Here is a 121,896-nt window from a genome sequence, read left to right as displayed (position 1 = left end):
ACACCTTTGGCTTGGGGGTGGCGGTGAGCTGGGATGGCAGCTCACAGGGAGGCAGGCAGCTTTGCTGCTGAGATGCTGGGATCACTGGGCCTTATTGGGCCAGACTTGGCAGCAGGGTCTCTGCCACGGACAGAGGCCAGTGATCGACCAGCTCGGAGACCAGGAGGCCTGGGAAGCCTCTTTCCTGGCCTGAAGCCCCCAGCCCGCCCGCCTCACCTGTCCCCGGGGCAGCAGCAATTGAGAGAACAGCCCAGCGGACAGCCCAGGATCGGGGAAACTCAGGAAGGTCTGGATCAAACATCCCCATCAGTCCCGCTCCACCCACCACCCAGGACTCCCCGAAGGTTTGGGGGAATCAGTGCCTCCTCCACAGCCTTGGGGATATGGCTCTTCCTCCCCTAAAATCCTCCAGAGGGGACAATATCTCATGCTGGCAAAACACGGCCACACAGAGGCCAAAAGCACAGAGAGGCAGCGACGTATTTCCGAGTCGGACACTGAGAATACACTCTATTATTTTTGTCCAAGACATGTAGATTGGTTTTGCTGAGTGATTTTTCTTCTTTTCTGTTTTTTTTTTTAACATACTTACTGCATATAAAGTCATGCAAAGAAAACAGTGCAGACAGTAGATCCTAGTGGACATGCCAAGGCACTCCACATCAGTCCCCGGGAAGAGAGCAGCAGAAGGAAAAGAAAAAAGGGCGGAGTGATGCGAACCCACAGCTGCAGGACGAGGCGTGAAGAGTAGACATTCCAGTGCTCTGCTTGGACCAGCAGACACCGAGGGGGTGGGCGATGAAGACGCATGCTCATGAACACCCCCAGAGAGAGGGGGGGACGCTGGGGGTGGCACACAGATGAGGTGGGATGAAATCTTGGGAAGTGTGGTAGTAAGGACCCCGGTTTGGGAGGCAAGCAAAGAAAAGTCCAGATATTTCCATTCCGAACCCCGCCCCCCAACTCTCTGCCCCGATGAACTGTTTCTTATCAGCACTAACATCTGATTCAGTCCTGAAAATAACCTTGGGACCAAAATTTCAGTGAAGACCTTTCTACCGGGGTTGAGTCTACCTCGGCCCTGGGCAACCACTGGTGACAAAGTCCATCTCAGAGATGACATTAAAAAATAAATAAAGACCTAGAACAGGGGAAAAAAAAAACAAAAAAAAGAACTACCCCTCTGCCCTCTTCCCACCTCCCTTCCCAACCCAACCCAGCCCTCCTCACAATAATTGAGAGGTCTAGTTATGACATAGATATCCATGAACGCGAAATCCATTTACGAAACACAGGAGTTTGGCTATAAAAAGGCATGCGGTCCAAGTAGAAGTGATAACCTAGAGGTTGCTTTCTTTTGCCCCCAAAAAAGCAATCAGGTTTTCTCCCTCAAATATGATGAAGCTGGAATTCCCGGGCCGGGTGGAGGGGTGGAATGGGCGGTTAGTGTTGGAGGTAAACGGCAGAGAAGCAAGAGGGAGAGTGGGGGCACCCTGAGAGGATCGCGCTCCCCACACTGAGGGAGAGTGTCAGGCGGAGGCTGGAGGGCGGGCAGGTGGGAGAGGAGGTAGGGACGCAGTCTGAGGCATGAGTCTCCTGGCATCTGCTCTTCTCTCACTCTCTCCCGCAGGGGAGGTTGGCTCAAGGTGTTAGGGGTTCATCTGCCTTTCCCAGGGGGACCCTGGAAGAGGAGAGGTCAAGGATCTCCTGACTCCGCCTCTCCTTTTCCCCAGACCCTGGGTGAACAGATAGCTGGGCATTCTGGGCTGCAGCCAAGACAAGTCAGGCCAATGACAGCCGGGTGGGAGGGTACTCAGGGCCAGCATCCAGGGCGTCTAGGCCTGAGGAAGCTCGGCCCTGGCTGGGGACAGAGACTGAGAGGGACAGGTGAGAGGCGGGGAGATGTGGCCATTTGTTCTGAAGACGCGATGGGTTTGGCGGGTAGGTTTTCTTGATGCAGGCATGAACGTGACGGTGATGGCGGTGGTAGTGGGGTGACGTGACTGGGGGAATTCCAGCAAAATCCAAGGTGGGAGAACCAGCAGCGACATTCCATGGACGAAGAGTAGATCTCTGCAGTAAAGTGCCCCAGCCTGGTCCTTCAACTGTAAGACATGATACGTGCGGTGGGTAATGCAGGTGCAGCTGAGGCTGCCCCATTTTCCTCTGCCAGCCACCCCAGCCAACCTCCTTAGATGGAGGGAGCTGCTGCCTAAGGGACCCGCCCAGCTCTTGCCCCGGGACCTGCAGGCCTGATCTCCTCCTGTGGTCCTCCCGCCCCCACCCCAAGACCTCCTTTAGATGGTCCTAACGACAGAGGCAGAAGCAGAAGCAGAAGCTCTTACTGGGGCAGGACGGACGGCGCCCCAGATCTGTGGAAGTGGACGATCTGCCATTTGCCATCCCGGCGGTGCCAGACGCGGGTCTCCTCCGACTGGGCCGTGCGGGGGATGCCACCGGCGTCCAGGTACTGCGTGATGCGGATGTAGGCGATGCAGGCCGACTCGTCGCCCATCAGGTGGATGTGGGGGTTCAGAATGGTGGTATGCACAGGCTTGCTGTTCCGGGACCACACTGCAGGCGGGGGTGGGAGCGAGCAGAGCAGATGCAACTGGGGGGCCTCCTGCCTCACTTCCTTCACTTCCCCGACTCCCAGCGACCCTCTGAGCCCCCCTGCCTTCCTCATTTCCAGAGGAGCCGTCTCTGTGACAGAGTTCAGCTACCTGGGAGTCAAGGCAGGACTCCTAGATGACTAGGGCACATCCCAGCTTAGAGACGATGGATTTCAGACACTCTGAAGTCTTCAACACAGGGAAATGAAATTTTAGAATCAGAGTGTCTCAAACACAGACAAATAGGACTCAGAGATTATAGAATCAAATCAGTTTAGATCAGAGTCTCAAACCCAGAACCCTACAGAGACCAAACAAATATATAAATGAGGAGCTAAGCTGGATATAAGATGCTAAATGGCAACTGACCATTTGCCTCTGGGTCAGGGAGACAATAGGGAGTGGTGGAGACTATGGTGAATAGCTCACCATGTCCCATCTACAGAGGGTGCCCTGTACACGGGTTCCCGGCTGGTTGCTATGTGAGTAACAGATCCATGTTGCCACACTTCCTGACTTTTCAAGAGAATCTAGAAATCTGGATTTTTATGTGGAAATGTCTCATTTTTAATTATTGGCATCTAATCCAAATTTAAAACATCATGCAGGCCACATAAAACACATGGGCCCCTCATTTGCCACTTCTATTCTCAACATGTAGAATCATAGAAATTTGGGGTATCTTAAGATTGTAGAATCTTAGAACCTTGGAATTGTAAGGATGGCATTTGTAGTCATGGGGTGAGGTCATGGAGCTTTCCAGAGTTAGGGAGAAATGCATACCTCTTAAAATCAAGGTAGAACCAACAGAAGTATCTGAAACTTCTTTCTCCATGGGAAACATTAGCCACCATTACTATTAATTATTTTTATTATTACCTATTTTGATTCTAGGAACTCTTAATTTTTTTCAGCAAGAGAGAAAACAAAGGCACAGAAAGACAATGACCCAGGGAGGGGTTGGGCGGGGGACATGGGCACCTTGGGCTCCAGAGTGACCCTTATGCTTTTCCTTAGTGTAGCCCGAATGTAGGTCCCAACCCTACAGAGGGTACATGTCCACCCTTGGAGATGCCAGTTCAAGAATCTCTAGTATTAAGAAGCTCCTGTCCCCTTCCCCACCCTCTGATTCTGATGCCCAGCCAGGTTTGTGAGTCATTGATTTCCTGAAAAATCTAAAATATCTTTTTTTTTTTTTTAAGTACTACAGAAAGCCTGCGATAATACCCACCCCTAATATTATAATCACACTCTACCCAGGCTTTGGAATAAGGACTCAACATCACTGAGTCTTAGATCCTAACAGACTTTTACAATTCTGGGCTTGCAAACACACAGCTTTTGTGTTATAGGCTTGGGAGTGACCTGAGAGGTCAGTGGTGACCCGAGAGGTCAGCGGTGACCCAGTGGCCCTCCTACAGAATGCAAGGAGGCTTCTGTAAGCACCTCGAGAGCATCCAGAGCCGAAGGCACTCAAGATGGTCTAGTTCAATGCATCCATTTAGCAGATCTGGAAACTGGGGTCCAGAGAAGCAACCCGACTTGTCCTAAGCTGGGGCAGTTTCTGAAAGAAATTCAGTAGAACCTAAAAGAAGTCAGTCTCTGTGTGGGACTGAATCAGCCATCTAGCACAATCCCAGAAGGGACAGACAGAACTTAGCATTGTTGAGGCCACTGGGCCTTGCTGCTGTTGATGAGGGCAGGGGTCCTGAGGGGCATTTGTGAAGAAACAGCCACTCTGATATGATGTCTCTTGAATAACGATGGGTTTTCAACATCCCATGGATAGCATGGAGAAAGACACCAGGTCCTCCAGCCGGAGAAGGCAGGCAGCAGGGTGGGGCTCGGCCAGGAGTGAGCAGATACTCTCTGGTTCTTGCAGACACGTGTGGGTCCTTTGACATGACCAGGTGGTCAAGCCTAGAATTTAGGGAGCCAGTGCTAAGATGGGGCGGACCACCTGGATGCAGGCCAAGGGCTAGCATGGGCTTCTGTTCTTTTCCCTTTCGCCATCCCTGATCCCTTAGAGTCAGCTCAGCCCAGACTCTGCTCTGTGAAGACTGTGGGTGCACACTGGGGTACCAGCACCTCCAGAGGACAGACCAGGAGAGAGATGGCTGTGGTGAGCAGCCAGGGAGCTCCAGGATGAGGGGACCTTTGGGGTTCCAGCCACCTCTCTTCACATGAGAATTCCCATTGCTGGCCTTGGAGAATCCGAAGATTGATCAGGGGAAAACACAACTTCCTTCTTTGCAGCTTTTTGGGGTGCTCTTGAGCCCCTGTACTCTATGTGATTCAGTCAGGTTGGGTACAGGCAGACGTGTCCAGCTGATGACCACTGACACACAGATGAGGGGCAGCACGTGGAGTGAGTCGGGACTGGGGTCTGCCACCGACTTTCTGGGTTCCTTTGGACAAGACACTTCCCCTGTCTGGACCTCAGTCTCCCCTTCTGTGTGATGAAGAGCTGGACTAGATCCTACTCCAGTCACTTAACGACCACCTTGATTTTAACCACGTGCCACCTGTACTTCATGAAAATATTTCCTTAAATGGACTCACTTTATTCGTTGATACCAATTGATTGGAAAAGAAAGCTTTCTAGCACAATCATTAGTGCAACACCAGAATCACAGAACACAATGGTAACAAGTCCAGCGAAAATGAAACAAAGTTACGCAACCCTAGTGCCACACCCCTGCCTGCACAGATCTGAGCCGAGACGGCTCTCTCTAACGAAGAGGGAAGTTAGAAAGTGTTCAGAGGCGTTCGAGACAGACTAGCACCCAATGGGGCCTTGCCCCTTGATGGAGCCAGGCACATGGAGAGAGAATTTAGAAAGGGACAGCGTTCTCGCCGTGAGGACCAGTGTGGCTCTGAGCAGCGCCCACGTGTACTAGAAATCATCCAGGGAGGCCTCAGCGGTAGTGCCTTCCCTGTGGGAGACCCTGGATGTGCCACCTCTCAAGGCCTTCCTCCGCGTCCTCAGCGGCACGAGCCTAACCTGCATGTGCTTTGGTTCATCCCGTCTGACCCCTGGCCAAGGTGAGACACGGACACAGGCAGAAAGCACCCTGGGTCAGGCCCAGCCTCAGCCCCCGACAGCCCCTGGTGCAAAGCTGCCAGGTCTCTCCTGCAAAGGAGAGGCCCGAAAGGACGGACATGCGGACAGAGACCTAGACGAACAGGCAGGGCACAGCAGTGTGAGCTTGGGGCCTCTCCTCTTCCCCAGACTGCCCACCAGAGGGGGCGCTTACATAACAACCCACGAGCCTGCTTGTGACCAGTTGGGCAGCTGGGTGGTCCCAGGTGTCAGGATGACTGTAACTTGGGTGTGTGTCCTCGTGGGAAGGCCTCCTTAGCTATGAAATGGGAGTAAGGCCCTCGCCAGGCCCTCCCTGGGCAGCGTCCCGGGCAGGAGAGGGCTGGAAAGGTTTGCCACGCTTATCCCAGGTCCCCATCCTCAGCCACGGGAGGGGCAGCTGGCAGCTGGATGGGCCAGGGTTAGGAGAGGGAACCAAGATGGTACCAACCCCTGTCCACATGGGGTCTTCCTCTTCGCTGGCTCCTGAGCTGCCCCGGGGGCCCTGCCCGTCACCCTGCTGTGCCGTCCGGCAGGACACGGACCGAGAGCAGACAACAGGCACCCCAGACAGAAGGAATTGCTCACGGTTTTCAAAATAGAATCGATGGAAGTCCAGGCCCTCGACCAGGTTCCCCAGGGCCTCGGGTTCGAAGGCTGTCATCCCGGGGTCACACATCTTCCTGGGGGGAGGAAGTCAGAGGAAAGAGGGGCTGGGGTGGCCTCTCAGAGCTACTCCCTCATCCAAGGGCCTGGGCCCAAGGAGGGTGAGCCTGTAAAATGGGGGTAACTGCACCCACCTCACAAGATCAGTAAAGCGGATGGACAGGGAAGGGGCTTGCGAACTGTGCAGTGTGGGGCACTGCTGACTGGTGGGTGTCATTTAGAACCGGGAAGCCTGGGTTCAGGTCCTGGCTCTGCCATTTCCCCAGCAGGTGGCCTAACCTCTCCAGGCAAGAGCACCGTGGATGGCATGCAGAGTCATGCCCTGCACAAGTCAGCCGGATGCTACTCTCCAAAGCGCACCCCACCCTCCCACTCTGACCCAGGGCAGCAGGTCCACGGGGGACGGGGGCTCCTCATTTGTCTTCCTGGGAAGGGGACTTTTTCCTTCATATTAAAGTGACCTCACCAAGAAGGTCTAATCCCAGAAAGGGTGCGCTTTGCTGCTTTAAGCAAAGACGCCCTGTTGTTAGCAGCCCTCACTGTGGGCTCGGTTCCTCTTCGTGAGATGAGGAATAGGGTCCACAAAGCGATGCCTGGGAGGGCGGGGCGGGGCGGGGCCTCCGGCTGTGCACTTTCAGGACAGTGCTCCCCTCCAGGTCTCTGACTTCCCCGAGACACTGACAGCTGGCTGGGGACAGGGAAAAACTCTCCCCCACCCCAGGTCTCTGCGGCACTACATGGACTCCTGTGACAATGACAGTGAAGCCAGGGACAGGAAGTACTCAGGGAAAGCAAAGACCCCAATCTGGGGAGGAACTGGAGACAACTGGAGGAGGGGGTGAGGCCCAGCACTTTCTGAGCTGGACCCCATGGCAAAAGCAGGGCACTCTGCCCCTGTGCCGCCCTGCCTGTCCCCTCAACTCACTTTTCCACTCAGGACCTCAGATTTTCTAGGTGGATCAACCAGCGGCTGGGGCTGTGCTCAGACCATATGGGATGCTCAGGACCTTCCAGCAGCAGAATCCCACAGGGCTGGAGGTCTGCGCTCTGAGCATCCGGGAGTCTGAGCACCACCGGGAAGCTCCTCTCTAGGAGGTTTCTGGGCATCCCTGCCTCTGAAGAGACCATCTGCTCCAACTTCACTGTACATGTAGGGAAACCAAGGCTCCTGATACGAAGGGTTATCCAGGGTTACACAGGGCCAGACTCAGGACACCACGGGCCCCAGAGGTTATGGCAAGGGGTCAAAACCTAGAGTAAACAACAGATGCCAGAGGAAGTGACATCAAGAGGTGGGAGGGGTCCCCAGAAATGGCACTGGGAGGCTTGGGGCCCACAGGAGCCACCTCTCTTTCCCTCCTTCCCTGGCAGTGTCCTACCAGAGCCACTCCTTGGGTCCCCCATGGCTGACAACTCTTTCTAGGGCCGGCTGCAAAACCTGTTCAATAGCACACTTCCATGCTTTTATGCAACATCTGGTGCACACCCAGTGCACACACACCCGTGCACACAACACAAACATGCATGCATGGACAAGTGCATGCACACACATGTACATGGGCCTCAGTCTCACGCCTGCACCCCCCAAGGTCCTGTTCCTCCGGAGATAACCAGTAGGTTGCTGGGGCTTTGCCACCCATTGCTGCAGAAACCCTCCCGCAGAGGCCTGCCAGGCCTTTGGGAGACGCATTTCAGTCCTGTGCATAGTGGAAACCAGGAACAGGCTACCCAAGCAGCAAACCCCGCCAGGTTGTTCCCACCTCACCTGAACCCATCAGGCAAGGGTCATTCTGCCTTAGTTGGCAGCTTTTGTCCACTGAAAACTGTATGTGGGGTCTTCAGGCCCAGACCTTATAAGCCCTGGCCAAGAGGCCAAGAGATTGAGGCCTCAGCTGGGAATCCTTTCTCTTCCAGAGCCAGCGGAGGGCAGGCTCAGGACCTGCTTCTGGGCCAGACCAGGAAGGCTGCATGGGTGACCACCAGGGGGCGCTCCAGCTCAGCCTTTGCACACAACTGCCCCTGAGGGTTGGCCCAGGTGTGCAGAGAACATCTTATACCATCTGTTTTCTTTTGTCATTTCTGTGCACATTGCCTTACTCCCCAGAGGCTCTAAGCTTTCATTTTGAGGTTCTTGTTCACTGGAGGTACACAACCTATGGATTCCTGCCCAATCCTGCCCAGCTGAGGTCAGAGGTCTGAGAAGGTCCAGGGTGAAGACCCAGGCCCACAAGGCAAGACTAAGGAGGGACCTGCCTCCCTCCCCTCCTTCCCAGCTCCTCTCCTGAGGAGGCCCGGGCTGGGGTGGAGACCACACCCTCTTTCCTTGGGGAAGCAAGAGTCTTGTTGGAGCTCCTCCTGGGAATGAGGTATGAGGAGCAGGGCTAAGGTACAGAGGAGTGCTTTGAACAGAAAGCGTAGTAAAAGCATGAAGTCTGAATGTAAAACAGAAGCATGAGCTCAGTCGGATTCATAGCACATGCAGGGTGAGTGACTGAGGGTCAGAGACAGGTCCCCACAGTTAGCCGTCAGCCCCCCGAACAACAATCCAGGCAGGACATGCAGGATGGGCCCAGACGACTCACGTGTAGGACTCAAAATCTCCATTGCTTATGGCTTCAATCAGCTGCTCTGTCACTTTTATAATTTCCTGTTTCCGCACTGTAAGGCAGGAGGGGACACAGAAATAGCAGCAATCGTGACAGCAGTGAAGCACCAACTACCACTTCCTGAGTCCTCAACAGGTGCCCGACCCTGTACTGGGACCTGCGGGCCTCATACGCTCGTCTCGTTGATCCTCGTGGAAGCCATGACAGGAGGTATCATTACTCCCACTGCGCAAACAAGACACTGAGGCCCAGAAAGGTGACAAAGGTAGGAGAGTTCCCTCAGCTACAAAGAACAGTGTCTTAGCTGGCAGCCTTTGTCTCCAAAAAGCGATGGTGGGCATTCTGACCCGAGGCCTGTTTTGACTCCAAAATATGCTTCCCTATCACCTTGCTTTACCTCCTGAATCAAAAAAGGTCAACTGTGGTGGTTGTCACTAGCAGCCATGAACCAGGGGCTCCCTCGTGCCCAAACTGGGGCCGCTAAGGAAGGTCTTGGGGCCTACTCGTCCCTTAGGTTTGGGGAGCTTTATGCTCCATTTGGATGTCTGTAGGAATCAGGCTCTGAGCTTTCCAGAACTTTCTAGGCATAATGAATCCCAGTTGCTGAGACCTGGCCTCCTCTGGCACCATTGCAACAAAATGAACAGCTGCTGTCTTTCTGGTAGAGGGTTAGACGTCACTGTTCTTATTATATGTGTGAGAGCCCCAGTTTTCCCACCTGTAAAATGGGGACAACGTCACCTCTCATTCATTCAGTGCCAAATGTATCATGGAAAGAATCCAGGCTTCAGTACCAGATAGGCTTCATCTAAATTCCAACCCAGGCCCTGGCCCGTGTGGCTCAGTTGGTTGGGCGTTGTCCCATGTACGGCAAGGTTGCCAGTTCGATTCCGGGTCAGGGCACATGCCAGGGTTGCAGGCTCAATCCTCAGTGGGGCACATGAGGGAGGCAGCCGATCAATGTTTCTCTCTCACATCACTGTTTCACTCTCACATGTATGTTTCTCTCTCTCCCTCTCCCTTCCTCTCTCTCTAAAAATCAATAAAGAAAAAAAATCTCTGGGGCCATTATATATAGAAGGACTTTGCATTCTAGGCTGTACTCTAAAAAAAAAGAAAATAAAGGAATTTCAACCCAGGCCCTTACGAGGTGTGCAGCTGTGGGCCACGAGGCCGTTCCTGGTCTGTCGATGAGACGCTAGTGCCCCCTCCTGGGCTGGGCATGGAGGTGGGAGGCGGTGTGAGCACGGGGCATGCAGACCGAAGCCTGGCATCCTCCCACCCGGAGGCCACATCTGCTCCTCAGACACCCCGGGAGCTGGGCAGCCCCCATTTCCTCAGCTAATGTGAGGAGACTAAGTCTCAGTCATGAAGAAATTTGAAGTCAGACGTCCTGGCTCCCGGAAGGACAGTCCTACCGGAAGCTTCACGCCATTTCCCAAGGGCAGGCCCTCCACCCCTCCTCCCCCAGGCTCGAGCTCAGCTCCAACTCCGGGCAGCTCACTGGCCTACGGAGCAGCCTCAGGCGAGGTAGATGGACACGTAGCCCATTTCTCCAGTGCGGGAGAGAGCCCATGCGTGGCTGAGGCCCTGGCCCTGCCCTTTTCCTCATCACTGCCCATGACACCCTCCCCATCTCACACTGGGAGCTCACCTCGGACCCAGAGGTCACGGAGTCACAGAACTGCCAGGCTGGAAGAACCCCTGGAAACCAGGGACTCAGCCTCCTTATCAAACTATTGGGGAACTCAGTAAGGGGTTGTGATTTGTCCAAGGACACAGACCATGCAGGGTGCAGAGCGTGGCTCCCAGCCCAGGACCTTTTCCAGAGGACCCCGGCACCCCAACATGTTGCCTGGCTACTCCCCAATTCAAATACGAGTTGCACGGAGGCTGGGCCGTGGCTGCCCTTGGCTGCTGGATCCCAGGAGCCTGGAACAGGCCTGCCCCCAGGGGAACTCGTTAACTAAAGGACTGCACCAGGCACTGCGCGCTCAACCTGTGGAATTTTGAAGGCTCACGGCACAACTTCTTTGGCTATCACTTCCACACCAGAGGCAAGCAAACTGGAGGAGAGAAGTTAGTCTGTGTTGGGGACCAGCTGCCCAGGGTTCGCAGTTCCAAAGCCCATCACATTCTCCCCGACAGCACACGCCCCTAAGGGCAGGGGCCCTGCCCACAACAGCTCTTGGCACATGGTGGGTGCTCGGCAGACATAGTAATTATCGTCTTCAACGTCAGTTACCACCATGAACGACGAATTGTTTTATTTCTCGCTTGGCTCCACTAAGAATCACCAGGGCTGGGAATGAGTCCGTTTTAGACTGTGAGCTCTGCCAGGTCATTCTGGGGCCTTGCTTGGGGCTGGGGCAGAGGCGGCAGGAATGAATGAACAAGTGGATGGCACCAAACCAGGGTCTAGGGCTGTTCTTGGTCCTGTTTCCTGGAATTGCCCAAGTCACCTGGTGGCCTCTGTCCCTGGGAGCCCGAGAGCCCGGCCTCCTGGTCAACTCGGCCTTCCTTCATGGAGGTTGGAGATTGAGGATGGGAAGCAACCCACCCTTGCTGGGAGACACCCCATTTCAGCCGCTCCCACGCAGAATCAAGGTGATGACCCAGAGCGAGTCCACATGCTCACGCAGGCCATGGGACTTGGGCCACCTCCCTTGCCTCCTCCGTTTGGACTTTAGGAACACTTCCAGTGTGACATTTCATGAGCCTGTGCCTAATGCCCTGTCTCCTGTGGGCTGCTTCTCATGCCATCTCAGAGAGGCTACAAAGTGGTCAAAGACATGGGTTCTACAGCCAGACTCTCTGGGCTTGGATCGTGGCTCTGCTTCTTTATTTATTTATTTATTTTTTATCCTTACCCGAGGACATTTTTCCATTTTTTGATCAGATAAAGCAGGAGGGAGAGAGAGGAAGAGAGAGAGAAACATCGATGTGAAGGGACACATTGAGTGGCTGCCACCTGCACGACCAACCAGGGCCGGGGACAAACTGCAACCAAGGTACGTGCCTTTAGCGGGAACCGAACCCGGGTCTCTCTGTACCGCAGGCCGACGCTCCAACCGCTGAGCCAAACCGGCCAGGGCTGCTTCTTTATTTTTTATCCTCACCCGAGGACACTTTCCCATTTTTTGTTCAGATAGAGTGGGAAGGGGAGAGAGAGAGAGAGGGAGAGAGAGAGCGCGCGAAACATCGACGTGAAAGGGACACACCAAGTGGCTGCCACCCACACGACCCAACCAGGCCTGGGGACAAACTGCAACCGAGGTACGTGCCCTTAGTGGGAACCAAACCCGGGTCTCTCTGGACCACAGGCCGACGCTCTAACCGCTGAGCAAAACCAGCCAGGGTGTGGCTCTGCTTCTTAATAACTGTGGGGCCTTGGGCAAGGGGCTTCCCCATGCCTCAGTTCCCCATATGTATAACGAAGCTACTAATAGTACTTACCTCATAGGGTGGTTCTGAGGATTGTGAGTTAAGACGATATCAGAAGAAATAGCTGATACCCATGTGGTCCTCACTAAGAACAGCTACTGTTCCAAGCCCTTTGTATCAACTTCTTTGTGTAATTAACGATGCACTATAGAGAGCACTTACCTGGCCCCCCATAACAGAGCTGTGCTTATTACCACGGGCCAGTCTGTGACTTGGAGCTTCCTCGTGGGGAGAGCCTCTAACCTCAGCTAGGGATGCTTCCCGGCAGCTTCACGTGTGCCAGTTCTGTCTGCGTTGGTGTTGGGGCTTGCAGCCTACGGGGCAGCCCGCCGCACTGTTGGACAGCTCTCACCACTGGCACCTGCCTCCTTCTTTCGAGCTGAACTCTGTCCCCTTGACAGCATCCTTTCTGCCTCCTGGGGCCCTGCACTGAGTGCCTGCTCCCCTGGGCTAATCCCTCCCCCACCAGTCTTCTTCCCTCGGGGCTGAAGGCCTCCAGGATGTAGTTTGCAGGATCTGACTCAAGCAGGCCATCTACTCTTTCTTTTCTTTTTAATTTTTTTTTCTTTATTGATTTGAGAGAGAGGAAGGGAGAGGGAGAGAGAGATAGAAACATCGATGACCGAGAACATCAATTGGTCGCCTCCTGCATGCCCCCCCAACTGGGGATCAGGCCCACAACCTGGGCGTGTGCCCTGACTGAGAATTGAACTGGCGACCTCTTGGTGCGTGGGTCGACACTCAACCACTGAGCCACACCGGCCGGACAGCCATCTACTCTTCAAAGGTCTCACTCAGTGTAAGCACACAATCCCAGGTGTGGCTTCGATGTTACACAATATCAGGTCCGGGGTAGTACTCTCTCTCCCCTCCCCACTTGGGACACTATACCACTATTAATGCAGCCTGAGACAGTGCCTATCTTGGCTTTACCTCCAGCAACTCAGGGCACCAATTATGCCAACAGTCAAAGCCTGATGGGCAGGAATCTCCCTAGCTTCATTCTCTGGGACAAAAGATCTGGGAGTCTAGTGCTCCTTAAATCTGGAGGAACTCACTCTGGCTCTGGGCCCCTTTCATGCCCTCAGAAACCCCATTGCTATGTGAGGGGTACATTCAGCAGCTGCTCAGGAGCAACCTGTACATTTCTCATGTGGCAGGTATTCACCCGGACAGTCCAGGAGTGCTCCCTACAGATAAAAAAGCTGAGCCCCAGAGAGGTAAGGCACTCGCTCAAGGTTAAGCAGCGTGCCGAGGCTGATGGGACCCCAAGGTTACGTAGCGTGCCGAGGCTGAGAGGGGACCCCAAGGTTACGCAGCGTGCCGAGGCTGAGAGGGAACCCCAGGGTTACGCAGCGTGCAGAGGCTGAGGGGACCCCAGGGTTACGCAGCGTGCAGAGGCTGATGGGACCCCAGGGTTACGCAGCGTGCCGAGGCTGAGAGGGAACCCCAGGGTTACGCGGCGTGCCGAGGCTGAGAGGGGACCCCAAGGTTACGCGGCGTGCGGAGGCTGAGAGGGAACCCCAGGGTTACGCAGCGTGCCGAGGCTGAGAGGGGACCCCAGGGTTACGCAGCGTGCCGAGGCTGAGAGGGGACCCCAGGGTTACGCAGCGTGCCGAGGCTGAGAGGGGACCCCAGGGTTACGCAGCGTGCCGAGGCTGAGAGGGGACCCCAGGGTTACGCAGCGTGCCGAGGCTGATGGGACCCCAGGGTTACGCAGCGTGCCGAGGCTGAGAGGGGACCCCAAGGTTACGCAGCGTGCCGAGGCTGATGGGACCCCAGGGTTACGCAGCGTGCCGAGGCTGAGAGGGGACCCCAGGGTTACGCAGCGTGCCGAGGCTGATGGGACCCCAGGGTTACGCAGCGTGCCGAGGCTGAGAGGGGACCCCAGGGTTACGCAGCGTGCCGAGGCTGATGGGACCCCAGGGTTACGCAGCGTGCCGAGGCTGATGGGACCCCAGGGTTACGCAGCGTGCCGAGGCTGAGAGGGGACCCCAGGGTTACGCAGCGTGCCGAGGCTGAGAGGGGACCCCAAGGTTACGCAGCGTGCCGAGGCTGAGAGGGGACCCCAAGGTTACGCAGCGTGCCGAGGCTGAGAGGGGACCCCAAGGTTACGCAGCGTGCCGAAGCTAAGATGGGATGGGCGTTCCCGGCTGCTAGTTCCCAGAATGTCTCTGCTGAGATTCTGAGGCAGCTTTTTGGGTTGCAGAGGAAATTAGTTTTCATGGAGCTGACCAGGAGAAGGTAGGGAAGTGGGGAGAAAGCCTGGCAGAGCCCCGTGAAACTCGGAGGGTCAGAGGAAGAGGCCTGTGCGTGAAGATGTCCCTTTCTTTGCTCAGGGGGAGAAGCTCCCAGAAGGGTGACATTTCTAATTAACTTTGACGTTGGGTCAGAATCCACCTCGCCAGCTGCTGTTCTCACTTAGGACAAAGACTTAACAAATCAACACCAGAAAATGGTTCTCTGGAAAGTTCCTCTGAGGCCTGGAGAAGCTGAGGGAGGCACTGGTCTCCTATTCCCTACCAAACTCAGGAAAAGCTCCTGGCTGAGCCAGCCTCTCTCCGGTCAGACATGGCCGTGTACATGCGGGGAAACTGAGGCAAAGAATGGGTCCCAGTTCTGCCGCTAATAACCTGATATGCCCTTCCTCCTCCCTGAGCCTCAGATCTCCTCTCGTAAAAGAGGCTTAGCCCTGGACAGTGTGGCTCAGTTGGTTGGAGCATTTTCCTGTGCACTGGAAGGTCCCGGGTTCAATTCCTAGTGAGGGCACATACCTAGGTTGCAGGTTTAATCCTCAGTCAGGGCGCATGCGGGAGGCAACTAATTGATGTATATTTCTCACATTGATGTCTCTCTCTCTCTGTCTCTCCTTCCCCCCTCCTCCTCCCTCTCTAAAATCAATAAAAAAAATTTAAGAAGGAAAAAAGGGGGGAGCCTATATAAACTAAATAAAATTCAAGACTCATAAATTTCCCATCAGTTTCTCTCTAAAGCAGAGAATTATGCTTGTAAATGTGGGACCTCAGGGATGTAACCCAGAGCCACTACCCCAGGTGGAAAATGTCTTTGGCAGCTCATATTTTACAGCAATAGCGCATACAAATTTTGCATTCTCTTCCAACTATTTCTCTGTCTGTTTAATATATAAATATTTGCCTTAAAATAATCTTTCAGTAAAATTGATGTTCCAAAAATGGCCTGTGGCTTCCTGTCAACCACAAGCAGTAGTTTAAAAAAAATTAAGATTTATTCAACAATTACCATGTGCCAAACACTGTGTAAGCACTTTATATGCAGCCTCTCATTTCACCTTTACATCTTTGGTTGGAACTATTATCATCACCTCTTTATTGTTCAGGAAACTGGGGCTCAGAGAGGTTGAGTAAGTTGTCCAAGGTCAACCAGCAATCGGACCCCAGTGAAGAAGCACAGAGCTAGCTTGCCCCCATCGTCCCTGTCTGCTCTGAGATTAGGATTATGAGGCCACAGCGGGTCTCCCCAAAATCCCAATCTTACTATTGGGACAGCTAGCCTTAAATATGGGACCGTCACAGAAATGCCATGTCTCAGCCCAACACAAAACTATAGAATCCGAATCCACAGGGCCAGGGCCAGGATGTGAATAGAGACTCATACTTGAGGGACTTAGAATGCCGACTTGACCCTAACAGGGAATTCTTCTTCAAGACGATGTATTTTTAAAGCTTGGCACTAGTGCCATCAGAGAAATTGATTTGCTTTAGTGACCCACCCCCAGCCGGGGCTGGCAGAAAGGGCCATACCAGAGTGGGGCTGATCTTCCAGTGTATCCTGGCAGAGTCAAGGGTAGTCCTGGTGTTTATTGTATCAAACTGCCTTAAAGCCTGAATTGCAATTGCGCAAAAATATTTGTTACATAATAAAATGCTCTTTTCCCCATCCCTGTATTCTTTTAGAGGCGAATTATTTAAACTACTGAAAAATGTCTGAGCTGGTACAGCTGTGATCTCTCCAGGTCAACGGTGTTTTTCTGGATTTCAGAGACCCCCTGGGCATCTCTGACACATGCCCAAGCGAGGGAACCCGGACACTCTCTGGTCTCCCCGTCCTGGGGGCATGAGGAGGGCTGAGTGCGGACAGCACACAGAACGTCACCAACTCATCCAAGGATTTGGTGTCCCCTGACCAGAAGACAGCACGCCTCCCTCCTCTAAGCTCACGATGGTTTTCCACACACCAAGGCCTCCAGAGCAGTAGCTACGAGTGAGGCCCTGGAGCCACACTCCATGCTTACGAGCTATGGGACCTGGGGACAACGGACTCAACACTTCTGTTCCCAGGGCTGTAGAATGGGGTTAATTACAGCAGCTACCCCACAGGGTTGTTATGAAGCTCAGGTCAGTATAAAGCACTTCCAGTCTAGCCCACAGCAAGCATCCCATAAAAGGCAGCCATTATTTCTATCACGGTCCTTGTTACTGCCTCTCTTACTGGCCGATCACAATGACCTGGCGGTTTGCTCCCCCGTCCACCGAGGGCTTTGAGGACTGTTGGTCACTGGCCACAACCACTCCTGCCTTCTGGGTTGCTCCAGGCAGGGTTTCCCATGAAATACAGCTGAACTTTCTGCATTTTTTGCTTTCCCTTCCCTTAGGATTATTGCTTCATGTTTTAAAAATCAGCACACTTTAAAAAAAAAAAAAAGGCAAAATCTGACTTCAAAAGGAAAATGCGTACCACTGCGATACATGTACGACAGGAATATGTTAAATTCGTTTTTTCTAACACACAATAAAGCAAATGCATAGCCCCTGCAATAAGAAGAGTCCAGCTATGCTCTGCTAGTGGGCTGAGTGTCCCACGCCCGCAAACTGCACTCAGTCTGGAAGGAACCCGACTGAGGCTCTGCGCAGAGCAGGGGACACAAGGTTGGCACTGGGGCCTTTTCAAGCCAGGGGCTGTCAGTGAAGGGGGTCAGAGGAGGCCTGGGGGCCCAGACGCCAAAGGCAAGGCCCCCCCCTACCTTTGGTGTCTTCGTCCTCAATGGTGGTGTTGGTGCTCTCTGAAGATTCCTGCCAGAGAGAACAGGGAGGCGGTGAGGCCGGCTGGCCGGCAGGAAGGGGCGCGGCCAGTGGGGGCTGCCCCGGCTGCCTGACGCTGCGGCCCAGTTTCTGTAAGCCTCACTGGCTCTGCCATCCGGGTGCTCCCCTGCAAACCCTGTCAGACTTCCAGGCCTAAGGAGGGGAAGGGCCCAGCCAAGCAGGTGGCCGGTGGCCGGAGCGTGGATGGAGGGACGGATGCAGGGAAAACCCTGGCCTTTCTGGAGGAGCTGGGAGGGGTCCCTGGGTGTGGAGGGGCCGAGAGGCACATGGTGGCCACAGAATGGGGAAGGAATACACACGTTGGCAGGAGAGGAAGAAAGAGAGAGAGGGAGGCCCAGGGTGAGAGAGCTGAGCTTTTCAGGGGGAGAAAAACCACACAACCGAGGGAGACAGCAATGGAACCAGAAGAAGAGGGCCACGGGCCACCATGCCGCCACTGGAATGTTTAGTCAGAGGCAGGGGCGGGTGGCTCCTCTGCCACCGGCAGGCCCTGTGTAGCCTTGCTCAAGAAGGGCCTCTGCGGCGCCCACTGCTGTGGCCAAACCGAGCCCCTCCACCCTCACCGCACCGGCACCAACCAAGCCCCGAGATGAGTTCCAGAGCGGAGGCCGGGGAGAAGCGAGAAGCCGAGGGCTGGATGTGGGATGGGGCTCAAATCAACCTTCACACCCGACGGAGTTCTCAGGTCTACTGTCAGGCTGCTGGTCTGGGCCATGGGGTCGGAGGTGTCAACAGAAACACCAACAACACGCACACACAACACACATATTGTCACACGAGGCACACGTACCAAGCACGCCCTGAGCACCCTCTCCCCGCCCCGGGTTCCCAGTGCAGCCTGCAGGAGGGAGGCAGGAGCAAGGGGTCGAGGCCCAGCATTTACCGGCGTTTGGGAGACGGCAGACACTCACCATTAACTGAACGCTGGAACTGGACTTTCTTTTCTGGAAAAACAAGGAGAAGAGATGGGACAGGAAAAGACACAGCGTGAAAACGGCAGGGAGCAGAGGAACAAATGACAGGGGAGATTTGGAAGGAGGATGGGCCTCGGGGTCATCCTCTGTGGTCCCTTGCCAGCAGGGCATGGGGGCAAGGAGTCAGGGCCACCGGTAGCAGCTGACCTGGTGGGACCAGTCCTCTCTCAGCCTGAAGTTCTGGGGTCTCATGCACAGCTGTCTGGGTCTCACCGACCAACCACCAAGCTCCAGGTCAAGCCTCCCTCGGACCAGGGCTCCCTCTACACCGAGCTCTGATGGGGAAGTCAATCCTGGGTTTCAGACACCAGCTGCCTAAGACCTCCAGAACGCAAAGCTCTTGAAGAACAGAAGGGTGCTCAGGTCTGGCGATGAGGCCCAATCTCTCCTAGACTCCTCATGCATCTCTGCTGAAAGGACCCCAGGTGTCACGGTCACTTAGGAAACTTGTCAAAAACACATCTAACCAGGCCCCTTCGAGGAGTTCGGTAACTCAGCCTGGGTTGGGGCCTGAGGATTTCCATGGAAAACAGTATCTCCAGCAGATTCTAGAGCAGGGCCAGGAGTGGGAACCAGTCCCTGAAATTCTGCTTGCGTTCAAAGCTTCCCAGCGACTGGCCTAGACAGCGAGGCCCAGCCAGACACACAGCGGAGCCAGATCTGTGCCTTTGGGCCCTGCCCTTCAGCCTGTTCTAGCTTTGGGGGGGTGGGGGTGTAGCTGTCCCTGTTTTACTGGCTGTGGAACCAAGGGAAGAAGAGAGAGAAGACAAAGGTAAATTTTCTTCTTCCCTCAGCTCTAAGCCAAGAGTCTTAAAGACCATATTCATAGAGGGTTCCAGGTCAAGACTGACCCTTGAATTGCACAGATGAGAAACTGGGGCCCAGAGATGGGCAGTGATCTGCCCAAGGTCTCTCAGCTGGCTGCTAGCAGAGCAGAGGCCAGACCCCTGAGTGCCACTCACTCCTCTGTCCAGGTCTCAGGCACCCACAGCCTGACCGCTCCTCAAAGGCCTATCCTTCTCCAAGGCACAGTCCTCTCTGGCGGTCCTCGGGTCTAATTCAGGGCTTTCTGACTCCAAGAGCCTCTGAGTGCCAGGAGCCTGAGATCCTGTGCTCTCCACCCAGGGCCCCCAGAGACATGGCAGGGGCGGCTCACTGGGCATCTCCAGCGTAAATGCTCACAGCTCCTGCATCTGCTCCGGCTGGGCTGGACAGTGTGACTTCCAAAGCCAGCAGCCTGCAGACAGCACGTCCTCTGCCCTTCACTGCTCTCCTCTCCTCTGTTCCCCTCTCCTCTGTTCCCCTCCTCTCCTCTCCTCTCCTCTCCTCTCCTCTGTTCCCCTCCTCTCCTCTCCTCTCCTCTCCTCTCCTCTCCTCTCCTCTCCCCTCCCCTCCCCTCCCCTCCCCTCCCCTCCCCTCCCCTCCTCTCCCCTCCCTCCTCTCCTCTCCTCTCCTCTCCTCTCCTCTCCTCTGTTCCCCTCCTCTCCTCTCCTCTCCTCTCCTCCTCTCCTCTCCTCTCCTCTCCTCTCCTCTCCTCTCCTCTGTTCCGCTCTCCTCTCCTCTCCCCTCCCCTCCCCTCCCCTCCCCTCCCCTCCTCTCCTCTCCTCTCCTCTGTTCCTCTCCTCTCCTCTCCTCTCCTCTCCTCTCCTCTCCTCTCCTCTCCTCTCCTCTCCTCTCCTCTCCCCTCCCCTCCCCTCCCCTCCCCTCCTCTCCCCTCCCCTCCTCTCCTCTCCTCTCCTCTCCTCTCCTCTCCTCTCCCCCCTCTCCTCTCCTCTGTTCCCCTCCTCTCCCCTCCTCTCCTCTCCTCTCCTCTCCTCTCCTCTCCTCTCCTCTCCTCTCCTCTGTTCCCCTCCTCTCCTCTCCTCTGTTCCCCTCTCCTCTCCTCTCCTCTCCTCTCCTCTCCTCTCCTCTCCTCTCCTCTTCTCTCTTCCCCTCCCCTCCTGGAGTCAGCCCCAATCCTGGGTGGAGCCAAGACAGGTCCTCCCAGCTCGGCTCTCAGCAGATACCTGAAGAGTGGCCCGAGGGGGCCAGGAGGTTCCAGGCAGGACACAAGGAGGGAACACAGAGCAGAGACTGCATCAGATTAGGACGTACAGTGACAGGATGGGACATGGGGGAGAGAAGTCACAACGGCACGCATGGGACACCAACGGGCAGTGAGTGGGGTTAAGGGGTGGGAGCAGTCGGCCCTTCCTCGTAGCAGTAGAGGCCTCGGGGTGGTTGGGAGGGGGCATCGTTTCTTGGTAATGGAAAGACTCAATTTCCCCGAGTCACGAATGATGAGGATACTAATAACCCCACGCTGACCGGCAAGTTCGAGTTTAATTTACAAGGGGCTTTCACCAAAAGTGGAGTCGCATCTTTTAGAACCACCTGGAGAAAAGCATGGTTCTAAGGTTAGCAAGGAGGGTAGAAGCGCAGTAGAGTCACCATTAGCCTTGAAGAGCCATTAAAGGCTCAGAAAGTACAGCACTGTGTCATAGCTCTATCTCCGACTGGCCAGCTGTCCTCCAGCGTCGGGGCCAGTCCCTGCTTCTTCTGCGAAGCCCCGGATGCCGTCGGTCGTCTGTCTCTAGAATGATGCTGTAGGAAGAATCTGTATGTCCCCACTTTGGCTGAACGTGTGTCAGCTAAAGAAGCACACGATGACTCCACCAGGTCCCACCAGCAACTGCCACTCTCCCCTCGCTCAGATGACAGAAGCGATGACTCAGGTCCCCGAGGGGGAAGACAGTGGGGCTCAGACTCAAACCCTTGGCTTCTTGACTAGGTCCAGTTTCACTCACAGTGAAAACATGACCGGACCCCTAGAGTGACATATTGCAGGTGGTGTGCCCCGAATCCTGGGCAAGGTCCTGGGTGGCTTGTCTTCCAGCTGGACTTCTCCCTCCTCCACCCCAAGGAGGGGAAGGAGGCTGAGCTACAGAGAGACGGTCGGGCCAGGAACAGCCTTTGAGCTTCTGTTCATCCATACCCAGGCCGCCCTGAGAAGTCACTCAGTCTTAGCTGCTGAAGGAGGGACACTTATTTCAGCTGTGCCCACTGGAAAGCCCTGCGGTGACTAGCCAGAGCCCCACCACGCCACGTCCTTGCCTTCGGACAGTCTCTGCCTCCGGGCCTTGCCAGACCAGAACTTGTCCCAAGGCCCTGCCTGCGGGAGGCCCTGACCTCACACCAGTGGCTCTGAGTTAGCCTTTGCCAGGGCTGCACCCACGAGCCAAGCAGACCGGGACAGCCCTCCCCCTGCCTCCTCTTCCTCCACTGACCAGGGCCACGGCACACCAGCTCCTGTGGCCTCTGAAACCGAGGGAACCCAGAATCCCAGTGTCTACCAACTAGGGCCGGAGAGAGCGCCAGCTGCTCCAAACCAGTCCACCACATGGCACCCCATCACCCTTTCAAAGGGGTGGTGGGTGGGATTGACTGATGGGGCACCCAAAACAACAAAGCTCGGTTCTGAATTCCATCACAGGACTCGGGGTGTTAACTTTAGAAATTGGGTCAGCTCTGCATCTGTGGATTACCAAATACTTTCCTGAGCAAACTTTGTTTTCAAGACAGATCTGAACGTGGATGTCCAATATATAAAACAAAAGATAACAATACTGGCCGGCACCCCATGACCATGTGTCGTACGCCCTGCCCCGTGCTAAGCCCTCAACACACGTGATCTCGGCTCCTCACAAGCAGCCCTGCAGGTGGAAACCCCTTTTCCCCGGCTGCCTGAATGAGGAAACACAGGCTCAGGGGATTCAAATAAGCCAAGGTCTGCGGCTGCCAAGCCCGCCCAAGCTCTCTTAACCGCGGTGCTGGCTGGTCCATGGAGCCATTCTGGTTGAAGTGGGCATGGAAAGCCCAGAATCTTCTCTGCTTGCCCCCCGCTTCTGATCCCACTCCACCCCATCTGCTGCTGGGGGTGCTTCCCCAGAATCTTTGGGCTCCAAGGACTTCCATTTGAAAACCACTGACTTTGGCTGACAACCAATAATTAGGTATTCCTTGGCACCCAAGATGAGAAGGGAGAGTGACTAGATAAGGTTTTGTTGCCCCCCCCTTTTTCCTGCGTGTGTGTGTGTGTGTGTGTGTGTGTGTGTGTTTTATACATGCCCCTAGCGGGAACCGAACCCAGGACTCTCTGGTCTACAGGCCGACGCTCCAACCGCTGAGCCAAACCGGCCAGGGCTCGTGTGTGTGTTTTAAAGCTGAAATCCTGGACACCATGCAGACCACACTCCTCCCGCCCCCTCATCGTAGCTACGGGAAAACTGAAGTCTGCAGAGGGAAGGCCCAAACCCTGGCCTCCGACAGCCAGCCTAGACCCCCTCCCGTGTAACCGTGCCAGACCAAAACCAGCGGCCTGAGACTGTAAATGCCACTACAAATGAAGCCACGAAGCCACCAGCCCATCTGGGTGACTGTGTTTGGACAGTGTCCCACACCTTCCAGTGTCCTGTACACAGCCCAGCCCTGGGGCCCTGGCCAGGCAGGGCTCTGAGCCCAGAGAAAGGCAGGGTCTCAAAAGAAGAGAACCCACAAGGCGAGCCAGTGGCAGGGAGAAGGGAGCTGCAGAGAGTGGGGACCAGGCCCCAGAGAGCAGAGGGAGAAGAGAGAGGAGGGCAGGAGGGTCAGGGGTTTGTGTATGGAGTAGCTCGGGCATCGGGCTTGGGAGGGGGGACAGAGGGCAGGCTGGGTCAGGGGAGGAGGGGATGCTTGGCACTAAATCAGTGAACCGGCAGGCCTTGATGGGGAGAGGTACCTCTGGACCCCAAAGCGGAGAGGAATGGCTATCCATCCTCCACAGGCTTGTGGGTTGGGCCGGGGTGTACTTCGGGTCAGGGGCCATTCCAGCCAGCACACGCTCGGGAAAGAGGAGGTCACCCCTCATGATCATCTCTAAACCTTCCTTGTACCCTCTGTTCACCAGTCCTCCAGCCCCAGAAACCTCCTTCGGACCTGCCCCTTCCCTTATACCTGCTCCAACCCAAGGCCACCTGCATCTCCCCCAGGCTTTCAACCCCCTCTCCTCGCCCTCCCCCGACGAGAGGGCAGGAACCAAAGCCCAGGTCTCTGGGTCTGGGGTGGCCCAGCTGCAGAAGTGACTGCATCTGCCCAGAACACCATCAGCGGGGCCCGGGTCCTGCCCCGGCCCTGAAAGCTGGGCCCTCTGGGCAGAAACGCTGCCAGAGGAGGCCCTGTGGGCTTCCAGGGGCTTACCTTCACGCCATCATTCTTCTTGTTTCCTCCACTCTTCCCTCCTATGGAGGAGAGAAAGTAGAGGGTTACCAACACCAGGCAGGGCACCAGGGCCCATAGGGCAAGGAACAGCAGCATCCACGGGCAGCCAGAGGGCAGGGAGCCGGCTCAGCGATCCGGGGAGAACTCCTCCTCCTGCTTCTCCCTTCCCCGGAGCCCGAGACTGCCCACGGGGTGGGCCTGGGCTCCCACAGTTCTCAGCGATCTCAAGTGTGACCCCCTAGCCCCATGGGTCGAGGTGAAGGAAGGTATCCAGGACGTCCCAGGACCGTGAGCTACTGTTTGAGCCCGGGGATTCCCTCTGGATCCTGGTCACCACCCGTGCTGGAGGTGGCCAACCCGGAGGCCCGGCTGCCCGGCCGGGGCAGAACGCTCCCTCCCCAGCCCAGCCCGCTCTAATTTTAGCCCCATGCTGCTGCGGAGGTCATGTGTCAGCCCTGCCTACTCACTCTGGACAGCTGCGAGCTGTGCTTTGCCAGTGACAAGAAGCAGATGCCCCCTTCTGGGGCCCACCCCTGCCAGGGCACCCATCCTGGCGGAGGCCTCCCCACCCTCGAACTCCAGAGCTCCAGGCTGGGCTGGGCTCTGTCCCTGGCAGCCAGGAAAGCAGAGCAACAAATCTCAGGAGGCTCCACCTCTGTCGTTCCCCTCTCCCTCCCCCCTCGCCTCCTGGCCCGAGCCCTTGGCCAGGAAGTGGCATATGAGCGCCCAGCCCTGCCCAACCTGGCATCCGGCGGCTCAGACCTCAAGCAAATGCCTCAAGTTAAATGAAATAAGGTATCTAGAAAGTGCTTACTGAGCCCAGCGCTTGACCTCTGGGAAGTAGATGCTCAGTAAATGGCAGCCACTTGTCCTTCTCCTGGTGGCCTGGAGAGAGTAGGCTGGAGACCAGGGGTCATACGGGGTGCTGGAGCCCCAGAGGCTTTGAAGGATGGGGCTCATGGTCTGTCCAGCTTCCCGGTCACCCTCACATTTCCGATGACCCCTACCAGGCTCTCATCCAAAGTGTCCCTCTTGTAAAGCAAGTGGGTACCTCTTGGCCCAAAGCCAAAGGGAGTGGCTGTCACCCCCCCCCCCCCACACACACACACACACAGGCTTTGTGGGCTGAACTAGGCTGTAGTGTGGGGGGTTCCTTGTCCCTCTCAACTCCAGCCACTATCACAAGACTCCGCGTCCTGTGAGGCCACACACTCTGACTTCCAAGGAAGACAGAGATCTGGACTTTCCCAGGAAATTCCTGATGTTTAAGTGCTGGAAACTGTTTCCAAAAAGCTTTTTAAACCCCACTGACCCCACCTAAGCACATCTACAGATTGGAGCCAACCCACAGGCACCATCTTGTCCGTGCTGGATTGGAGTTCCCTAGGGGCACTTCAGCTGTTAAAAAAAGACTCTGACTGCCTGGGTGGCTCATGTTTCAGCTGAAGGAGCTGCAGGATCCTTGTCTGGGGAGAGACTGGGAAGGCGGTTCAGGCAGAGGCAGAGGCCCAGATCTGAAGTTGCAGCGTTTTCCTACCTGGGTCTCATTCCTCCAGCTGGTTACGTGGGCAGGTGGACCCTCTCAGCGAAGCCTGGGCTGTGGCTCCCCGGAGCCGACCCCTAGCTGTGGGGCCGGCCCTGTGCCCACAGCAGCCCTGGCAGGCTGGCGCCAGCCCCAGTCAGAGGGCCCCTCGGGTGAGCTCTGGTACAACGGCTCAGCTGCCCGGTCAGCCTCCGGGCTCCCCAGAGAGAAGCCGCTGGCATCGCTGGTCCCAGGACTCTCCAGTGTGCCAGGGGGAGCTTCTTGCTAAACCCTGACACTAATCCCTTCCCCTTCTCTCTTTGGGGGCCACATGCCACAGGTCACTGGGCACTCCCCGCCCTACCCAGCCTGGCTTTGGCCAAGGCCAAAGGCTCCTACCCTGGACTCTCCGGTGACTCACCCTGGCTAAGGGCACTTGCAAGGGGGGGGGGTGTCAAACCCTCGCTGATAACAGTCTCTGCCTCCCCCTAGCGATGCCGCCTGGCCCACCTTCAGGAATGGCAACGGCCCACTGCCTTGTCATAAAGGCCACCAGAGTGGACACCTGGGCCCCAGTGATGATGGTGAACAGGAACACTGCCTCTCGCTGAGTCTGGCTCAGTCCCACTGGACCTGGACCCCAACATTTGTGAGGCCTTCCCCTCTGGCTGGCCCAGCCTGAGACCCCATGCACTGCTGTGAGGTGAGGGAGGCAGACTAAACCTCTGACCCTCCCTGCTGAGCCCTTAGCTTGCTGACCTTTGACCTTTCCCCGCTTCTGGGTGCAGGTTTGCATCAGGTGGGCCAGTCACCGGGTCCTCTGCAGCCCCTGCTCTCCTCAGGCCCCCTGGCCTGAGGGTACTCAGGAACCCGACATGACAATGTCCCCACCTCCTGCAGGATGAATTTGGGACTTTGAGGTCCTGCCACCTACCAGAGAAGTTCCTGGTGGCCAGCATCGTGGTGAGGATGGCTCCCTGCAACGGGTGAGGAGAGGGTGTGGGGTTGGGGGAGAGAAGCAGCCAGGGGGAAGAAGGGAGAGGAGAGACAGAGAAACGGGTGATGAGTGGGAAAGGAGACGAGGTGCTCCATTCAGACACAAAGCCACGGCCTTCTGCCCCTCCATTTGTCCCCCGTTCCACAGCCCAGGGACCAACCCCCACCCCCTGGAAAAATCAGGGTGAATGCAACCTTAGCTGGTGCCGCTCTAGGGACAGGGCCATCCCAGGAGCAGATATTAATAGGTTCCGCCAGCCTGGCCAGAGCTGGTGGATGGGCTCGGGGACACCTGTCAGTGGGAGCTGTTAAAGGCCAAGGAAGTTTCCTGCCTGGGCAAGGACAGTAGACCCTGTGCCCCTGGCCCCTCCCCCGTCCACCCTCCGCCCGGGCACTCAGAACCTCACTCTATTACTACTGTGGTCCCTGACCTGGGAACCCTGGAAGGTTCATGTCAACAAGGGGCTGGGGCACAACGGCCCTTTTGGTTCTAACAGTCTGATTTGGACACTGACACTCTCTGAGTCCAATAGTCTATGATTTTAAGAATCTCTGATTCTGCCCTGGCCTGTTTGGCTCAGCGGTTAGAGCGTCGGCCTGCGGTCCAGAGAGATCTGGGTTCGGTTCCCGCTAAGGGCAGGTACCTCGGTTGCAGTTTGTCCCCGGCCCTGGTCAGCCATGCGGGTGGCAGCCACTCGATGTGTTCCTTTCACATCGATGTTTCTCTCTCTCTGTTCCTCTCTCTCCCTCCCATTCTACCTGAACAAAAAATGGAAAAATGTCCTCGGGTGAGGATTAAAAAAAAAAAAGAATCCCTGATTCTGACATTCCGAGACTTCTTCCATGACAGCTCCCACTAGGGGCTGGGGGTGGTAGTTTTCTGGCACCATGCTGGCCTCCACCCCCTTGGCCCATGTCCCCATCCTGAGCCCCCACGCCAGGCCCGGGAGTTTGTGAGGAAGTTCTCAGTGAGCCAGGGCCTCAGCATCTGTCCCTCAGCATGCTGAAGGCTCTCTGTTCCTGCCAGCCGGTGACCCCTTGGTCGCTCTTCCCACCTGCTCATGGGGTCCCTGGCAAGGTCTAGGCTAGGAGTTGTCATGGCCCTGAGAACATACAGGACCTGCTGAGAGGCCGGCAGTTCAGGGCCCAACTGGATCCGCCTGAAGCTTCCTTGGGGTCACCACCCCTACCCAAGTCTCTGAGCCATTCCTCTCCAGTGCTTGGCAGTTGGGGCCCCAACACGGCCTCCTGCCCTATCACGTGTCACCTCCGAAACCTCTGCTGAAACACGGCAGTCCCCCTAAGCCAGGATCAAGCTCACGCCTCCAGACTTCTTACCCAGGCTTTTCTCTCTGTCCGGAACATCTGCCCACGCTGACTCTCCACTGGGAATGCCTGCTTATCCTCGGGGTCTCAGCTTAAATCTGACTTTCCCTGGGAGGCTTCCAGGATCCTTCCCTGGTCCTTCTAGTCCTGCTTCGTGGCCCTCGGGGCGTGCAATCTCGGCACTCACCACGGCCCCATAATGTCCCATGTCTGTCTTCGCTGCCCCGCCCAGGCAGCGGGTGTTCAGTAAATGTTTGTGGACTCAATGAAGGAAAGAACAGTGTGTGGGTCTCCTGGCCAAGCTACTCTCGTGTCTGGGGCACGGAGGGTGAGGCCTGTTACCTTCAGTTTTCTCCTGGCGTTGAACTTCTTCAGGCAGTCCACGGTCTCCTGTCTGTGCATGCAGGAGGCCACGGTGGACCGGTGCTGGGGGGAGTGGGGAAGAATTCCATAAGTGGAAGGCAGGCCTACCCAAGGGCCCCTCAGCAGGGTGTCTTATGGGTGTGGTTGGCATCTGGGAGAAATAATTCCTTGTTCTAGGGGATGTTGTAAACATTGCTGGTGCTTAGCATTCAGGGACCAGACATTCAGTGCCAGTAGCACCCCGGTCCTGATGCCAACCTCATATTTCTAACTTCTCCTGAGAACCACAGAGGGTCAATGTCTCTTGGATTAAGGCCCCTTGGACCCAGGCTGGGCCCAAGAAGCCAGGGACAGGGACAGGGACAGGGCTCTGTGAAGGCCTTAACCCTGAGGTCTGGAGGGGCTCCTGGGAAGGGTCTTGCTGAGGAAGGCTCACCGAGATCCAGGGGTGCTTGAGGGCCTCGGCGGCCGTGATGCGTTTGGATGGGTTGATGGTCAGCATCTTGTTGATCAGATCCTTGGCTTCTGGGGTGACCGTGTCCCACTCTGGTGACGGGAACTGAAAGGGGCAGAGGGGCCAGGTTTGCCCAGCCTACCCCAGGCCACCCCTGCGATCCCCCAGCCCCTGACTGGCAGGGGAGCAGGCAGGGGTCCTACTGCCCATCCACTTGGGCATCCACAACCAGGAGGAGTTGGGGCAGGGCCCCCTGACCCAGGACATGTCAGAACAGTGGCCGGAGGGAGAGGAGGCCTTCCCGTGCTATACTGAGGCTGGGCCTTATCTGGCGGCCAGCAGGCCTGTGGTTACAGCCCAGACTTTGGGATCACAAGGTTGGGTTCAAGTCTGTTTCCTGGGCTGAGTGACCTTGGGCAAGTCACATGACTCCGGAGCTGTCCCTAGAGGTGTTGTGAGGATTAACTATGGTATCAAACACATGGCACATAGCTTGACGGAAATCAGCCATGTAGAAAAGCAGTCTAGTTTGGTAGTTAGAAGCATAGACACTAGAGCCAGACTGCCTGAGTTCAAATCCCAGCTCTTCCATGTCTTGGCTATGTGGTCTGGGCAGTTATTGAACCTCTCTGTGCCTCACCTGTAGATGGGGACAGTAACAGTACCTATGCCATAGATTGATGTGAGGATTAACTGTAATAATGTCTAGAAAGCGTTGGGAAGCGTGCTATATGAGTGTTAGCTATTATTGTTTGTGTGTATATATGTGGAGATATATACATATACACACACACACACACACACATACATATATATGAAAGAGAGAGAGAGAGAGGAAGCCTGGCAACCTGGCTCCTGCGACCTGCCCTCCCACCTCTAAACATATTTTGCTGCTGCTTCTGCCTTCTGGGGCCCCATGAGCTAAACCCATCACTTAGAGGCCCCGGTCATTAGGCACAGCCAGCTCATCGCCTGGCCTCAGTCAGCCCTCGAGCTCCACCTGCCCCACCATTAGAGGGTGGCAAGGAGACCTCGATGGGCTGGGAGGGCGGAGGAGTGGGCATCCTCAGGTCCTGACCTCACTGGGCATTGGCTTTCACTGGAAGGGCCAGGGGGTGGCAAGGAGGCCGGAGAGAGGAGCGACACTCACATCATAGGCGCCAGCTTTGATCTGCTGGTACAGGCGGTGCTGGTCCTCGTCCCAGAACGGGGGATAGCCAACCAGCAGGATGTACAGGATGACCCCTGCGGAGAGCCCCAGGAGGGACGTCAACCCCTTGGAGGAGGAGCAACGGGGCGGGGCGGAGTGTAATGGCAAAGAAGAGAGAGGGGGATGGAGGGGCCTTTGGAAGGACTCACCGCAGGCCCACAGGTCCACAGGCTTTCCATAGGGGTCCTTCCGAAGCACTTCTGGAGAGAGGTACCCCGGTGTCCCTGCGAACCCTGCTCCCCAGACACAGACAGGCAGACACACACACAGGATGGCACGTGAGTAACCCAGAGTAATCCATCCTACTGGAAGAAGGATGAGGGGTGCCCTGGAAATGGTAAAAATACCCCCTGCCCTCAGATGGGGCCTGCAATGCCTCTAGACCAGGGTGGACAAGCACATAGTACACTCGTCACCACCTCCACTCCAGAACCTATGGCAGAAGTCAGTGATCAATCCGAGTCCTTCCCACGGGGTCCTGACTCAGCGCCACAAACTTCTAGCACACTCCCCGATCAGCGGCTGCTGGCACCCAAGATAACATGCCCTGCGCTGTCAGCCCCCAGCTGAGCCACCCCTCCTAGGAGCCGGCCGCTAACTCTGGCTCTACCCTAAGTCCCTCGAGCAGGTCTCTTTTCTAGGCCTCAGTTTCCTCATCTGTCCAATGAGGGATTAGGGATTCCTATCTTAAATACCTCCCAGCGTTGTTGGGAGGATCGATTGAAATAATGGACACCCTGGTTGTTTTGACAAGTAATCATAAGAATAGATCCTGTTTATTGACAGTGTGTGCTAAGCAGGGCTGAGCACTTCCATGCTGATCTTGTTTAACCCTCACACAGCGCGGAGGAACATCCTGTTATTATCCCCACTTTACAGATGAGAAAACAGGCTAGGAGAGGTGAAATGAGACCTAGTCCCACATCTCATAGGTAGCAGATGTGGGATTTGAACCCAGAGCTCTGGCTCTTAACCACTGATCAATATTGCCCACTACAAAGTGTCCCCAGATAGCTGAAAAGACTCAGTTATGCCCAAATCTCAGAGCATGCTGGATCGTCCGAGCTTAAAAACGGGCTCTACCCCTTTTAATCTCCTTTGGCCTTTTCCAGGTTTCTTAGCTTCTGTTCCTCAACTGTAACGTCAGGATAATAATCTCTAGCACTCAGGATGTTAGGGAAACCGGCAGAAGCCTCTAGCCAACAGTGAAGGAGTGTATGCATGTGAAGAAGCCATGTACTGTTTGAATGATGACTATGTCCCTGCACCTGGCTCCCAGGGAGAGGGACAACACCCAGAGGCTGGGTGGAGAGGGGACTCTGACTCTGCTACCTGAGCCCTGGCTGGTACAATACCATCTCCAACCTGCCCCTGTGCGGGCAGAGGGTTCCTAGAGGCAAACATGTCAACACAAGGCTGGCCCCTACACCCCTGCCAGCCCCTGCCCCCACTCACCAAACCATGCCTGCTGCTCGCCCTCCACCTCTATGGCCAGGCCAAAGTCCGCCAGCTTCACTGCGGCGCCCTTGAGCTTGGAGGCCAGCAGTAGATTCTCCGGCTTTTCAGGACCAGAGAGAAGAGGGAACAGGGGGAAGGAAAGGGCCAGAGGACAGTGAGCGGATTCAGAACCTCATCTCCAGGGACCTGGGTTTATAGGTGGAACAGCTGGATAGTCCAGAGGCATCCTGCCCCTACCTCTAGCTCCAACCCCAGGACCCTGAGCTTAGTCCCCAGAGAGAGGACTACCCCACTACAAGTCTTCTGTCTTCTGCAACACAAAGACCCCTCCTCCACCAGCCACCCCCTCCTTCCCCTCCCCTCCCCTCAGCATCTGGAGCTGGGGCTGAGGTGAATGCTGGAGGTGGGGGTTGGGGGACAGCCACCACCACAATAAGAAAAAAGAAGCAACTCTACTGGGCCTCTACTATGTGCCAGCCACTAGGCTAAGGGTTTTGCATACATCACCTCATTTATCATCTCAACAACTCTTTGGGGTAGGCATAATTATCCCCATTCTCTGCAGTGGCCTTCTTATATCCCCTGAACCAATCATGCTTGTTCCCACCTCAGGGCCTTTGCACACCCTGTTCCCCCCTGCCTAATTTGTTCTCCCTCTGAGCTTCACAGGGCTGGCCCCTTCTTTTCATCTGACTCTCACCTTCATGTCACCCCTTCCAAGAAGCCCTCCATGACTACTCTATCTCTGGGTATCTTCTAGCTTAGCTCCTTGTTGTTACCTTCATAGATCTCATTACGATTTGTAATGTTTTCCCCCCATCTGTCTATGTGCTTGTTCATTATCTGTCACCCTATAGTATGCGAATTACCTGTCCTGTCCATCACTGGATCACCAGCACCGAAGACAGGGGCCCACACATATCGGGTACTTAGTATTTGTCATATATAGAAAAAGGAGACAACTAAGGCTCAGAGAGGTTAAGTGACTTGACAAAGATCACAGAGCTGGTAAGAGATAGATCCAGAATCGAGGCACAGTCTGGCTCCTAAGCCGTGCTCTTAACTACTCTAAGCTGAGAGACAGGGATGGGGAAGGGGGTTATGGGGGCCTCAGACATGCCACCTGGCGTCTGGGGTGTTGAGACTGCTGTCTCCTGCTGAGTCTGGAGAACAGGAAATCACCCTATCCAGACAGAGAGGAGTGAGGAGTGCAGACTTCCGGGTTAGAGAGCCCCAGCTTCTGATTCCAGCTATGGAATTTGGATACATTATTTCACTTCTGTGAGCTTTAGTTTCCTCCCAGAAAAGGAGGATGATGTGTATATCATGGGGTGGCAGACATTAACCTCAGTCATCTAGATGAAATACTTCCCAGAGGCCACAGCAAGTGCCTGGTAAGCATCAGTACTCACACTGTCTGCCTGGGTAGGGGGTGGGCTCCGAGTCTCTGGAGACAACTGGATTCCTCTGACCCCCTTCCCCACTGGGACTGCCACGGGAGTCCCACGTCTGACCTTTTATTGCCCAAAGCCGGACAGGCCGCACACAAATATAGCTCTTTAAAGCCCCTTTGTCCTCTGGGGACTGTGTTCCCAACGTGCCCTGGGTCTCAGTAGCTGTCCTGTCCTGATTTGATGGATGTGCCACTAATTATTCCATCCAGCGTGGCCTAAATTTCTGCTTTCTCTCCTCCTCCCTCCTCCCTCCTCCCTCCTCCCGGGCAGGGGTGCAGCTATAATGGGAGCAGGCCTTTGGGGAGAGCCACCCTGCAGTCTGGCCAGAGACCTTCTTGCCTGTGAGTCTGGATTGAGCCGCAGGGAGCTCACCTGCATTCGGGTGAGGAGCCACGGACTACTCATGACAGTAGAGGTGAGCAGAGGTTCTGCTCAGTGTTTCACCCCAAAGAGGGACCTGGACTGACCGGAGAGTGCCCAAGGAGGGTGCCCAGGAGGAGAAGGGCCTAGAAGTCCTGTCCTGGCTGGGAAAGGAGAGCAGCCTACACATGACTCAGGAACTACAGCCTGCAGATGACAAAGCCACCCAAGTGCCGCCAGGCTCCTGAGCTGGATGCTTGCTCTATGTGGCCCCAAAGGGTAGAACTGGGGCTTATGGGAAACCCCCCTAGCAGGGAAGAATGGAGCATTTCCAAGTGATGCAGGGGTTACCCTGTAAGAAGTAAGCTCATAGTCACTGAAGACCAAAAAGCAGAGGTTTGATGGATACCCAGCAGGGTCACCTAGAAGGGGCTACTGCAGAAGCAGGAGCTGGATTGAGTGGTTTTATGGCCCCAGACCACCCAGGGTCTGGGATCTGAGGTCAGAGGCCAGGGCTCCAGCCTTAGCTCAAGCACAACCGAACTACACGGTCTCAGGCAAATCCCTGCGACTCGTTAGGCCTAGTGTCCTGCTCTGCAGAAGGGAGTGATGTTATGAGCTACCAGCTGCAGAGGCGATGAAGCCCAGCAGAGGAGAGCTGTGAGGTCTGTGCTGACCAGGCAAGGCCGTGCCGCCGATGCCAACCCGAGCCTCCACATCTGCTTGTCCTGCCCACGTCCTTATTCAGATGAGGAGAGAGAGGACTCGGAGGGCCTCAAGGCCTGTTTTTATTCTCCCCCTGTCCCCCACCTGCCAGAGACCCAGAAATAAGAGTAACAACACGTCCATGTACCAGGCACTGTGCTATCTCCTTTGACATCCATGCAGAGGTTGCTATGGCAACCCCCACCGTAAAGAAGCTGACACTGTGAAGCTAGAAAGTGGCCCCACTGGGATTTGGACCAGACCATAGCCAGTGTTGGCATTCAAACCGTTTCACCGGGCTTGGCACAAAGCACAGCGGGCTGGGAGTCAGGAGGCCTGGGTCTCGAGCCCAGATGCTCGACCTCCTTAAACCCAGTTTCTTATCTGAACAGCGAGGGGAATATTCTCCATCCAGCCCAACTCTGGGAAATTAAAGGGACCCTGATAACACCGGTGGCTCTGCAGGTGGAGGGAGGGCAGGGGGCGGAGGAGCAGGCTCCCTGGTGAGCTGCACCCTTGGGCCGGGCGGTCGCTCACCTTCAGGTCCCGGTGCACCACCCCCATCTGGTGGCAGTGCAGCACGGCCTCCAGGATCTGCTGGATACAGTGACTGGGGAGAGAAAGGCAGGGGTCACCGTGTGAAAACGAGCCTCCCCTGGGAAGGTGGCAGGCAAGATGCCCTGCCCCAGCTGCAGTTGCCAGGCCACACCTGGAACTCACCTGGCATCAGCCTCACTGTAATACTCCCGGGCCACGATGTCCTCAAACAGCTCCCCACCAGTAACCCTAGGGAGACAGGCACAAAGTCACCCACCCACGGAGGCCCCAGGTGCTGCCTCTTCTGGAAGAGTCTCCAGGGAACAAAGGTGGGGCCTGGGGACCTCAGAACCTCAGTCCCAAAGGGAAAGGCCCCAGGGGTCATAGGGGTTTCCCCTGCTACAACCCTCTTTCTGGCTTCCAACACACGCTTCCACTAACTTCCCTCCCTCCATCCTTGGCTCTTCTCCCCCACCAGGCCCTGGCTGGAGTTAGCGTGGGACTCTCAATATATCACTAGGATTCATTAGGTTCCCAGAAGCCCAAGGGCTGGGTCTTCTTTTGTTTTTTAATAGACTTTATTTATGTATTTATTTAAATTTATTTTTATTGTTGAGAAAATGTCCCCCATTTTCTCCCCTTTAATTCCCCCCAGCTCCCATCCCACTGCAGGCCTTCACCTCACTATTGTCTGTGTCCATGGGCTATGCACGTATCCATATAAGTTATTTGGTTAATCTCCTCCTGTCCCCCCTCCTCCCTTCCCTCTGAGGTTTGTCAGTCTGTTCCATACTTCCATGTCTCTGGACCTATTTTGTTTGTCAGTTCATGTTGTACATTAGATTCCACAGATAAGTGAGATCATGTGATACTTGTTTTTCTCTGGCTTATTTCGCTTAGCACAATACTCTTCAGGTGTCCCCCCGCTAATGCTGTTTCAAAGGGTAAGAGATCCTTCTTTTTCACGGCTGCATAGTACTCTATTGGGTACATGTACCACAGTTCTTGCATCCATTTGTCTACTGATGGGCACTTGGGCTTTATCTTTAGAGTACTTAGGTTCACAGCAAAACTGAGCAGAAGGCACAGAGATTTCCCATACACCTCTGTCCCTGCCATATGCATAGCCTCCCCCACTACCAACCTCTCAAGGGCTATTTTTGTTTGTTTGTTTTTTTACATATGAGACCAGTGTCGTCACAGCTTCTCTACTAATCCAGGAACCACCCAGGCCTCTCATTTAATTATTGTTTTTCATTCAGTCGATTGGCTTTCAAAACTTTAACATTATTCCAAAAGAAAACTGTGTATCACCAGTGGCCACAAATAGAAACGAAGTGAATGTGCTGGTGTTTCAGGAACACCAACCTGCAGTGCTTGGGTAGCAGACTTATCACGTCTGGGAAACTCTATCAGAAGAGAGAGTTCAGCCCAGTCTGGGGTCATTTGGGACCCCCGGGCCAAGGGACCCAGAGAGGTCATCCCTGCTCGGGCTGCCCTGATATGCACTGTACATCCCAGGGTGAGTCCAAACTCACAGGTCGAAGATCAGGTAATGGTGTCCCTCCTCGGAGATGCTGTCGTGGAGCCGGACTGTGGGAGGAGCCAAGGCAGCGGGTTACAGGAGAACACACTGTGCCCCACCCCTGCCCTCCCTCTCATCCCTCGATAGCCAGCAGTGCAATTTCTCAGGTCACTGAGCACAAGCTAGGTACCAGGTGCTTCGACAAATGCAGGTGAACAAGGGCTCGCTGACTTCGGGCGCTGCCAAAAGGGGTCTGGGCTGAAGGACAACAGACCCCTCTTTTTTTGTCAAAGTTTGTTCCCACCCTCACCCCCAACTCTGTTTCCTTTCCGGGCAAACAAGCATCATGGAATGAGCCTGTGGCTCAAATCTCTACCACCTGCTAGCTGTGTGACTTTGGGCAAGTTGCTACACCTTTCTGAGCCTTTCTTTCCTTGTCTGGACAATGAGCATGAGACTCTTGGACTTGGAGGCACACCACTGGTGTCCATTCAGTGCTGGCCCTGAGTAAATATTCCTGATCTGCTTCCAGGTCTGGGCAGATAATAGAGTCAGTGGAGGCGGCAATGACAGTGGTCCCCGAGTTCTGGCATGCAGAGAAACTGTCATCCCTTCACACCTCATTTACCAAGAACAGAGCAAGGCTCCCAGGAGCCCAGAGCTCCCAAAATGATCTCCTGAGCTTCTGAAAGAAAGGGCCTGACACCCAGGGCTGACTCCAGGGCCTGCACCCCGCCAGCCAAGGGCAGGTCCTCCCTGGACGGGTTCACATCCTCCTCTGCACCAAAAACTGTCTGCAGAAGGGGAGCGGGCCTGGAGGATCAGGATGCATTGCACGGTGGGAAATTACACAGCTGTGAAGATCATGCGGCAGTTAGCTATTCACTGGTTCGGAATCAGCTCTCAATTATGTTGTTTGGCGAAAAGCAAAATGCAAAACAGTGTGCACAGTCCTTTTTTCAAGGATGCATTTGAACTTGTATATGTCATAAGTCTCACTGGAGGATACAGGGATGTGGGCATTGGGGTGCCCTGGGGAGGGGAGTTGGGGAGCAGGGGTCATGGGTAGGTGAGACTGACTTTTCACTGTAAACTCTAATGTCATCAGACTTCTTGCCATGTGCATATATTGCTGGCTCAATAGGGAGTCCCCTAAATTCCTTATGGCTCTCATATTTGTACATGAAGTTTGGAGAAACAGGCAGCAAATACCCCGGACTGGGTGCCCACTATGGGGGAAGGGAAGATGGGGACCAGAGATGGAGGAGGAGGAAAGGAACACAAATTTTTTTTTTTTTTTTAATCCTCATCCGAGGACATTTTTCCATTTTTTGCACAGACAGAGTGGGAGGGAGAGAGAGGAAGAGAGAGAGAGAGAAACATCGACGTGAAGGGACACATCGAGTGGCTGCCACCCGCATGACCAACCAAGGCCGGGGACAAACTGCAACCGAGGTACGTGCCCTTAGCGGGAACCAAACCCGGGTCTCTCCGGACCGCAGGCCGACGCTCTAACTGCTGAGCCAAACTGGCCAGGGCAGGAACACAAATTTAAAGTAAAACATTTTTAATTCTTAAACGATGATATATATTTATAAATAATGACTGAAAGATGTTTTAAATCTATTATAAAGCAAAACTAAAAAAACACAGGCTGCCTGAGAGTACATGTACTATAATCCTGCTTTGATTTTTTGAATCAATATTTTATTATAAAAAAGTTCAAACATACAGTCAAATGAACAACCATGTGCCCACCACCTGGGCTCTGTCATTGATGTTTTCTTGTACTTGTCTTACTACATTTCTATCCACTCCATCCATTTATTGATTTTAATTTTTTTTTTTATCCTCACCTGAGGACATTTTCCACCTTTGTTCAGATAGAGTGGGAGGGAGAGAGAGAGAAACATGGATGTGAGAGGGACACATTGAGTGGCTGCCTTCCACATGACCCCAACCAGGACCGGGGACGAATTCCAACCGAGATACTTGCCCTTGACCAGAATCGAACCCACGACTCATTGGTCCTTGGGCCAAAGCTCTAACCGCTGAGCTAAACAGGCCAGGGCCGATTTTAATTTTTGAATGCATTTCAAAGCAAATACAGGTTTCATTTTTAACAGGTGTATGTGTATTGAACTCGGTATCCTGTATTTTTGCGTTTTAAAATTATTTGTCTGGCCCTGGCCGGTTTGGCTCAGCGGTTAGAGCATCAGCCTGCGGTCCAGAGAGACCCAGGTTCGGTTCCCGCTAAGGGCACGTACCTTGGTTGCAGTTCGTCCCCAGCTCTGGTTGGGTCATGCGGATGGCAGCCACTCGATGTGTCCCTTTCACGTCGATGTTTCTCTCTCTCTCTCTCTTCCTCCCACTATATCTGAACAAAATATGGAAAAATGTCCTTGGGTGAGGATAAAAAAAATAATAATAATAATAAAATTATTTGTCTTCTCATTTATGTACAATGAACTTGCATCGTTAGTGTATCAAGGTCATGTTTTGAAAAACAGCCTTTTGTCTCCCCACCTTCCTCCAGGTGGACTCTTGGCGGCAGACGCCCTGTCTACTCCGCTCCAGCGGGCGTGAGAGGCGTTGGCTTCCCTTTCCTGAGCCGGAGAAGCTCTAAGAAGCCACGCTGCGGCCAGAACCTCCTGAGAAAAGGCTTTTAGGGCTGGCCAACAGCCGTTTGCGGGGAGATCCAAAGAGACTGGGGTCCCAGGTCCACCCTCTGACCAGGAGCCTCAGCCCCTTTAGAGAAGGTCCTCGGGGTTCAGGGAAATGGATAGAACCAGGACAGGGTGTTTCTCCAGAGCTGACTTTAGCTTAGATGGAGGCCGTTGTGCTGATTTTAAAAGGCTGCCTCTCTGAGCAGCCAGGTGAGGGGACGTGGGCTGGATTCCAGGCCCCACCCACAGCAGAAGAGTGGAATCCGTTTCAGTCCGAGAGGGGGCTGGATCACCACTCGGAGCCCAGGAGACAGGGCTGCTTCTTTCGCTGCTGTTTTCCCATACAAACCTCCCCTCCCATCAGCAGAGGCTCCCTGACACACGCAGCCCAGAGCCCGAGAGGACAGGCAGCATTCAAGGGCCACGGGCTGCGTCACAGCCCCACCGCCGGTGCAGAGACTGGCATGTCTGTGCCCATTGAATTATGCTGTCACTTTTTTGACTTTGAAAAATATTGTCAGAGAACGAAAATTCTGTAACCTAGTTTTCATTTATGTCGCTGAACTCACGAATTTCTGGCATTCCTGTCATATTTCTAAGTTACCGTGTTTTTTTCTTAGACGTTGAAGGGTAGTACTTGTTCCCCTAGACACATGTCCCTCTGACAGCACAAGCCGGAGGTCCACTTGGGAAGCTACACAGAATGACGGAGAATGGGCTGTGGAGTCAGACTTGCTGGGTTCACCTCCAGCAACATCTCTTACAAGCTGTGTAACTTTGGGCAAATTCTGTAACCTCTCTGAGCCTCCTCTCCTAACAGCAGTGGGGGGTTACTGCCACCATGCTCAAAAAGCACTCAACACAGTGCCTGGCACCTGGAAGAACTTAATAAACGGAGACATCGTCACCTTTGTCATCAACCAACCTCACTTCCCTCCCCGACTGCAAATCACCTGCTAAACCTTCAGGTTGTCTCCTGCTCCCTGGGGTGGCCTTCTGGGGTCTGCCCCATCAGCAAGTGGTAATGATGCAGAAAGCTGTGGTCTGTGAGCCCCAGAGCCCATAACTTACTGCTCCCCATTAGAGCTGGGAATGAGAGGGAGAAGGGGCGCAAAGTGGAGGAGGCAGCATTGACCCGAGACAGCTGCAATGGAGTAGCAACACACACACACACACACACACACACACGCACTCATACCTCCTTTATAAGAACCATGGTTTTTTGTAGTCAGAGATCACTCACAACCTCCTCCATGATACAACTGAGAAGTTGGAGGCTGGGAGGGGGCCACACAGTGAGGCCCGAAGCAGATCGGGGGCCAGAGTCCAAGCAGAGCTCCTCCCGCCAGCTGCCGGCAGCTGCTGCTGCTGTTTGCACAGCCCTGCTCCCCTTCCCAGGCACGGGCACAGGGAGGGCCTTCTGGGTATAAATAGCAGATGGAGATGCTTCTCTCCAGCAGCAGAGTTAACCCTTGGGGCCCTGGGCCCAGAGATGCTTCCCTGGGAGGGAGGAGATGTGGTGGCCGTCAGAGCTGGAATATTCCTGAGTGTGGTCTGTGAACCAGCAGCCTCGGCATTGCCTCAGAGCCTGTTAGAAATGCTCAGTCTTAGGCCCCACCCAGACCCAGACCTGCTGAACCAGAATCCACCGGTTAGCAAGATGCCCAGGGGGTTCCGACAGCCCTTTCCTTGTGAAGATGGGGGAGAGTGGCCCAGAGAGGGTAGTGCTCCTACCCAAGGTCACACAGCCATTTTCTGACAGAACTGTATCTAGAATCTGTACTTCTTCCCCTCATGACTCAGAACCCTGATGGGCAGGGACTCAGCCTCTCCAACTGTGCAGGGCCCGGCCTCTCCACACAGCCTGCACTCAGTCTATCCCTGGGGCAGGGACCACCTTGCAGCTCGCCTCTAAGGGGCAGGCCAGCCACAGGTCTGGGGAGCTGGGCAGGACCACGGTTCCAGGCTGACTCAGCACGGGGGTGCGTTAGGGACGTGGGCTGCACTGGTCAAGGCCAGCCTGGCCTATTTTCGTCTCTCAAGAGATGAAAGGCTTCAGGAGTTTTCCTGGAACAGCTTTTCTGAAGGAGGCTGCTGGCAGTGTGGGCTGCGAGGAAGGGCCCCTTCTTCACCGTCCCCCAACCCAAGCTGGTCTCTGAGGAATGTGAAAACCATCAAAGACACCCCCTGTTCCCATCTCTCTTGCCGCCATCCCCAGAGAATAGAGCAGCTACCTCCCCACCTCATCAGCAAAACCCACCAGGTCGGGCAGGGGAGCGGAGCCCGGCCCTACCCCGCACCCTCACTTGTCCCCCAAGAACTTACCGATGTTGGGGTGCTTCAGCAAGCGGCAGATGCGGGCTTCACGCTCCAGCTTCTGATGGTCTGAAACAGATAGATGCCCAGGTGAGTCCCAGGTGAGAAAGGAACCTCCACCCACCCCATCTCTCCCTCCACAGCCTCATGGTCTCCACCTCCCAGGGCAGCCCCTGGGCCCTGGAAAGCTTGCCGGGGAGGCAGAGAGATGCGGCAGAAGAGGGAGAAGCCGGGTGACAGCGCTGCAGGGTCCGTCCCTTCCCCACTCTGGGCCTGTCTCCAGGGCTCTCCAGTGAGCGGTATCCCGGAGCCCCTGCTTGTATAAGATGCAAACTCCATGAAGCCTGGGCCCCCCACACAGGCCAGGCTCCTGCTGCCCCTCCTCCAGCCCTGCCCCTCACACTAGCCTCCAGCCAGGCTGAGCCGCTGGATTTCACGTCTCCGGGCACCTCCTGCTCAGTCCTCTCACTGCGGGGTCCTCACACACGGCTCTCTCCGCGTGGAACACTCCCCCTCAACCTCGCACTGGCCCTTCCCTAGCCATCACTCACTCCTACCCATCCCCAGATGTCACCCTCTCCTGGAAGCCTGCCCTGATTGCCAGGTTGGCAGGGGCCCCTCCTCTGTGCTCTCGGGGCCCCTGGACAGTGCGTCTCACTCTGTCTCATTGATATCTCTACCCTTGAGGGCGGGGACTTGGTCTCTGTTGCACCCCTGGCATCTACCCGAATGCCTGGCACATAGTAGGTGCTCAAAAAATAACTGAACAGCCCTGGCCGGTTTGGCTCAGTGGTTAGAGCGTCCGCCTGCGGTCCGGAGAGACCCGGGTTCGGTTCCCACTAAGGGCACGTACCTCGGTTGCAGTTTGTCCCCGGCCCTGGTTGGTCGTGCGGGTGGCAGCCACTCAATGTGTCCCTTTCACATCGATGTTTCCCTCTCTCTCTCTTCCTCTCTCTCCCTCCCACTCTGTCTGTACAAAAAATGGAAAAATGTCCTCGGATGAGGATTAAAAAAAAAAAATGTCCTTAGGTGAGGATGAAAAATAAATAAATAAATAAATAAATAAATAAATAAATAAATAAACACAAGAACAAATGGTTGAATGAGTGCACCTTCCTAAGGGTGTTCTCTGAGAAGAGCTGTATTAATTTGCAGAAGCCACCTCGCTGGCAGAGGACACAGAGGCCCCGAAGAATCAGCAGCGTAGGGCTTGTACGTGGCTCGGGTGGCGCTCTCACGCCTGTCTGCCAGGACGTCTGTCCGAATCCCCTGGGCCTCCCCACCCACAGGGGACAGAGGCCTGGTTCAGGACCTGCCACCTGTGGTCTGACTCTGAGGCTGCTGGAAACAGTCCTCCCAACAGCCGTGGCTGTGGGTGTCACTGTCCCCACTTCATAGATGAGAAAACAGCAGCCTGGGAAGCCGAGGCCTCGTCGGTGGCAGAACGGGGACTGGAAATGTATTTCCCAATTCCCTTTCTGGTGCTTTACTCACAATTCGGTCATTAATGCCTTAATTTAAAAGCACACACACACACTATAAAACAGGAGCCATTTACAAATGTTGATTATTTACCATGTGTTAGGCACCGAGCAGAGAGCTTTTTTGTGCATTTGAAGCCCTCGCTACAACCCTTTGAGGGAGGTGTAACTACTATCCTGCCTTTTCAGAGGAAGAAACAGGTTCAGAGAGGTTAAGCACCTGGCCCAAAGTCACACCCGCAGTGAACAGGGGAGCCGTGCATTGTGCCTGGGCAGCCAGACTCCAGGGGTGAGCTTTAAAACCCTCTCTAGCCTTGGCCAGTTTGGCTCAGTGGTTAGAGTGTTGGCCTGTGGTCCAGAGAGACCAGGGTTCGATTCCCGCTAAGAGCATGTACCTTGGTTGCAATTTGTCCCCGGCCCTGGTTGGGTCATGCGGGTGGCAGCCACTCGATGTGTCCCTTTCATGTCGATGTTTCTCTCTCTCTCTCTCTTCCTCTCTCTCCCTCCCACTCTATCTGAACAAAGAATGAAAAAATGTCCTCCAGTGAGGATAAAAGAAAAAATAAATTTAAAAAAATAATAAAGCCCTCTCTGTACTGTTCTCCGTGCCCTGACAAATCACCACCACCTCTACCTGCCCCCAACCCTCAAAGGGCAATATCAAGGCCCACAGAAGGTTCTCACACAGACACTCAGAGGCAGAGCTGGGACCAGAACCCTGGTGTCCCAATGGCCTCTTCAGAGCAGGTAGGCACCGGGGAAGGTGATGAGGATGGAGAAGTCCCAGCTCTTATCCCTTGGCAGCCAGCTCCCCTTTCCCCACTTCCTGAATTACAGCAATCGCTGGCCGTCCTCCAAGGGCTGCAGAAGCCAAGGTCAATACTGAAATGTGGCTTTTCCATCAGGAAAGCGATTAAATCCAATCAAGTTTTCATAGAGTGTAAGCTCAACTCCCCAGCTAAAGACCAGCTGCAGGCTAAGGAGGGGAGGTGGACCCAGGGGCATCCCCCTAACTCCCCTTCCCTCCCTGCCTCCTTCCAGATCCTTCAGGGTGGAGGAAGGCCAGGCCTACGGCAAAGGAGGAGAATCCCCATCAGTGGGCTGAGGAAGGCTGGACCCACCCCTGCTCCATACCCTGCCCCTCCTCCCTCCATCTCCAGCAGAACCAGAAATCAGGCAGGTCAAAGTTGGGCCTGTCAGTGGGGTCTGGGGGGCTTTCTGGCTCAGCCCACACACAGAATTCAGGTGTTTTCTCCATGTGAGGTTGCTCAGGAGCAGAGTGATACCCAGGATTGAAAGAAGAAACCGCTGGTCATGCAGCATCACACGTGTGCCTGGTTACCAGACCCTCCTCCTGGAAATGCTAGGAACTAGTTTTTATGAATCTTGTCATCATCTTGTGCATAGTACAATTCATAGCATCGCAACTTTCGGTGCTAAAAGCATTCGTTTGCTGAATGGAAACATGCTCACGATACAATCATTTTTGGAACTCTGTTTGAAATGTTTTCATTTCACCTCAAGAAATGTAGGGATCGTATTTCTCTTGACCTCTGAGGCCTTGCTCTGTTATGTAGATGGGGAGACTGAGGCAGAGCAATAAAAGCACGGTCCCTTTAACAAGATGGTCCAGCCTTGTAAGAACTCAGAGCTCTGAGAATCCACTCCTGGACACACCCTCTAACCTCCACCCGTCAAAAGTCCTCAACAGCGGAGGAGCTCTTATTAAACTACAGAATCAATCCTGTGCTGCAAACTCACCCACAGCTTCCCAATGTACTTATAATACAATCCAAACTCCTCACTACAACCAACAAAACCCTGCTGGGTCCTGCCTTATCTTGGCCTTGAAGCTCCAGCCACATTGGTCTCCTTTCGGGCCTCAAGCACACTGAGCCCTTCCCACCTCAGGGCCTTTGCACTTGCCTTGCCCTCTGCCTGGAATGCTCTTACCTGGGTTTTCTCATGGCTGCCTCCTTCTTTTTTTCCACGTGTCCCTCCTGCCCCCTCACTTCCCCATTAACCTGTCTTATTTTCTTCATGACATTCATCGCTTCCTGAGATTACCCAGCTTATCCACCTGTTTAATGCTCGTTTCAGTCTCCCTGGAAAACAGGTGCAATGAGAGCAGGAGCTTGTCTGCCAGTCACTGCCACGTTCCCAGGGCCTAGAGCCCAGCTTGTCAAAGATCCCATAGCTAAGAAGTGGCAGAGCTGGGATCTCAATCCATGTTCATAATTACTACACTATATTGCCTCCCATTCTAATAATTAATTAATTGCTAAATCAATCCATCCAGCTCAGTAGAATCCCACGACAGTGAGAGGTCTAAGGGACGAAGTCTGCAGCCTCTTGCCCAGGTGCCTGGAAGGAGGCCCGAATGCCCACAACATAGCTTGTGAACTTCCCCTCCCTCCCTGGGGGATGCCTCCAGGATATTGGGGTTATGGGGACTAGCCCTGCTCAGAACACAGGAGGCAGGTGGGTGGAATCTCTGGGGGTAGGTTTCTGGGGCCCGAAGGGCAGGGTGGGACAGAGAAGAGGTGTGGGGAGGCGTGGGGGTGCAATCAAGCAGCTTGGAGGGCTCTCTGCCTGCCAAGGGGCTGGGCTCCAGCAGGCAGGTAGGCAGAGGGATTCGGACCAGAGGCACGGGAACTAGGACCGAAAATAGGCCTCCGAGTCTGGAACAGGAAATGCCCACCCTCCACAGGGCCTCAACAGGGCTCCGGATCCTGAGAGGTTGGATAAATAATCACGAGGACTGAGTGTCAGGCAGAGGGGCGGGGGAGGAAGATGAGGAGGATGGAAAGACATCTTGCTCCACCTCACAGTCTCCCTCGCGTGGGCCTGAAGTTCAGGGGCAGCCTGAATGAGCTCATGCCGTGCTTCCCACTTGGTGTCCTGAGGCTGGTCACCAGGGAGCCCGGAAGCGACCCCTCAGTGCCCGGGTGGGCAGTGGGGACTGTGGAGGTCACGGGCCAGTCACCTCTGGCTGCACCAGCCGCGTCCTCGTGCCCAGCAGTGTTAATGAACTCTTTCTGCATGAGCCCCTGGCAGGGAGTTACATGAGCAGATCCTCGCTGACAGGATTTTGTCATCGGGAGCTCGGGCCTCACCTACTGAATCCAACCCTCGGGGCGTGGAACTGCCCAGGGGGAGCTGGCAGGGAGAAGGACAGGCACATTTTTCATTTTCACTCCATATCTATATGGTTTCTTGGAATTGTTTATCCTATGAGCATTTTACTTAAAAGACTAGTTTAAAAATACATGTAAAAAATATCTCCTGGGTCTGGGAACCCCTGGGTCGAAGAGACTGCCGGGTGGGGAAGGGGAAGCCACAGCTCCCTGGGGGCTGGACAGACACCGGGTGGGCACGGCCCCCTGCCAGGAGCTGCCAAAGGCACTCAGGAGTGCCCGTGGGAGAAGCTTAGTCTGTTGCCAAATATTCCGTCTCAAACCGTTCCCTGCCCCAGGCACCGTGAGTGGCAAACAAAGAACCAGCTCAGAAGGAGCTCTGCTCTCCTCTCCGCTGGGGAGAAAGCACTGGAGTTGGCAGGCTGTTTTGGAAAGGTTCCCCCAAGAACATCCACACTCCCGCCCTCCATGCTCACCTCGGCCTGGGCCACCTGCCTCCAGGAGGTCAGTGGTTCAACAAATCGCCAAACAGAGGGGGCGTGGCAGTTATTGCCTGGCACGGCCCGTTGCATGCACTGCCCAGGAATGCTTAGTCACCTTCTAAAAACGTCCATTTCTCTCCTTTCTCCCCCACATGTGTGTGTGTGTGTGTGTGTGTGTGTGTGTGTGTGCGCGCGCGTGTTGAACTGGCCCCAAAACCCCCAGCATCCAGGAAGGACCTTGGTTCCTGATCCTCCCTCCTTTGGAGGCAACCTCAACCTGTCACCCCAAGTCATGGCTCTAGTCCTGCCCCCACTAGCATTCAGGATGGGGACATTTCCCTTGATCATTAGAGACACAAAGTACGGAGGGGACACCAGGCTGCCACTAGTCACACAGCAACAGCAAGACCAGTCCCATCATCTGGATGTGAGGCAGTGCTATGGCTGCCATCCCGCCCACCCTGGCCCCTGCCCCTGGCTCTGGGTCCGAGCCTTTCACAAGACAGGCCTCTCCCTTCCTTCCCCGCCGGCTTCTATGCTGACCGTGCCACCAGGGCCCTGGGCTTTCAGTACTGCACCCCCACCCTCCCAGCTCTTCTCCCTGCGGGACAGTGGTCTGCCTCCAGGGGAGCTTGGTAATGAGGAGAAAGTGCTGGGCTCCCAGTGACATTGAGTCGAAGAGATGAAAAGCCACAACACAAGTCTAACATGGAGCCTGCTGGAAGGCCTGTGGGAGACAGCGTGAACATCCTGTGCCAGTCTCCACGAACCCCACACCTGCTGGGCCCTGGCCCAGACACAGGTGGCGCCTGTGCCAGCCAAACACCTGGACACTGTGCCAGCCCTGCACACAATGTGTCCCATGCTGCGCAAGCCATGGGCTGCTCAGCCCACACCTGCACCAACCCACCGCCAGAATCCCCACCACCCAGCAGTCCCCCAAGGCAGCTTAGATGCTGTTCAGACCACGGATTGAATCATTGAAAGTAACCTTCCCCAACACACTGACCATGGTCACGGCCATTACTGCCCGAATCACATGCTAAAGTCAAGAAGCAAGACTTCTAGGCAGACTCTCCAAGTTTTAATGTCCACACAAATCACCCGGGTGTGTTGTTAAAATGCAGACTCTGATTTCTTAAGTCTGGAATCAAGAATTTGCATTTTTAACAATCTTCTGATGATGCTGCTGTTGCTGGTCTAGGATCACTTTCAAATTAGAGTTGCCTGGGGATCTTTCCCCAAACCCAGGTCACACCCGAGGCTAGTTAACTCACAACCTCTGGGGGTGGGACCCAGGTGTCAGGAGTATTTGAAAGGCTCCAGAAGATTCCAATGTGAGGGCAGGTTTGGAAGCCACTGACCTAGAGAGTATTAGGGAGCAGAGATCAGACTAGTGTGGTTGAAGCAGAGCTGCTGGAGTTCACTGGACACTGGTTGAGCACCTTGGATATACAGGGCGCTGTCCTAGGTACTGAGCATATCACAGGGAATGAGAACCATCCTTACCCTCTTGGAATTAAAGTCAAGAGGAAAGATGGATGTTAAACAAGGAACCAAGCCAGTAAATGGGTCAAGTCCAGGTTGGGGGGAAGCCACAGGAAAGTAAACAGTAATGAGAGATATAAAATGGGTGACACACCTTCAGATTTAGGGGTTAGGGAGTCTCTCAAAGTGTGAGACATTAAGCTGAGACCTGAAGGCTGAGAAAGAGTCAGCCTTGTAAGGTGCCCAGCAAGGGCATCCAGGCAGAGGAAACAGCAGGTACAGAGGTCTGGAGGTGAGAACGGAGGCGGGAGGCAGAAGAGCAGGGAAGGAAGTCCCACCTGGCATCTTAGCCTTCACCTAGGTGTCAAGGCGGAGAGCTTGGCCTATCAGAAAGGCAGTGACCCCCAGCCTAGATCCCTTAAGGAATGAAAAGGGAGGGGCCTGTCCTCATGATACCCACCAGAAGAGCTCTTACCCATGCCGGCAGCATCGCCCATGGGGATAGACTCAGGTCCTGGTTCTAACCAAGAGGTAGAGGAAGGGGTGAAGGGGAGGAGAGCCCCAAAGGAGGGAAGGCACGGATGTCCCACCTACCTCTGGCTGAGAGCTTCTTGGTGTTGATGATCTTGGCAGCATACTCCTGGCCAGCCAGCACCTTCACACACCTGCGTACCACCGAGAAGGCTCCCCTAGGAGGAGAGAGACGTCAAAGAGGGTGAGAGCGGGAGAGACGCTGGAGTTCATGCAGCCACACTGTAGTAGGTAGGGCGCTGTCCTTCAGGGCTGCTGGAGCTCAGAGGGACTGCCGTGGCCGGCTCAGGGACAGGGCAGGGCTGGAGACCCAGGAGGACCACTGCGGATGGATTATTAGAAACTTGGCCTCACAAGAGGTGAGCTTTCCAGAGTCCTAGTAAGTTAGGTTCACCAAACTAAAACATCAGAATCAAAGTGTTAGAATCACAGAATCTAGGTCCCTGAGAGTTTTTAGTTATTTCTTCTTTGAGTAGGTAACACATTGTCATGGTTCAAAGTTCAAAAGATACCAAAGTGTGGATAGTGAAAAGACTCCTCTCGCCCCTGGACCCCAGTCTCCAAGGTCCCCTCCCTAGAGACGGCCAGAGCATCTTTCCACTCCGGGAGTCTGCAAGCTGTTCTGTATGCTCCATTTTTCAGTAAATATTTTGATGAACCCCCTTTCATTACACAAAGAGCTCCTCATGATATTGTATTCAATCATACGGCTGTCCCATAGTTTACTTCACCAGTCTCCTCTCAAAGGGCATTTTGCTGAGTTCCAACCTATAGCTGTTACAAACCGTGCTGCAATGACTAACCCTCTGTGTGTGTTAGAACTACATTTCCCATGTGTACAGGTGTTTGTGGATAGGTTTCCAGAGTCGGTGTTATTTGGTCAAAGGATGGGTGTTGTTTGGTAATTTTGATAGATAATGAGAGATGTTTCCATCTTAGAGATTGTACCAACTTACGGTGAGGGGACCATTTTCCTCCACTCCTGCCCATGTGGTGCGCTGTCAAACTTTCTTACCTTTGCTAGTGAGACAGGTGGCAAATGCAACTCAGTGGAGATCTGAACTGTAATTCTTCTACCAAGAGTGAGGCTGGGCACATGTCTTTCATGTGTTTTAAGAGGTTCCTGGGATTTTATCTTCAAAGTATCGGTGGTTGGAAGAGAACCTAAAGCAAGTGTTCATGTGAAACGTCTCCATTTTTAAATACGTGTGTGTGTGTGTGTGTGTGTGTGTGTGTACCATATATATACATATAATGTGAACAGCATCTGGCCAAACAAAACTAGTTTGAGAGATAGATCTGGCATCAAGGTGCCATGTTGCACCCTCTGCCACAAAGGTCATCTGGACCAGCCCCTTCACATCCCAGAGGAGGCCCCTGAGGGGCTGGACACTGACCATGGTCACCAGCATTGCCACCCCAACCACAGGTTAATGGCGAGAAGCAAGTCTGCAGGGGCGGACTTCCCCATTTTTCTGGTCTATGCAAATTACCCAGGCGTCTTGCTGAAATGCAGGTTCTGATTTCTTAAGCCTGGAGTGGAACTCAAGACTCTGGACTTCGGAGTAGTTCAGTATAGATCGCTCAAGGTCACACAGCCAGTTCCACGCAGGGCTGCATCTAGAACTCAGACATTTGCATTCCCAAGTTGTTGGCTTCTCCCCCCACCACTGAGCCTGCGCTTCCTGCCATGGGCACACCCCATCCTAAGCATACAAGCAGGTCCCAGCCACCAGGGTGAGGCTGATGGGAACAGGGGAGGACACTGGCAGGCACACAGGAAGCCAGCAGCCTGGCACAGACGCCCTCTCTGCACACGTCCTGAGCATCATGTTATCGGCTTTGTGTCTGGGCAGATGAAGAGAGTGTTGGGACACTGTGGAGAAAAATGAGGAAGAAAGAGCTGAGAAGACAGGTGGAGACTGGAAATATGACTTGGTAGGAAAGCTGGAGAAAGCCAGAATCCATGGGCAAGTAGCCTCACACAGCACCAGCCTCTCCCTGGGTGGGCAGCCCCTGCCAGTCCCTCACCTGGAGGAAAGCAGCAGACCCGGTCACCCTCCCTGGGGAGCCTCCTTCATAGGGCATCTCGTCTGAGCTCCCAGACACCGTGTGTCTCCCCATCTAGCCCAGGTTTGTGAGTCTCCTCAGGTTCGTCTCTCCCACCTGACGGTGAGGGCCAGGACTTGAACTGTCTTTCCCACACCCCCAAGCCTGGGTACCCAACATCTGCTACCAACGGAGACTCCATAGATGTCACTTGCAGGAACAGGAGGTAGATTTGAGTGACAGTGAGAGGGACTGAAATGAGACAGGGGAGAGGGTTTTTGGCCAGGGGTGTAGGGATAGGAACGGGCATCTGAGGAAGGTGGGGCCCAGCTCGTCTCTCAGAGGTGCCCCCGCTGCCCAGGCAGGGGAATGGACTCGAAGACCTTCGGGTCGCTGCTCAGGTCCCCTGCTCAGCCACAATTTTCAAAGGCCCCAAGAGAGAATGGTGTAAGCGACCACTCCGGGGAAAGATTCCAAGAACTCCGGGGAGAGAAAGGGCAGGGAAAGAGGGAGGCTATAAGCTTCCGAGTACAGGGCTGGGTTTAGACCTGCTCACCAGGGTCTAGTCCACGCTTGGTCCGAGCTGGAGTTCAATTAACACAGATGGAGGAAGATCGTTTCTCCACTAGAGAAATAAAACTTCGTTCTAGGTAAAGTCCTTAAATCAGTGGTTATCAAACTGGCTGCTCCGGAATCCCCTGGGGGTCTTTGACAAATGTGTACTCTGAGGCCCTGTTCAGACCTACGAAATCAGTACCTTTCTCTGAGTGCGGGCCAAGGAATCTGTATTTTAATTTTACATGCTGTCCCAGCCAGCTTGGCACTGCCTTGTCCACCTTCTGGGGAAGTCCTGCCTGCTGCCTGCGCTGCCCTGCCAATCAGAGTGATGGGGCGTTAGGTGGGGCCCTGAGCACCGAGACTCCACAGGCCCCTGAACCTGGCTCTGTTCCAGGAGCTGAGGTCCTAAGAACCCCACCCGTGAAGCAGGAGAAGTGCTGAACTTCATCCTCAGAACACAGCCTGAGCTTCTGAGTAAGTCCCAGGCTCTACCTAAAGGTTCAGGCGCAGGTGGGGCAGCCGCAGGGGTCCTGAAACACCCCGCCCCCACGGAGGTAGATGCATTTTTGTTTTTCTGGGGCAAGGATGCATGACTTTCAGCAGATGCTCAGAGGGAGGAGTTTATCAAAACCAGTTCACAGCTACTGATCCAGAGGACACAGGCCTCACACACCCAGGAGGCATCCGTCCTTCAGTGAACATTCACCTTCTGGGTTCTCAGTTGGAATTCTTTTTTTTAGACTTCTATATATATATTTTTAACGTATCTTTATTGTTGAAAGGATTACAGCAGTCCTCCTCCTTTTCCCCTATTGACCCCTCCTCCCTGCTCCCACCCACCTCCACGCCTTCAATGCACCATTGTCTTTGTCCATGGGTTATGCATATATACATATAAGTTCTTTGGCTAATTTCTTCCCACCCACCCCACCCCCCTCCCTTCTGAGATTTGTCAGTCTATTCCATGCTTCCATGTCTCTGGATTTATTTTGTTCATCAGTTTATTTTGTACATGAGATTCCACATATAAGTGATACTTATTTTTTCCAATTGGCTTATTTCATTTAGCGTAGTACTCTCCAGGTCAGTCCATGTTCTCTCAAAGGGTAAGAGATCTTTCTTTTATACAGCTGTGTAGTATTCCATTGTGTAAATATACCACAACTTTTTTATCCATTCAACTATTGATGGGCACTTGGGCTGTTTCCAGATCTTAGTCACTAATCAGCAGAGAGATGCAAATCAAAATGGCAATGAGGTGTCACCTCACGCCTGCCAGAATGGCTGCCTCAAATCAACAAAGGACAAGTGCCGGGAAGGATGTGGAGAAAAGGGGACTCTAGTACACTGCTGGTGGGAATGCAGATTGGTGCAGCTGCTATGGAGAACAGTATGGAGTTTCCTAAAAAATTCAAAATGGAACTGCCATTTGACCCAGTGATCCCACTTCTAGAAATATATTATAAGAATCCTAAAACACCAATCAGAAAGAATACATGCAGCCTTATGTTCATAGCAGTGCTATTTACAATTGCTAAGATCTGGAATCAGTTGGAGTTCTGAGCTCCCATTTAACAGATCAGGAAACTGAGGCCTCCGTGAGCAGGCCTATCTCTAGTGAGGGTGTGAAGAGAACCCAGGTCACCTGCATGTGCTCTTCTGACTCCACCAAAGGCAGAAGAGTGTGACCCTCAAGAGCAGGGGCTCTGGGCTCACAAAGCCCAGTGTTCCGATCATGACTCACCCCCAACTGACTGTGTGAAGTTGAACTTGGCACTGCACCTCTCTGTCTCCTCCTATAAAATGGGGACAATAACAGCCTCTACCTCCTGGCTATGTTGGGGAGGTTGAAACAACTCCTACAGAAGTCTGGGCACAGTGCCAGGCACATATACCCTCAAATGGGGCCAGGAAGGGCCTGAGCCAAGGAGCCCCTCTCTCTACCTGTGCAGCCTCAGATCTGCAGCTGTGCTGGGAAGGCCTCCTGACTGCCAAGGATGAGATCAGGGGGACGAAGGGAAGAGGAAAATCTGTAACAAAACTGAGAGCGGGGGCAGAGAACCTGCTGCCCTAACTTCCTCCTCTTTTATCTTCTGTTTCAAATGGGCATTTTTCTGTATTCTTGTCCTGCGTGAGCGAGTGGCCACAGAGCAGCTGCCTTGGCAAACAGAAGAGCCGGCCCCCTCCTCCCCCGCCCTGAGCTGAGCAGGTGGCCAGCAAGTGGGTGGGCAGGAGCTTGGAAACAGCTCCGAGTGGGAGAGGGGAGGAGCCCAGGTGGGGAGGGCAGGGTGGAGGAAGTGACCAGGGCTCCCCAGAGGAAGGGATGAGGCCAGCATGTGAGGGCTCTGTGTGAGTGCAGGGTGCCATGGGCGGGTCCCAGGAGCGCCTGTGAAAGTGTTCCTGATGCAAAGGGGTCAAGAAGACGTGTCTGCCCACAGGCGTGTGTCAGTGCCCTGGTATATGTGATGTCATGTGGCTCTGGGTGTGACAAAGTGCAGATTCGTCACCCTGCTTATGAAGTGTGTATCCATGTTATCAAGAGGGTCACAGAATGTGGGCAGGGAGAGGTGAGTGGGAGACAGACAGACACTGGAGGGATGGAATCTCAGGTCCCAGTCGTGCTGGGGGGTCTTGGGCAGGGGTCTGCATCAGTGTGGCCTCAGTTTCTTCATCTGCAACACGGGATTGGGGTGGGGAAGAGGTTAAATAGTAGTGGCCTTTCCATCTTTAATGTTCTATACCAGCACGGCCCAGGAGAACATTCTGTGACAATAGAATTAGTCTGTGTTGCCCTGGCCGGTTTTGCTCAGCGGTTAGAGCGTCGACCTGTGGTCCAGAGAGACCCGGGTTCAGTTCCCACTAAGGGCACGTATCTCGGTTGCAGTTTGACCCTGGTCCTGGTTGGGTCGCGTGAGTGGCAGCCACTCGATGTCTCTCTCTCTCTCTCTCTCTCTCTCTCTCTCTCTCTCTCTCTCTCTCTTCCTCTCTCTCCCTTCCACTCTGTCTGAACAGAAAATGGAAAAATGTCCTCGGGTGAGGATTAAAAAAAAGGAATTAGTTTGTGTTGTCCAGTGTGGCAGTCACTAGCCTCATATGACAAAGCACTTAAAGTGTGGCTCATAGGACTGAAGAACTGACTTTCTAATTCTCTCTCATTTGAATAACTATATGTGGCTAATAACCAATATTGGATGGTGAAGTTCTATGCTGATAAGAACAGGCTATTCAGAACCAGACCAACCAGGGTTCAAATCACAGTTCAACCGCTTACTAGCAAGTTCTTTAACCTTGGTAAGCCCCTTTCTCCCCCTGTAAAATTAGATAGGAGCAGTGCCCACCCTGTGCGGCTTTTCTCAATGATTCAATGAGATAATAAGGTATGCAATGGGTTAGCACCGTCCCTGGAGTACAGCAATGCTCAGGAAATGCCTTTTATAGGCATCATTACCTATGAAGTGATGAGAGCAGCTGGCATCATCAGAAACAAAATGAACCTTGTTTGCCAAGCTCAGGGAAGAAGCAAGCTAGGAGAGGAGGTGGGGCCGTGGCCAGGAGGGCACAGGGGCTGCTCCTGCAGACACAGCAGCCTGCCCTGGGCATGTGTGGGCATGAGCGTGAGCGGGAAGGAGGCTGTGCCTGGTTCTCCAGCTGGCAGACGGAGAGGGCACGGTGAGAGTGGGTCCAGCATGGCTGAGAACGTGGGAACGTGCTAATGGGCTGTGAAAAGCAAGAATCACACTGGGAAATTGCTTTCTGGCTGCCTGGCAAGCATGGTGTCCTGGGGATTGCTGGCTGCCCGCCCACAGGACCTCACCCCCCTCTCTGGCCTGAAACACCCCAAAATGCTGACATGGCAGGGGGGTGCAGTACGAGGAACATTTGATGGGGAGTGGAAAGACCTGGGTCCTCACCCAGCTAGTTCACTTAACCTTCTGGGCCTCGGTTTCCCTATGTGAAAGATGGAGGGGAGCCCGGCCGTTGTGGCTCAGTGGTTGAGCGTCGACCCGTGCACCAAGAGGTTGCTGGTTCGATTCCCAGTCAGGGCACATGCCCAGGTTGTGGGCCGGATCCCCAGTGGGGGGCATGCAGGAGGTGGCCAGTCAGTGTTCTCTCTCATCGATGTTTCTTTCTCTCCCTCTCCCTTCCTCTCTCTCTAAAACCAATAAAGAAAAAAAAAATTTTTTTTTTAAAGAAAGCTGGAGGTGAGGAGCTTCAGCCCACTTCCTTCTGAGCCATTTATGAGAGTCTCTGCTCCGTAGGGATGGGAAGAGATTCCTGTTGCCCAAGACCGGTCACTGCCAACATCCTCTAGAGCAGTGGTTCTCAACCTTCCTAACACCGCGACCCTTTAATACAGTTCCTCATGTTGTGGTGACCCCCAACCTTACAATTATTTTCGTTGCTACTTCATAACCGTAATTTTGCTACTGTTATGTCTTAGGCAACCCCTGTGAAAGGGTCGTTTGACCCCCAAAGGGGGTCGACACCCACAGGCTGAGAACCGCTGCGAGTCTAAAGGAACCCCCCAAACTTCACCGCGAGTGCTCAGAGCCTGTGGGTCTCAGCAGATGGGGATACGGTCTACGGGCCCTGTGGAGCAGCACAGGCACCAACCCCGCCCTCCACTCCGTACTTCCTGGGGGTCTGGTTTCCGGGGTGCTGGCAGTCGTTAGGGTCTTCCCTTCATTGGCTACTTCCTCCAGTACACCCAGATCTCCCTCATTTTGGAAAGATAAATAACCATCCACCCCCGATTTTTTTTTAATTAATTAAGAATCTTTCTGTTGACTCAGTAGCCTGGGCCACTTCCTTCCTCCCTTCTTTGCTGCCAAACTTCCAGAACGAGTGTCCGACATCCGCCGCCTTCCTCTTCCCGCCTCCCACACTCCGTGCGCCCCCCACAATCTGGCTCCCGCCCCCAGGATCCCTGGAAGGAAAGCTGTGCCAGGCCAGCCCACCCAATGCCCCCCACAGCCTCGGCACCACCCTGCCTCCCCATATCAGGTGGCATCTGGCCCCACTAACCACCCGGCTTTAAGGCCCCTCCTCCTTTTGGTTTCTGGGTCACGGCTCTCCCTGGCACCCCCTTACTGACATTGTTTTCATTCCCTCCTCTTCCTCCTAGCATTACTGCTCCCTGTTCTCTCCACCATTCTCTTGCATTTCCCCCGCACCCCATCCACCCAGGCCATTAGCTGGGATCTCTGGGGAGGCTCTGGGCATTCATGAACACACCTAAACTTTTAATTAAATTATTCTGTGTCTGTGCATTGTTCTGGGAGGAGGATGCGTATTTTCCATCTGCTTCACAAAGGATTCTGTGACACCCACCCCGAAATGGTGAAAGCCTTTGGCCATCATCCAAATGGAAATCTGCTTCTAGATAGCCCTCCTCTCTCCAGAATTCTAGTCCCAGACACCCCGCTATTCGCCATCTTGCCTGGTGCTATATTACAGGCACCCCATTATCCGAGTCCAGCCTTCTCCCCAAGGCCTCCCCACTGTCAGTTAAGACACCAAGCATTCTATCTCTCTAAGATGAACCGGACAAATGCAGACAGACCTGCTGTCTGTGGGAGGATTTGAATCCAAAACCTTTTGGTGATCAGTAACTCATAGCCCGTTAGCTGATCTGATCACTCAGCACAGAGCAAGGCTGGGGGTGTGGAACCCAGAGCAGACAAGGGTTAGGGTGTCTGGGGAAAGGGACAGAACTGGGTTAGGCCACGGGAGCAGCTCCACCCAAGGGGTCAGAGTGTGGGTCACATGGGCTGCATCAGAAGCGGGTATACCCAGTAATATCTTACCATAGAGGTCCACCAGCTCCCCATTCCACAGATAGAGAAACTGAGGCCAAGACCTTGAACTCAGAACTCCTGCTTCATCTTCCATTGTTCTTTCCAATACCCCATAAGCTCAGATCAGAAGGGGCCCTAACCTGGGGTCCACAGGCAGGCTTTAGAGTAGGGGGTCCTGTGGGAAGTAATATACAACATTCTATGAGTTGCAGTGAGGTGCATTTTCCCGGGGAGAGTGGCTGTGGCTCGTATGAGACTCTGAGGGCTCCTAGATTCCCCAAACAGTTAACAAGCTGCCGTCAGATTTGCTCAGAAACAAAAGGACTATACTGTTTCCACAACGCCCACCTCTACGTAACTTAAGCAAATCCCTTCACCTTTGTGGGCCTCAGTTTACCCATCTGTGAAATCGCCTGTTGATCAGTCATTTTTAAACCTTCTCTCTCCTATCATTTATTTCTTTGTAAGCAGTAGAGCCCTTTCTTAGTAACAAACAAAACACAGCTCTGCAAGCCCCCAAATGGCAAATAGAGCAGAGGAGATAGGGGCCGGGGGCTCAGGCCTGCCTTTGCTTGTTTTTCTCTCTCTACTTCCCAGCTCACCATGCAGCTCTGCCCAGAATTCCACAAGTGACAGCATTTTACAGCCAGAACATCCTAGGCCCTATTACCGAAACCGCACATCCCCCCTCGTAGCCCGGCTGCGGCCACCCACTCCCAGACTCCAGAAGATGCTGTAGGGACATCGTGTGTTGGAGCTGTCCCGCACCCCCGGCCTGCCCCACGCCAACCCAGCAGAAGTCTTGTGGGGGACACAGAAGGCCTGGGGACCGGAAGATTCTGTTTGCTGCAGGGAACATTGAACCAACAGAAGTTCCTTGTTTGGGCTGTGCATGGGTTTTCTTGAATGAGTTATGAAAAGGAGAAGGAAAAAATATCCACAGAACTTGGAGACAGGACCAGAGCAGGCAAAGCAGGGGGACAGGGGGTGCTGAGGGGCTTCTTTCTCCCCAACCTCAGATGGCCTCCTGGCTGGCTCGGTCCACCTGCACACCCCAAAGGCTCTCAGAGGTTCAGAGAGAGAAGCTCCAAGGGCCAGGCACCGGACTGGAAAGAGGTCAGTGTGCCCAGTTTTCATGTGTCACTGGCTTGTGTGACCTCAGGCAAGGCTCTGGCCCCTCTGGGCCTTAGTTTCCCTTCTGATATTCTGAGTGGGACTGAGGATATTCCGTCCCCTAAATCATCTCCCACTTCACACGTGCAGCAAAGCATCTCACTGGGCAAGGGCAGGGATGCGGGGCAGGAGGGACACAGAGGCGCAGGGGTGAGACAGGGCTGCGAATGTACACATCTGTGCTACCAGTGTGCTCACTACTCCCGAGGGCATGTCCACCTGGGGGGACAGGAGCAGTTCTGACCATGAGAAGGTCCTTCCTTACACTGAGCTGAAATCCACCTCCCTGTTACTCTACACATTTGGCCCTGCTCTACCCTCCGAGGCCACACAGAGCAGTCTGCTTTCTGCCCTGAGACCCCAGGACATCCCTGCAGAGATGAGGGGAGAGGACACCCCCCACCTCAAGGGTCTCCACTTCCTGCTAAAGTCCCCCAGCTCCTCAGCGCTCTCGCACTTGATTTGGTTTCCAGACCTTCGCCATACGGCCGTCCCCCCCGCCCCCGATCTTCTAGACAATCGTCAGGTTTTTTATAGTCCTTCTAGCCTCCGGGCATCCACAGGTTGGGAGCAGGCTGAGCAGGCCTAAGAAGAGTGAGACTCCATTTCCCCAGGACTGACATGTTCCATCAAAATACACACCCCAGAGCCTTTGCCTGCGCTGTTCCCACCCTGAGGAACACTCTTCTTCCTTCTTCCCTCTGATGAACACTTATTCAGCCTCCAGCTTCCCAACATCGCCTCTTCAGGGGAGCCGCCACTGATACCTCTCTCTTTGTAGCTCACAGCTCCATGTTTGTGCTCATAGTCCTTGTCTGGTGGCATTTAAATAATTTCTGGAGTGATTTAATTAATGTCAGCTTCCCACTAGACTGTGAGCCCAGGGGCAGAGACTATATGTCTTGCATGTGGCACCTGCTGGGCTCAGCCGAGGGCTGGGAACAGAGTACGTGCTCAGGAAATACTTGTTGAATGGATGCAAGAGTCATAGATGTTCTTTCTTTTGCATGATCCCCATGACACCAAGGCCTTCAACCTTCTCCAGCACAGAAGGTCCCACTGGTTTTGTAGCCCCACCTGCCGTCTTAGTGGGTAGCCATGCCCCACGAGCTCCCAGAGTGCCTGGGCTGTGCCTCAGCAGGTCTCAACGTGCTCTGGGGCTGCACCAGGCTGGCCTGGATAGGTGACATCCTGCCATGCCACAGAGAAGCTCCGAAGGGAATGTGATACGGGCAACATGCGTGCAGGAGAGGGTGAACTGTGGAAAAGGGACCCACAAAAAGAGAGGGCAGGGGAGAGGAGGAGAGAGAGAGAGAGAGAGAGAGAGAGAGAGAGCCCAGAAGTCCGGCCAGTATCATCTTGCTCTCTCTGCATGGGGAAGTAGACTTATGCTAATGCCCAGTTGGAGCCAGTGTGTGTGTGCCTGTGCACATCCATATGCACAGGTGTGTGTGTGTGTGTGTGTGCCTGCACACATCCATATGCACAGGTGTGTGTGTGTGTGTGTGCCTGCACACATCCATATGCATAGGTGTGTGTGTGTGTGTGTGCCTGCACACATCCATATGCACAGGTGTGTGTGTGTGTGTGTGTGTGTGCACTAGCAAGAGGATGCAAGGCTCTGCCTTCACCCCACTGAGAGAGCCGGGGCCCCAGACGGCAGGGGTGCTGGCAGCAGCGTCACTGTGTGCTTGTGCAGGGGGCGGGCGGCTCGGCAGAGTGTCAGTGTGTCTCAGCCTGTGCGGGGGTGGCTGCGTGGGGGCGGAGGGCTGCTGCATGCACCGGAACATGTGCGTGCCTGCCGCCCTGATGGCTTGCAGCAGGAGGAAGGAAAGGCTGTCCCCTCCCTTGTCCCTGCCACCCCGTCCTTGAGGACCTGCTCCCCAGCTTTCCATCCTTGGCCTCTGGCCCCTGCACATCATCTGGCCCCCTGCCCTGGCTTTGCCACTGCCCCTCGCTGTGGCCGTGGGCAAACCACTTCTCTCTGGGTATTGACTTTACCATCTGTGCTATGAATAAGACCGTGTCCACGGTCCTCCAGTTCTGAGGTTCTGGGAGTATGAAATATCCCATGTGTGCCTCCCACAGAGGGAGCCTAAAGAGGGCAGCAACTCTCATGGGGCGTTTTAGCATTTACACAGTTATTCCAATCCCGTTTCACAGGTGGTAAAGTTGAGGTACAGCGAGGACAAGGAATCCATCCAGGGTGGGCAGTAAATGAGAGGCAGAATCGTGCTTGGAAAATAAACAACAGCCCAGATTTCCCTCATCCCCCAGGCCACCAACCCTCTTCCTAGTAGTGTTCCCCAGACACAGCAGGAGGGGGCTGCCTCATCACCTGCCGCATGTGCAGGTGCTAGAGATCTCCATGCAAGTCTAAGCGCTGCCACCAGCCCCCTGAGCCCGTCATTCCACCTACTCAAGCCTCAGGCTGATCATCTGTGAGATGGGTAAGTAAGCCCTCTGCCTCCCACACAGACGAGCTCATGCACGGAGCAGGGGCTCACAGGTCCCAAAGAGCTGTGAACATGATAGGTTATTAGATGCAAAATAAAAGTACAACGCCCGTCTTTGGATGGTGTGCCCATGCCCAGGATCCCCTCTCTCCAGTGTTACATCACCAATCCTCCTAACAGCTCTGCCAGGGAAGGGCCAGATGGCTAAACGCATTTTGCAGACATCAGAGTTTAGGTCCCCAGAGGGGAACCTAAGCATCTAGGAACCTGGACACCCAAGTGCGGGGAGCTGCCTCTGGGCCCCGTTGTTGCCCCCTAATCAGCCCAGCCCCTGTCCGGTTCACGACACAAAGGCCTGGGCTAAAGAGGGGCAGCAGCTCCAGAGCCAGCCTCTGCCCTCCCTCTGCCAATGTTGCTGGCCCCTGGAACCCCTCCCCCAGCCCCAACACCCTCGAGTCAATTTCAGATCTCTGTTTCTAGAGAGAAAAGAATGGGCTGCACCCTCTCCATCTCCCTCCCTCCCTCTCCGCTCAAGTAATATCTCCTTGAGAGGCTCTCTCTGCGCTGCCTGGTGACTGCACAGGCTGCAAGGCCATTCTCGGCCTCCGTCACCTCTCCTGGCAGTGGGATCCAAAGCCCAGAGCAGGTCAGAGGCTGGAGGAGGCATCCTCCTCCTCCACCTCCTGGAAACTAACCCCTTCCCTGATCCTCGTCTTCGGAGAGCGGAGAACGCCTGTCGGGTCTGCTGGGAGCTATGGCCCGACTGCCCAGGCCCATGCTGACCCACCCTGAGCTGCTCCCTGCAGCCTGCCTCCCAATGAGCTTCTGTGCTCCCAAGGTCCGGGCTTTCATTTCTCTCATCCCCTGGGAGGAAGGAGGATGGGTCAAGGGAGGGGGGAGTGAGCTAGACTCTGGGTCCCAAAAGAAAGCCCCACCTCACCCCTCTAGGGGCCTGAAATTAACTCCCAATTTATCTGAGTCCTATGCTGCAGGGGGACCTTCCTCCAGGAGCATCGAGAAGCCCTTAGAAGCCCCTGCCCAGGGCACTGACTCCAGCCCGCATACGCCCCGCTGGCTGCCCACCTGGAGGGAGGGGGCAGCTTCTGTTTCGTCCACAGCCCCTGTGTACCCCTGGCTCCTCGAAGGGATGCCTGCAGTCACCAGCCAGGCTCATCAGGCAGGACACCAGGAAGCCCTCGAGAGGCACGTGCCCTCCTCTCCAGCTGGGCAGCCCGGGGCCTTGCAGAAGGAGGTCCAAAGGCTCCCATGTCCCTTTGTAGGGCCCATCCAGTTGCCTCTGCCAGTCACCCTGCCAGTGATCTGAAGTGGGCTCCTGGAACGGGGGCTCAGCTTCTGGGTGGTGACTGCCGTGTCCTGCCTGGCAGGGACCTTGAGTCACCAATGGAAGGTGGGCCCTGCGGGCATCTCCGGTGCTCCAGTCCCCAGAAGCACTCCTTTCTGAAAGGTCCAGCGTGCCAGGCTTGTCGCTACGTCTTCACGAGCACCATCTCATCGCGTCCTCACGGCCAGCTTCTCTCTCCAGATTATAGATGGGGAGAAGGGCCACAGCCTGCCCATCGTCACTGAGCTATAGGCGATGAGGTCCAGAGCCTCTGCCCTGTGCTGGGCACTGCCCCTACCTGCCCACCTGGCTGCTGGATTGAAGGTGTCACACAGAGCAGAAGACCCCCTCCCAGAGGCACCCTGGCTTTCTAACCCAGGCATCGGAGGCGAGGGTCCCTATCCCCTTTTTTCCAGTACAAGCAGCCTTAGCCTGAGGCCCGTCTGCAGCCTTCCTGGGGTCCTGCAAGCTCCTGACATTGCATGCAACATATTTTCAGTTTGCGCATTTTCCTGAGGAAAGTAGACTTAGCCTTTCATCAGATTCCTGGAGGAATATGTGACCTAAAAAAGGTTAAGAGCACTGATGATTCTGGAAGGAAGAGGTCTGAAATTGATTAGACAAGGCCTGGCCATGCCTGACACCCTCGGTTTTTCTGCCTTGGACAAACCAGGGCTCCCTGGCCCCTGAGGTGCTGCCACGGCCCTGGTCCCTCCAAGCACCCTGGCAGGCAGCAGGGCTGAGAAGGCTCTCTGCCAAGTCGCCCCCACAGCACCCATCTTCATGATCTCAATCTCTTCGTGGGGCAAAACATCACTTTTATTGTCATTCTGAGCACCTGAGTCACATTTGAACTCCATTGCACTGCTCTCTGTGACGCAGCCCTCCCAGAGCCGAGCCTTGGTTGCACCTGAAAGGCAGCTCCAGCTAATCAGGGAATCCTTGGTTTCCAGCGGGCACTGGAAGCCAGCTGAGAGGGGGGTCCCTGCGCAAGTCTGGCAAACAGCCTCCATCCTACAGAACAGCCCTAAACATTTTGTTCCTGCTGCCTCCCCCCAACCCAAAAACACACTCAGAAAGACAGCAACTCTGCAGACAAGAGTGAGCACATGTCTGCACAGGGGTGTGTGTCTGTAGGAAGGAGCTGGTGTGTGCCTGTAGGTGTCAGGATTGCCCGGTGTGCAAGTGTGTGTGTGTGCAGGCAGCCTACTGGTACACACCACAGGCCCACCTCCCACACATATGCAGACACCAGCATGAGCTCACAACACCCACACTTCCACCCAAGCCTGTGGGTCCAGCCTCAAACACACACATATGAACCTTCCTGTGTGCATGCCCCATGTCTTCACACAGATACGCATGTCCAGACCACCTAGGGACACCCTCTGCCTAAGTCCCAGATGTGCATCCTTCCACAGACATGTGTTTGCACATGCCCAGACCTCACATGCATTTGCCTGCTGATGTGCACACAGTTGTGACTGGCCATACATGTGATGCACGTTCACACCTTCACTTTCGTGCAAACCAGTCAACAGCACCCCTGTGCCACTTGCACACATCCACACTTGTAGGACACACTTGCATTCTCAGACTTCACACAAGAAGCACACACCAGCACCTCCTCCTGGCACACACCCATGAATACTTGCACATGCTTTCAGTGTACAGAGTGCAGCCCAGAGTCAGCCTTATACAACACACATCAAAATGCACACTTGTGTGTGCACTTCCAGACCTCACACCAGCACATACTGGCTTACAGGGGCCCTCTCCCCTGCACTCCTGCTGCTACAGCAGGACCCATGGGGGGCATTGGAGCTGCTTTGCCCACAGGGCAAACTCTACCTCCAAACTGCACCCTTACCCTGCATCCATCCCTGCATCTTCCACAAACCCTGCTGGGGGCATCCAGGAATGCTTCCCTGACACTCCACAGCCGACTGGGCTACCCCTAGGGGCTCTCCTCTCCCCCATCCTCCCACCCTTCTCTCCACACGAGTCATCAGAGGCAGTAAATGAGCTCTGGGGCTGGATAACTTTGCCAAGGGACCGGAGCTAGTGCACCATCACACAGCAGCCCCTGCAACAGCAAGGCCCCCTCCCAACTTGCCTGATTGCCCTTCCCCTCTTCCCAACATCCAGAAAGCCTCGCCAGTCACTCAGTTGTTAACCCCTGCCGTACAGATGCCCTCACTCCCATAGGAGCTGGGAGGGGGAGTGGGGAAGAGATGTGCTTACAGGGAGAAGTTAGCCGTTCCACATATTCGCTGAAGGTGTCTAAAATCAGGAAGGACTACCTGGGAGGTGATGAACTCCCTGTCATAAGAGGTATCCAAATTGATGCCAGATGGCCACCTCAAGAGAAACTCACAGGGAATTCCAGCTTTGGATTCAGCTGACGGGAAAATCCCTTTTTAACCCTGAGTTTCTAAGAATCTGTGTGTGCCCAGGTCATGTGCATGTGTGTGCGCGCGTGCATGTGTGTGCACTGGCATGCACCATCAACCCTTCACCTCTATACACACACTTGTCCAGATGGCCTTGGCACATCTCTGTACCCACAAATATACCCATGCCAGTCTGGAAACTGCACATGCAAATGCCCCCAAACACAGACAGCCTTCCTCCCTGTGTGAGCACAGGAAACAGCACAGGTGCACACCCCCACCCGTGACACCGACCCCCTGTGCCCTCCAGACTCTCTAAGGTGTAACTCACTTTCCCAGTTCCTCGAAGAGCTGATACTCTTCCGTGAAGCGGGTGCAGGTGATGGTGGCCATCCTGATGCCGTGCAGGCAGGCGAGGCTCGGGGTTGGAGGACCAGGGCTGGGGCACTGCTGTTCTGCTCTGGGAACCAGGGGCCACTCGCCTGCCTGTGCTGCCGAGTGAGAACCTAGAACCAGCTTGACTGACGAGCCCCGGGCTTCTGAGCTGGGCACTGTGGCTGCTCACAGCCTCGCGAGCCTTCGTCAGCATCCAGTTCCCCATGGCAACCACCTCGGAAACGCCCTGTTCCCGTTGCCCCGGTAACTGCCTCCCCAACACCTGCCTGCCTTCCACTGCAAAACCTGCTCCAGGACGCCCTGGCCTGGCGGAACACGACCTACTGCAGGCATGTGTGGGCCCGGGGCAGGTAGACAAAGCACCCCCTCCCCAGAGGTGGTGGACTGGGGGAGGGGCTGCAGGAGGGGGAGGAGAACAAACTTAGTCCACAAGTGATCTGCTCTCTTCCCACCTCCCCCACCTCCAACTGTGGGGCCCTCAGATGGCATTAAGTGGGGCAAAAAGGCAGTTGCCATGTTAACTGTGGGGGCCACATTCTGGGATGGTCCCTAGGAGAGACAGGATGCAGTTACCCTGGCAACTTCAGCTCCTCTGGAGAGACAGGTATTGCCCCGTTGCCCTGGCAACAGCCGGGTTCTAAATGTTTATAGGGAAATGATGGCTAATTCATTGGGATCTCTCTCTCTCACTGTAGTCTCTGTAACTGTCAGCTCCCTTCTGTATTTTTTTTTTTTTTTTTGCTTCTGCCTCCTTCTTATTTTACTGTTGCTCTCTCTGCTCTTTGTCACTCTGTCCAGCACACTGGCACTCTAGTTTGGGGAAGAAGTGCAGAGGAGACGCCAGAATTCGGGGGGGGAACATCCCTGGCTACCCGCTCATTTCCACCTTGCACAGCCACAACAGTGGTCCCCTCCTGAGGCTTCTTCCATAACCTCTCCCCCAGCCCATGCCCCCGAGGGACCGTGAGGTCTGGCCTCCTGGGGCCCTTGTCCCAGTTTCTGCTTTGTGCTTCAAGTCAAGGTGAAAGGGTGGAGGAGGCGATGGGGACGGGAGCACGGCCTGGCTTGGAGGGACGCGGCTCTGGAACTGCCCTGGAACCCTCATTCCCAAATTTCGTGAGCACTCTCCCTGCCAACTTCAACTCTTCGGGGCAGTAGCCATATTCTGTGGCCCCAGAATCTCACCCCAAGGCCTGGGGGGTTGAGAAGGGAGAAGACTGGAGTTTAAGGATCTGAATTTAATGTCAGCTCTGACATTTGTGGGCTGTGTGACCCTGGGAAAGTCATTGCCCCGCTCTGAGCCTTCAGCTCCTTTTCTACAAAACAGAACAAAGCTGCCACTGCAGAGGAGGGCTGTGGAGATGGGTGGGCTCGCGGCTGCGGGGGCCTCTTTTGAGTTTCTAGAAGAAGAAGGAAGGTCTAAAGCAGGACCATGCCCACCTGCATCATTCCAGCTTGAACTTGGAATCTCAGACCCTTGACACCCTCCCCCTCCACTCAAGCACATTTCTCAGCCCACCAGGCGGAGGTCTCCTGACAGCATTTTTCCACAATGAGCACAGGTCGGATAACAGGACCCTAACCCTCTAGGTTTCTAACTCACCCCCTTGGAACCTCCAAATTGCCTTACTGGTCACCTCGTTTGCTGGACACAGTGTCTGCTTGTTGGCAATCCCCAAACCCAGCAGGTCCTGGACTCATGTCCTTAAGTCCAGGAGCCCCTGCAGACATTGGACAGCTCCTCCCCCCAATTCTACTCCTTTTCCTGGAAGTCAAGGGTGGGAATGATGGGGTTGGCTCTCTGATGCAGCCACTTCTTCCCTGGAGAGAAATGGGAGGGAAAAAAGAGAGGAAGGAGGGAAGCAAGCAAGGGAGGAGGGGTAATGGCTTAGCCACTAATTGCACCATTACCACCTTCAGAAAAAGGAAAAACCACTCAGTTTTGTTTCTCTGCATAATATGCTTCCTGCTTCTGCCGCCAACGTTGCAATTCAGAGGCAAAGAAGAGAAGCCTGTGCTCTGGGCTCACAGCCGGTGGGCAGCAGGCAGGACACAGAGTATCACTAGAGGCTAGATAAGGAAGTGGGGGTGGGGGAAGGGCCGCACCAGCTCCCCCTGCCCCAGAACTTCTAGCCAATTCCCAGAAGGGCATGGCTGCCACACATGAAAATGCTGGGACAGCCCTTAGTGACCATTGAGGGCACTCCAGGAGAGAAGAGAGGGCGCAGTGGTCACAGCAACTTCACGACCTACAGGCTGTGTGATTTTGGATGAGTATTCTAACTTCTCTGTGCTTCAGTTTCTTCATCTGCAAAGTAGAGTTAAAAATATTCCTTACCCCAGAGCTGTTCTACAGACTAAATCAGATGAACACAGAGGCCAACTCTGGAAATACTCAATAAATAGGCGTTATTATTATTATTGAGGGACCTTAAGACCCTTCTTCACCTTGTTGTCTCTGCACCACAGAAGCTCACACCACCATCTTCAAGTCCCAGCACTTTGGGGGTGTCATTTCTCTGAGTCCCCACTGGAGCTGAGTTCATGATTTGAACATTATCTTGCCCAGGCCTGGTTTGCAGCAATTCCTGTAGAACAAAGGACCGAGGCTAGAGGGAAAGGGGTCACAAGGCCTGAGGCTATATTAATGAGAATCTAATGTTCTGAACAAAGGAGGTGATGGCTTGGCTTGGCGCTGGCCTGACCACCCTGGTTTCTCCTCCTCACCTCCCCCATTGAAACGGAGCCGCTCAGCAGAGAGCAGAGCACATGGGGGGAGGTCCCGGCATCATCACAGGAAAAGCCAGCAGTGACTCAAAGGACACGAGGGATGGACGCATAGAAGACCAGCTTTCCCCCCGACTCTGACAGGGACCACGGAGGCGGCCAGCCCAGCCCCACTCCACCCCATCACCACTGTCACCATATCGGTCCGTTCTTCCCCACTGCCATCCCCATCAGCTCTCCTTTTTCCTTCCTCACCTTTCCCCGTTTTCTTCCTTCCTCCCTTTGAGCCCTTCTTGCTCAGTGCTCCCCATTCCTTCCCATTCCTTTCTACCTCCTTTCTCGTGTCCACCTGACTCCCTTCCTTTCCGTCTCCATCGCTCCTCTCTGTCCCAGTGCTGGCCAGACCCTGTGCACGGGATTCTGGCGGATGGGCAGGACCCAAGCTGCAGGGTCCTGACAGAGAGATGGCTGGAGAGGAGGGGGAGGGAGGAGAGTCAAAGGTCTCCCGGCAACTCTCTTACACACATACACATACACATACACACACACACACACACACCTTTGGGAACTGAGCACAGGGGTGGGCACTGGCTTGGATGGGCACCCCCATCCAGCATTTAACTGCCACCCTGCTGAGGAGGCACCATTAATTCACTGTGCCCACGAGGCTAGCAGCTGTGCCCAGTGGTGGCGGGCAGCGAGGAGCTGGCCCTGCCTCCGTGGCGCTGATAGAATAAGCTGGTGATTGCATCAGGGGAGACTGTTCCTGCCAGATTCTCCACTCCCCAGGGCCATGGTGGGCATGCGAGCTAGCACGTGTGCCCTCATCTGCAGCATGTGTGTGGTCCCCAAGAGCAGGACTGCATGCCACGGGCTGGTGGCCAAGGGTGGGAGCCCTCCAGGTCACTGAGCATAGCTCTGACATGCTAGGCTAGGAAATGTGGAAATGAATACAGGCTGCACCCCTTGTGTATGGGGACGGACAACTAGGGACGCGGGCCAAGCATCTGGGCCGCGGTAGAGGTGGGGTGGAGGCTGATCGGAGCCCCTGTAGCATCGTGATGACTGATTCAAATCCCACCTTCCACAGCCCTCACACATACTCACATGCACATGCCCAAGTGCCCTGGGGTCCTGCAGGGCTCAGGCAGGTACCACAGAAAATGTTCCATCCAAAGGTACCCACGAGGCCTGTCCCACTAAGGGCAGTGAGCATAAGGGGCAGAATCGGTGGAAAGTGGGCCAAGAGAGAAATGATCCGGCAGAGGGTCTAGGCAGAGGGTGATTTGGTTAATTGGTTGCAATGAGTAATGCCAGGCTTGCACTCAGCAGGGAGAGAAGTCAGGGGTCAGGGAGCGGCACTGTCCTCTGAGATGTCCCACATAGGAGGCATTTCCTGCAAGGGAGAGGGAAGCAGGGAGCCAAGGGACAGAGGACAAAAGCTGCTGGGCTGGTGTGTGCACAGCCAGCCCGCGGTTAGAGGACACAAGTTCAAGTCCTCCCATTGGCGGTGTGTGCTCGTGGCCCATCTTTTCCTCACGGCAGCCTGCGTTTCCTCCTGAGAAATATGGGGACAGGATGTTCCTTCGCAACTCCAAGAACATGAAAAATAGTTATTTCCACTTCAGAGTCAGGCCCTGTGCGAAGCACTTGACATTTTACACTATTTATACCTCACAATGAATGTCCATGAGACAGGTACAGTCATTGCCCGTTTTGCAGAGATGTGACGTGGCTGACCCGTCTGGGGTTTATGTGACTTCGGCACCCTGTCCTGTGTGCCTTGGCCTCCAGGAGGGCTGGGAGGGCCCTGAGGGAGCCATGCCCACTGGAGCTGGGAGACCGAGGCAGAGAGAGGAAGCTGCCTTCCCGCGCAGTCACACGTGTCAGAAGCAGAGTCAGGACCGTAATCGGAAACCCCCGACTCGAGGAACAGTGCTCCTCCCCTTCCCCTGCTCTGCCTTCCCCCTTTCTGACACTGAGGGCTGCTTGCCTAGGCCCCAAAGTAGCCAGTAGGCACCGAGAGAGGAGGAAATGGTGCCAAGGCCCAGGGTAGGGCTCACAGTCCCTCCAGCCAGGTCTGGGGCTCTCTCCTGGCTTCTAGGAGGCTGGTCATCGCTGTTCAGGGCCCAGCTCAGTTAGGGCCACCCCTGGCTCAAACCCATCAGGCTGGCAGACCTGCTGCCTTCGGGTCCAGCCAAGGGGGAAAAGGCTTGTCCGGCAGTCCTGGTCTCCACCCACCCCGATCGGTGACCCAAGAGACCAGAGCTGCCTCTGGTCTATCTGCCACCCAACTCTCCCCACCACAGGTGGTGATATGAGTCAGAGGCCTGACACAGAGTCCAGACCAGGTGCCCTGGCTCAGGGGAATGCAGGGGCCACGAGAGGCAGGGTGAGGCCAGCAGGAGCCATGCTGACTGCGGGTCAGAGCAGAAGTCATTGCAAGCAGGCTGAGCCTCTTGTCACAATGTCCCAAGTCCTGACCGCTCCTCATTTGAAGCCGTCCACCAATCTCAGGTCAGGGCCAGCGCCAGCGCCCTGGTTAGACAGACTTGGGGACTGCTGGGCTGTGGACCAGATCACGGGCTAAAGCTTAAGTGGGGCTTCGGGGCTGCTGCTGGGCTCTGAGTTAGGTAGGACTCAGTCAGGTGAGCTCTAGTCTGGGTCCTGATTTCTCAGGAAACCAGGAGCGGAAGCCAACTCCCAACCCCAACCGGGTTCCCTGTTTGGGGCCAGTTGGCCAAAGGGGTGGCCTTGTGTGTAGGAAAGAGCAGAAAGGACATTTTACAGTTCTGCACTTGTGGCCCCAAAGGGTAGGGGCCCAGGAAGAGAATCGGGGCTGGAGCTGAAGGCTGGGGCACCTCAGGCAGGGCCAACTCAGCAGGCATGGGCAAGCCTGTTACTCAACTGGTACAGGCCTAGGGCCACAGGGGAGCCCCGGCTCCGTGTCACTCTGGAAGGGCCATGCCCACACAGCTGAGACAAGCCCCCAGCAGAGCTGGAGTATCCTGGGTAATAGGCAAACTGTGGAAAACCCCGCCCTGGGAAACATTGGGTCTGGGACACCATCCCCATGGGTGCTTCTTCCAAGCCCCCCTCCTGAGCAGGCAGAAGCACTGGGGCTGGCTGGCATCAGAGGCCTCAGCCAGGCCTGTCCCTGCCCACCATGGCCCTGGCATCAACGTCCTGGAGGAAGGGTTCAGTTGTGGGAGGGGCAGGGTTGGCAGGAAGGAGCCCAGGACATGAATGGTCACCTGCTCCCTGCAGCCCCAGGACAGACCCTCACTCCTGGGCAGTGTCGATACAGCTCTTAACTAATACCCAAACCCCCTCCCCGGGACCGCACCCCCCCACCCCCCGTCCTGCTCATCCACAAGCTGACGAGTCCTAACAGGCCTCCTTTGCCAGAGACAAAAATAACTATTTTCAAAATTCACAGCAGGGCTTTCGCCTACACACGCTGTGCCGACTGGAACCTGAAGGGAGACATGCAGAACGCAGTGTGCGGATGGAGGCACGCTATGCAGCAAGGCTCTGAAACCCGCACACCCCTCCCACCACCAGCGTGTCCTCCAGCCCCAACCCCCTCACACACAGGGGAGCCTGGGACGGCCCAGTGGGAAGGCTCTTAGATCACCCACTACACACGGGGGCACTGAGGCCCAGAGAGGGTCTGGGATTTGCCAAAGGTTACACAGTGGATCTGGGCCAGGACAGTACCGGAACCCGCATGTTCTGCCTCCAGGCCAGGCAGCTCACTTCCTCTCCCATTCATTTGGCCAGAGGTGAGCTCACACCTGCCCCCAGGACGCACGTGCACACACCCACACGTGCTCACAGACAGCACCACAGCCCTTGCTTCTGTTACTGTATTTTAATCAAGTTCACGGGCTCCTCCACCACCACTAGCCTGGCCAGTCCTCTTCAGCCCTGGGAGGAAGGCGGAGCCAGGGCTAGGATCCCCATTTCAGGTGGGGAAATTGAGGCCCAAAGGTGAAGGACTGGCCCGAGGTCAAAACAGAACCCAGATGTCCTGGTTGTTGGTTTAGGGGCTCTTTTCATAGCTGTGTCCACCCCCTCGGCCCTGTAGCAGCTAACAGCTGGGCCGATTCCCTGGGTGCTGAGGAAAGGAGGAAAGCTTTGGCCCCAGGCCATGTAAAAAAGCAGGAAGGTCACCTCTCTGGGCCCCTGCACCTCTACCCAGCGCACTTGGGGATCTCTCTGGAGTGGCCAGATTGCCATGTCTCAGCTGGGTTCCAGACCTGGACTTGCCTCCATGTGGCCCCGCAGAGGTCAGGGCTCAAGGATGAGAACTTAAATGAGCTGGGCGGTGGTGAGGTCCCAGGAACTCCACCATAGCACCGGGAGCCAGGTCCACACCACAGAGCCACATCATTACAGCTCATTCCACAGATGAGGACAGCGAGGCCCAGAGAGCTTGTGCAGGTCACCTGAGGTCACAGAGCAATGGGGAGGCAGGACTGGGACCCAGGCACCCCAGTCTAGTTTATCCTACTCCCACCCCCAAGCCAAGCTCCCCACCTTTCAACTGAGGGGCTGTACACCCTCCATTTCCCTGCAGATGGGGATGTGACCCCAGGACCCTCCCTGGGGACGAGCAGGACCAGGCTTGAGTGGGGGAATACATTTAGAAGGACACACACACACACACACACCATCAGATCCGGTGGGACATCAGTCTGGTGTTGAGTTTACGGAAAAAGGATCGCAGCTTGCAAATCTTGCATTTTTTCTTGCGGCGACCCCGGGAGAAGCTTCGAGACCTGGCTTCTTCCTCCTCCTCCTCTTCTTCCTCATCACTGGCCCAGGGCCCCCAAGCACCCCCATTAAAGTCAGGATGGGCCCGAGGATTCTCTGCTGGGTAGCGCACCGGGATGGCTGTGCGGTTATAGTCCACCAGGCGGGCCAGCAGGGCGCGGACCACATCAGGCCGCTGGCCAGCGAGGTCCTCACGTTCATAGGGGTCAGCACTGATGTTGAAGAGCCACACAGCCTGGCGGGCACTGGCCATCCGCTCCAGGTTCCACCAGCTGCCAGGGAAGGCAGCCAGCGTCTGCGGTGGGATCCAGTCGCCATAGCCGGGGTCCCCCGTCAGAAGCTTCCACTCGCCCACACGGATGGCAGCCTGCACAGCAGTGTTCCAGATGCCGAAGCCACCCTCGAGGGAGCCATGCCGCGCGTGGTTGTAGAGCGGGTCAATGTTGTGCAGGATCTCTGTGCGTGGCGAGGCCCGGCCCTCACTGATGGCTGGCCACACGTCATAGCCATCTAGCCCATCGGCCGCAGAGGCAGTGCCACCCGCCAGACCCACCAGGGTCGGGTACCAGTCTGTGATGTGCACCAGTGCCCGGCTGGTCCGTCGCTTTCGCTTGAGCAGGGGGCTATGGACAAAGCCCAACCCCCGCACACCACCTTCCCAATAAGTGCCCTTGCGTCCTCGCAGCGGCCAGTTGCTGCCCCCCGAGAAGGTCTGGCCACCATTGTCACTGGAGAAGATGATGACACTATTGTTGTAGAAACCATAGCGCTTAAGGGCCCAGGTGATATTACGCACAGCTTCGTCCATGCAGGTCACCATGGCCGCATACTTCCGCCGGGCCACATTGCCCATGGTGCGGTAGCGGTACAAGTACTCACGAGGGGACTGCAGGGGCGTGTGTACTGCCTGGAAGGCCACATAGAGGAAGAGGGGCTGCCGGGGGCTGTGGTTGGCTAGGATGTGGCTGACACGCTGGGCATAGAGCATGGTGGAGTACTGGCCACTGAGCCCCCAGGCCACACTCTCACCCTCGTGCAGGTCGAAGCCACACACCCCAGGGCCATCACAGTTGTCATAGGTGTAGTAGTCCACATTGCCCGTGAGCGAGCCCAGGAAGGTGTCAAAGCCCCGGCGGGTGGGCAGGCACTCCTTCCGGTAGAAGCCCAGGTGCCACTTGCCCACCATGTGGGTAGAGTAACCTGCCTCCTGCAGCTTCTGGGGCAGGGTCACCTGGTCCAGAGGTAGGCAGTTGGGCTGCCGAGGGCGGATGATGGAGTGCTGAAGTCCTGTGTGGATCTGGTACCTGGTGAGAAGAGTGGAGGGCACAGAAGGCACAAGTGAGCTACAAACCACTGCCCTGGCCACCCAACCCCCGATACTCACCCTGAAGCGGGCTCTGGTCCCAGCGTCACCAGCATACATAGTAATAGTAACAAATAGGTATTATCAAATGTGCTAAGCACATCATATGCATTATCTCTTTGAATTGTCAAAATCAATTGAAGCAGATATTATTTTACAGATGAGGAGACTGAAGCTCAGAATGACGAAGCCATTCACCCAAGATAACACAGCTAGGAAGCTGGAAAGTTAAGAGTCAAACCCAGGTTCATCATGACAACAAAATACTTAACACAAGTATTCACTATGTGCTCAGTATTACACTAAGCCCCCAAATGAATGATCTCACTAAATCCTAACCACAACCTAGGGGGTGCATATCATTATTATTCCCATTTCCCAAATAAGAAAACTGAGGCTCAGTAAAATAAATCACTTGCCCAGTGATTCATACAATTAGTAACTAGAGATGGGATATGTATCCCTGGCAGTCTTTAGAGACTTCAGAGTCCCTGAGTTCTAAGCCACTATCTTGTTGTGGGGCCTAGAGAAGTCCTGCTCTCTGAGGCAAACTCCTCATACTCTTCAAAGCCCAGCCCAGATGTTACCCCCAAGGTAAAGTCTTTCACGAGTCTTTCCAAAAAAATGAGTTACTTTTGCTTCTGAGTTCCCCCAGCATTTAGTACCCATGATCACCGTCATACTTGGCCATGAAGTTCTACTCAGTGTACATGCTCTTGGTCCCAGTGATACGTAACGGGGCTTTCCTTTACTCAGTGTCGTAACCCTAGCACTCAGCTGGTGTTTAAAGAACACTCAATTACTTACGGAATGAATGAATGATACTCGGAGGATTTTAGAGCCAGAAGGGACCCAAGCCATCTTCGAGCTTGTCCACCTTACTTAAAAAGGAGCTAAGAGCTAGAGGAGGAGAAGGGAAGGGGCTTGCTCAGGATCATTCAGTGGTCAGGAGCAGTGCCAGGACTGGAACAGAGGCCAAGTACAGACTCTTTTCTGGCAAACTAGGCTGCCACTTCTCTTCCCCCGTGTGTGTATCTGGGGGGACACCTGAGCTCAGGTTGCTCATGCGTAGGAGTGAGTTGGTTGAAATAGGAGGTCTTTCAGAATCTTTCTAGCCCTGGCTGGGTAGCTCAGTTGGTTAGAGCATCGTCCCTATATGACAAGATTTTGGGTTTGATTTCCAGTCAGGGCACATACAAGAATCAACCAATGAATGCATAAATAGGTGGAACAACAAATCAATGTTTCTCTCTCTCTCTCTCTCTCTCTCTCTCTCTCTCTGAACAATAAAAAAAATCAATAAATAAAAATCTTTCAGTTCCCAAATTATATGAGACTAGTTCTTCTATACCTGTCTGTAAGTTCATGTGGCCCCTGTGTTCATGTGATCCCTGGATCTGGGTCAGTTACACAGGCTAACACCCTTAAGCAAAATCAAATGGTTAGCAGAATCCTGCATTCCTCGTTTTGCATTCATTCATTCAAATCCCATTCCCTCTGATGTGGTAAAGGCCCCTATGTGATCTGCTTATGGGGTCCTGCCTTTCTTTACTCAAGTTTTAAAAATCCAGAGTACCTAAGAAGCCTGGAACTTCACAAGTGTATTAGAAGCCCACACCTCCCCCACTCCGGGGTATCCAATTTAAGTCAAGACCTGAATAACTGAGACCTTTAACCCAGGCACTGGGGTGGGTTTTTCTGTAACTATCATTAGCTACTACTGCCATTTATTTTTATTTATTTATTTTTTAATCCTCATCCGAGGACACTTTTCCATTTTTTGTACAGATAGAGTGGGAGGGAGAGAGAGGAAGAGAGAGAGAGGGAAACATCGACGTGAAAGGGACACATCGAGTGGCTGCCACCCGCACGACCAACCAGGGCCGGGGACAAACTGCAACCGAGGTACATGCCCTTAGCGGGAACCGAACCCGGGTCTCTCCAGACCGCAGGTGGATGCTCTAACCGCTGAGCCAAACCAGCCAGGGCTATTTTTATTTGTGTACTTATTTATTTAGAAAAGAGAAAGGGAGAAGCATCAATCAGCTGCCTCCAGTATACACCCCAATGGGGGATCAAACCCTTAACCTTTCAGTTCATGGGGCCACACCTGCCAGGGCTACTGCCATTTTTTAATACTATATGCTACATACATTATTTCACTTAATCCTCATTAAAAAAAAAACAACAAAAAAAACCTACAGGGAAGACTATTATTACCTTCATCCTACAGATGATGAAACTGAAGCTCCCAAAAATGCGGCCCCGGACCAAGTGCAGACAGACAGCTGGCAAGCAGTGGAGCTGATCTTTGAACCCAGCTCTGCACAACTCATGCTCAAAACTTCTCGGTGATGCGGACCCAGCAGACCTCAGTCAAGCTAATGAATGATTAGATTGGATACAAGCAGTACTCTAGAGCCTTGAGTCAGGGCCAAGCCTCTCTTTCTAGGGGCTGGGCACTGTGGAGCACTGTTGTGTAAAGTGGGTGGCTGGCTCGGAGTCCCTGAAGCCTGTGTGCAAGTGAGTAACATGAGAAACTCTGGCTCTCTCCAGCTTCACCAAACACAACTGGATTTATTAACAAACACTAATGAGAGTCGTCACCATCAGTCAGATGGAGCCAACTGCAGTGGGCGGACGGAGGGCAGGCGCTAACTGCACAGATCAGGGGGCTAGAACGCTGCCCTGCTGGCTGCTCATTCCCCTGCTGAAACCAAAAGTCACCTCTTGAGACAGAAATGCTGACTTGTGCACAACTCCTGAGAATGCAGATTCCTCCTCCCTCTTTTTGAGATTAGTCACCGTATGGTCTTCACCACTGCTGCCACCCGCAACCGTAGCCCCTCTTCCTCTTTCTCCAGGTCTCTCTCTCTGTTCCTAGATCTAAATGCTGAGTGCCAGATTGAAAGAAGAAAAAGCAGCTATTTGACTCTGAGCTCCAGGACCCCTGCCAAGTACCTGGTCTCTCAGCCCCCTTTCATACAGACCCGGAAGTTGGGTATCGGCATGAAGGAGTTGGGCCCTGCCTGACTCCTTGCCTCAGTTTCTCCCATCCAGGAATCAGGGAGATTACGACTCTGGTTCCCGAGATCACACTAGTGGATTTCGGTGGAACTGGGGAGAAAGCAGGCTTTGGACCCCATCCAAGGAGGATTAGCTTCAGCCTTGCCAAAGGATTTTCTCTTAAGTGGCCAGAGTTTGCTTTCCACACCCCCACCTCCTGTTTCCTGCTCTTTTAATCCTGTAGCCCTGCCACCATGCCTCTGGACAACTCCTTACGGGAAAGCGGAACGTCTCCTTGGGACTCCCAGCCAATTTGGGAGGCTTTCGCAGATGAGAAAACAGATGCTTGGAGAAATGAAGTAACTAGCCTAAGGCTACTTAGGTTCCAGCTTCCTGTGTGTCTTTCACCTCCACCTATCAATTCTTTGGTTTCTTCCCAATGTGGTCGTCAAACAGTTTAGGGACCCTAATCTCTCTAGTGACACAAAGGCTGCCATTTATTTTTTTTTATTATTATTATTTTTTTTTATCCTCACCCGAGTACACTTTTTCGTTTTTTGCTCAGATAGAGTGAGAGGGAGAGAGAGGAGGAGAGAGAGAAACATCGATGTGAAAGGAACACATCGAGTGGCTGCCACCCGCACGACCAACCAGGGCCGGGAACAAACTGCAACCGAGGTACGTGCCCTTAGCGGGAACCGAACCCAGGTGTCTCTGGACCGCAGGCCAAACCGGCCAGGGCAAGGCTGCCATTTATTGACAGCCAAACAGGTTACATGAAATTCACTCCATCCTTACCACTGTTTCTCGAGGTAAAAAGTGTTCTTCGCCCCATTTTATGGACAAGAAAATTGAAGTTTAGAGATATTCGGTAATTTGTTCAGGGCCCCAGGGTGTGTAACTAGAAGCACCATTCAAACCTAAGTGTCAGAAACTGCCATGTTCCTTTAACAAAGAGATGACCAGAAGTCTCCGTCACATAGCGTGGAGTGTGAGTGTCCCAGAACACCAGAGGGAGAAGACCTAAAAGATGATCCCAACCTTTCAGTGTGCAGGCAGGGAACCTGAGGCCCAGAGAGAGCAAAGCCTTTACTAATGATCACACAGCCAATTCGGGAGTCCTGGTTTTCCAGGTCCCAGAGGGGTGACTGTAAATGCAAAGGAAATCTACGGCTGGGTTTATTTAGGGCTTGGAGGGCCAGCCCCAGCAGCATGGGCCATGCCTACCTGCCGGTGAGAAGCTGGCTCCGTGAAGGCGTGCAGATGGGCTGGATATAATAATTCTCCAACTTGACACCCTCGGCGGCCAGCCGGTCCAGCGTAGGGGTCTCGATATCTGAGCCATGGTAGCCCACGTCGTGGTAGCCCTGGTCGTCGGTAAGGATGAAGATAATGTGGGGAGGCTGAGGTGGAGCGGCAGAGGGCTGCTCACTGGCCTCGCCGGGCCCGTCGGCCACCAGGCTCGGCTTGGCCCAATCCCAGGACAGGTAGCCAAAGCTGAGCAGGCTGACCAGCGAGAAGCCGGTGAGGGCGTGCATCGCCATGCCGTCCCGCGCGTCCCAGCGCCAAGGGCTCCCCAGGCCTCACCGCCGCGCGCGCCCAGGGCGCACGGCCCGCACGCCCGCTGGCCGGCCGGCCTGGACGCTGCCGGAGCGCTCAGCGCCCCCGGGGGCGGCCCAGCGAATGGTCCGGGACTGGAGGCCAGACGGCGGGGCCGGACCTGCGCGGCCGCAGCGGGGCGCTCTGGGGAGGTCAGGTCCGCGCCCTACTGCCTCCTGCCAACCTCTCGCCCGCCCTGTGCCGCCCTCGCTCCCTCTCCCCCAGCTCAGCCGGGCCAGCCTGAGACGCGGCGTGGTGACTTCCAAAAAGTGCTCTCCACCATCCTCGGACTCTCCTCTTCCTTCTAGCCCTCGATTTCTCCCGCCTCCTAATTTCTCTCGCCTCTGCTTTTCCTTTCTCCTCCCACCCCGACCCTGCAGCCCCAGGCCCGGCCTCTCGCCCCGCCCGGAGTCTTGAGAACAGTCAGCCTCCCTGCAGGAAGGTGGGCAGGACCCCAGCAGGGAAGGGGAGGGAGGCACGGGTTGGGCGGGCCTGGGGTTGACACCGCGGGAGAGAATGCGAAAAAGTTGTAACATCTGCCGGGCCGAGCCCCAGGTGGAGGGGCGGACGCCGGGAGGCGGCTCCGCCCCCGGGCGGGAAGCCCAGGCCCGCTCGGCCCCCTGGCTCCAGCCCCCGCCCTGGCCGGGACTGGGGAAAGGAGGGAGGGGGCTGCTTGGAATTCGATGGAATCGCTCCGGAATGGCCCGGTCAGACATTCCTCGATTATAGAGTCTTAGCATCTCTGAATGCCAGCCCTGGAAGGGATGCACATAATTTTCTATACCAACCGGATCATCTACGGTGAGAGAAACTGAGGCTCTGAGATGGATGGAAACTCGTTTAAGTCATGGAACAAGTTAGTGGCTTCTTCCTTGTGGCTCACAGTGGCTGTTTGAGTGACAGTAGAGAGAGCAATGGAGAATGGGAGCTGGAAATCAGGAAACTAGGATCTGGCCTTGCCAGCTTCCCTCTCCCAAGCCCTCCCCCAAGCCCCTCATTCTGCAATTCACAACTGGAATCTTAGAATGCCAGGGCGAGAATCCAGAGGGCAGGGGCCCTGGTATACATCTTGTAGCCACAGGATCTAGAAGCTCAATCAGTATATGTAACATGCATGAATAAATGGATGAAAGGGCCTCAGGGGCCATCCAGACCAACTCCCACCCAAGAAAATCACTGCAGGGAAAGCAAGAGTGAGGGACTCCTGGGCCAGGCAAGTGTCATGAGTGAGTAAAGCAAGAGCCCACTGTATGGCCAGAAGAAGGCAGTGGAAGAATGTGGACCAGTATATCTTCTGATTTTTTTAAGAAAACCCAAATGTAGTCTATTATGAGAAATATCCCAGTGATTAAGTGCTAGTAACTAATTTAAAGCAAATTTTAAACACTATGCAGGCCAAATCAAACCTATTTGAGGACTATTTTAGGCCATTGGGTGCCCGTTTGCAACTTCTGCATTGTTTTCCAAATTTTTACTAGGCTACATTTCTAAATGGGAGAACTGAGTTAAACAAAACCAGTTAGGTTTCTGTACTACCAGGACTCAAAATGTTTAATATGTTAATCCCCAGGAGGGAGGTTGGTGAAGCTGTATTTCCCAATTACATGTGACCAAGGACCCTGTTTTTCACAAGGCCTCTCGAAGAGCCAGTGTTTTGCAAACTTTGGGAAACAAAGACTGGCCAGGTGTCTTCTCTCCTAGCGCCTTTCCCCAGCCAGTGTTCTGTCGCGCAATCTCTTCCCACTTCCTTAAAACCACTGTGTGTGGGGAAAGACACCAGACCTCTAAAATAGCTGCCCGAGTCGATCTGCATTTGGAAATGAGGGCTGCGTGGGGCCGTTGCTCCTGTTTGCTGAAAGGCCCATATTTAGGGTGACCAGATTTATCAAAAGGGAAAACTGAGCTTGTTCTGGCACAAGAAATGTTGAGGACACAGGAAACATACAGCCCCCTGAGGGGAAGGCTGCTAAAAACGGTGCATTGGCACAGGCTATCCTGGAGGTCAAAGGGGGACAAGTCACATGGACTTGGGTTTTTCATTCTTTGCATTGTCCCAGATCTTGGTCAGGAGGAACTGGAGAAATGTCACAGGGATAAATGGCAAGGGGAATGGTGTGGGGATTCAGCCTCAAAGGAAAAGGGTCTAGGAGACACACAGGCTGCAGACCTCTATGAGGTTGTCACAGGGACAAGACGAGACAAGCAGAATTTCTGTGAGTTCACAAGTGTGGGTTCTGACATCAGACTGCTTAAGTTCCAATATTGCCATTTAATTGAGGTCAGGCTTTGGGCGACTTATTTTACCTCTGTCACCCTCAATTTCTCCATCTGTAAAATGGGATAATAATATAAATGAGATACGATATAGTGCTCAGTAAAGTGCCCGGCACATAGTAAGCACTCGGTGAATGTGAGCAGTTTTCATGATTGTCCTCCGTGGTTCTGAGAAAAAAGACAAAGTTCTGTGAGTGACAGTGACTGGGAGACAGATTTCAGGCCAATTTAAGGGATTACTTTTGTACGTAATCCAGCAGCTTGCTTAATAAAAGGATGACAGTGTTGGGTGAATCACCATGTGGAGAAGAGTGGGGTAGAGCTCTTGGGCCTAACTCTTGTTCCCCAATAGTCCTATTTTTTTAAGAGTCCCTCAATAATCACCCAAACCTATAGTGGCTTCAGAGGGCACCATTCCCCCCTCTAATGTTCTAGGGAAATAAATACTGAACCTCAACTCTTCTTTTAATGCCATTACACAATGGGGCCAGGCTGGAACATTTCAACCAGGTATTTCCAAAGGCTCAGGGTTGACAAAGGGGAAATAGCTACAAAGAGTAATGTGAATTCAGGTCACATCGATTTTAAGATGTGGCTCACTCATCTTCCCTTAGTGTCCTCTACACGATGCCTACCCGCCTTCTCTCTTGGGACAATGTCCATCAGCCCTACAGCCACCTAGAAATACTCACAACTCCACGATGTATCAATGTCAGGCCCAAGAAGTAAGTCTCAGAGAAACAGCTAGCTTTTGCAGTTTCTATCTCAGGACCTACCTGCTTCCAAGATGATTGACAGCAGGAATATCCACCCTATGCAGGTAAGATCTATCCACCCGTTTACATAGGTGAGCACTCACTCCATAACCCCCAAAGGACAACTGCATTAAAACACTGGGAGAAACCTAACATCTGAACACGAAATGCAGATCAGATGTGGGAGGGTTACAGTGTGGTTACTTCCTGTCAGAAATTTCCATTGATGAAATCAGACTTCAAAAAGCACTGAGCTCCTCACTGGTCTTATACAAGGAGGGGATAAAGTGTCCATCTGTCCAGGAAGTAACAGAAAAGATTCCTGAACTAAAATGGGGAGCAAAACTCAAGGACTTTTAAAGTTCTTTCTAACTTGAAAATGTTATGATTCTAATTATTTACCCTCAGAAAACTTTTTATAACACAGAGATATAAAAGTGAAAAACTGGGCGAGTCTGTTTTGTGGCTTCGTCTTTCATTGCTATGCGTGTGTGTGTGTGTGTGTGTGTGTGTGTGTGTAGGTGTGTGTGTATGTCCGGTCACCTTTGAACTAAAATTATTTTAATACAGATATTATTTCCTTCTGACTTCATTGACCTTGGCAAAGATCTTATGCCCAGATTATGCATGCTGTCATCCTCTGGAGGTCAATTTGTCTAGGCTGAACCAAATCAGGGACCTAAGAGAAAATATAGAAGGCCTCTGAGCAGTCAAAAATGTCAGAGTTCAATCCTTTAACTCGGAGGAGGGCTCCTCAGACTTTCCTCACTCCAAGCCTATAGACTCTTACTTCATGGGCAATTCTTACGAGGCTTATGATTGCATTTCCCAACCCGAGAAGAGTAGGAGCAGCTCAGAAAGCATATATAAGAAAGTGGCTTGAGGCACAGTTTCAAAGTGAAACATCAGGGAGACACAAAAGAATAAACATAAAAATCAGACTGATGAATTCCAAAAGGCTAGGAGTTTAGGGCCATTTGGTACAGGAGCAAAGAACCATATCTACCTGAACAGACCCAAGGGCATCACCAAATCACAGCCCAGCCGAGAAGTGAAGGATGGGTTGCCCTCCAGAGTTTAAATTCAGTTCAGGATCCTCTTTCCAAGAAAGCTGGGACAGACATGGGCTGTTGTTTTGTTTTTGTTTTTTAAGTTTTCCATCCCAAAGTGGTTACTATGGCAAGTTTATGGTATAAGCTCAGCTTCAGTTCTAGAACATCCTCCCTGGAGATGCAGGCTTAGGAGGTAGCAATGTCTGCAGTGGGTTCCGTAGTAATGAGGATGCTAGAGGTCAGGCTCGGAAATCCAGCAGCATGCTCCTCCCCAAAGGCAGGCCTGGCTCATCCGCCTCCTGCCTCCTCTTAGCAGCCCTCAGATGCCAGCATGATGTTCCCTGTACTTCAAGCTCCAAAGCCTCTGTATCTTGAAAGGGCGAGTGGCCCTTGGGTAAGAAGCATACTGAGTAGAGCACAGAATTCCATCTCTGGTGCCCTTTCCAACGGTTAGACCGTATCCTCCTAATGAGTAGCTTCTCTCTTTGAAAAAGACCTCCACTAAAGAAAATTCCACAGGTTCCCCTGGACACCTAATCTAGTGACCGCTGGTTTTCACTTTAACTCCCACGCTCTCAACTGTTACTGAATGATTAATGGAAAGATTGGAGGTGTTTAAGAAAGCCATGCTGGCTACGTACGTTATGAAGAATGTATTGCAAAAGGCCCAGTTAAATGTCCACGTAAGAAGGCCACGTAGAGACACGCCTGCCCAGATGAGCTGTTCTCCCCAGTGGGCAGGCTGCAGGGCATCTGAGGCCCAGTTCTCTCTGGATATTACTTGGGCAAAACGGCTCTAAGAGGAAAAGTGTTTTCTTCTTTGATGCTGGGGCACCTCGTTAGCATTTCCGGGAGAGACACACATTCCCCCGACCCTTGCTTCTGGTCCTCTCCGTGGTCTCACTGAGTGCCCTTGGTGTCAGGATCCCCCTATCAGACATCGGAGCCAGGAGTGGCAAGAGCCTGGGCACCCACAGACCCTTGCCTTTAACCCTTCATGGGGCCCTGGCCCGGGCATTTCAATGGCTCCTTTCTCTGGCGCTCAATGAAACATTCTTCCAAGTAGATTATTGAAAGCAGAGCTCTGGGTACACAATGGGTGCTCTGTGCTCACAGCCACTGCCCAATCTGTTTGCCCAGCCCGACTGCGGCCTCGCCTCTCCGCACACTCCCCACCCTCCACCCACCCGACCCCGGCCCCACCTGGAGGCCAGCTCAAAGGGAGGCCGTATGAAAGGACTTGTTCTCCGCCAGCTCAGAAGTTCCCGCTGTGGCTCTGCCAGCCTCGGGAGGAATTAGCCTAAAGGGACCCAGGCCTGCCTGCAGCCCATCCATCCGGGGCTCTGCCCACTTTGATGTCCAGAGGCTTCCATCCTCATGGTCAACTGACATTTCTCTCTCTCTCATACACACATATGCACGTGCGAACACACACACACAGTTTGGGGGTGCTGAGATCAAGGTAAATGAGGGGCTCCTAAGGGTGAGAATGACAGGCTGCCCACCAGCACCCCCTCCCAGGGCTCCAAATTCCTTCCAGATTCAGGGAAAGCAGAAGTGTCCTGGTTGAATGTGAGACCCCCCCGGAACCAGATTGCCTGTGCTCCGGTCCAGCTCCAGCGTTTGCTAGCTGTGTGACTCAGCTACCTGAGTTAACCTCTCAGAGCCCTGTGTGTAAAATGGGAATAATCATAGTACCCACCTCATGAGGTTGTCGTGATGATTACAACAGACAAGGCATGTGAGGCTCTTAGCTCAGTGCCTGATGTATAATAAGCTCTCAAGAAATGACAGCTATTGTTATTGTTGTTACTATACTTAGACACTATTGTCATTATCCTCAGAGTCGATTCATACGAGTATATAGCTGTCTCAGGAACAAAAGTCTGTATTCTCCTAATCAAGTCAGCCTTCTCCTCTCGAATTTTCAGTGGCTACCAACTGCCTGCAGTAGAAAGCTCAAGCATCTTGGCTTCACATTCAGGGATAGAATGTTGACTCCCTTCTTCAAACAGTCACTGGCTGTATGGAAGGTAAATGGTCCCATCCCTACTATTACTGTTGTCACTGTCATAACTGTATTTGGAGAAACTGGCTTTTAGCACAAGGAGACCCTGCCTAGGAACAAAACCCCGAATCAATACCGAATTGAAAATAGCCCTGGCCAATCTGGCTCAACAGCTAGAGCATCAGCCAGAGTACCGAAGCATTTCAGGTTCGATTTCTGTTCAAGGGCACATACCTGGGTTGCAGGTTCGATCCCCCGCCCATGTGGGAGGTAACCAATCAATATGTCTCTCTCTCTCTTTCTCTCTCTCCCTCTCTCTCCCTCCCTCCCACTCTACCTAAAATTCATTGGAAAAATATCTTGGGGTGAAGATTAACAATAACAAAATATTTTTTAATTGAAAGTAATGATAATAATATAATAGCTTGTATTGATTGATCATCTACTGTTTCAGGTACCATGCAGGACTCTTTACTTAATTCTCACACAATCTAATGATGTAGGTAAAATTGTCACCACCTGCATCTGACAGACAGAAACACCAAGAAGCAAAGAAAGAGTAAGTAATTTGTTCAAAGTCACACAGCTACAAATTGTCAGAGACAGGATTTGAACCCAGGTCTAGAATCTAATGCCTGCTATAGTAGCTACCCAACCTTTCACTCTGCTCTTAGAGACAACCAGCCTGTCAAAGGGTCTTCGCTTACAGTTTCCCCTCTGCACTTGAGTGGTTAGATGCCAACTCTGGTCCCAGTGCACTGGAATAGCCTGGAAGTCCCCAGGGGCCCCGGGGGGTCTGAGTGGGCCTAGAAATGACACAGATAACACGGTTTGGGAGGCTCCCTTCCTCTCTGACATCATGTGACTTTTGCTCTGCTCCATCCCTTGGGACCAAGTGGCAATGGAGCCACCTTGCAAACCTGCCCGCATGCCTGTTCCCCGCCCTTCACGTTTCTTTCCTGAGGCCTCAGTACCTGCTTTCAGTAGCTTCTGTATGTCCCAAAGCCCTTCAAGGAAGAGGCTTCCCCTCACTGTCTGTCTTCTCAGACCCAGATGTCACTTGTCAACTCTACCTCCCTGAGAAACAAGAGTCAACATCCCAGGGCAGCGATCTTGCTGGGCTTTTCTTCTAAGGAATAGCACAGTCCCCCCACCCCCCCTTCCCCACTGCCTCCTGGCCTTGGCTAGACAGCTTGAAGCCAGGGAGAGTCACTAATGACAGGGACTGAGGCTTGCTTCTGTTCCCATGGTAACCGCGGTGCTCTACTTAGTCAATCACTTTTTGAAGCTCCTGTTGGTGTGAAAGTTATTTTGCATAGAAGTGCTCTTATCCAGGAACTCTACTCTGGGTCTTTAGATCCTTCCAGGTTCCTTGTAATGTTGATTTTCTCTTTCCTCCCTTTGTGGAAGTCCTTTCATCTTTAAAGCTCAGCTCAAATCCCACCTCTTCTAAGAGACCTTTCCAGATCCCCTCTCCCCTCCCCTCCCCACGTGGAGTCAATCTCTTGCTCCCCACACTCCCTTGGGGCGTGTTTATGGCTCTATTAGATCACAGCCTGCCTGTTTCACAGTTATTTATGTGTCTCCTTCTGAGCCCCTGGTGAGTGATCAGCCCATAGTAGGTGCTAAACAAACATTTGTTTGAATTTATTTGAATTTCCCGTTCAGAGTTTTTAAAAATTACTATTATTAACAGTACAGACCATTACTAATAATCCCTTATGCTCGTAAAATTATTTACAGTTTATATATAGCTTCATGCTTGAGGGCACTGCTTTAAACCCCAGCTCCACCCTTGCTAGCTGCGTGACAGTGTACTAGCCTTGTAACCGCTCATAACTTGCTTCTCATCAGTAACGGATTGTTGTAAATATAAAAATAAATGTGTAAAGGGTTTACTTAGCTCAGGGCCAGATGCCTAGTGATGCCTCGACAAATGTTAGCTATTATTATGAGTCATGGTCTCATTTGGACCTCACAAAATCTCTAGGATGTGAAGAAGGGCAGGGCTTTTGCTCGTGTTGTCATCATCCTCAGTGACATATGAGGAGATGAAGCTAGAGAGGGAAAGATTTGCCTAAATGTTAAGACTTCAGCTGAATGGTGTGGTGGGTCTGCCTTGGAGCCGCCTCCTTCCTGGAAACAGAGCACAGATTTTCCTTTGCAGAACTGCTCCTCCCCACTCGTGGGTCAACTCCAGGAGCAGTCTTGGACAATCAGACCATCACATGTCCCTGGCCACCGTGATTAGTTCAGGCAAGTGACCCAAATCTGTCCAAGGAGACTCAATTCTGAGAATTTTGTTTGAATGTTCAAGGACAAGATTGTCTCTTTTCTGCTGGATTATAAACCTGGACCTGCCTGGAGCTCCCTCTAACAAAGAGGAAAGCAAAGTACATAGGTGGAGACAGATTTATTATCCGTTGAGCACGTGGATCCTAGAGCCAGAACTGCCCCCTGGACTTTAGTGATGTGAACTGGTAAGTCTCGTTCTCATGCCAGTTCACGTTGGTGTCTGTCACTTGCCACTGACCAAGTCCCAACTATTACAAGCATACTGTCTCCTCCACACAGAAGTCAAGGCTGCCTTTGTTCCAGTCATTCACTCAACAAATGCTTATTGAGCACCTACTACGTGCCCTCCACTCACCTGGGCTGAGACTGGAGGGGTGGGAAAGGCAAACAGGCCTGGCCCTTCTGGAGTTGAAAATCCATTGTCATTCCACTCAACATATAATTTTTTGGGGGGTGGGGTACACGCCCCTAGTGGAAACCGAACCCGGGACTCTCTGGTCCGCAGACCAATGCTCCAACTGCTGAGCCAAACCGGCCAGGGCTCCACTCAACATATGAAGAGACAGAGGCTCAGAGAGGGAAATGCCCCAAAGCCCGTGTCCTTCTGTGGTTTAGGGTGCCATGGCCTAAATGAGGCTGGGCAGGAGCTGAGGCGAGCAGCGGGGACTGGTTGGTCACTGGCAGGAAGGAACAGTTTAGGCATCCATGAGTATCTGCTCATCCTAGGTCAAAGTAGGAAGGTTCTGGGTGAAGGTCAGAGGTTGGACGTGAAGCCTGAGGCTCTAGTCCCCGGGCAGGCGAAGGTTTCTGGGAGCAGCATGGCTCCAAGGTCTGGTTTCAGGGATTTGACTCCCATGCTTCTAGCTTAATGGATAACCCCTCCCTCTGGGCTGGAACTCTGATTATTAAAGGCTATCCAGCCTCGAGAATAGAAAAAGCCCCACTTTCCAGCCTAATCTGAGGCTAGTTTTTCTCCTTTATCCAGCGACTCGCCCCTGGGAAAGCCCAGTCTCCCCGGGGCCGGGCGCCTTGGGGAGGCTGTGATGTCTAGAAGCTGGATTTGCACTCAGCTTGCTTGTTTGTCTCTGCCTCGCCCACATCTAGCACAGGGTCTGGTATGTAGGAGATGGATTGGTTTCTCTCGAGTGAATGTTTGTGGGGGTTTTTAAGACAGAGACAGACGCCATCCCGAAACAGTTTGACCGTGAAACTTGTGCAGCGTAAGCCTCAGGACCTCTCCCTGGCACGGGCCCCTCTCAAATCCCAGGACAGGCCCCAGCAATGTGTTCACATGGTCATGTGCTTCTGTGAAATTTGCACAAGTCGTTTTAATTAGAAGCAGTTGAGATCACTGACTCTTCCCACTCTGACCTTCTTTCTCACTGTCATATTTTCCTCACGTCAGCTGGCTTTGGAATGGCCGTGGCATTTTTGGGGTCTGGCTTAGGGGAAGTTGAATTCAGGATACATTGAGTTGGCATTTGGCGGCTGTCTAGCTTCCGTGTATAGTTAGGTTGTCTGTCTTAGTGTAGAAATGTCTTGCTGTCCGGGGAGCTGACTCACCTGGCATAATGACACAAAGGGGCAGCCTCAGAGCTTCATGGTGATGTGAACGTGCCCTCTGGTACCTGGCAACAGAACTACGTATGTTGGAGAGGAGAGACAGTTGGAAATCCAGGGAGCCAGAAGCTAGGCTGTGGAAAATTCTTCCAATTATGAGCCCTGCGCAATTGTAAGCAGAGGACTTGCTGCTCAGAGATGCTTAGACAAAATGGAAGTTATTTACTGCCAGAAATAGTCTCTGTAATACAGTGGATACAATGATAAATGCACTGTAAACTTTCTTTTCCTTGTTGATGGGTAGCATGTTGTTAATGGGTTGAATCGTGTCCCTCCAAAGAGATATGTGGAGCCCTCACCCACCAATACCTCAAAAGGTGACCTTATTTGGAAATTAGGTCTTTACAGAGGTAATCAGGTTAAAATGAGGTCATTTGGGAGGGCTCTAATACAACAGGACCGATGTCCTTATAAAAAGGGGAAGTTTGGACACAGATCCACACATACACAGGGAAAACCCCATGAAAGATGAAGGCAGAGATCAGGGTGACGCATCTATAAGCCAGGGAACGCTCAAGATAGTCTGCAAAGCACCAGAGACTAGGAGAGAGGCCTGGGACAGATGCTCCCTCCCAGCCCCAGGAGGAACACACCCTGCCACTACTGATCTCAGACTCCTGGCCTCCGGAAAGGGGAGGCAATGGTTTCTGTTGTTTAAGCCCTAGTAAACGAATACACATGTGAAATAGAATGTGTCAGGAGACCTGTGTGTCTAGGCCACAAACCAGCAGAGTGCATCCCTGTGTGAATGTTCATGCACTCTGACTATCAGAAGTTCAGAAAAATGCAATTAGCCACATCAGAGGGAAGAGGGACTTGTCTCTCCGCTTTCCCTATAGAAAATGATTACAGCCCTGGCCAGTTTGGCTCAGCGGTTGAGCATTGACCTGTGGACCAGAGAGTCCTGGGTTCAGTTCCCGCTAGGGGCACATACCACACACAAAAAAGAAAATGATTACAAAATATGTTCCTACCGAGAACAGACCTCAGGTGGCCCCTGGTGCCTGCCCTCATCCTCCAAATACTACACTGCTCCTGCCATCCGGAACTTTCTTTCATTGTCCACAACTGGGACTTCTCTACCTCCACCCTTGGGGCCCTCATCCTGGTGCCTGATGTGCTCCCCAGATCCTGTTGAGAAAAGCAACAGGCTGGGCTCTGCTTCCAAGGACCTAGATCCCAGATTTGAAATCCTAGAGAATTAAGGGGTCAGATTACTTATTTCCCAAACTGCCCTTCCCCATCAATCACTTTCTTTTTTTTTTTTTTTTTTAAATCCTCACCCAAAGATATGTTTCCATTGATTTTTATAGAGTGGGAGGGAGGGAGAGAAGAAGGGAGAGAGAGAGAAAGAGAAACAATGTGAGACAGACATGTGAATTGGTTGCCTCCTGCATGACCCTGACCAGGGCCAGTGATCAAATCTGCAACCCAGGTACATTCCTTCCTTGGCCAGGAATCGAACCCTCAACCCTTCGGTCCGAGTGCCGACACTCTAACCGCTGAGCCAAACCATCCAGGCCCCCATCACTTTCCATTCCTTTCTCCCTCCCAGAAAACAGAATCGGAGTTTTTTCCTCTCGGGACCTGAAGGAACATTGCCTTCATGTTTGGCCCCAAACGAGCTTTCTCAATTACCCTGGCAAGCCCATCTAAACATTGGCGATTTCGCTGGGTTTTTCTTTCCACCTTTTCCTCCTCCTCCTCCCCGCCTGGCCTCCAGCCTCCCTTCCATTTTCCCTGCTCCAGTGTCCTCAGGGGAACCTCTGCCCTCTTCTCTCCTGTGACCCACCTCCCACCTGTCATTCCCACCAGCCTCTTTGACTGTCTCATCAGATGACAAGCCAGGGTCAAAGTTTTTCTTAGAGGTCTGTATGGGGGTCTTAGCTAAGAACCTGGGAACTAAAAAGTGGTTTAAGTGCAGGGTCCAGGTGGGGATTCAGTGGCTCACAATGTAGAAGTTTCTATCTAGAGCACCCTCAAATGCAACTGGAGACATCAAGATTCTGAACTCAGCACTCTTGGGGTGACACAAACCCAACTGGCCAGCTTAGGCAAGAAGGGAGGGGGCGTCTTCTGACTTGTGCAACCACGAGGAAGGAGATGGGACAGAGCAGAGCTTTAGGATGGCTTGAACTCTTCCCATTTTTCACCTATTCCCCTCTTTGGGTGTCATTTGCATTCCCCCAGACAAGTGTCACCCGAGGTCACCAGGAAGAGACTCAGAGCCACAAGTCCCAGAGAGCTCATACATTGCTGATAGGAATATAAAATGGAAAACAGGAAGTTAAACATAGAATTGCCATATGACCCAGCAATTCACTCCTTGGTATATATCCAAAAGAATTGAAAACAGGGACTCAAACATATACCTGTACATGAATGTTCATAGCAGCACTAGTCACAATAGCCGAAAGGTAGAAACAGCTCTAAAGTTCAACAGATAAACAGACAAATTGTAGGAAATACATACAATGGAATATTTGTCCTCCATACAAAAGAATGAAGTACTGATACATGCTACAATGTGGATGAACCTCAAAACTATTATGCTAAGTGAAAGATGCCAGACACAAAAGCTCATATATTGTATGATTCCATCAGTATGAAACATCTAGAATAGGTAAATCCATAGAGACAGAATACAGATTGATGGTTGCCAAGGGGACTGGAAAGTTAGATACAGGGAGCAACTGATTAATTGGTATGAGGTTTCCTTTGGAGACAATGAAAAGGTTTTGGAACTACATAAAGGTGATAGTTGTATAACACTGAATTGAATTACTGGTTTGCTTTTAAAAGGTTAATTTTAGGTCATGTGAATTTCACCACAATAAATTTAGAAGTCCCAGAGAAGAGCTCTGATTGGCCTTGCTTGGGTCAGGTGCCCACCCTGGCCAATCAACAGGGACTAGGGAAGGATCTGCAAAGAGATGGCATCTCCCATTGGAGTCACATGGTTGCCGCCAGGGGGAGTTACATTTCCTGAAGAGGTAGGAGACAGGGTGCTCTTTGGAGAAAATGAAATTCTAGTTCAATAAACAAAAGAACCATGAAGCATTAGAGCTAAAAGAGAATTTAGAACTATACCATCCATTTGGTGGCCACTAGTTAAGTATGGCTATTTTGATTTCAATGAATTCATTTTCTAAATAGCATGTGCACCTTTCAAGAGCCAGTGGCTATCATATTGGACACCATAGATATAGAACTCTTCCATCATTACAGAAAGTTCTATTGGAGAGCATTAATTTAGAGATTGTAGAGTCCAACCCCTTCATTGTAGAGGTGAGAAAAATAAGGCCTAGAGAGAGGAAGGGACATACAGAAACACACACAAGAATTAGGGCCACAGCCAGAACCAACACTTGAGCTCCTTGACTCTTACTCCTTTGGTCCTTTCCCCCTATGTTAGCATAGTCTGTAGGGCGCTGTCTCTCTGCAGGGAGCTCTCAGTTTCCCTGGAGAGCAGACATGCCCACAAGCATGACAAGGCAGCCCATTCAGGTCCACTCACCAATATTATTGAGAGCCTGTGGTGGGCGAAGCACCCAACCTTACTGGGAAGATCAGTATACGCCACAGAAAGGGTGACTGGTATTAAGCCATACAAATATCGAAGAAGTAGAGATGGAGTTTTTAATTAGAAAGAAAATCTGATTTGTATTTATAAAAGCAACATGCTTATTGCATGCAGTTTAGAAAACCTCAAAAATATTAAGAAAAAAATCAATATAACCATCATTTTTCATGACTCAGAGACTGTCGTAGTTAACATTTATATATATATCCTACTAGGACATTTTCCCATGCATTTCCAATTATAGACACATATCTATGGATAAAAATGCATTTTATCCCATCTTGCTTTTTTTCACTTAATATATTTTGGACATTTTTCATGTCACTGAATGTAGATTCATGCTGTCATTTTAATATCTGCGAGATCAATTTTGAATGGAAGGTTGAGAGGCTCCTTTGATGAAGTGGCATTCAGAGGTGGTGGCCAGGGCATTCTCAGCAGAAGGAACAGTATAGACAGGTCAAGTCAGTGATAGTCCACTCTGCCGACCAGAAGGTGGCCTTTGATAGATAAGGGAACTGGGGCCCAGAGAGGGGAGTTTATTTTACAAGGTCATACAGTGAGTTGGTGTTAAAGATGAGGCTTGAACCCAGGATACACAACTCCCTGTCCAGGGTTTGGGCCTCCACGAAGTCCAGTCCAAAGTCTTCTCATTAGCACTCGAGGTCCTGCATCAGCTGATTCTCATCCACTTTTATGCTCTGCCTCTGCTTCTTGCCCAGAGAGGGAATAGGGCCCATTGACAGAAAGGCTGAGTTCACTGAGCTAGAGGTTAACAATAGCATGCATGGCGAGAATCCTCACATGTGTCAGGCCACGAGCTAGGGCTGGCCTGCATTCCACCTTGGGACCCTCTCTTCCTCTCCCACGGGCTGTGCCTGCACCACCCCTGAGTCACAGTTCGCCTGCCTGCCTGCTGTGAGTCAGCAGCATTCCTTGGGGTTGAGAGCACCACAGCGTGGCCACAGGCCCTCCCCTGCACCTCAGTGAGCCTGGTGTATCCCTGAGTGAGCCAGAAGAGTGGGCTCGGGTCATGGCCTGACAGCCTGGGAGCTGAACTGTGGGGACCTCAGGATTTGGATGACTCAGAGAAGCCCCGGCTGCATCTGTGCTGCATGGAAGCTGGATATTGACCTTGCGTGCATTCTGGGAAGGAGCCCGAGACAGGAAGCTCCAGCAACTGTCTGCCCTGGGAGAGAACGGGGGAGCAGTGAGAGGGTTCTCTGACACCCCTCCACCCTGCTTTGGGCAAGTCCCTCCCCACATCTGGGTGCAGGGAGGATGTTAAGAGCTCAGGCTTTTCCACAACACAAACCTGGCATAGGGTTGGAGTCCCGGCTCTGCCTATTACTCGCATGTGACCTTGGCAAGTTACTTAACCTCTCTGGGCCTCTGAAAATGGGAAAATCCACATCTGAGTAAATGAGATAATCTGTGTAATGCACTTTGCCCAGGGAACAGAGAAAACTCAGAGGAATTGGTAGCTATTACTAAGACAACAGTAAATATTATCCAGGGTCTCTTCGGGCGTTCTCCTTTTATTCATTCACCCCTTCACTCATTCATTCATTTAGCCAGTATTTATTGAGTGCCTGCTAGGTGGGGTCAGAGCTGGGAACAGGGCTCTCCAGGGACTGGAGGTCACCCAATTGCTGATGTTCATGGTTAAGACCTCAGCTGAGCAGAGAAAACACAGATATTGACAGTCATGTTTTCTGCATTATGGGACTTAGATTCTAGTGGGTAAAAGTGAGACCGGAAAAAGGCAAATGGATAATAAGCAAGAAAATTATAGATATGTTCAGGGTGATCAGGAAAGGCCACTTAGATGGAGTGGCCAGGTGTGGCCTCTCTAAGGGGGTGATGTTTCATATTGAGACGTGAGGGCTGGCATGTGAGAAGAAGCCAGCCTTCTGAAGAGGCAGGAGGAGTATTTCCACCTGGGCCAGAGCAAGGTCAGGCACAGAGCCTGTACAAGGTCTGCTGTAGAAGGAATAGCAAGGAGGTAGGTGGGGCTGCCATGAACACAGTGACTCCAGGGAGAAAGGGAGCAACAGCAGAAGAGGCCAGGGCATGCCCTGTTAAAACACGTTCATGTCTCTCTAAATGCAATTCCATGCCTCCGTAGGCTGGAGTTTCAGGGCAACACCCCCCTCCACCACACACACTGAATACCTGAATCAGAACTGAGATGGGAAGAGCTAGACCATTTTCCCAAGGGGGCAGCCTGTGTCCTGTCCAGGCTGCTGTGACCCTCAGCCCTCCCAACAGCAGCAGGGCCCCTGGAGGTGAGCCCCTCCCTGGAGCAGGGAGACCACAGCAAAGCCACCCCACCGCTATTTCTGGCAGGGGCCCGGGCCCTCCAGCTGCATTCCAGGAGCAAACCTGCCCAAATGCTTGGACCTGAGGAATGCGGAGCACACCCCTATCCCAGACACAAGGAGTCTTTTCTCGCCCAGGCCCCAAGCGTGAGGCTTTTGGGGGGCTGGAGGTCACCCGATGTCTGCTGTGTATGGTGAAGGCCTTTGCTGAGCAGAGAAAACACAGCTGCCAGCCAGAGGCCCAGTACACCTGCAGGGAGGGATCAAACAGGGGAGGGGAGGGGGCTGCCAGGCTCACTGGGGTCCTCTCCCTGGCTACCAAATTTAGCCACACTGGCATTCAAGGGCCTGCACCTTGACAGTCCTAAGGAGGGATGACAGCCTGCCATAGGTCATCTCCTAACCCCATTTCGGAGACAGGGAAACTGAGGTTATTGAGAGGAAGGGGTCATGCAGCTAAATAATGATAATTGCTAACACTGAGAATATGTTAACGGCGTTGTGATAAGAGCTTGAGCAACATTTCCCAACAACCCTGTGATGTGGTTACCCATATTACCCCCATTTTACAGATGGGGAAACTGAGGCTCACAGAGGTTCAATCACATGCCCAAGGTCAAGGAACTCACTGCTAAATGAAGGAACTTGCATTTGAATCCAAGTCTTTGGACACTAAAGCTCACTCTGTGTTTTTGGTTTTGTTTCTTTTTCTTGTGTTTTATTTACTTAAATTAATTCTCTTCCGAAAGGTAACTTCGTATTACTATTAATAAAAAGCCTGTATTGAGCAAAGGTAAAAATAAATGCAACAAAGCCCAACTTATGTTAGTAAAGTTGAACCAGAATCTAACTAAATATGGTTGCTATTCGAAGATCTGAGCCTTCGAGATGCTCTTAACTGATCAACAAGAGAAAAGAACACGCGTGGGAAAGGCGTCCATGCTCCTGAACTGGACTTTTCTCCTTGAAAGAATATGGAAGCTAAAACGAGGCTGAACGGGAGCTCAGTTTTCACCGTGGGCTTCCCTGGCCTTTCATGCAGCTTAGCTATGTGATCCTCATTAGTGCCATCCTCCGAGCATCTGTGGTTGTCTGCCTCCGGGGCATGAGGGAGGATGACACCGCCCGGTCCCTTTGTGGTTGGGTGCGACCAGTTCTGGTTCTGAATTGTACATTATCAAGGCCTGGAGCATTTCATGGCCGGTGCGAGGCCCTCCAACACTCCCTGTTCCAGAGACTGGCTTTCTCATAGCCTGGATTCCAGAGTGAGGACGGTGCAGAAGAGAGAGAGGCCCCAGCGGAGCCATAGTGACTATGCAACAGGGGCAACGAATAAGCCCGATGTGAAAGCCATTAAGGCGTTCAGGGTTTTTATTGGCTGCGGCGTAACTTGACTACTCTGACTAACACGGCACGTCATCCAGAATCATGCTGGAGATGCAGCCCCCTTTGCAGAGCCCACAGCCTTAGTCCCCAGGCTGGGCTGGCGGTGGCCAAGCTCAAGCCTTCCTGTTCCTGTAGAACGCTCTTACCTTGACGGTGTCGCCTTCCCTGAGTTCACTACCTTGGAAAGCATATTTCCCCAAGGTGCCCCTCCTGGGGCTTGGCTTATGCCTTTCTCTCTGGCAGGAATGCCACTCTCTGCCCTGACCAGCACCGTGGTGGAGAGGCAGCTGCCTGTGTTCGGATGGGGGCTCTGCTCTTTGTGAGCTGTGATCCCAGATTGTCACTTCCCTCCTCTGCGAACCAGTTTTCCCATCTGTAAACGGAGCTAGCAGTCAGAGACATGACCCTTGACCTTTGCCTTTCTCCACGGGGCCGTGGACACTGGGAGGGAGAAGGGGACCAGGAAGGTCTGGCCTGGGCACCAGGACACCTGGACTCTGCCTTCAGCTCCCAGCATGACCTTGGGCACTCCCCTTTTTCTAGAACTTATTCTTCTTCATAGTAAGATGAGGTAAATCACCCCCACTCTCAACCGGGTTCTCGTGAGACCCACGTGAGGCAGGAGATGTGAAGGAGCTTTGCAGCCCAAACACCCGTGCACAGACGAGAAGGCCCTGGCTTCTCTCTCCCGCCTCTCACATGAGCTGGGCAGTTACTACAATGAGAGGTTTTCTACCAACCCGCTAATTAGACATGCCCGAGGCTGGGCCCTCGGTACGCTACCCTGTCCCTCCCCAGGGCTCTCTCTGTGAATTCATCCTTTCTCCTGGTGTCCTCAGTTCAGTTACTTAGCTCTCCACGTATTAGAAGAGTGGTGGCCATACTGTATGGTTATGGCAAAGCAGTTAGGTGAGTATAGTACCTGGCACATGGTAAACGTGAACAAATATTTGTTCATATTGATTTGATCATCACCATAGCGAAATAGCACATACAACATATGGACAGGCAGCGCCTCCCGGCCATTGTATCTCCCCTTTGCTGGTGGTCATTCAGTCACGCATTCAACCAGCAGCCTTTGATTCGGTCCCCTACTGCATGCCTTGCCAGGCTTCAAAGAGAAAGGGCTGGTTTCCTTTAAAATCCTGCTGGTTAGGATTGCTGTGTGGCTAGGGAAACGGCCCCTCTGTCTCTGGTTCTTAGACTTCTCATCTGCACAAGGGGGCGTTAGGCTGGGCCACCTCTGAGGAGCCCACCAGCCTTCCTGTTGTGTGATTCCAGCCTGCAGTGGTCCTGTAGGACACTCCGGCTCCAGGCCGGGAAGGGCAGAGGATGGGCACAGTGGGCAGGAGCTCAGACAAAGGCCGGGACTCCTGGTTCTGCGTCCTGCTCTGACACCAACATGCGCGGGCAATTCCTTCCTTCTCCTCTTTGGGTCTCTCTCCTCCTTCATCACAGAAGAAGTTGGCAGGAATCAAAGCCCTTTGAGTCTGCGTTTCTATAGTTCAACAAACAACCCCCGTCTGGAACATGCCCCCTCACCACCTGGTCTTAACATCTGCTGTGCCCTCCGCCAGGAACACCGTTCCCCCGTGTCCACGTGGTGCACTTCCTCACTTCGCCCAGGTCTTCAGCATCCCGCCAGCCTTCCCTCTCCACCCTACCTGAAACCACAGGTACCTACAGCCCTGACACTGTCTTTCCCTAAAACCTTTATCTTTACCTGATATCAGACTACACATTTATTTGTAGCTCACTTTCTCCCGGGCTCCCCGACTAGAGCATAGCCCTATAATGTCAGGGACCTTCTCTTATCTCGTTCAACATGGTACCCCAGTGCCTAATATAGGATCGAGCACATAGTAGGTGCTTGACATATTATGGAAGGAAGCAAGGGAAGGAGAGAAGAGGGGAGGAAGAATGGAAGGAAGGAAGGAAGGAAGGAAGGAAGGAAGGAAGGAAGGAAGGAAGGAAGGAAGGATAAGTTACCTACATCCATGAATTTAGCCTAAAATCCTTTTCTCTCTCACCACTGCTATTGAAGAAGCTGTGTCTTTTTAGCTTGTATTTGTCTGTTTAACCAATATTTATTGCAGTTGGCTCTGCCCAGGCACAGAGCTGAGCCCAGGGGGGATGGAGGTAAATGATGCCCCAGCCGTCTCCTCCTGGATCTTAGATCTTCGGAAGAAGAGATGAGTTAACATTTAATTCAAACAATAAACCAGGCTTGTTGTCAATGCAACTGAAGGGGAACCGGGCACCATGTGACAATGGGACTGCGGACAGGCTGAGAACGGGGAGGAGTTAGAGGAAGGTCCTCAGAGGAAGTGATGGGACCTGAGTGGTCAGTCGGGGGGGGGGGAAGCCGGTGGGACTGGACTGGCTCCCTGGTATGGACCATGGCAGTTCAGGGACAGGGCTCAGCTGCCCCAGCCTGGGTCTCCTCTGTCTCCCTGAGAACACTTTCTCCCGAGCGGCCTTCCAGCCAAGGCAGGTCTGCTCCTTGCTCTCTGCACATGGAGGTTGCAGCTCCTTTCTCTCGGAGCTGTCCCTGTCTTCCTGTGAACTTCCAGCTGCTTGACACTCGCCCCCAACAGAGCCCTCCCCCTCCTCCCCTCTTGACACCCACTGGGGTCAGGTTCTGGACACCCTCCCTGACCTCTGCCCTGCTGCAGCATCCGGACCAGGCTCCTTTATCTCTAGATCTTCCTCTGGAGCATCATGCCTGACTGCCTCCATGCTTTTCTCTCCTGGCTCATCTTTTGCCTTTCCCTGTGGCTTGGCCACAACCCCGTCTCTTCCCAGAGTCAGCACCTTGCTGACCCCAGGTGATATTAGAGGACATCCAAGGAGGCCATTTGTAGGCAGGCCCCACTTAATCATAATAATGAGGTGGAAGAGGAGGAGGAAAAGTACTTCCCTGCGCCATACCCCTTACAAGTATCATCTTTCTACATCCTCCACAAGGACCCTCTGGCTCGTCCCATTTTACAGGGGAAGGTCTGCAGCACTTGTCTTAGCAGGCAGCTGAGCAGGGAGCCCAGTCCAGGGACCAACGCCGAAGCCCTCTGTGGCCCCTCTCTCACGCCTTTCAAAGAGCAGGGCCATCTGCTCCACACTCCTGTGGCAGGGCTTGCCGGGGCCACCAAGTGAGCCAAGGGGCTGCTCCTTTTCCAGGAGTCCAGCTACTCCCTGCCTTGAGGGAGTGGGACAGCGTTAGGAGGCGATCCGAATCATAGGCCTTTTCAAGTTTGGGCAAGGCCTTGGAGAAGAGAATTAGACAGCCATCCTGCCCTCTGGACATTTTCACAAACAGTAACGATTACAGTCGCTACTGCGTATCCAGTGCTGACGCGTGCCAGGCACTATTCTAAACAACTGCATAAGCATTCATTGGTCCTCACTTTACAGCTGGGAAAACTGAGGCAAGGAACAGTTCCATCCCCATGGCTACTAAATGACAGTGCTGGGATCGAAGCCAGTGGGCTCCAGAGTCAAGCTCCTGAGCTTAACTGATAACAGCCCTTGTGCAGAGAACTGTCACCCCAACTTGGAACACAGGAGAGCAAAGGGACGGGTCTCACAGCCCACATACACCCCCAGCCCTTGTCCTCAACCTCCTGAACGTGTGTCCTCCAGACCTGAGGCTATTTTCACGGGGATGGGTCCGGATGCCTTTTAGAAGAAAAATACAATTTTCTTTTCCACTCAACGAGCCCATGTTTCTCTCTCCTACCTCCAGCCCCAGTGTTTATTTCGGCAAGGAAAGGGCCTTTGAAGTCCTCACTTCTTGAAAGTCGAGAGGGAAAGGGAGGCACTACAAACATTTAAAAGCGTGTCCACATTTTGGTTGGAACACGGAATTTTTTTAAAAGGATTAATAACCGTTTTTGGAATCCATGGACCCGGCTGCTCTTTCCAGGTGAAAAAAATAACCCCTTGAATATGACGGCTGGGGCAGGGAGCAGTGCCAGGGGTCTCTTTGGCAGAACTAGGCAGAGTCTGATGAGGAACAGGCCCAGCTGCTGGTCCGAGGAGACGGTGGCATAGATCCACAGCAAAGTGAGAGGAAGAACAATGCAATTTGTCCTTTCTTTAAGGAGCTCATGACGACATTAAACAATAATCTTTGGAACATGTCTTTAGCAAAAGAAAATCGTCAGCAATCCTAGGTCAGTCTTCCAGTTTTGAATTTTGAAAATTTTGAGGGATGTCTGGTCTATGAAATCCCGGGTCTGAGAGTACTGTTGAGGAGGAAGAAAGAGCTGGGCACAGTTATCACAGCCTGAAGTAGACACAGGGGCCTGGTAAAACACCATCCAAGAGCCGTGGGGGTTCAGGGAAGGTCTCTCCAGATGCAGATCCTGGGGAAGGCTTCTCAGAGGAAGGGACACCGGCCGAGGCTGGGGAGGGCAGGGACCACTGCACACCCAGGGTCAAGGCACTGCTCCAAGGAGGGGACAGGAAATGAGCAAAGCCACAGAGCCCTGAAGGGACACCCGCTTACCCACAGGCTCCCTCAGAAGCCGATCTCAGTTACTTCTCTCTCTCTCTCTTTTTTTTTTTTTCAGATAGAGCAGGAAAGAAGGGAGAAGAGAGAGAGAGAAACATCGATGTGAGAGAGACACATCGAGTGGTTGTCACCCACACGACCCCACCCGGGGCGGGGACAAACTACAACCGAGGTACATGCCCTTAGTGGGAACTGAACCCGGGACTCTCTGGTCTGTGGGCCGATGCTCTAACCACTGCTCAAACTGGCCAGGGCCGATCTCAGTTACTTCTAATGACAACCCTACAAGGAAGGTACTCTCATTGTCCCCATCTGACACCCTGGAAACAGAGGCACAGCAAGGTTAAAGTCATGCACAAGGTCAACCAAGGTGTCAAGACAGGGCTGAGTTCTCACCCAGACCACTTGGCATGACCGGCTACATGATTTGCAGGCCCAGGGCACAGTGACAATGTTGGGGCTTCTGGTTCAAACATTAAGAATTTCAAAACAGTGACCACCAAGCATTCAACCAAGCATGAGCCCTCCTGAGTTCAGGGCCCTGTGTGACTGCCCAGGTCACACACCCATGACACCAGCCCTGTCACCTGGCCTTTTTATGCTGCTGCTTTCCATTAGATGATGCAGTCCCGTTAAACGGAGGAAGCACAACCAACATCTGCAATATACCAGATTATTCATCAATGGCTAAGTTTGGGGGTGAGATCCTAGGTGAACTGTTTTCTACTTTTATGTATAACTAATTTTAATACAAGTATAAATGCACCAAGAGGTTGCCAGTTCGATTCCCAGTCAGGGCACATGCCCAGGTTGTGGACCTGATCCCAGTGGAGGGCAGGCAGGAGGTGGCCAATCGATGTTCTCCGTCATCGATGTTTCTCTGTCTCTCTCTCCCTCTCCTTTCCTCTCTCTCTAAAATCAATAAAGAAAAAAAAATTTTAAATAGAAGAGAAGTAGATGCTTTGCTGTGATATGTTTTAATGGTGGTGCCTGTGTGACAGGGAAGAATTATGGAGTTTCCTGGCCATTCTCTGAGCTTCTCTTCCAGGGTCTCTTGATTCCTCTTTGTCTGTCACTCCCTCTGACTCTGGACCCCTACCCACACCACTTTGGGGCACCGGCCTGGCCCTGGCCTATGGCTAACTGTCAGGGCCAGAGTGTGTGTGATGAAGCATAGCATGTGGACCAGTGGAGAGACCACAGGCCTGGGAGGAAAATTAGATTCACTTCTTCCCTGCCATGAATATGCTGTGTGGCCTTGGGCAAACTCCTTTCCCTCTCTGTGCCTGATGTTCTAGTAGGGTCCTTTCATACATACATGGCTCAATTGCTGCAGTGACCAAGGAGACAACTCCACCCAGATCTTTGTTGCATTTCCTCCTTTTCCACACACACACACACACACACACACACACACACACACGCAAAGAAAGAGTAAAGCAGGACAGTCTGGGAGAGGCAGTGTGGTATAGTGAGAAGAATGCTGGGCCTGCCATTAGGAATTCAAAGTTGGAAATTCTCTAGGTAGACAGTCTCTGCCCCTCTTGGGACCTCTGTGCTCTCTCCTCCAAGCTCTCCATGGCTTCCAACTGCACCGGAAATAAACCCAGACTTCTCACCATGGCCTTGCATGATCCATCTCACTGGCCTGGTCTGCTCCCATCTCTGCCTCGTGCTCACACCCCTCCCGCCACACTAGCCCCTGCCTTCCCTCCAAAGCTCGTCCGCCCTCACGGCCTTTGCACTGGCCATTCTCTCTGCCTGGAACATTCTCTCTGCCTGGAACTCTCTTCCCTAGGCCTTCACAAGGCTGCCTCCTTCTCGAATTTGGAGCCCCAGCTGAAATGTCACTCCCCTGACATTTTCCCAACCACCCAGCCCTCATCCCCCCGGCAGTCTTCACGGTCTTCATCATCATCTGAACACATTCTGTATATTTGTTCACATTTTTACGGCCTGGGCATGTACCCCCTTTCCCTCCCTGTGACAATCAGCATCATGCCAGCAGGTTCCTTCCGGCCGGTTCTCCATGGTGGCCTCCGTGCTTAGACATTCAAAAGTATCTGATGAATGAGTGAACGAATGACTAGAATGGGCCTCAATTTGCCTCTCAACACAAGGAGAGGGTTGGTATAACTCAGTAGTTCTGGTCACAGATGCCTTTTCCAATACAATGCAATTTAGGGATCCCCTCCCCAAGAAAGCACAGACACACAGCATTTTGCATGCAGTTTGGAGAGGAGGTCCCCACCCTTTGAAACCCCCTCTAGACTCCTCTCTGAGGTTTTCAGACTTGGGAACAGAAAACTGTGATGGTGGTTCCTTTGGCTGCCAGAGATTCTCAGGATTTGATGCTCTCCTTGTGCTGCGTTTGCCTTTCCTCATTCTAAGGCAGAAGTGACCCTGGGTGCCCCGCTCACTTCTGTCTCTGCTTCGGCAGATCCTTGGGCGGCCAGGCTCTTTCTTCTTGCTCCTGGGTTGGCCTCCCTGGTTCCTCTGGCCCCCTCCCCTCCCCTTCCTGCCACTAGGATCTTAAGACATAAGACTGGAGGCCCCCAGAGACATGGACTCCCTTAACACCAACACGGTTCCCTGTCTATAAAACCTTTCAACATCATAAACTCGTAACTGCAGAAATCTGTCCAAACATTCCAGGGCAGTTGTAACTATTGGTGTTGGCTCGCAGACCTGAACCGAGCGGCCAGGGCTTTAATGAGGAAATACTTAACAGTCCCAGCCCAGGGTAATGGCCAGGGAGGACGGGAGCCCGAGGATGGGTGCCAAGGAGCCGTGAGCTGGCCTCCCCGGCACGGCGGACAAGGCAGGCCATCAAGCGTTTTCTCAGAAAAGTGAAATCTACTTAATCCTGTGATGCTCTGCTGGTGTGGGGTGAAGAGGCTGAGGTGGGTGGGAGGCGGCGGGACAGCTGTCAAGAGCGAGAGCTTAGCCAGGACTGAACTTTTGTGTTGAGACCCGCGTAGCCAGACAGATGAAAAAGGCACTTTCTCCACCCCCCACCCCACCCCCCAGGCCGGAGCATGCTGTCTTTTCCATGATTAATGTGGAGAGGATGGCTCAGGCGCTTTTGAGGGCCGGCTGCGAGGAGAAGTGGTCCTTTTTCCTCCTCCCCAGGCGCCTGTCTGGAGCACGGTGGGCCGGGAAGGGTCAGTCGTGTTGGTGGGGCTGCTGCTGGGCTGCCTGGAACTTACACAGGAATCCACATCACTGAACACCCAGGGCCCCTGGCACCCGGGAGGTGGACTGCGGGCCACCTCAGCAAGAGGGGGTGCTCGGCCCCGGCTAGGCGGCTACAGAGGAGCAACTGCCCACAGTATTTCCCCTCCCATGAGCCACATGAAACGGTTCTTGGGGGAAAGGGAGAGAGAGCACACTTCAGAAGTGGGTGTGAAAATTTGGGCCTGGCAGATGAATGAGGTGCCTTCCATGAGAAGGGGGCAGCTCTGTGGCCTTGGATCCTCCGGTCATCCAAGGAGTTCCCTTCAGTCTGGTCATCAGGAGAAGGGGTCCATTGGCTGTGTGGTTGGAAGACATTGCTGCCCAGCCCAGCCCTGCCAGAGGCCCCTTCTCCCTACTGTGTGGAGAAGGGCTGGGACCTGGATGGGCCCACACAGTGCACCTGTAGCTAGGTGGACAATTCTAAAAGCTGGGTACCTAGCCGTACCAATTCAGAGCAGCAGAACTGACCTTTCCAAATGGTCCCGCCTGTCACCATAACTTTGTGGCCCCAATTTTCAGGGTAGTTGGCCCCAGGCCGAGGAGATCCCATCAATTTCAGGTACATGGAAAAATGAAGCTGGGGAGCTGGGATCTTCCCAACAGGGTGATGGATCTCCTTTCCCTTCATCACATCGACAGCTCTCAAGACCTTGCCTTGCCCAGTGTCTTGTCCCCACTGAGACTCTCTAAGATGCCCAAGGGATGGAGCCCTACTCTCTTTACGGATAAGGAAGAGCCAGAAATTATGCTTACAGCCATGGGGGTCAGGAAAAGCATTGGTTAGGTTCCTCCTGACTATTGGACAGAACAAGAAACTGAGGCCCCAGAGAAAACCAGAGTTGGAGTCATAAAATGGATTTTCCCTGGGAGGCCTTCTGGCAACATGCTGGTTTTGCAGGTGGGAACCCTCCAGCCTCCTCCCCTTCCTCTGCTCCCGTCTCTGGAGGGGCCAGCAGGCCATCCTTATGCAGATGTTCCCACAGCAACCAGCAGAGGCTGGGCCTGGGCCAGAAGAGCCTCAAGGACCTCATCATAGCTGGGTGGGGCGCTGGCGAGAGAGCAACAGCCGCAGGGACAGGAGTCAAGAAAGCTGACTTGGGTCCAGCTCTCTGCTAGAAAATCCAGTGACTTTGGGGGTCCCTTTAACAAATGCCCCTAATATCTGAAGAACACATTACATTTTACAGGGCTCTTTCACATGTATTATTTCATTCTATTCCTAATCTCTTGGGGCCTCAGTTTCCCCACATCGAAATGAGGGGATTGAACATACAGCTTCAAGGCTTTCGTCCCCACAAGCTCCTATTTTCTGAGAGACAATGTTTCCTAGTATCTTGTATATTAAATTGTTCATTTTCGGATTTATGCTGCTAAGATTCTGTTGTGGGAGTTTAGAATCCTGGGCTTCTAAAATTCAATGGTGTTTGATTCTGAGAATATGACTTTTTTGTTCCACGACTGCATATATCAACGTTTCCCAAATTTCAGTGGTAGCTGAGCCACCTTCACCACCTAGGCTGTGTCTGCACGCCACCTGTATTATTATTCATTTAGTATTTTTCTTTAAATAGACTCTTTTTAACTTAAATAAATGTCTTTAAAATGGAAACTTTATATCACTACTGCAAATGGAAAACCGGTCTCACCTGCCATAAATAGGAGCTAAAAGTAAAAATAAATACAATAAAAACAAAGTTATTAAATTCTAACTAGATAGGGTTGCCTGCCAAAGGCTCCAAGCCCAAGGCCTGCTTTAAAAAAAACAACAAAAATAAAACACATCTTTTTTTAATATGCGAGTACACACACACACACACACACACACACACTCGCACAAGGTTTAAGGTATTAAAGACATGCTAGCATCGAATTAAAATGATATAATGAGAAGAACTGAAAATATAACTGAACTTTTCATCTTTCTCATTAAGTGACTCCGTATTCAGTGCCATCCCTGGGTATCACCTACGTTCATCACAGGAGCCTTGGAGACTTCAGTGGTCCCGGATCTGCCAGCAGGTTTCAGCCTGGCGGAGGTGCACTTGCTTCAGTGCAGGTCTGGTGACAGCTGGGCCTGAGGGTGCTGCTGTTGCCTGCGGGGCAGAGAGAGCATGCACAGCCCTGGGGGTGCTGCACCCCGAGAGTCAGAGAGGGTGGGGGCTGTGGGAAGAGGCTTGCATGGCTCAGCACACCCCTGGAGGTTCAAGGCTGTGCCCACCCTCTTTGGGGTTGGCTACAGAGCTAAGGTGGCATCAGAAAAGGCCCTGAACTGTCAGCAGGAGGACCCAAGTCTTAATCCCACCCACTGCCAGCCCACTGTGGGACCTTGAGCAAGTCCCTTCTCTGCCGGACCACTTCCTCACTGTAAAATCGTGATAGATGTACTGGCTCTGCTGTCACGTCTGATTGCTTGCTGGCTCACCACTCTGTCTTCAGGACACGTTCTCACACAAATAAATGGCTGCTGCTATTATTGTTATAACAATAATTATTTTTATTTGATCCTCATGATTCTTTGAGAAAGGCCGGCATCAGCAGGAATTTTCTCATTGACAGGGTCAATATGTATGAATGTTTTGGTACATAGAAAGACTTCATAAATTTGATAACAATTCTTTTTTTTCTCCTCCTGCCAGGCCCCTTTTGCCTGATGGGCAGCATCAATCCCTGGCCTGGGCTGTTTCTAGAGCTGGCCATGTGACAGCTTCTCCATGAGAGTGTCCTTGGCCTCACATCCAGGGCAGCTCTTCTTTGCAGACAACCCATGGAAAGCCGGGGCAGCCTGTCTCCCTGTTCCCTCCTCCCCATGTGCCCTCCTGTCCCTCCTCCCTTGTTTGATCCAGCCCTTAGGACCAACCTCTGAGGCCCAAGTGATGGTCCTGGCTGGGCCGCTGATTCTCCAGTTGATTTGGGTAAGTCCCAACGTGGCTGCTCTGGACCTTAGTTTCCCCATATGAAACACCTTGAACTGCATGACCTCCAAGTTCCTTGTAGTCCCAGCACTGGGAATGGCAGATGCAGTAGCCACAAGAAGGAAGTGACCCTGGCCACTTGGGCTCCCTTGGCTCAATGAAGACCTGTCAGAGCTGCAGTCAGGAGGGTAGGGTGATCGGCACCATGGCCCGCGAAGGGTTGTAGCCATCACCTCGTAGACTGAGCAACCAGTAGACAGGGCCATGCTCGTATTTACTGACCCTCACATCCTCAGCCCAGGGCAGTGCTCAACACAGAAAAGTTGCTCAATAAATAATTATTAAATTATTGCATTCAAGCTGGAACAGTGGTGGGATGAGTATTATTATTAGAAACTGAGGTTGGAGTTAAACAAAGGCAAGTTAGGGCTTCTTAACCTTAAGTTCCAGAGAAAGAAACCCCCTCATCCCCCTCTACCTTTTTCTCCAGGTTCAAACTGCTGCAGCGGTCCAGTCTAGGATATGTGTGTGTGTGTGTGTGTGTGTGTGTGTGTGTGTGTGTGTGTGTGAGAGAGAGAGAGAGAGAGACAGAGAGAGAGACAGAGAGAGAGAGAGAGAGAGAGACAGAGAAACAAGACTCAATTCACTTATTTTAGCTAACTAGAGAAAACTTCAGATCTACAGGCATCCTTACCCTGCCCAATATTCATTGATTTCGCAATATTTCTTGAAAACATCTGTGTGGCTAAAACTACAGAGAGAGTGTGGGTGTCAGCAATGGAAGTGGGGCAGTCGGAAGGCTTGGTTCGCAGCCCCAGCTGACAGTTCTCTTTGTATGACCGCAGGCAAGCCACTCCTCTTCTTCTTGGTGGCTTTAGTGTCTTCATCTGTAAAATGGGGGAGTTGGACTTGATAATAACTAAGGACTTTTCATGTCTTCTTATCTATGATCGGTCTCCAGCTGTGAGTGAGCTAGAGATTCCTGGAGGGGGCGGGGTTTTTTAGGAGGTCTGGGAAGCTGCTGGCACATCAAGCATTGACTGTCAACTACATACATGAAATTACAACTCCTCTCGTTTGTGTTGGAGTGAATGCACTATTGCACTTTGCAAAGGCTCTTATACTTTATAAGGCAGAACCTCTGATGGGAATGACAGTGGCACAGAGCCTACAGTTTTGCAAAGAAGATGGAATCCCAGTACCTTGACTATAAGAAAAGAAACAGGGTCTTGAAAGCTCAGAGGCAGGAGAAACCAGTGATCTTTTAAGGGTCACAGACCCCAGTGAGAATCTGACAGAAGTACTGACTCACCCCACGATAAGGCGCACGTGTGCCAAACTTCACGTACAAGTTCTTGGTGAGCACAGGCTTCCTAGTTCCTCTCACAGACCTTGGGTGAAGAACTGTTGACTTAGATAAACCCATAAACAGAAGTCAAGTGAGTCCGGAGCAAATCCCTTACTTGAATTCTTGAACCAGAGCACCGCACGCATTATTAGGAGAGGCTAGGGACACACAGGGTCAGTGGCCTAGGGACCTGGGGGCCTCTACCAGAGAGAGAAGGGGGATGGGGAAACTTGAGGGAAGATAAATCTTGAACCGTCCTTCTGTGCTCCTTCTGCTAGACAAAGCAATTCTTTGAGCCGTTTCGAAAGGCCAAACTCATAAGCTTCAATACATAAACAAGCAGAGCCTCTTATATCATCAGGGAATTGTTTATGAATATAATTATTGGATTAAATTGTCTGTACATAATAAACAGACTGAGCTGAGAGTCCACAACCTCCATGATTGGATGGAGAAGAGCAGAGACCCAGAAGGGGCCCTGCTGGGACGAGGCCCCATCCAAGATGCTGCTGTTCAAAGGCAAGACCACCAGCTAGAAAACGATCTTCCTTTTCAGGAACATGTTCCTTGAGGTGCTAGAAACCCGGTGGACATGCAAGATTTAAAAGGTGAAAATATGCTTTTGATCCTAGGGTGGTAATAATTTTAAGTCACAGCCAAAGCTGCCAGCACTACAATTACATCCAGCAGTCTCACGGCAAAGGATGAAGGACCTGAAGACCAAGTGCATTTTGATTGAGGCTGCTTGTCAGCCAAGGCCACAGACCCCCTGAGAGACTGTGGGGGTGTACTATGGAGGAGGAAATGCGTGCCACTGAAAACCAGCTTCTCGAATTTTAATGCACTACATCCGAATTACCTGGGCATCTTGTTACAATGCAATAGTTTGGATTCCATAGTTTTGGGGTACAGCTGAGATTCTGCATTTCCAACAAGGTCCCAGGTGATGCTGATAACACTGGTTCTCAGGCCGCACTTTGACAGTGAGCTCGGAGATGATGGCCATGACAGCAGAGCGTGGCTAAGCCTGTGAACTTGGGAGTCAGACAGACCTGGGTTCGAATCTTGTCTTCCCCATCCTACGAGTTAAATAACCTTAGTAACGTAACCTGTTTGAGACTCAGCTTCTTATCTCGGCAGGGTTATTTGTTCATTCAACAAATATGTATTTAGCATCATCTCTGTGTCAGGCTGTTGCTAGGCCCTGGGGATGATGCACTGGTGAGTCCAAACAGGCCCTGTTCCTGCTCTTGTGGATCTCACATCTTTGGGGTGATGCATGGGAACTATTCAGCACAGTGCCTGGTACATGGTAAAAGCTCAACAAATGATACCTATTTTATTAGAAGGAGGAGTATTACCAATGTCAAGTGCCCAGGGGAGAGAACTCTTCTGTTAAATGCTGACTGCACGGAAGGATTGGGATTCGTTCTGTTAGCCAGGGCACACAGATGTGAACAGTACACAGTCTCTCTCCTTGGGGAGCTCCTGGTGCAGTGGGGAGATACGCATTCAGCCTGAGTGGCCCCTGGGAGCCACCAGCTCTCCTGACAGCACAAGTTAGACGTGGGTTCACTCTGTTCACGCGCTTGGTCCTGACCACCGGTCTCCACTCACTCCTCGAAGGTGACCTGGGTTCTCTCTTGATTGTCTCACCCCAACGTGAGCCCCCTTACTCTGCCCCCCATTTATCTGCCCTGTCCTCACCACCCTGACTAGGAAGACGCTGTTCCCTCTCTGCGATGATTCCCACCTCACTCCTGCCCGTCATCCAGCCTACAGACCTCTCACTCGGACCTGGGCCCCACCACTTGGGCCTCTCTACCTTCCTGCCCACCAGGACCCTACCGATCCATCAGTCTAGACACCGAATCGCCGATATTGTCGGGTACCGGGGGTGGGGATCACAAAGACTTGGAACTCAGGCGAAGGCCAGCTGAGCCAGGGTAAGCCTAACCGAGAGGTTGCCGTCCCCAGGTGTGATGGCAGCTTGCTTCTCTGTGGCCTACACTTTGGCACCCGGCTCCGGGCCTCCCTGTGCTTCTTTCCCGGTCCAGACTTCCCTGCAGCGGGGAGAAGCAGCAGGGGTGACCTCAAGGAACAGCCACTGAGGAGAGACCGGAGGCAGCCTTAACCTTCAAATGCAGGTAAATGACAGCGGCTCATTAACAAGCCTCCCTCTGCAGCCCTGGGCCCTGGGGACACAGGGAGGGGCGGGGTGAGTCCCTGCTCTCACGCACAGAGAGCCAAGTCAGAGGGGATCTGGGTACATGGTGGTGGGCACCGTCGTGGGGGACACACAGAAGCCATGTGAGCGACAGGCAGAGCCTTCCCAAGAAGCGGGATGTCAGTGGAGACCTCCAGAAAGGAAGGTCGGGCAGGGAAAAGCGTTCTGAGGTAAGTCATCAGCACACGTGAAGGCTGAGTGGACAGGGCTGGTTTGTATTGTCAAAGTGACAAGTGTGGGAAATGGGCCTGGTGAGGAGCGAGGCCAAGGGCAGGCCACAGGAGGCTGACCATTCTGAGGAACTCGGACACTCTCCGGAGGGTGCTGACAGCGACACCAGATCACCGAGGAGCGGTCGGTGACTGTCCTGAGGGCAGCCCGGAACGTGGGGAGGGCAGGATCCAATCCCGCAGTCTGAGGCTGGAGCCTACACTCTCAAGCATGCACATGCACAGATACAAATACACTTACGTTGAAATTTTTAAAAAAAAACAAAAAAACAAAAAAAAAACACTGCACCAGGGCGCAGGGCTCAGCCAGAGGGTGTATGGCAAACTCTATTTAAACCCGTTTAACAAGGAGCCTCTTAATGATCTCATTAGCCCGACAGGGCCCTTAGGAAACTTGAGGCAAGGCCCTGCTTTAAATGGGACTTCTTTGAAGTGGCCACCACCTGAAGCAGCCACCTGAGCGGGCAGAGAACAAAGCCGGCCTGTGAGCCCCGCGCCCGCTTGGCAGGCGCCACGGGCCTTGCAGCGCGGCAGGACTTGGCCTCGGTGTGGCCCAGGGCGCCCGTCGGGTTTCCATTAGCTCGCGCCCAGCGTCCCCTCCACAGCTTGTTCAGATGGGCGCGCTGGCTGGCCACAAATGAGGTCAGACGTCGTGATGGTGGCGGCCAGGAGGAGTCTGTGGCCTTCCCTAGGCCTCACCCTCTCGCGTTGGACTTCCAGGCTCCCCTCAGCCCTGGTCTGGCTCATGACCGGACCCTAGGGTCCACCTCCACCCTCTCTGTGCCCCAGTTCTGTTCATTAGCCCTGTTTCCAGACTAACCCCATTCCCTTCCAGTCGCCAGCTCTGCTCTCTGTGACCCCTTGAAGAGCCGGTGCCTGTCTTCCACGAGAAGACCTGTGGAGACTTCAAGCAGACGTGTCCCACCCTCATGGACGTCTGCTTCTCTGGCCAGCCCAGGGTCCTCTGGGCTCCCTCTCTCTCGGGCCAGGTCCCCATGGAGTGGGAGGGCCAGCATCACACCTTCCAAACTGCCCCAACGAAGCCTCGGGGTGACCGACCTTCTGAGAAATAGCACCCAGCCAGTTGTCCCGCCACAGGGTACAAACTCCAGACAGGCAGAGGAACCGATTCACCTTTCCAGAACTGCACGCCGAGGCCCCCCCAGCAGGCTGCGGCTGAGGCCCCTGCCTATTAATAGTCGAGCAGCTGTTTGCCTCCCTGAATGAGACTCTTTATGGCAAGCTGCATTGACAAAACAGATCCCGCTCCTTCCTGCCCGGAATATTTGGGGGTGGAGGGGCCGCAGGGAGATGTTCCTTCCTTCCAGGGAAGTTGAGAAGGTCAGTGCTGGACGAGCCCTTAGCAGTGATCCCCCTCCACACTGAGAGGCCAAAGCCAAGTGCAGTATCACCATCCTCACTGCCCTCTGCCCTCTCCCTCACTCCTCCCGCTTCCCCAGCTTCAGCCAACAGCCCACTCTTCCCCCTGTGCTTCCTCAACATCCTCATCCCCTCCTGTGTCCCAACCCCAATCTAGAAGCCTCAAAGTCAAGACCTTGGGTGACTGCCCTCTGTTGATGTCCTGGCCTCATCCCCCACGCCCCGACCCCTTCAGTCCCTTAGCTCCTGGCCTTGCACATGCTATTCCCTCTGCCTGGGGCTCCCTTTTCCTACCCTCTTCCCATGCTTAACGGTCCCCTAAGTCTTGACTTAAAAGAGAGCCTTGTATGCCCGCACCCACCTCAGTGTACTGTCACACCTTGCTGAATGTACCTCCTACCTGAAGTTCTGGGGTGGAATATAACTAGGTGGTTTGTTTCCTGTTTTGTTTTTTCATATTTCTCCAGCAGCCACCAGGACACTGTCTGACACTGAGCTGAATCAAAGAAAGAGCATATGAATTCTTCTTACCCTTCCCCAACCCCTCAAAATCTGATCAGTTACCAAGTTCTGTTGGTTCAACCTGGTTAAGAACAGGAGATCTAGAGAAGGCTGCCTGGGTTTGAATCATGGCTCTACCACTTACCAGTTGAGAGACCTTGGGTAAGTCACTTAACCTTATATATTTTTTATTTTTTTTATCCTCACCCGAGGACATTTTTCCATTTTTTGTACAAATAGAGTGGGAGGGAGAGAGAGGAAGAGACAGAGAGAGAGAAACATCGATGTGAAAGGGACACATCGAGTGGCTGCCACCGCACGACCAACCAGGGCCGGGGACAAACTGCAACCGAAGTACGTGCCCTTAGCGGCAACTGAACCCGGGTCTCTCCGGACCGCAGGCTGACGCTCTAACCGCTGAGCCAAACCGGCCAGGGCTTTTTTATTTTATTTATTTTTTTATTTTTTTTACACTTAACCTTATAAAGCCTTAGTTTCCTGGCCTGTAAAATGGGAGCCAGGCATAGTACCTGCCTCATAAGGTTGTTGTAAGAAGGCAGTGAAATGATGATGCTTGTAAAATGCCTCGCCCAGTGCCTGGCACATTGAGCAAATGTTAGCTGCAAGAATAATTTAGCTCAGTGTTTCATTCACCCCAGCAACTTTCTTCCCCTCAGTGACCACCATCAATGATGGTTAGTGCTCCACAGCTGGTGCTTGGAGAAAGGCTCATCTCGGCTAGCCCTCCTATTGAACAGGAGAGGAAAGAGCCATGAGCCTAAGGGTTAGGCACTGTCATGTGGCCACATCTCTATGTCTTGGCCTCGGCAGCTAAATCCATGGGCCCCCTGCTGGCCCAGCAGCCCAAAGGGCAGGTTTCCCAGAAAAGGACCATGCCTGAGGGGGCAGCCAGCTTCACATTGGAGCAGCCTAGGCATGCGTTCTGGTTCCCGAGGTCCCTCAGAGTACCTAAGGCCAGGAGGTAATGGGATTTGTTCCTTCTCTGCCTGATGGGGGTAGAGAGGTGGGGGTAGGGAGGTAAGGGTAGGGGGGGAAGGAAGGAGACTTAGATTCAAGCCTTAGAGCGGGTGCTCACTGCGTCCAGGGGGCTGGCCGGCTGTTCCTGTTCCCCTGGCTCCAAACCCTTCTCACATTGTCTTCAAGGAGGGACGACTAATTCCTGCCTGGTACAGGACTTTCAGTCCCCAAAGCACATGTACTTTCATGATCTCATAACTTCCCTCCTATAAGCAGAGTAAGGCTCTCCCCAACTTGACTGCTGGTCAAAATGAGGTTCAGAAAAGGCAAATAGTCAGGGTGTGACCACGCTGATGCTGGAACCCAGGTCCCCAGCTCCCTCACCACTCCACCTGGCTGCCGTTCGAGGCAGGTAGCAGAATGTCCCCTGTAGTGTCAGACCACATCCCTTAAGCAAACAGCTCCCGGCCCATAAACGTGCAAAGGTGTTCAGCCTCATTAGGATTCAGAGAAATACAAGTTAAGACCATTATGAAATATCATTTTACACCTACTAGATTAGCAAAAACAAATAAGGAACCTGGAAATATCAAGTGTTGACAAGGATATGAATCGACTGGATGCTTGGTGCTAGAGGGAATGTCTATGGGGTGAGTTGGAAACACACTGGTGTTATTTTATAAAGTTGATCGTTCACTTTCCCTACAACCTAGCAGTTCCACTCCTGGGCACATATACTCCCAGGCACATGTACACCAGTGCTTACCATTTTGACCACACTGGTGGTTAAAATTTTGAAATAATTCTGCAAAAGTTGGTAAATAGATACTACTCAGGGTATCTCCTCACTACCCCTTTGCCATGTGACCTCCTGTGCCCTGACTGCCCCAAACCCCATTCTGGGGACCCTCCCAAAATTCCCTATGATCCATGGCCTCTCAGAATACCTCTAGTACCAGGCTGCAGCTCCATGGCATTCATTCTCATTGCTTAGTGTCCTTACCTTTCAAGCTGTGTTTTATTAGTGGCATGCACATCCTAGAGAAACTCTTGCTCACATGCACACGTTTATTCATAGCATCAGTGTTCTTAGTAGAAACAACAACCACACCAACAACCACAATAACAAATAAACTATAAATAACTGGATGTGTGTGGACGGAAGATGCCCATCCTGTTGGGTCAGAGGAGGTACTCAGGGCTCAGGACAGATGGAGGAGATGGGCCTATTTTCTAGCAGGGCCCAGGCCCAGTCAGGTGGTCATGCTGGATAGCAGGTACTAAGCATTCACTCTGGGCCAGGTGCTGGATACCTTAGAGTCGTATCTGATTTGCCAGCCAAGGAAGCAGTCATTAGTCTTCATCTCATCTTCCAGGAAAGGAAACAAAGGTAGAGAAGTCAAGTGGCTAACCCAAGGTCACATATTACAGAGCTGGGGTTTGAGCTCACATCTGTCTGATTTCAAAGCCCAAACTCTTCCTCACCATGGTGAGCTCGTTACCACAGACTGGAGGTTCCTGGGGTATAGGACTTTCTCCACTCAGGATCCCTAACATCTAACCCAGAGCCTGACATATGAAAGATACTTGGCCTAGAGACCTGATCAAGGAATCGACCAAGATGTTATATCTGACCTCTGCCTCTGGACCAGGCCTCACTCTCTGCTTGTCTCCTGCTGGTTCCTGAATCCAGGCCAGTAGGTCCTTCCTGCCCTGAGTCCCTGATATTGAGCCCGGATTTGTGAGACAGCTCCTCTGAGAGACCCCTCCAGATCTTTAAACACAAAGAACATGACTCTAGTCACTCATTTCTTCATTCGCTAAATGTTGATTGAGCACCTACTATGTGCAAGACCCTGAGCTGAGCTTGGGACAAACGGCAGTGACTGGATATGGTCCCTGCTCTCTGGAGTTCACAGCTGCCCCGGTGACCCCAACCCTGAAACCATGTCCCCCAGAGCAGCAGGTGCTAAAATGAAGCCCATGTGCTAGGCTCAGTGGTCCTTCAACCTGGCACAGTAGTCAATCAAAGTGTCTAGCACTGCAGCCCTTGGTTGGGTGCCCTGTCCCCATGTGCCTCCTGTCTAAACTTTTGCCTGAGGAAGAATTTATTTTTGCTCCAGGAAGCGAGGTATAGCTGTGGGGAGTTCACTGTGTTCATTTATTTGTTTGGTTTCCTTAATTTATTCTCTTTAACAAATACAAATAAAGGTAGTATGTTTGCCCAAACAGTGACAGGCCCCACCTGAGATGTTATTATTACGCTTTCCCGAATTAGAATCACACCATTCCTGCTAATGGCCTAGGTGACCCCAACAGTGGAGGAAGTGCCAGGTGGTTAGGAGCCTGAGTTGCAGCCCAGCTCTGCCCATAACTAAGGTGGAAAAGTCCTACCATCTCTGTAAGGCCTCGTTTCCCTACCTTACGCAATGAGAGGGTGGAAAGCTCTTACAAAGACAGAACTGACACATTCACTACCTCATGTTGCCTTCATAATATCCTGCGAGGAAGGCACTTCCATCCCTAGTTCATTGATGGGGAAATTGAAGCTGAAGAGACAGAAGAGTCCAGGTGACCGAGCCTGTAAGAGGCAGAGACGAGACCTAAGCCCAGGTTCCCGACCCTGACCTGGTGCCCTTTGGTCCTCACCAGGGTTTCTTGTACTTGAGTAATGTATAGATGCCTTTAAATAATGCTACCCATGCCTGGCTGGTATAGCTCAGTGGTTGAGCATCAACCCATGCACCAAGAGGTCACCAGTTCAATTCCCAGTTGGGGCACATGCCCAGGTTGTGGGCTCGATCCCCAGTTGGGGGCATGCAGGAGGCGGCCAATCGATGTTTTCTCTCATTGATGTTTCTATCCCTCTCTCTCCCTCTCCCTTCCTCTGTCTCTAAATATTAATAAAGGAAAAAAAATTTTTTTTAAATACTCCTCGTTCCTAAGAATACTTCCAGAGGTCTCAGGGGCCTGCAGACACAAAATATAAGAAGCTTCTCAGTTTGATCTGCATGAAAATCTTGATGCATTCAGGGGGCCATGGAGTCATTGATTATCCCAGTGCCAATGTGATCACAAATGCACACACCAACACGGCATGGTCACGTGGCCCCTCCGTGTTATCAGGCAGACATCCAGATGATCCAAAAACATAATTTTACATTGTTTTAGATTATCACGGAAATGAACAGACACAAAAAATTGAAGTCTTAAAGAACTTGTGGAACCACCCCCCAACCTGAGATTCTGTCAGGCTGCCTCCACATTGCCTGAAAACCCCTCCCAGCTCTAACATTCTTTGAGTTTCCCTGGTAACCATCTGCTGGTGGAAATGACAATTAAGCTGTTCAGTTGCCTGGTTCAGGCAGTTCCCCATATGGCTCTGGGCTGGGGTCAAGAAGGCCTGAATTTACCCACCTGCAGTGACATGCCAGAGGAGGAAGAACCCTCCCGAGGTCAGGGATGAGTCTCGAAATAGAGTGGAAAAAGCCTAACCGTGGATGAACGTCGTTCATTCACCCACCACCCCATCCACTAATCTATCCATCCGTCAACATTTGCTTCTGCCGTTATAGTCCAGGTCCTACACTTGGGAGAGAGAAGGTGGGCTTAAAAAGACAATAAGCGCCCTGGCTGGTTTGGCTCAGCGGTTAGAGCGTCGGCCCATGGACCAGAGAGTCCCGGGTTCGGTTCCCGCTAGGGGCATGTACCTCGGTTGCAGTTTGTCCTCAGCCCTGGTTGGGGTCATGTGGGTGACAACCAGTCGATGTGTCTCTCTTACATCAATGTTTCTCTTTCTCTCTTCCTCCCTCTCTCCCTCCTGCTCCATCTGAAGATAAATGCAAAACTGTCTTCAGGTGAGGACAAAAAATAAAACAATAAGCAAGGTTACCAGAGTTAGCTCAATGTGCTGTCACTGTTACATAAATACACGTATGTATATACTCTCCCATAACATTGCTTCCTCCTGGGAAGGTGGAGGACTCACCTCTCCTTGCATCCTCTTTGTACCTTAATGATCTGCATCATGAACAGATATCGCCTACTCCAGAAATAAGTTTCCATTGTAAACAATGCTCCTGACTGCCATCCAGTCTCTGGCCACTCGAGCAGCCTGACCCCTCTGTGGTAGTGGTGGTGGAGTGATTTGGGGGTCAGTGAATGGGGTGAATAAGGCCCTGCTTTGGGCCCTGCTGACCATGGGCTCTGTGGTCTTGTCTAAAAGCCTGCTGACCCCAGAGGGTTCTTCCCACCTGACCCCAGCTTGATCCTGCCCCAACAGGGTGTTGTGCCCAGGACAAATTACTTGAGGGTAATGGGGGTAACCCCCTCCTGTGGCCTCAAGAGACCTGTTTGTGTGAACTGGCATGTAGTCACATATGAGTGAAAGTGACTGAGCACCTGTGCCCTTTTCTTACCCCAAATATTTGCTTTGGAGCCATAAGATGCTCTCCCAAGCCTGCTGACAGGGGGGAATGGGCAGCTCTCAGCAGCTGTGCGGTGCGTCTTCCTCCTGCCCTGCAAGATCGAGAGTGCCATTCCGCACGTGTCCTTGTCTCTGCAGTCCCCAGGCACGGGCTCAGGACCCAGAGCCATGGTGCAAGGGAGGGGGTCACAGCCTCGGGTTCCAGTTCCTCCGGAGACCAGCCCCACTCTGAGACGCAGTTAGATCTGCAGAGGCTGAGTTAATCCCTTTGGGCCAGGCAAGATTCGGACATCTCAGGTGACGGGTTCTCCAGAGACTTTTCTCTGTGAGTCTTCCCTCCCCGCTGGGGTCTCGGCACTTCTGCCATTGCCTCCCTCCTTCAAGCATCCCTGAGAGCCAGAGGCTGTCCTTACCTCTGTGTAATAAGTGAGGAAGCTGGAGCCCAGAGTGAAATCACTTACTCTCAAGTTCACCTAGCCCGTCAGTCCCTGAGCCGGAATTCAGCTCAAGTTGGGCTCTCCCCTCACTCTGCCACGGGCCTCCCGGGAAGGGTCCTACGCCAGCAGAATGGCCTTGGCTTACTGCACACCTGACCACAGAGGAGAGATGGACACTGTTGGTTATACTAAAATGTGAAATCCTTGTGCCTCAAAAGACTTCATGAATAAAGTGAAAAGACAGGCCACCAACTGGCAGAAGATAGTAGTGACAGACCCAGGATCAGAGCTCCCACGAATCAATAAAACCATGCAAAAAACAAACAAACAAACAAAACACGAGGAAATTCAGCCGGTGATACAAAGGAGAGGAAATCTGAACAACCATCAGATAATGAAAACGTTTCAGCCCCACTGATCAGAGACACAGCAATTAAAAGCACGAATGAGAGACACTGGGCAGTCCCCATCAGAGTGGCATGAATTCCAAAGTCTGACAAGTGGCCAGCGAGAGTCTAGAGGCACCACTGTGGAAACTGGACAGCCCTTCAGATGCAGCTGGTGGGTGAACCTGAAGAAGTTCCCACCCCAGAGACCCCTCCCTGGGCGCACACAGTGACACGTGCAAGGATGTTCCCCGCAGAGTCACTCCATATGGTGGAAAACTGGATGTAACTCATACGCCCAACCACAGGAAAATAGGTTAATACTCAATGAAATAGATTAGGATAATGGCAACTTATATGCAGAGCTCTGCCCATCAGCATGGATAAATTTTTTTTTTTAATGTTGAACAAAAACAAGCAAGCTGATTGTATAGAAGGCTATGTACCGTGTTCTATCATTTACCAAAACTTTAAAAATCTGCAAGGCAGCCCTGGCCGGTTTGGCTCAGCGGTTACAGCGTTGGCCTGCGGTCTGGAGAGACCCGGGTTCGGTTCCCGCTAAGGGCACGTACTTCGGTTGCAGTTTGTCCCCGGCCCTGGTTGGTCGTGCGGTGGCAGCCACTCGATGTGTCCCTTTCACATCGATGTTTCTCTCTCTCTGTCTCTTCCTCTCTCTCCCTCCCACTCTATCTGTACAAAAAATGGAAAAATGTCCTCAGGTGAGGATAAAAAACAAACAGACAAACAAACAAACAAACAAAATCTGCAAGGCAATGCTTTATATGTTTTATGAATGTATACATATGGAGCATAAATATGAAAACATGTACAGGAATGAATCACATCAACCTCAGGAAGTGGGGTGGTAACTCTCTGGGCGGGAGGAGAGGGGAATGGGCTGAGAAGCATCTACTTATTTGTGATGACTTGTTCACAGTGCGGGTTCTGGGAACATGGGAGCTGTGTGTATTTGTCCCCAGATTTTTCATGTGTTAAATATTTTATAATTTAGCCCTGGCCGATTTTGCTCAGCGGTTAGAGCGTCGACCTGTGGTCCAGAGAGACCTGGGTTCGGTTCCCACTAAGGGCACGTACCTCGGTTGCAGTTAGTCCACGGCCCTGGTTGGTTGTGTGGGTGGCAACCACTCAGTGTGTCCCTTTCACGTTGATGTTTCTCTCTCTCTCTCTCTCTTCCTCTCTCTCCCTCCCACTCTATCTGAACAAAAAATGGAAAAATGTCCTCGGGTGAGGATAAAAAAAAAAATTAATAATTTAAAGACAGCAGGGAGCTGGACAACTGCTACAAAGTCAATGGTCTCCCAGGTCACTGATCACTGTTAGAAAATGCCATCTGGAAGCTTCCTCCTAGTCCTTCCTCCTAAATTCTCTTTCTTAAGGATCCCGCTTGAAATCCCAACGACTGATGCACTACATCTGAATTGGCTCCTGCCCTCAGTGGGCTAATATGTGGGCTGGCAACTGCAGAGAGAAGGCTACAGCTCCCAGCCACCCCCTCCACCCCGCCCCATCCCTTCCAGCCTTCTCAGCAGATGGCTGGCTGCTCACACAGCAGGTTCTCTTCTGTAGGAAGTCCTTGACAAGCCCAGAGACAAAAGAGGCTTAAAGAAACCCCACCCATTTGTCGGTCCTCTGCTAACCACAAACTAGGCTCAACAAGGGATGCTCAGTGGGTAGAAATGAGCTGGGAGTCAAGACATCTGTCGATTTGTTGGCTGACTTTGGGTAACTTCTCTGAGCCTCGGTGTCTCCGTTGGTACACTAAGGGGATATGTGGTCTAACGTGGTGGTTCCAAACCCAGACGCATCAGAATCAAGGGGGGAAGCTTTATAAAATATACATGCAGGGGCCCCTTAATCAGAATTGCCTGGGGTGGGCCCTGGAATTGCACTCCTATTGAATCGCTAGGTGAATCCAATGCATGGCAAGTTTGGGAACCATGAGACGGTCATTCCAGGTTGAACATTCGTGTATGTGAGAACGCTCGGTCCACACGGCCTTATTTTCTCTTCCCACTCCCAGTGCCTGCCTGCATTCTTGTTAATCATCACCCTAAATAGTTTATGCCAAGCGGGGTGCCTGGTGAGAATAAGGGAGCAGATGAGCTTCCAGAATGCAGCCCCTCTCAGCCTCCCACTCCTTAGTAACTGCAGGGAAGCTGAGACCGAGGAGGGGGCAAGCACACACCCTCCACAGGTGGAGGAGGGTCAGGTGGTAGGGACAGGCCCCTCTGCTGAATTCCTTCCCTCTACCTCCAGGCCCCGCCCCTTCCTCCTGCCTCTGCTCCTGGCAAGGACGAGTCACCGCACATGGCAGAATTCTAGATCATCGAAGGCAGACCAGTGTTTTCTGGATTGCAGCCATTCGCCACCGTCTTTCCACTTGTACTATTATTTAATTGGCACTTTCTTTTATATTGACTCACCGTCTTTTTACTTGAATGCCTACTTTAGCCCCATTCTAAGCAATAATATTTGTGAAATAACAGGTTTCATGTGCTAGTTATTTTTTGTTAATACACATTAAAATAAACACATACAGCTTTCCATTTTTATGGGCCCATCTATTTATCTCCTGATGTTACTCTGTGCGTCACCACACTCCCAGAAACACTGAACGGGTCCAACCCTCTGGTTTTACAGAGATGCAAAGGAGGCACGGGGAGGTGGGGTTTGCCAAAAGTCACCAGCTCCAGTGGAACCCCATGTTCCCACAGGTGTCCACTCTGAAGACTAAGGGGTGCACACCTAAGGGCCTATGATGAGCCCCTGGTACCCTGGTGACCTTGACCTTTGAGAGACCTTTCTTTGGTTGTGCACTGCCCCCTCCTGGCAGGTCCTTCTGCAGTATGGCTCTTCCTAGAAAGAGCAGCCAAAGGAGGGGCCTCTTTGTGGAACAGAGATGATCCTGCCCGAGGTGAGAGTTGGGGCAGTCAGGGAAGGCATTCCTGAAGAGGTGGCATTTGCACTTGGCTCTGAAGGATGGCTTTGAATGCCTGTTAAGAAGCTGTGACTTGAGCCCAGCTGGTGTGGCTCAGTGGACTGAGCATCGTCCCATGGGCTGAGAGGTCCCAGTTTGATTCCCGGTCAGGGCACATGCCTGGGTTGTGGGCTCAATCCCCAGTAGGGGGTATGCAAGAGGCAGCTGATCCAGCCAATTGATGTTTCTCTCTTAAAAAAAAATTAATAAAAACATTTTTTTTTTTAAAGTTGTGACCTGGCTGGTATGATTTGGCTGGTTAGACATTGTCCTGTGTACCCAGAGGTTGCTAGTTCGATTCCCCGTCAGGGCACATGGCCAGGTTTCAGGATCAATCCCTAGTAGGGGGCATGCAGGAGGCAGCCTATTGATGTTTCTCTCTCTCTCCCTCTCCCTCTCCCTCTAAAAAATCAATAAAAATATTTTAAGAAGAAGAAGGGGGAGGAGGAGGAGGAAGAGGAGAAGGAGGAGATGCTGTGACTTGATCCCATGGTCAGTGGTTCACCGGGAGAGGTTTGATAAGCAGAGGAGTGATATGATGCTGAGTACAGTGTGGAGAACAGACAGGGGAGAAGACAGTGGAGGCAGAGGCAGCATGGAGGGAGAAATGATGTGGCAATGGTCCAGGTGAAGAGGGACAGTGTCTGCCTCTGCCTCCGCCCTACTAGGGACCTCGCCAAGTCGATTCCTACCTCTGGGCCCACTTCCTTATCAGTAAGAGAAGAGAGCTGGGCTCAATGTTTTCCAAGGGCCCTTCCAGCTCAGAAATAAAACCATAGATAAGAAATTATGCTGAAGGGACTGCTACAACCCTTTTGGCAATTAATCTGCCTTTTAGCTATTAAAATAAACCTGGGCAGCCTTGGGGGGTCTGGCTCAGTGGTTAGAACGTCGGTGGACCGAAGGGTCTCAGATTCGATTCCCAGTCAAGAGCATGTACATGGGTTGCAGATTCGATCCCTGGCCCTGGTTGGCATCGTGTGGGGGGCAACCCAAGGTGTCTCTCTCACATCAATGTTTCTCTTTCTTTCTCCCTCCCTTCCTTCCACTCTATCTAAAAATCAATGGAAAAATATCCTTGGTGAAGATTAACAAAAAAATTAAAATAAAATAAATCCAGACATCCCCTCTGGCCCACTTTTGATTCCATCCTGCCATAACTAAAGCTCAGACTGTGAGGATGTATTTACTAGGGTGTTTAGAGCAGCACCATTGTATTAGCCAGAAAACTAGCAGTGAATAATCCATGTCATGCTGTCTCCCACCTCTGTCTGTCATTCATCTTGCCCAGGGACTGAGCACTGAAGCACCTGCAGTGTGCCCAAATCCTGCCACTCACTGGATGCACGACCCAAGCCTTGACCTTTCTGAGCCTCAGTTTCCTCGTCTATAAAAACAGGGCTGGAACCCAGGCACATGCTCCATAGGGTACTCCGAGGGTTAAAGCAGTTAGTGCTTGTACGCCTCCCAGCCCGGTACCAGTTCAGGGTACCCACTCTACAGATGTGAGCTGTCACTGTTACTCAAAATGCTACGGCAGATCCAGATGTCTGGAGAAACAGCTCTGTTACGTTAGTAAGTGAAAAAATCGAGTTGCAGAGTTGTGCGTTTACTATGACCCCCTTTTGTAAAAAAGAGAAATGCAAAAGAAAGGAGGATTAAAACCTTATGAAACCTTG

General features: G+C 52.9%; 2 protein-coding genes across 4 annotated transcripts; both read right to left on the bottom strand.

Moving 5' to 3' along the window:
• Positions 1–1,248: 1,248 nt before the first annotated feature.
• CAMK2A (calcium/calmodulin dependent protein kinase II alpha) lies at positions 1,249–64,088 on the bottom strand. Of its 2 annotated transcripts, XM_036281801.1 has the most exons (19): positions 63,812–64,088; positions 47,775–47,869; positions 40,602–40,661; positions 35,624–35,678; positions 34,269–34,334; positions 34,086–34,158; positions 31,027–31,129; positions 29,721–29,804; positions 29,512–29,606; positions 28,344–28,466; positions 27,887–27,970; positions 26,157–26,199; positions 23,680–23,720; positions 18,403–18,435; positions 17,413–17,461; positions 8,943–9,018; positions 6,283–6,377; positions 2,346–2,574; positions 1,249–2,105 (listed from the first exon to the last, which is right to left on the bottom strand). In XM_036281801.1, the coding sequence occupies exons 1-19, from the start codon at positions 63,871–63,873 to the stop codon at positions 2,102–2,104; spliced, it is 1,470 nt and encodes a 489-aa protein (XP_036137694.1). In that variant the 5' UTR covers positions 63,874–64,088; the 3' UTR covers positions 1,249–2,101. The 2 variants fall into 2 exon arrangements, with proteins under 2 accessions (XP_036137694.1, XP_036137695.1); XM_036281802.1 differs by lacking the exons at positions 1,249–2,105; positions 18,403–18,435 and having other exon boundaries at positions 2,342–2,574; positions 63,812–63,971.
• A 548-nt stretch (positions 64,089–64,636) lies between these two features.
• On the bottom strand, positions 64,637–77,346 carry ARSI (arylsulfatase family member I). Of its 2 annotated transcripts, XM_036241300.1 has the most exons (3): positions 76,979–77,295; positions 71,393–72,686; positions 64,637–64,645 (listed from the first exon to the last, which is right to left on the bottom strand). In XM_036241300.1, the coding sequence occupies exons 1-3, from the start codon at positions 77,293–77,295 to the stop codon at positions 64,637–64,639; spliced, it is 1,620 nt and encodes a 539-aa protein (XP_036097193.1). The 2 variants fall into 2 exon arrangements, with proteins under 2 accessions (XP_036097193.1, XP_036097191.1); XM_036241298.1 differs by lacking the exon at positions 64,637–64,645 and having other exon boundaries at positions 70,537–72,686; positions 76,979–77,346.
• Positions 77,347–121,896: the final 44,550 nt, after the last annotated feature.

Source organism: Molossus molossus, unplaced genomic scaffold (assembly GCF_014108415.1).
Source record: "Molossus molossus isolate mMolMol1 unplaced genomic scaffold, mMolMol1.p scaffold_m16_p_4, whole genome shotgun sequence".
Lineage (NCBI taxonomy): Eukaryota > Metazoa > Chordata > Mammalia > Chiroptera > Molossidae > Molossus > Molossus molossus.
The sequence above is the reverse complement of the archived record's forward strand: the minus strand, read 5'-3'. Positions and strand labels throughout refer to the sequence as shown.

Coding starts and splice junctions, on each gene's coding strand:
- ARSI (XM_036241298.1), bottom strand. CDS start 77,295: ATGGCGATGCACGCCCTCACCGGCTTCTCGCTGGTCAGCCTGCTCAGC. Junction 72,687..76,978: donor AGCCAGCTTCTCACCGGCAG/GTAGGCATGGCC, acceptor TCTTCTCACCAG/GTACCAGATCCACACAGGAC.
- CAMK2A (XM_036281801.1), bottom strand. CDS start 63,873: ATGGCCACCATCACCTGCACCCGCTTCACGGAAGAGTATCAGCTCTTC. Junction 28,467..29,511: donor TCAAAGCTGGCGCCTATGAT/GTGAGTGTCGCT, acceptor TGCCCCTTTCAG/TTCCCGTCACCAGAGTGGGA. Junction 6,378..8,942: donor GGAGATTTTGAGTCCTACAC/GTGAGTCGTCTG, acceptor TCCTCCCCCCAG/GAAGATGTGTGACCCCGGGA.